The 144,179-nt window shown below is 42.9% G+C and overlaps 2 protein-coding genes across 3 annotated transcripts; one reads left to right on the top strand and one right to left on the bottom strand.

Annotated features, from left to right (window-relative positions):
- The first annotated feature begins 4,382 nt into the window (after positions 1 to 4,382).
- Positions 4,383 to 20,751, top strand: LOC132830105 (schlafen-like protein 1). Its single transcript, XM_060847584.1, has 3 exons — positions 4,383 to 4,777; positions 9,807 to 10,484; positions 20,453 to 20,751. Exons 1-3 carry the CDS (start codon positions 4,442 to 4,444, stop codon positions 20,636 to 20,638), a joined length of 1,200 nt encoding a protein of 399 aa, XP_060703567.1. The 5' UTR covers positions 4,383 to 4,441; the 3' UTR covers positions 20,639 to 20,751.
- A 3,089-nt stretch (positions 20,752 to 23,840) lies between these two features.
- ctps1b (CTP synthase 1b) lies at positions 23,841 to 84,013 on the bottom strand. 2 transcript variants are annotated; one of them, XM_060847316.1, is made up of 19 exons: positions 83,924 to 84,013; positions 79,362 to 79,541; positions 73,591 to 73,761; positions 72,297 to 72,397; positions 70,882 to 70,998; positions 67,822 to 67,905; positions 64,817 to 64,897; positions 61,550 to 61,701; positions 53,060 to 53,192; positions 49,634 to 49,722; positions 48,438 to 48,532; positions 45,466 to 45,528; positions 41,308 to 41,351; positions 39,301 to 39,397; positions 36,914 to 36,969; positions 36,493 to 36,589; positions 34,887 to 35,031; positions 27,581 to 27,674; positions 23,841 to 26,210 (listed from the first exon to the last, which is right to left on the bottom strand). In XM_060847316.1, exons 2-18 carry the CDS (start codon positions 79,525 to 79,527, stop codon positions 27,584 to 27,586), a joined length of 1,782 nt encoding a protein of 593 aa, XP_060703299.1. In that variant the 5' UTR covers positions 79,528 to 79,541; positions 83,924 to 84,013; the 3' UTR covers positions 23,841 to 26,210; positions 27,581 to 27,583. The 2 variants fall into 2 exon arrangements, with proteins under 2 accessions (XP_060703299.1, XP_060703298.1); XM_060847315.1 differs by lacking the exon at positions 83,924 to 84,013 and adding an exon at positions 83,831 to 83,914.
- Positions 84,014 to 144,179: the final 60,166 nt, after the last annotated feature.

Genomic DNA, 144,179 nt, shown 5'->3' with positions numbered 1-144,179 from the left:
GTTGCTGATGAAGGGCTCTGGCCCGAAACGTCGAATTTCCTGTTCCTAGGATGCTGCCTAACCTGCTGTGCTTTAACCAGCAACACATTTTCAGCTGGGACGTTTCTCACTGGAGCATAGGAGATTGAGAGGCGTGATTAGATTACTTACAGTGTGGAAACAGGCCCTTTGGCCCAACAAGTCCACACCGACCTGCAACCCTCCCATACCTCTACATTTACCCCTTACCTAACTCTAAGGGCAATTTAGCATGGCCAATTCACCTTACCCGCACATCTTTGGACTGTGGGAGGAAACCGGAGCACCCGGAGGAAACCCACGCAGACACAGGGAGAACGTGCAAACTCCACACAGTCAGTCGCCTGAGTCAGGAATTGAACCCGGGTCTCAGGCGCTGTGAGACAGCAGTGCTAACCACCATGCCACCCACGATAGAGGTTTATAAAATAATGAAGTATAGATAGATTTAATGGCTGTCGTCTTTTCCTAAACTTGGGGAATTTCAAGATTAGGGGGCACATTTTTAAGATGAGAGGAGGGAGATTAAAAAAATACATGAGGGGCACATATTTTACAGAGGATGGTTTGGGTGTGGAATGAACTTCCTGAGGAAGTGGTGGATACGGGTATGGTTACAGTATTTAAAAGACATTTGGATAAGGATGTGAATAGGAAAGGTTTGGAGGGATATGGGCCAGCAGCAGTTAGGTGGGACTGGTTTAGTTTGGGATTATGTTTGGCATGGAGTGGTTGGACTGAAAGTGCTGTTTCTGTGCTGTATGGCTCTATTACATTGGGTGTTTTCATTTGCAGCTCCTGCTTAGTTTCTTAAAAAAAATTTGCTTTTAAATATTTCGTTGTATTTTACACTCGCACTCCTTATCAATGGGCATGTTATGCAGGGAGTGGGGAGTGAGCATCACCAGGACTGGGAATGTGTCATCACTCTGGAAAGCCATATCTTGCTTTGATTTTGGTATGGTTCTGCTCCAGTTCTGCAGTCTCCTTTAACCCATTGATTGGTTTGGGTACAGTGCCCCACCTGGGACTGTCCAAACTGATTAATCTTAAGAACAGACACATAGTGCTCTGTGCACTAACAGCAGGGGTGGATGCCTTCAGGGGAAATTAATTCCACAACCCCCCCCTCCCCACCCCCACTGCCATAGCAGGAAAACTCATTGAAATCAAGTAGCGATTAGGTGCTTAAAATGTGATCCCAAGCTTGCTGCCCATTTAGGAACCTCATTACTGCAGTCTCTCCCTGCCTGAAGCTCCCAGTAGATCAGAAACCAGCAGCCTTCGGGATTTGGAGAGACAGTTGGGGGTTGGGAAGGGGCAAGACCAAGCTGTTCAGCCATGAGGGGCTGCACTGGTGAGCAGATGGCAGTTCAGGAGGCACTGTAGTGTGGGGATCAGGAATGGGGTGCTCAGCTTTCCTCTCTGCCCTCCATCTCTGCTCCCGGATTGGGAAAGCTCCATTCCTGCTTCCTTCTGGAAATTTACCCTGGTTTCTCTTTGTCTGGTGGGAAGGTCGGTGATTGGGCCAGGGGCAAGATGCGTTCGTTCAGTGCCTATTAATCGACCACGTAAGGGTCTTACTTGGTGTTGGTTCAAAAACGTCACCATGGAACTTCTCGTTCAGAATTGAATTGCGAAATGGTGGGGACTTAGTTTCTCTCTGGGACCAACCTGCCCTCATTACTTCCTTCAGAGGGGAACATCAATGTTGACGGAAGCACAGAGGTGTTCCCATGCTGAAAGAGTCCATTCAGCCCATCATGCCTCCACCAGCATCAGTTATTTGCTGTGGCTTTTGTTAATTCCCAGTTTCCCAGTCAGTCAAAACAATAAACAGTGAATAACATTCTTGTGATTTTTCTGTATGGTTCTGATATCTTGAAGTATACAGTTTAAAGTGAAATAGACACAAAACAGTTGAACTGTTAAGTACTGTTTGATTTCCCACAGAGTGTTACTGACAGGAACAGGGTGATGGCACAATCTTCTTTTTCCATCTTTTGACTAATGACAACTTACCTATTTGACATAGAGTGTTGTGACTGTCAAGAGCAGACAAAAACAGCTCTTCCTGCTATTTCAGAAAAGGGAGAATAAATGTTTCGATCTCAACAGCACTGTGCATTCACCACAGCGCAGATACACTCGTACACATGGACACACATGTACAGAAGGAAAGATGATGAGTTTGTTGTCTTGCTCATTGTTTTCTCAAAGACTTTGAAGGAAAGATGATGTTACAAAGAGTTAGCATGCGCTTAATTTTTAAGAAAATCCAAATAATGTATTCACTTGTTATGCTTGAGACTTTTGAGATGGAAGATTGAGATTTTGTGGGTGTGACGACTCTCTTTTAGGGAAGTGGAGATTGACTACTTCATCATAAACACCCCCAGTAATATCTCCCACTGGCAACGGCTGGCTCTGGCTTTGCTGTAGTTAAGGTGCATCAAGCCACTGTAGCAAAGTTCTGATTTGGTTCTTCAAATTGGTGGGTCAATGCCCAGCCTCACTCCCCTTGTGTGAGCCAATTTGAGACAGGATCCTTTCTTTATTGGGCTGCATCTCTTGCCTCTGAGGCACCTTGTCTCTCAGGCTGCTTTTAAAACATGTGAGAGAAAAGATGTCCCTTATCGCAAGCTGGTTTGTTCAGGTGACAACGGTATTTGTTTGTCCATTGTCCACACAAATAGCCCATGCTGACTTCAACATTATAAAGTTTAAGATTCAGCAATTGGCAACTCCTTGTAAATGAATGGGTTTCTCCACACCACTCTTCTATGAAATTCATTTGTTCAGACAAGTAGCTTTCAGGTAACTGCACCTTAGATTTCTGCAGATATTTGGACAATTGTGGTTATTAAATCCACACTTCCACCTTTTAAAGTATTCATGATGCAAATGAAAAGTTCACTTCCTTGCACCATTAAGGTGGTGGTCCTACAGGCGGTGAATTCCAGGAGAAAACGGGACTGCCATCTTTTGGACCAATCTTTGTAACTTCTCCATTTGGACAAGTTTCCATCAACGTTCATGCATCTATCAACTGTGTGCAGATTCTTCACAGGGAATTCCCAGGTTTGCAATCCTACCCCCATCACCAATTCTTGATTGCCTCAGGTAAATACATTCTGGTAGGAATCTGAGCATGACTTTGTTTATCATTGGGACAATAGGTTGGTGATCGTAATTTGATTTGTCAACCCACGACAACTGGAGAACCACTGAGTCGTTGTAAGTGCCTTCCTTCTACGTAGCTGGTCTCCTTTCACATGTTCTGCCACATGTTCTGACATTTTGGACCACACTTTTTCTGGAACCACCCTCCCTTCTCCCCAACCTTGTCACCATGGGTGGCCCTATAAGGAGCAAAGAATGTCATCATTCAAGGATCATCAGAACTCACAAGCCTCTCCACCATGCCAATTTGGCAACTCATTGAGTGAGAGGGCAAGATTATAGAAGGAGTTATAGGTGAACACAAATGTCATATATTTGAGACAGTGAGGAATTAGGAGTAAATTCCTTTCGTGATTAACACAACCTAAGATTATACTCCCCAGAATATAGAAGGTTAAAAGATGATTTGACTGAAGTTTTCGAGATAATAAGAGCCAATTAGATTAATAAAAAGAAACAATTTCTGCTGACCAGGGGATCTAAGACTGTGGTAAAAACAATGACTGCAGATGCTGGAAACCAGATTCTGGATTAGTGGTGCTGGAAGACCACAGCAGTGCAGGCAGCATCCAAAGACATAGTTTAAAATTGAAACCAGACCTTTTAGGAGTGAAGTTTAGAAGTTTCATTCACACACCAGCAGTTGATCCTGGACCAATTGTTAAATGATAGGTTTCTGTCAGCCAGAGGTGTCAAGAAACATGAAGCAAAGGCCCCTTTGGACTTGTGTTACAGATCAGCAATGATCTAGCGGAATGGTTTTACAAGCTTAAGGGGGTTAGATGTTTCACAATTGTTCTCATGTTCAATATGGGATTTGCTGCAGGGTAGACTATGAACTTTGAAACTAAAATTTTGGATAAGTTGCAGCTTGCTGGAAGAAGGGTTTGGGAGGCCAACTGGAAGATTACTGAAGTAATAGAGTCTTGACATGACAAAGACATAGACAGCAATGGATGGACATAGGTAGGAGGGAGGATGTTATGGCAATGGAAGCCAATGGCCTTGGATTGGAGAATGGAAATGCTATCCACTGATTATGATGTTCTGACTGACCTGTGTTCTTTGTGCAACTCTTTTCAGGTAGAGAATTTCTGCCCTTAGTTAAGGGAAAAGCCCAGCAAGAAATTTTGACCTTCAAATCTTGTGGGACAATGGCAACACCACAGCCAGTGCCAAACATGTAAGTGTTTGCTCCAGCCTCGAGAAAATCTGCAAAATGTTTTTTTAGCGAAAAGCAATGGATGACAACAATGTCAAGGCTCCTTGTTTGTCATTATTTGTGGGTAACTTAAATCCAGATTACTCAAAGGAGCTGCTGAGTTACATGCTGAAGGATTTACTTGCTGCAATCGACGTTGTCCTGCAAAGACATGACATTGAAGTCTTCAAGAAGCACAAACGAGCCCATGCATTTATTCGCATGAAGACGGAGAATGGAGTTCAAAATATCTTGAAACAACTTCAAGATCCTGCCATTTTGGATCAAAACCACATGAAAGGATTAGTAGTTAAAGGGAAAACGTTAAAAGTTGCAAGGGATATCCGTGACTTTTCAGATTACACCTTCGATAAGGTAAAGGAAATTTCATTATCCATTTGCATTCATATTCCTTTAACTCTTCCAATGTTCGCTAGTAGGTATCAGAAATGTGAAAAAGTCCAATTGATTTGCAATAGAAACTGATGTCAAAGGATTCAGGGACCAGGTGTTTACAATACTGTCCAAGACAGAGGAAAGGAAAGCATGCCAAGCAACTGTGCTGCTTTTCCTCACTGCTGTGTAAATGCTTTATCTTGACTTGACACCAGTGCTGAACCATTGGTGACTCATTTATGCTATAAACTACGCACCTTGTATTAATTACTCTAATCACTTGAAGAATCTCAGCATTGAACCCAGCAATACAGGTTGAAATCAGTTCAGGAAAAATGTTAGAAAACATTTGTTTACACCAAGTCTGGTAACACAGTAGATACTCAATTATTAACTTTAAATTGGAAACTGATAGACCAACCAGCACGGATTACTAAAGAGTCTGTTGTGCTTGATTAATTCAATACTCTAAGGAAACCAGTGTTTATATATAGCATTGATGTAATTTCAATGAAATCCCACATCATATTGGCATATTTTATTGTCATCAAATCTAAGCACTTACAAATATATCATGACTTAATCACTTTTGTAACATGAAACCCAGTTTATTGTTTCATAATAACATAAAATTTGACATAAATGAGATTTTAGCTTCCATTGGTTTTTTTCTGTGGAATTAACTCGGTGTATCAAATTTTGATGTGAGCTTTAAACAGCTTGCGCCCTCTAACTGTAGGCTGTATAAGTAAATCAAGTTTACAGAGCTACACTGTGGCAAATGCATCTCCTGTATCTAATAAAAGGTTATTTACGCTGGACAGTACAGCTCAATTGTATGGATTTTATTTGGGCTATACTGCAAAAAGTCACACTTCACATATACATGAGAGGGGCAATGATTTAACAAAGACTTTATTATTTGTAACTTGTCCATGGGATGTGGTTGTACATGGAAAAACCAGCATTTGCTGTCAATTTCTAATAGCCCTTGAGAGCAGTTATGTCAACCACCTTGCTGAATGCAGATCTAGAGCCACGTATGGACTGAACCAGATCAGGACAACAGATTTCCTTCCCAAAAGGGGATTTGCCAAAGTCTTGGACTGGTAATGTCACTGGACCAGTAATCCAGAGACCCAGTCCAAAATTCTTGGTTTGCATTAGAATCCCACCATGACAGATTCTGGAATCTGAATTCAATCAGAAAAATTCTGGGATTAAAAACTTGACTAATGCCAACCATTAACTAATGATTGTTATCATTACACACTTGATTCACTAATGTCCTTTTGGGTCCTTACCTGGTCTGGCCTATGTGTGACTCCAGATGCATAGCAATGTGGTTGATACTTAATGGCTGTAGTGAGACATTTAGTTTAATCCTAATTATGGATGGGCAGCAAATGCTAGCTACATGTCCATTTGCAAGAACAAATAAAGAAGTGCTTTTTGTGACCATTGGTTGATTCATGGTTAACATTACTGAGACTAGCTCAAATTCCAGATTATTTTTCATTTGTTGAATTCAAAAAGAGTCTAACTATCCATGTCTGTCATAATTTTATAAACTTCTATCAGGTCAGGACCCCCCCCACCCCCGCCACCCCAACTCACGCCCCTACCGCCGAAGCTCTGGAGAAAACAATTCAAGTTTGTCCAACCTTTCCTCATAGCTAATATGTTCCAATCCAGACAATATCCTGGCAAACACCTTTTGAACCCTCTCCAAAGCCTCCATATCCTTCCTGTAGTGTGACCAGAACTGCATCTAGTGTTCCAACTGTGGCATCATTAAGGTTTAATACAGCTGCAACAATGATTTGCCAACTTTGATATCAATGTGTGATTGATGAAGGCAAACATGCCGTATACCTTCTTTACCATCTTATCCACTTCCAGAGAGCTGTGGACCGGCACTCCAAGCTCTTTCTCAATATCACTGCTTATAAGGCTCCTGCCATTTGTTGTATAGTTTCCTCTTGCATGTGACCTCCCAAAATGCATCACCTCACACTTTTGTTCTACTCCATCTGCCATTTTGTCTGCCCACCTTTCCAACTGGTCTTGATCCTATTGTACCCTTCCTCATCATCCACAATTCCATCAATTTTTGTGTCATTTTCAAACTTACTAACCATACCACAAATATTTTCATCTAAATATATATAAAATATAGATGAAAAACAGAGGTCCCAGCAATTATCTTTAGTGTATTTTTCACGGTCACAGCCCTCCAGTCAGAAAAATACCCCTCCACAACTACTCTGTCTTCTATGACCAAGCCAATTTTGTATTCAACTTACTAATGCACCGTGGATCCCATGTGAGTTACTCTTCTGGACCAACCTCCCATGAGGGCCCTTGTTTAATTCTTCAGCAAAGTCCATGTCGACATCATCCACTGCCTGACACTCATCAATCATCTTCCTCAAAAAAAACTCAATAAAGTTTGAGACAGCACCACCCCCACATAAAGCCATACTGACTCTTAAGTTCATTATTTTCTAAATGTAAGTAAATCCTGAAAATCATAGAAAAGTCCTTGTGGCTTACTGACGACAATTTCTTGGATTATCCCTGTTGCCCTTCTGAAACAAAGGAAAAACATTGGCTGTATTCCAGTCTTCTGGGATCTTGCCTGTGGTTCAAGCGGAGGCAAAGATCTCTGACAGGCCCTCAGAAATCTCCTCCCTTATCTCTCTCAGTACCCTGGATAGATTCAATCAGGTCCTGGGGAACTTATCTACCTTAATGCTTTTCAAGACACCCAACACCTTTTTAATACTGACATGCCTTAGAGTAACAACATTCCCCTCCCTAATCTTACCATCCTCCATAGCCTTTCCCTTGGAGTATACCAATGCAAAGACATCATTAAGGTTCCAGGCATAAATTCACTCCTTTGTCTTTGAGTGGACCTACCCTTTCCCTAGCTACCTACCTGCTCCTAATAAATGTATAAAATGCCGTGGGATCCTCCATTAATAAGACTTGCCAAGGACATTTCATGGCCTCTTTTGGCCCTCCTGATTCATTGTTTCTTTCCAGCTTCCTTTACATTCCTCAAGTGCCTTGAATTTGAAGTAGCTTTGTTGTCACAAGTACTCAAATGAGTACAGTGAAAACTTTACAATCTCATCATTACAGTACCATTTGGAATAGCCTATGTACATAGAAGTAGAATGTGGTCTGTTTTCAGTTTCATAAACATTGCATGTCTGTCCTTTTCCTATGACTAATGTCATCCAGGGTACCTGAATCTTGCTGCCCTTCTCTTTCATACTCACGGGAACATGCTGGTCCTAAACTGTGATCAACTGGCCTTTAAAAGACTCCCACATGTCAGATGTGGATTTACCCTCAAACAGCCACCCCATCTAATTTCTCCAGTTCTTGTTTAATACTGTTGTAATTAGCCTTCCCCTAATGTAACCAAGGATGAGTCTTAAACTTATCCATTATATCTTAAAACTTATGGAATTATGATCACTATTACCAAAATTCTCCCACTGTAACTTTGATCATGTGGGTAGGCTTATTTCCCATTACATAGTCCAGCACAGCTCTTTTTCTAGTTGGACTATCTACATATTGTTTCAAGAAACCCTCCTGAATACACCTAAAAAAATTCTCCCCCATCTAAGTCCCTGGCACTAAGGGCGTACCAGTAAATATTGGGAAAGTTAAAATTGCCCACTAAAGCAATGTTGTTTTTACATCTTTTCATGATCTGTTTCCTCACCTGTTCCCCTATCTCTTGCTGGCTATTGGGATGACCTATAGTATAACCCCATCACGGTGATTGCACTTTCTTATTCCTGAGTTCTACCCACATATCGTCACTGGATGAGCCTTCCAAGATATCTTCTCTCAATACTCAGGAATGGAACTCCCTTTTAATCCCTCTCTACCAAACTTGAACCATCTAAACCCTGGAACAAAAAACAGCCAATCCTGCCCTTCTCTCAACATTGTAGCTCCATGTACAAATCCAGGCTCTAAGTGCATTTACCTTACTTGTTCTACTCCTTGCATTAAAATAAATACACTTCAAACCACTAGTCCCACTGCGTTCATTAACCTGGCCATGCTTATCCTCCCTATTCGACCTACTTGATTTAATCTCTACCTTTTTCTCAATCTCTCCATACGCTGACCTACTGCTCTGGTTCCCAACTCCTTACCACATTAGTTTAAACTTTCCCATTATTAGATGAAGTTTTAAATCCACATATTTCATTCTTGGTCCATTCTTATTGAATCCTGTTGTATGGAATTAGCGAGTAACGTTTCTATTCCAGTTTCCCTGATTACCATAAGAATTAAGTGCAGAATTAGGCCATTCAGCCCATCAAGCCGATTCAGCCATTCAAAGAGATCATGGCTGATCTGATAATCCTCAACTCCATTTTCCTTCCTTTCCCCCGTAACTCTTGATTCCCTTCCGGATTAAAAATCTGTTCATCTCAGCCTTGAATATATTTAATGACCCAATCTGAACGGCCATCTGTGATAAAGAATTCCACAGATACACTACCGTCTGAGAGAAGAAAATCCTCCTCCTCATCCTCTTAAACATTTGACCCCTTATTCTAAGATGATGCCCTCCAGTCCTAAACTCTGCTACAAAGGGAAGCGATCTCTCTGCATCTATCCTAACAAGCCTCCTAAGAATCTTGTATGTTTCAATAAGGTCGCCTCGCATTTCTCAATCTTCAAATTAACAGCGGTCCAGCCTACACTACCTCTCCTCATAAGACAGTCAACAGTCATTCCCTTTATATTCCAGTTTATTTTTCCCAGCTTTATGTGCCCAAGTTAAGGATGAAATTTATCCTGAAAGTCTGCATTTATGTTCAGAGAGCATTTGAGAAACATTAACAAAACTTTTTATCATACAATTGTGATTCATCGATCTTGCCTTAAGTTGATATCCAGAACTTAAATGGGGTGACCTGGAAGGGTATAGGTCTTGTACTTACCTTTGCATTTTGATAATTCCCAGAACAGTTCTGCAGATACATCAAAATACGAATCCCACAGTCAAGGACAAAAGGACAAGAGGAGACTGGAACAAACACAGGACACATTGGGATATACCACGGGGAAATCCAGCTACCTCGCAAACAAAGTGATGGACCATTTATCAACTCCTCTGAGTGGTACCAAGTCAGACAGTGCTATCATCGGTGGAGAGATTGCTGGACAGGAGCGCTTATTTTATGGGGCACTGATGGGGAGTGAGACAAGGAATGTTGAATTCAAACGTGGAGGAGGAGAATACTTGAACATGGCTCTGAAGAACCACGTTAGGAAATATGTCTGTGCGTTTCTGAACAGTGAAGGGGGCAGTTTGTTTGTGGGTGTGAATGACGATGGCACTGTGTGTGGAGTTGAATGCAATCACAAGGATGAAGATCGGGTTAGACTTCTGATAGATTCAATTGTGAAAGGGTTTAAACCACCACTCTTCCCCAATTCCTACTCAATCACCTTCCTTCCAGTCATCAAGGATGGGGACACCGGGATGTTTCTCAAAGTGATGAGGTTAACTGTGCATCCGCCCAAGAAGGATGGTGATGTGTTACTGTACGAGACTGATCAGGGTGAAGTGTACATTCGTCGAGATGGTAGCATCCAAGGTCCACTATCAGGAAGTTCCATTCAGGAATGGTGCAGACAGGTAATGCACAAGTTTCAGTGAATTACTACGGAAGCATTTTGCTCCCATTTTACTGATCTACATTGGGTTTAGCCATGTAAACTGCTTTCTGTTTATAAGCGAAGTCCTTATTCCACGTAATAATAATCTGAGTTGAGAATGGGCGATGGTTTTGAAAAGTCTCCCAACAATCAGTCTGACTGGGGATGGTAACTTGGGTGAGACCGAACCTTTATTTCCAGTTTTCCTTCTTATCAATTTATTCATGTGCAAGTTACACTGCGTTTGTTATTCTTAGATTTTCCATAACTTGGCATTGTCCCTCTTCCCATGTCAGATTTATTTTTATGTTATACTGTTTAATCTCATTCAATTCTCCTCCTCTCAATGTATCGAAGCTCACTTTCTCCTAGTTTTATCTTCTCCCCATCATTTAATTTATAATGAGTTATTACCTTCAGTCAAATCCTTAGCCTCCTTTTTATAGATAATTGACAATGGCATTAAATCAATGCCACGTCCTATCATCTCAGCAAATGTGAAAGATCCTATTGCCACAATTTGAAGAACAGGAGAGCTCTCCCAATGTCCTGTTTAACAGTTATTTTACAGCACAGCTAGAGTCTGAAAAGACCTTGGATCGTAATTCCAAGAGATGATCGCTCCACTATGAGAGGCCAGGATAGTAGATGGATGGCTGTTTGGAAGAAAACAGACAGCAAGTACATTCACAACAGGATAACAGAACAAGGCCTTAATTTAGTTATCCATAAAAGGAGCCTAAATATACAACTTCAGATAATGACTTAATATAAATGAATATGGTGAAGAGAAGATAAATCAAGTAGAATCTATAATTAAGATACACTGAGAGTATGATAATCGAAGGAAATTAAGCAAGACAAAGTAGTAAAAGTAAATAACAAACTGAAAAAAACTACGGATGGTGGATATCAGAAACAAAAACAGAAATTGCTGGAAAATCTCAGAAAGTCAGGCAACAACTGAGGTGCGAAATCACAGTTAACATTTTGGAACCAGTGACTCTTCTTCAAAACCGTCCTGAAGGATTTGAAACATTAACTCTGATTTTGCTCCAAAGATGTTACCTGACTTGCTGAGATTTTCCAGCAATTTCTGTTGTTGTTGTTGTTGGTAATAATAAATCTGCCTTGGGAAGAGGGACAATGCCAAGTTATGGAAAATGTAAGAATTCCAAACTCAGGTGTAACTGAATAGACCAATAAGAAGCAAAAGTGGAAATGAAGGTTCAGTCTCACCCAAGTCATAGAGTCATAGAGATGTATAGCACAGAAACAGACCCTTCAGTCCAACTTGTCCATGCCTAGCAGATATCCCAACCCAATCTAGTCCCATCTTCCAGCACCCAGCCCATATACCTCCAAACCCTTCCTATTCATATACCCATCCAAATGCCTCTGAAATGTTGCAATTATACTAATCTCCACCACTTCCTCTAGCAGCTCATTCCGTACACATACCACCCTCTGCGTGAAAAAGATGTCCCTTGGGTCTCTTATCTCTTTGCCCTCTCACCCTAAACCAATGCCCTCTTGTTTTGGACTCCCCGACCCCAAGGAAGAGACTTTGTCTATTTTTCCTATCCATGTCTCTCATGACTTTATAAACCTCTATCAGGTCACCCCTCAGCCTCTGATGCTCTAGGGAAAATAGCCCCAGCCAATTCAGCCTCTCCCTGTAGCTCAAATCCTCCAACCCTGGCAAATCCTTGTAAATCTTCTATGAATCCTTTCAAGTTTCACATCATCTGTCAGACAGGTAGGAGATCAGAATTGCATGCAATATTCTAATCATAGGGCAGGAACAAAAGGGAGATGGTGTAACATGTTGGGAAGGTGTTTAGTGTTGGAAAGAGAGATTGACCTGGAAGAGAGAGAAGATTAGAATCTATTTAATTAAAGTTAAGGAGTAAGACGTGAATGATTATGTTTAGGATATTCTAATTGTCTCGAACAGATATATAGAGAGAAAATGAGCAGGAAAATCAACTAAAGCCTGTTGAAAATGGGGGGCAGGGAGGGTTTCAATTACCCAAATATTGATGGGGATAATGTTAAAATGCAAGGAGGAAATTTAAAAACTGTTCAGGAGACTTCGACAGCACAACTTTCTTTCTGGGGGAGCACTTGGGTAAACTGAAGGATGTTTAGGGTAGCAAGAGAGAAGAGTAAGGAACAACCTAAAGTAGCACACGCAACTGGAAGGTGAACGTCAATGTATTGAGACAGAATGTAACAAGGGTGAAAGAAAAATGGAAGCAAAGTTCAACAGGAAAAACTGTAACATAAGCTGGATAATGTTTGAGAAGGTGACACTTCGGTTGCAGTTTTGGTACATTCCAACAATGGAAAAACAGTGGGACCAAAAGTAAGGCTCCCTGGATGACAAAGAAGCGATTATGATGAACAAATAAATGCAGTGGGTAGGTGTGTAAGATCCATATCAGCTGAATTCTTCACTTGAGAACCAGACCAAATGTAAACAATTAAGAGAAGTGAAGTGATGCTTAAAAGTTACAGGTTAGCCAGGAAAGACCTAAAGAAGTAGAGTTAAGAAGACCCAGGAGGGAACATGAGAAGCCATTGGTGGATAGGATCAAGGAAAACCCTAAGGCTTTCTATAGGTATATCAGGAATAAAATAATGACTAGCGTATGATTATGGCCAATTGAGGGTGGTAGTGGAAAGCTGTGTGTGGAGTCCATGGAGATAGGGGAAATGCTAAACAAATATTTTTTGTCAGTATTCACACTAGAAGGACAATATTATCAAGGAGGATACTGAGATACAGGCTACTAGACTAGATGGGATTGAGGTTCATAAGGAGGAGGCGTTAACAATTCTGGAAAATGTAAAAATAGATAAATCCCCTGAGCCGGATGGGATTTATCATAGGCTTCTCTGGGAAGCCAGGAACAAAATTGCCAAGGCTTTGGCTTTGATCATTATGTTGTAATTGTCTACAGGAATAGTGCTAGAAGACTGGAGGATAGCAAATGTTGTTCCCTTGTTCAAGAAGGAGTGGAGACAACCCTCGCAATTACAAATCAGTGAGCCTTACTTCGGTTGTGGGTAAAGTGTGGTAAAAGGTTATAAGAAATAGGATTTATAATTATCTAGAGAGGAATAAGTTGGTTAGTGATAGTCAACATGGTTTTGTGAAGGGTACGTCGTGCCTCACAAACCTTATTGAGTTCTTTGAGTAGGTGACCAAACAGGTAGATGTGGTGTATATGGATTTCAGTAATGTGTGTGATAAGGTTCCTCACGGTAGGCTATTGCACAAAATACGGAGGAATGGAATTGAGGGTGATTTAGCAGTTTGGATAAGAAACTGGCGAGCGAAAAGAAGACAGAGGGTGGTGGTTGATGGAAATGTTCATCCTGGAGTTCAGTTACCTGTGGAGTACTGCAAGGATCTGTTTTGGCTCCATTGTTGTTTGTCATTTTTATAAATAACCTGGATGAGGGTGTAGAAGGATTGGTTAGTAAATTTGCAGATGACATTAAGGTTGGAAGAGTTGTGGATAGTTCAGAAGGATGTTGTAGATTACAGAGGGACATAAATAAGCTGCAGAGCTGGGCTGAGAGGTGGCAAATGGAGTTTAATGTGGAAAAGTGTGAGGTAATTCACTTTGAAAGGAGTAACAGCAATGCAGAGTACTGGGCTAATGGTAAGATTTGTGGTAGTATAGATGAGCAGAGATATTGGTGTCCATGTACAAAGATCCCTAAAAGTTCCCACCCAGGTTGATAGGCTTGTTAAGAAGACATTTGGTGTGTTAGCTTTTATTGGTCGAGGTATTGTGGTTCAGAACCATGAGGTCAGGCTGAAGCTGTACAAAATTCTGGTGCGGCCGCACTTGGAGTATTGCGTACAGTTCTAGTCACTGCATTATAGGAAGGAAGTGGGAGCTTTGGAAAGGGTTCAGAGAGATTTACTAGGATGTCACCTGGTATGGAGGGAAGGTCTTATGAGGAAAGGCTGACAAATTTGAGGTTGTTTTTGTTACAGAGGTTGAGAGGTGACTTAATTGACATATATAAGATAATCAGAAAGTTATATAGGGTGGACAGTGAGAGCCTTTTTCCACGAATGGTGATGGCTAGTACGAGGGGACATAGCTTTAAATTGAGGGGTGATAGATATAGAACAGATGTCAGAGGTAGTTTCTTTACTCAGAGAGTAGTAGGGATGTGGAACACACTGCCTACAACAGTAGTAGATTCGCCAACTTTAGGGGCATTTAAATGGTCATTGGATCATTATATGGATGAAAATGGAATAGTTTAGATGGGCTTCAGATTAGTTTCACAGGTCGGCGCAACATCAAGGGCCGAAGGGCCTGTACTGCACTGTACTGTTCTATGAATATAATAGGGAAAGAGAGAATGCAAGAAAATAATGACAGTTACATAAAGGCGAAGCCAAAAATCTTTTAACACCATGTCAATAGATTGAGTGGGATCAATTGGTGCTGAAAGGGAGAAAAAACCCTCAGAAAATGAACAGGAAATGACATCACCACAAACCCCAGGCACCCCATCCTGGAGAAAGATATAAATAGAAAGCAGGAGACAACAGCTTCGCTTCACTCGGAGGTTGCCATTGATGATGTTACCTAGCCAGGTAATGAAACGTCTGGATATCAAACCTACAGCTCAGCGAGCAAACCTACCTCAACCTGAGCTACAAACCTTGCAGGGAGAAAAATGCCAAAAGCACAAAGCAAAGCTGAAATACTTAATGAGTGTTTTATATTATTGTTTACAAAGATTTTCCAGTGTTTATAAAGTTGGAAACCAGACTTATCGACATTGATATCTCGCAGTTGTCCCCATAGTCTGTTTCTGTGGGAATTGCCAGTGAACTTTACACAACCCTGTTCCATGGGACCATCTGACTAAGTCTTCAACTTTGACTTCTGACTTGGTTACTTGACTAGTTACCCAGGAATTGTTAGGTGGAAAAATAGTCTAATATCTTATTAACTAATAAAATGATGAACCTATTTTATTTAAGGAAAGGTTCATTGGAGGCAGTTAAAAGAAGGTTCTCAAGAATGATCCCTGGTATGGAAGGATGGTCTAATGAGCAAAGATTAAACAGGTTGGGACTGTACTTAGAGTCATAGAGATGTACAGCATGGAAACAGACCCTTCAGTCCAACCCGTCCATACCGACCAGATATCCCAACCCAATCTAGTCCTACCTGCCAGCACCTGGCCCATATCCCTCCAAACCCTTCCTATTCATATACCCATCCAAATGCCTCTTAAATGTTGCAATTGTACCAGCCTCCACCACTTCCTCTGGAAGCTTATTCCATACACGTACCACCCTCTGCGTGAAAAAGTTGCCCCATAGGTCTCTTTTATATCTTTCCCCTCTCACCCTAAATCTATGCCCTCTAGTTTTGGACTCCCCCACCCCAGGGAAAAGACTTTGTCTATTTATCCTATCCGTGCCCCTCATAATTTTGTAAACCTCTATAAGGTAATTCCTCAGCCTCTGACACTGCAGGGAAAACAGCCCCAGCCTATTCAGCGTCTCCCCATAGCTCAAATCCTCCAACCCTGGCAACATCCTTGTAAATCTTTTCTGAACCCTTTCAAGTTTCACAACATCTTTCTGATAGGAAGACCAGAATTGCACGCAATATTCTAACAGTGGCCGAACCAATGTCCTGTACAGCCACAACATGATGTCCCAACTCTTGTACTCAATACTCTGACCAATAAAGGAAAGCATACCAAATGCCTTCTTCACTATCCTATCCACCTGCGACTCCACTTTCAAGGAGCTATGAACCTGCACTCCAAGGTCTCTTTGTTCAGCAACACTCGCTAGGACCTTACCATTAAGTGTATAAATCCTGCTAAGATTTGCTTTCCCAAAATGCAGCACTTCACATTTATCTGAATTAAACTCCAGCTGCCACTTCTTGGCCCATTAGCCCATTTGATCAAGATCCTGTTGTAATCTAAGATAACCTCCTTCGCTGTCCACTACACCTCCAATTTTGGTGTCATCTGCAAACTTACTAACTATACTTCTTATGCTCGCATCCAAATTATTTATGTAAATGACAAAAAATAGAGGACCCAGCACCGATCCTTGTGGCACTCCAGTCTGAAAAACAACCCTCTACCACCACCATCTATCTTCTAACTTTGAGCCAGTTCTGTATCCAAATGGCAAGTTCTCCCTGTATTCCATGAGATCTAACCTTGCTAACCGGTCTCCCATGGGGAACCTTGTCGAACGCCTTACTGAAGTCCATATAGATCACATTAACCGTTTTGCCCTCATCAGTCCTCTTTGTTACTTCTTCAAAAAATTCAATCAATTTTGTGAGACATGATTTCCCTCGCATAAAGCTATGCTGACTATCCCTAATCAGTCCTTGCCTTTCCAGATATATGTAGATCCTGTCCCTCAGGATTCCCTCCAACAACTTGCCCACCACCAATGTCAGGCTCACCGGTCTATAGTTCCCTGGCTTGTTCTTACTACCCTTCTTAAAAAGTGGCACCATGTTAACCAACCTCCAGTCTTCCGGCACCTCATCTGTGACATATCTCAGCAAGAGGCCCAGCAAATCACTTCCCTACTTCCCACAGAGTTCTCGGGTACACCTGATCAGGTCTTGGGGATTTATCCACCTTTAACCATTTCAAGACATCCAGCACTTCCTCCTCTGTAAAATGGACATTTTGCAAGGTGTCGCCATCTATTTGGCTACTTTCTACACCTTCCATATCCTTTTCCACAGTAAACACTGATGCAAAATACTCATTTAGTTTCTCCCCCATTTTCGGCGGCACCACACAAAGGCTGCCTTGCTGATCTTTGTGGGGCCCTATTCTCCTAGGAGAAAGTGAGGACTGCAGATGCTGGAGATTAGAGCTGAAAATGTGTTGCTGGAAAAGCGCAGCAGGTCAGGCAGCATCCAAGGAGCAAGAGAATCGACGTTTCGGGCATGAGCCCTTCCTCAGGAATGACTTTTCTCCCCCTAGTTACCCTTTCGTTCTTAATGTATTTGTAAAACCCTTTGGTTTCTCCTTAATTCTATTTGCCAAAGCTATCTCATGTCCCCTTTTTGCCCTCCTGATTTCCCTCTTAAGTATACTCCTAATTCCTTTATACTCGTCTAAGGATTCACTTGATCTATCCTGTCTATACCTTACATAAGCTTTCTTCTTTTTCTTAACCAAACCCTCAATTTCTTTAGTCATCCAGCATTCCCTATACCTACCAGCTTTTCCTTTCACCCTGACAGGAATATACTTTCTTTAGATTCTCGTTATCTCATTTCTGAAGGCTTCCCATTTTCCAGCCGTCCCTTTACCTGCGAACATCTGCCCCCCAGTCAGATTTTGAAAGTTCTTGCCTAATACCGTCAAAATTGGCCTTTCTCCAATTTAGAACTTCAACTTTTTGATCTGGTCTATCCTTTTCTATCACTATTTTAAATCTAAAGAATTATGGTCACTGGCCCCAAAGTGCTCCCCCACTGACACGCCAGTCACCTGCCCTGCCTTATTTCCCAAGAGTAGGTACATCCACATACTGAATCAGAAAATTGTCTTTTTTTTAGATTAGATTATTTACAGTGTGGAAACAGGCCCTTCGGCCCAACAAGTCCACACCTACCTGCCGAAGCGCAACCCACCCATACCCCTACATTTACCCCTTACCTAACACTACGGGCAATTTAGCATGGCCAATTCACCTGACCCGCACATCTTTGGACTGTGGGAGGAAACCGGAGCACCCGGAGGAAACCCACGCAGACACGGGGAGAACGTGCAAACTCCACACAGTCAGTCGCCTGAGTCGGGAATTGAACCCGGGTCTCAGGCGCTGTGAGGCAGCAGTGCTAACCACTGTGCCACCGTGCCGCCCACTTGTACACACTTAACAAATTCCTTTCCATCTAAACCCTTAACACTATGGCAGTCCCAGTCTATGTTTAGAAAGTTAAAATCCCCTACCATAACCACCTTATTATTCTTACAGATAGCTGAGATCTCCTTACAAGTTTGTTTCTCAATTTCCTTCTGACTATTAGAGGGTCTATAATACAGTCCCATTAAGGTGACCATCCCTTTCTTATTTCTCAGTTCCACCCAAATAACTTCCCTGGATGTATTTCCAGGAATATCCTCCCTCAGCACAGCTGTAATGCTATCCCTTCTCAAAAATGCCACTCCCCCTCCTCTGTTTCCTCCCTTTCTATCCTTCCTGTAGCATTTGTATTCTGGAACATTAAACTGCCAGTCCTGCCCATCCTTGAGCTATGTTTCCGTAATTGCTATGATACCCCAGTCCCATGTTCCTAACCATGCCCTGAGTTCATCTGCCTTCCCTGTTAGGCCCCTTGCATTGAAATAAATGCAGTTTAAGTTATTAGTCCTATTTTGTCCCTGCCTGCTCTGTTTGACTCGTCTCTGTTCTCAACTGTACCAGACTCAGATTGATCTCTTTCCTCACTATCTCCCTGGGTCCCACCCCATCTTACTAGTTTAAATCCTCCTCAGCAGCTCTAGCAAATCTCCCTGCCAGTATATTAGTCCCCATCAATTTAGGTGCAATCCATCCTTCTTGTACAGGTCACTTCTACCCCAAAAGAGATTCCAATGATCCAAAAATGTGAATCCTTCTTCCATACACCAGCTCCTCAGCCATGCGTTCATCTGCTCTATCCTCCTATTCCTGCCCTCACTAGCTCGGAGGACCAAGAGTAATCCAGATATTACTACTCTCGAGGTCCTCCTTTTTAAATTCCTGCCGAACTCTCTGTAATCTCCCTTCAGAATCTTAACCTTTCCCTTCCTATGTCATTGGTTCCAATATGGACAATCAACTCCTGCTGGCCCCTCTTCTCCCTTGAGAACATTCTGCACCCTCTCTGACTGCTGGAGTTTAGAAGAATGAGAGGCAATCTCATTGAAATGTATAGAATTGTTCAGGGGTTGAAAGAGTAAATGCTGAGAGGATGTTACCCCTCATGGCAAAGTCTCGGACCAGAGACCATAGTCTCAGAGTAAAGGGGCACCAATTTCAGACTGATGAGGAGGAATTTCTTCTCTGAGGGTTGTGTCTTTGGAATTCCTGGGCACAGAGAGCTGTGGGGGCACAGTCCCAGTGTGTATTTAAGGCTGAGATAGGTTCTTAATCAGTTGGGAATCAAGGGTTATGGGATAGTGTAGGTAAGTGGAAATGAAGAATGTAGGATCCGCCAGGATCTGAATGCATGATGGAGCAGGCTTGATGGCCGAATGGCCTACTCCTCCAATTTTTGTTTAATGGTCTTATGAAGAGGAGTTTCAATGGAGTCAAAAAATTAACTTTGTTTCTCTCTCCACAGATGCTACCAGATAAGTTGAGTTTCTCCAGCACTTTGTCTGTTTGTTTCCGATTTCCAGCTTCCACAGGATTTGTTTTTAATTTGTTCTTACATCATTTTTACACCATTTTCTGAGTTTAAAGCACTGTCTTCTGCCATTTTTAGCTCACTCCAGAAGTAAGTGGTCTCCTACAACTGCTAATACCACAACACCATCATCTCTGCCCAAAATGAAGAAGTTGTATTTAATTCAAAATGTTAAGACTGTTTCTCTCTCCATTGGATGCTGCCTGACCTGCTGTGCTTTAACCAGCAACACATTTTTCAACTCTCTCTCCATGTACTTTGGTTTTATTTCAGATTTCCAAAATTTTATTTAGATGAGTAGGGGCAACTTGATGCCATAGGAGCAGTTGAGACAAATAGTATTTTGCCTTGACGTGACCGAACGCCCAGATATATTTGCACAGAACAGTATCAAGGGTTTTATTGAGCTTTAAGTAAGGGAGGAGGTGGGGAACCTCATGGGTTGAATGGCCTATTTGTGTTTATTTTGTGAAATTCCGTTACCATTTTTGTTTTGTTTGCTCCTAAGAAATGGACAGTGGAAATCAAGAAACTGCAAGACACAATCGACAACTTAGTCAAAGAGGAACGTCGTTTGCAGGAGGAACTTCGTCAGCAGCAACAGTCAATCCTGGAACTGCAACAGTTGCAGCAAGAACTACAGGCAGTGAATTCAGACAAGATCGCTGTGTCAAATCTGTGCTGCGTTATTTAACCACACACGAGATCAGGCCAACCCAGAGCACACTGCAGACATCAGGGGCAACAACCTTAAAACAAGCAACTCAGAAATGACAGTTTAATAAAACCTCTGCTGCAGACCTGAAATTCTCAATAGGCTTCAAAGCATTAATATGATGCTCCAGATTTCAGTGAGTTATACCCAGCTTTGTCATTATCGATAATGGAGATTGATGGTCCAAATGTGGGGATTGAGACTTTGCATTTCCTCCCTTTCACTTTAATTCTCCCAGCAACTGTGGTTCTACTTGTCTATACCTCAGTGGGTTGAGTATTTTGCCAATGATGTTAGTAGTCAAAGCAAGTGTGCTCAGGGGCAAAAGAAACCCGAGATAAATTGAGATGCATTGTGTAGTTTTCCAGCTGAATTTGTTGAACTTCTAACTCTATCAACACAGTAAGACGCCTCGAGGTGGTTCTCAGTAGTATTCAGCAGATAAAATGTGACCGAGAAAATGCAGATGAATTTGATTTTCAGATTATCTCACAGAGAAGATGGTCAGGTTTAGGGAGGGAATTCCAAGTCTAAGCTCTAGATTGGTCAAAGTTAAAATCACACAACACCAGGTTATAGTCCAACAGGTTTATTTGGAAGCACTAGCTTTCAAAGCGCTGCTTCTTCATCAGGTGGTTGTGGAGCAGAATCATAAGACAAGATTTATAGCAACAGGGTTGCAGTGTCATGGAATGTGATATTAAACAAATTTAGATTAAGTCTTTCATTTTTTAGAATGATCACGTTAGTTTCAGTTCTTTTGTATGTAAATCCCAGAACTCTTTTAAAGTTACATCCTCAAGATACCTTTAACAATAGGTGCCATCTCAGCTCAGATAATGGATTGAAGGTGTTAGGCTAAAGTCTGTCTGTGTCCCAATGTACAGAATCTCTCATGGATTTATACAGTTTTTGAGATTGGTGAAAGCACAATCAAAGCCAATGGTGCAATGATGAAAACCAGGGATTGAAAGAGGGCAGAGTTGGCAGAGAGCAAAGATCATGGCATTGGATGGGACACAGAGGTAGGAGCAGTCATGGAAGTATCAAATGTACAGAGTGAGAATGTTCACATTGTGATGTTGACAGAATGGGACATAATACATGTAAGGGAGCACAAGGGAGACCAGCGAATGAGATTTGATGAGTTTAGGCGCAGCAGCAGATTTTAACAGTTAGAGGTTCGAAAGCAGGAGGCTGGGAGCTCATTGGAAGAAAAATGCGCTGCAGATCAAATGTGTTTTCATGTATTTCTGCAAAAGGATCTCTGTAAATAAAAGGACAGGGCTCGCAGAATGATGCAACAGTAGAATCGAGCAAAGACCATGATCAAAAAGCAACACTGACACGCCTTTTAAGATAGTGACTCTTTTACATCACATAATGACAAACATGTCACAAGGCATAGTAGAGCTTTGTTGAAATGTATTCCTGGTGGTGGATGTTATTCCAAGGTCACTATTTATTGTCGATTATTCTTGAAGTGGAGACCTGCTGCAGTGTATGTGTGGTGTTGGTGCAACCACTGTACTGTCCCAGACTACTGACCCAGCAAGTGAAGGCGTAGAAATAACAGAGGGGTCCAGGAGTCTCAGTGCAGTACATTCTGAAGGTTAGTTTTTATTTGTAAGGCTGGTGATGTAGTTACGATTGGACATCAAGGCTAATAATCAAACATGAATTGCAGAAAGGCTCTTTCAGGGTTAGCGTCTCCAGTTCAGGCTTAGGCTGGTCCTCAGTTCAAGTCCCTCATGCTCCAAAGGCACGTCATAACATCTCTGAGCAGGCTGACTGAAAAAATAACCGAATTGCAGATGGAATAGATTGCAGTGTCACTGGTGGGAAGATGAAGATCGAAGATGCTGAATGAATGAGATACCATTCAAATGGGTTGCTTTGTGAGTTTCATGTGTTGGCGGAGCTGCACTCCGAGGGAGTTGTAACAAGTTGATGGTGGAGAACTAAGTGATGTTAATGGCCCTGAGCATCAAGTGAAGTTGATTAAGTAGAAACAGTCTTAGAGTTGGCCACTGCCTAGCACTTGTCCAGCAGAAGTTTTATGAATGGCTTTTACCCAAACCGTCGATTTTCCTGCTCCTTGGATGCTGCCTGATCTGCTGTGCTTTTCCAGCACCACTCTAATCTAAATACTGACTGGTCAGGTTCCTAAACATCATTGGGAAATATTTGATTTGGATCAGAAGTATGCAGTAGTAATGACATGCTTGAATGTTCCACAGTACATCTCTATGACTCTATTAGTGAGCTATACTGACTGTTCATGATGTAATAAGACTACCTCATGGGGTCCAAGCAGGATTTTTTATAACTCAAACTGTGTACACATATACAGTCCCTAGGAAATAGGAAATGTGTAAGAAACCTTCTTTACTTGAACAGGTAGAATGTGACATTCACCAACACAGTATTGAAGATAAACAGGAGAGATACAGTTAAGGAGAACAATAGAAAAACATGAGGGGCAAAGGACTGTTCAGATACAGAAACATCGGAGAAGGTTTGACATCACAGGGTCTGGTTATATCTTGTTTCTGTGCTCCATGTTCCCTGTAATTCAGTGTGTTATTTTGGAGGGTTGATTACTTACGGTGTAACAGTCAATGCCTGCTATTAACAATTTGTGCTACAGATAGGTACAGAGCAAGTTATAAAAGTCTGTTCCAGACCACTGACTATTTCAGTCGTGAGTATGGTGCTGGAAAAGCACAGCAGGCCAGGCAGCATCTCAGGAGCAGGAGAGTCAAAGTTTCAGGCATAAGCCCTTCATTGGGCTTGTTCCTGATAAAGGAGTTACGTCTGAAAGGTTGATTCTCCTGCTCCTCTGATGCTGTCTGACCTGCTGTGCTTTTCCAGCACCACACTCACGACTCTCATCTCCAACAGTCCTCACTTTCTCCAAGTGACTATGTCAGACAATGTCAATGTCAGAGAAGATCAAAGTTTAAGTACAGATATGTTAATATGATCTGCACACTGGACACATTAATAACCCAGTGATTTGGAAACTGAAATGGGGAAAAGCTGCACTAATAAAAAAATCTGTAGAGCAGTAAAATGACGAGTAGGTGCCACAACACTGATTTGCAAACAGAACTTTTTGTAAAAGAATATCGACTGAAAAATGCTGCTAGAGATGATAAATTCAGAGATCTCAAAACTGTACAATACTTCCATTCATCTTTATTTCAAGATTATATAAATCAAGAGTTTACTTCCATGATGAATTATAAAAGCAGGCACAGTTTTATTTCAAGTTTGATATAGCTTGGGGATATGATAACATACCCACTTGCATTCTACAAAAGTCACATTCCAGCAATAGCTCTTCCCACTTGACTGCAATTTAATGAACCAGAGTGAGGGGAGGTGCATACAGAGTCCTAGTGCATGTTATTAAATGGATGTCTTGCATTGATAAGTTCAGACTATTGTATTAATGTGCTGGGGAAGGGGTCTAACCATGGACAGAATATATTTTTGTTTTACCGAAATGAGAATAAACCAAGCTGATTCAGTTTGGGTTATTAGTAGGCATCAACGAGGCAAATGAATTTGTTGGCAATTCCACTCTTGTTTCAGACTGAACCCGGTCTTTAGTCACCATCATTACTCCAGCATCAATCTCCAGGAGAGGTGATGGACTTGTGGTGTTATTGCTGAACTATCAATCCAGAGCCATGGGCACTGCTGAGAGGACCTGGGCTCAAATTCCACCCCATCAGTTGGCAGAATCTGGATTCCATTTTTAAAAATCTGGACTTAATGATGACGGTGCTGACAGTTGGAAAAACCCATCTGGTTCACAAATGCCCTTGAGTAGGAAACTGCCATCCTTACCAGGTCTGGTTTCCACCTGATTCCAGATGGTCATATCGTTGACACATAAGTGGGCATTTAGGGATGGGCAGCAATGCCCTCATCTCATGAATAAATAAAAAAATCTAAAGTTACCAAAGAAATACAATTCAAAGCCAAGTTTGCTATGTCGCTCAGTAAGAGAATGGCAGATTGAAAATTATGCTACGGTCATGGATTATCCCCATATCCCTAAAATATAACAACTTTAGCCCTGAAGAAATTCAAAAATAACCACAGAGGTCTGGTGATTCTCAGAGAATTCCAACAACTGACAACTTTTTGGGAGAAGAATTTTCACCGGACCTAGCCCTAGATTGTTACCTCGTTATCCTGAGGTTGTCCCATGTAATTTCCAGCTCCTCATCCTGGGCAAACTACCTTCCAACATCAACCCCATTGAGCCATATTTTGCTGAGGTGACATAAAACAAAAAGAGCAGAAAATGCAACGTCTTCTAAACTGACCTAAAGTCCGTGGGAATGAGTGGGGAACAGAGTCTCAAAACAACTCTTAAGGAAAAGAGGCACATTTAATCACATTCTCGAAGTGACCTTGCTAGTTCAGCCCTTTTGATGTTTTTTCATCCTGTTCCAGCCTTGAAGCCAGAGCAAGAACTCAAGCAGAAATCAGGTGATAGTGGGATCATTCTCACTTCCGCATGTGAATGCCAACGTGTACGATGAATAAAGCAAGCAGTTTTCACACCATTGAGATGTGGAAACATGGGGGTGAACTCCAACCTCCTTTCTGGACTGGTTAAACCTTTGAGGCAGCTCTTTCAATACAGGTTCTGCTCTCGGTATATATCTAATTGGTGGAACAAGGCTGAAGTTAATACGCTGCTGCTACTTCTTTTAAGAAGTCTGCTCCCAATCTCCAAAAATCAGCTGTAGATCACTTGATTGCAATGAATGGAAACATGAAACCGTACAATCCCAATTATAGCCTGACTGTTCTTTCTTAATGGTAATAATGTGACTGCATTTTCTAAACAAAGTCAAGTAATTCCACCCTCATGTAAAAATAAGAAGTTACATTTCTCAACAACATGAAATAAACTTTTACAGAACCAGTTTCACACCAAGTGTAACAGTGCATAAGCTAAACAGGAAAATGCATCCTTCCCGTCCTACACCTGCAACATATGGAGGTACAAAAGAAAACAAACATTAGGAGAAGCTTGAATCAGACACAGGATGCTTCTGAGTAAAAAGGAACTAGCACATTGCTCAAACCACATTTTGCAGAGGTAGTGTCAAAATAAAAGTACAGTTTGTCATAAACATAAGAATGTTGGGAGATGGGAACTTTTCAAAACGAACAATTGTTGTTGCATCGTCGTGTCCCAAATGTATGCCACATGATCCTTGCTAATTCCATTACAATATGTTACTTTGATTTTATGTCACTGTAGAACATTCCAGATTCAAGAACTTAACTCTAAAATCTATGAAGGCTGTCAGGAGACATGAACACAAAATAATTCCTTTTATGTAATAAATGGATAGGATTTTCACAGACGTCACACAGTAACACAAAATGAAACGAACAGTGTCTCTCAGGCAGTGTGCTGTGTGGACAAGACCAACACACCAAGTATGTAATACTCTTACATCAAGTGGATGTCGCAGTTCAAACACCAGTGATTCAGAGCTGTAGAATGAAGCGATACCTGGATAAAGGCAGAGAGGGAAGAAACATTTAAGATTTGGCAGAGCGTGTGGAGCCAAGTGTCAATATCTTAGAATAAAAGATCATTCATTTGGGCCGAAGTTGAAAAACAACTTCTCTGGCATTCTCTATTCCAGATGTCCGTGGATGTCAATGATATTCGAAAAGGAGACTGATATAGATCTGGATTCTAAGGAATCAAGGGAATGGGGACAGGAAAGTTGACAAAAAGTTCATCCATGACCTTACTAACGACAGAACAGGCTTGAGGCCTGTGGGACTTGTGCTGGTTCTTAACCCTTTATTCTTGTTCAAAAATTAAATAGCAATTTTCTCCATTTTCTTTCCCTGGAGCTCCTTGCTGGGGTAGGATTTTTACAGTTGCCATTCTCCAGCATTTCAACCAAGTTTTCATGCTTCATGAGACAGTGTTAGTTGATTATTTCTCCATCGAGTCACTACTTGCCTACATGCTATGCCCACTCTCTTGGTGGTGGAGGTGGTTGGGGGTGTGGGAAATGCCACTTGATTAAGATGAAAAATCCTGGCATATTTATCATTTTTCAAGCCACATGGTAGGAGTCCATTACAGCACGCACAGCTGCCTTGACTAAGTGCAGCACTGACAAGACCTAACTTTCTGAGATCTGCTTTATCCTTGCAGCTCAACACCGTTACCAGCTAAGCCACCTGGGGAGCAGATCTGATAGGTGCTAAGGTGCAGCAGTCTTCAATTTGTAGCAGTGGCTGAAGATTTGATTCAAATATCATCAGAGGCAAAAAGAATGGTTGGAATACAAAGTTCCACTGTCCAACTTGGACACTGACCAACTTAGTGACCGCATTAGCAAGTACACACCTCTGGAAAAGAAAAAACAGGGAGAAGCTGCTACACTCAATCCCAATCATCCAAACAGGGTTTTGCATGGATGTAACAGATCCCATGGTACTGTTGGAAGCAGAGCTGGGAATTTTCACCTCGGTCCCAGTTAGTATTTATGCCCCGGCTAACACTGCTTCAACAAACCACTGATACTATCCTTGTGCGGTTTGTGGGAGCTGGTACAAATTAGCTGCTGTGTTTCCATTACCACTACACTCCCAGGCTGTAACGAACACTGCGGGAAGAGCAGGGGGCAACAGAGGTAATTTTTCAAAGTTCTTTAATGTAATTATAAAGTAATGAGTGCTTTTACTATACACCATATTTGTAAATAATGACTTTAGGATAGAAGTTTAAGATCACTTTCTTTATATCATGTATGTTCTTTCGAAAAGCAGCACCCATCTAAAACGTTGGAATCTGCAGAGGCAGATGATGTTAAAAGGGGATAGGAGATGCCAGGATCCAAGCTTGGCCACATCACTTACCAGTTATGATTCGTGTGTTAGAATGGCTGACAGCTTCAAATCAACAATTTCAGAATCTGGTGAACTGCTCCCACTTTGATCACTGTAGGTATCTCTGGAGAAAGCAAAGTTATGGGGCATTCATTAACGTGGAGCTTTTTTGTTTTCCTTTTACACATATACACCAATCGTCCAACCCCAACCCCGAGCACAGGATTATTTAGGGATTAACAGCAGGACACCCGAACGTTGGCTGCCTTCGCCCACAGCAGCTGCAGCACATTAACTGCTAACATTGCCAAGATTTGGAGATGCCGGTGTTGGACTGGGGTGGACAAAGTAAAAAAATCACACAACACCAGGTTATAGTCCAACAGGTTTAATTGGAAGCACACTAGCTTTCGGAGCGACGCTCCTTCATCAGGCGATAGTGGAGGAATCAATCTTAACACATAGAATTTATAGCAAAAATTTACAGTGTGATGTAACTGAAATTATACATTGAAAAATACCTTGATTTTTTGTTGAGTCTTTCATCTGTTCGAATACAGTGATAGTTTCACTTCTTTCATGTGTAAATCACAAAACCTTTTATTAGAAGTTGCATTCTCGGGTTAGTTGTTAACAATGGTGATAGCTAGACAATATGTTGAAAGTGTTAGACCCCTGTGTTCTCTGTCTATGACCTGATGTTTAGATTGATTCTAATCTGAAAAGTGAGATAACCGAGTTTTACATAAATTCATGCAGTTTTTGAGCTCAGAGTTCTACATGAATGTATGCAGTTTTTTAGCAAAGTGCAATGTAACTCTGCAAGTACAAATTCAACCCACAAAATATATGTGTGCATGTGGGTGTGTGTGTGTGTCTGTCTGTCTGGGGTGGGGGTTGTGAGTGTGAGAAAGTGTGTGTGGGTAGTGAGTGCAGAGTGTCTTAACTCTGTGAGGGGGTGCATATGGGTGTCTGTGTGTATGTTGGGAAGGAGGTGGAATTGGGCAGTGCAGGGTTCCTGGACTCTGAGGTTGGAAGCTGTGGGAAGAGATCTCCTGAGGTGATGAGGTTCTGTATGGTCTCGGAGATAATGGTTTGGTGATGGGGGGGTGGGATCATGGTCGAGGGGGTGGTAGGAGGAGGTGCCTTTGAGTTGACAGTAGGAGGCCTCATCACCTCAGGGGATCTCCCACCCACAGCTTCCAACCTCATAGTCCAGGAACCCCGCACTGCCCGGTTGTACCTCCTTCCCAAGTTCCACAAGCCTGAGCATCCCTGCCGACCCATTGTCTCAGCATGCTCCTGCCCTACCGAACTCATCCCAGCCTACCTCGACACTGTCCTACCCTCCCACTTCCTCCAGACCAAAGGGGTAGCTATGGGCACCCGTATGGGCCCCGACTATGCCTGTCTCTTTGTTGGTTACGTAGAACAGTTGATCTTCCGTAATTACACCGGCACCACTCCTCACTTCTTCCTCCGCTACATTGATGACTTCATCGGCGCCATCTCATGCTCCCGCGAGGAGGTTGAGCAATTCATCAACTTCACCAACACATTCCACCCTGACCTTAAATTTACCTGGACCATCTCTGACACATCTCTCCCCTTCCTGGACCTCTCCATCTCCATTAATGACGACCGACTTGACACTGACATTTTTTTACAAACCCACTGACTCCCACAGCTACCTGGATTACACCTCTTCCCACCCTACCTCTTGCAAAAATGCCATCCCGTACTCCCAATTCCTTCGCTTCTGTCATATCTGCTCCCAGGAGGACCAGTTCCACCATAGAACACACCAGTTGGCCTCCTTCTTTAGAGACCGCAATTTCCCTTCCCACGTGGTTAAAGATGCCCTCCAACACATCTCGTGCACATCCCGCACCTCCGCCCTCAGACCCCAGCCCTCCAACTGTAACAAGGACAGAACGCCCCTGGTGCTCACCTTCCACCCTACAAACCTTCGCATAAACCAAATCCGCCGACATTTCCGCCACCTCCAAAAAGACCCCACCACCAGGGATATATTTCCCTCCCCACCCCTTTCCGCCTTCTGCGAAGACCGTTCCCTCCGTGACTACCTGGTCAGGACCACGCCCCCCTACAACCCACTCTCCCATCCTGGCACCTTCCCCTGCCACCGCAGGAACTGGAAAACCTGTGCCCACACCTCCTCCCTCACCTCTATCCAAGGCCCTAAAGGAGCCTTCCACATCCAAAGTTTTACCTGCACATCCACCAATATCATTTATTGTATCTGTTGCTCCCAATGCGGTCTCCTCTACATTGGGGAGACTAGGCGCCTCCTAGCAGAGCGCTTTAGGGAACATCTCCAAGACACCCGCACCAATCAACCACACCGCCCCGTGGCCCAACATTTCAACTCCCCCTTCCACTCTGCCGAGGACATGGAGGTCCTGGGCCTCCTTTACCACCGCTCCCTCACCACCAGACGCGTGGAGGAAGAACGCCTCATCTTCCGCCTCGGAACACTTCAGCCCAGGGCATCAATGTGGACTTCAACAGTTTCTTCATTTCCCCTTCCCCCGCCTCACCCTAGTTCCAAACTTCCAGCTCAGCACTGTCCCCATGACTTGTCCAGACGTGTCCTACCTGCCGAGCTCCTTTTCCACCTATCCACTCCACCCTCTCCTCCCTGACCTCTCACTTTCATCACCTCCCCCACTCACCCATTGTACTCTATGCTACTTTCTCCCCACCCCCACCCTCCTCTAGCTTATCTCTCCACGCTTCAGGCTCACTGCCTTTTTCCTGATGAAGGGCTTTTGCCCGAAACATCGATTTCGCAGCACTTTGGATACTGCCTGAACTGCTGTGCTCTTCCAGCACCACTGATCCAAAATCTGGTTTCCGGCATCCCCAGTCATTATTTTTACCTTACTGTCCTATCCCCCCTAGTCCAGGAACTCCCCACATATGTTTGAGACACCACCCACAGCCCCCATCTCCTCCAAGACTTCCAGTTCCCCAGTCACCAATGCCTCATCTTCACCCTGGACATCCAATTCCTCTACACCTCCATCTGCCATGACCAGGGGCTCCAAGCCCTCCATTTCTTCCTCTCCCGATGTCCCCAACAGTACCTTTCCACCGACACTCTCAGTCGTTTGGCTGAACTGGTCCTCACCTTTAACAATTTCTCTTTCAAATCCTCCCACTTCCTCCAGACCAAAGGGGTAGCCATGGGCACCCGTATGGGCCCCAGCTATGCCTGTCTCTTTGTTGTCTACGTATAACAGTTGATCTTCCGTAATTACACTGGCACCACTCCCCAACTCTCCCTCCACTACATTGATGACTGCATTGGCGTCACCTCGTGCTCCCGCGAGGAGGTTGAGCAATTCATCAATTTCACCAACACATTCCACCCTGACCTTAAATTTACCGGACCATCTCTGACACCTCCCTCCCCTTCCTGGACCTCTCCATCTCCATTAATGACGACTGATTTGACACTGATTTTTTTTTACAAACCCACCGACTCCCACAACTACCTGGATTACACCTCTTCCCACCCTACCTCCTGCAAAAATACCATCCTGTATTCCCAATTCCTCCACCTCCGCTGTATCTGCTCTCAGGAGGACCAGTTCCACTACAGAACACACCAGATGGCATCCTTCTTTAGAGACCACAATTTCCCTTCCCACATGGTTAAAGATGCCCTCCAACGCATCTTGTCCACATCCCACACCTCCGACCTCGAACCCCACCCTTCCAACCGTAACAAAGACAGAACTCCCCTGGTGCTCACCTTCCACCTTACCAACCTTCTCATAAACCAAATCATCCGCCGACATTTCCACTACCTCCAAACGGACCCCACCACCAGGGATATATTTCCCTCCCTATCCCTTTCCACAAAGACCATTCCCTCCGTGACTACCTGGTCAGGTCCACATCCCCCAACAACCCACCCTCCCGTCCTGGCACCTTCTCCTACCAACGCAGGAATTGCAAAACCTGCACCCACACCTCCTCTCTCACCTCCATCCAAGGCCACAAAGGAGCCTTCCACATCCATCAAAGTTTTACCTGCACATTCACCAACGTCATTTATTGTATCCGTTGCTCCCAATGCGGTCTCCTTTATATTGGGGAGACTGGACGCTTCCTTGCAGAGCACTTTAGGGAACATCTCTGGGACACCCGCATCAATCAACCCCACCTCCCTGTGGCCCAACATTTCAACTCCCCCTCCCATTCTGCTGAGGAGATGCAGGTCCTGGGCCTCCTCCACCGCCGTTCCCTCACCACCCGATGCCTGGAGGAAGAACGCCTCTTCCTCCTCCTCGGAACACTTCAACCCCAGGGCATCAAAGTGGACTTCACCAGTTTCCTCATTTCCCCTTCCCCCATCTCACCCCAGTTCTAACCTTCCAGCTCAGCACTGTCCCCATGACCTGTGCTACCTGCCTTTCTTCCTCTCTGACCTATCACCTCCATTCACCTATAGTACTCTATGCTACTTTCTCCCCACCCCCACCCCCCTCTCATTTATCTTTCCACCCTGGAGGCACCCTGCCTCTATTCTTGATGAAGGGTTTCTGCCTGAAATGTCGATTTTCCTGCTCCTTGGATGCTGCCTGACCTGCTGTGCTTTTCCAACATCACTCTAATCTAGACTCAGATTTCCAGCATCTGCAGTCCTTGTTTTTACCAAGTTTCAATCGGTACCTCCTCATCCTTCTAAGCTGCATCAACAACAGATCCAGATTCCTTGACCCTTCCTCATATGACAAACCCTTCATCCCTGAGATGATTACTGTAAACCTCCTCTGGACCCCCTTCCAACACCAGCACATACTTCCTTCGATACAGGGCCCAAAACTGCTCACAATATTCCAAATGTGGTCTGACCATTGCCTTATACCACCTCAGCAGGCTGTTTATCTAATCATGGCTATTGTATCCTAGCCATGAAAAGCATTTATTTTATTTAAGACTAAATTCTAAATGCTGATGAATGTGAGAAATTAACACTCTGCTGCTTTTCAGCAGTCAGTCCTATTGTAAGTGGTTCAACCAGCTAGGACAGCGATTTGTAATGCAGGACAATCAATATTTAATATTCAGACGCGAAGAACTATAACATGTCAAAAGCACAAATTTCTTTTCTGTTCTGAAAATGCAGTTTTTGAAGATTATAATAATTATATTTTTGACCAGTCGGGTACATTAAACTGTGATGTAAATGGATATTCGTGTAATATTATTCCCAATACACTTATTATGGGCAGGCTGCCTATTTTCAGGGAAGCAATAGTTTCACATCACTGATAGATTTGACAGTAATCCAATCCCATTTTCAGTTATGTCAGCATGAAAATTATAGGTATATATGTGTCCAGCTTCTTCTCTGCAAATCTGATTGAATCACCAAATAACATCCACAAAAATATGAAGATTAAACAGACACTTAATCCTTTAATATCAGCACCATTACTTTCAGGTCAAGATGTTGAAGATTGTAATGGATGGTGTGGACAGTAGGGAGCAGAGGGGAGGTGCTGAAAATGTCAGAGAAGGGGAAAGATGCGAATGTTGAGCAGTGGGAAATGGTAAGCCTTGTTCTAAAGAAGGGTCACAAAAGACGGAAACATTAAATCTGCTTTCTCTGCACAGATGCTGCCAGACCTGCTGTGCCTTTCCAGCAATTTCTGATTTTGTTAAGGGTCAGGGAAGTACAGAACCCACTGACATGCAATAAGAGTTGTTACTTTATTTTTACAGTTTTGTCCCACTGTCAGTACATCGAATTCACTGCACAGAAACAGTCCATTCAGCCAGAGTACTCAAAGCTAGCATTTAGGCATCTTTCCATCCTGTACCCTCCAAATCTAACAGTATAATGCTCTATTGCTTTCTCCTCCTGTGTTCCTGTGAACGATGTGAGACCGATTACAATGGCTGTTCCATAAGAAAAAATCTTTTCTTAACCAACCACAGATAGTAGAAATACATGGAAATAAAAAAAACTTAGTTGTGAACACAAATGGCCAAAACATTTAAATGCTACGGCACCTCAGGATTCTGCAGTGGTCCACAGTCTGAAGTAATATCTGCTTTTAATTCGTCCAGCCAAAGTGAACAATGTCACATTTTCCCACATTTTACTCTGTCGGAGATATGGCTGGCTATTCCCTCGACTCATCCCTATCCTTAGGGCACCTTTGCAAGGTACCTTTGAAAACGTAATCAATTAGAAAGTTGGTAACAAGACCATAAGATACAGGAGCAGAACTCAGACCATCAGACATAGGGACGGCTCCGCCATTCAAAAATGGCTGATAGGTTTCTCAATCCCATTCTCCTGCTTTCTCCCAGTAATCCTTGATCCCCTTGATTATCAAGAATCTATCTATCTCAGTCTTAAATATTCTCAATGACCTGGACTCCACAGCCTTCTGTGGAAATGAATTCCACAGATTCCCCACTCTCTGACTGAAGTAGGTTCTCCTTATTTCCATTCTAAAAGGTCTTCCCTTTACTCTGAGGCTATGTCCCCGGGTCCTAGTCTCTCCTACCAATGGAAATATCTTCTCAACATCCACTCTGTCCAAACCATTCAGTGTTCCGTATGTTTCAATTAGATCCCCTCTCATCCTTCTAAACTCCATCCAGTATAAACCCAAAGTCCTCAAACGCTCCTCACATGTTAAGCTTTTCATTCCTGGAACCATTCTTGTGAACCTCCTCTGAACATGCTCCAGGGTAAGTACATTCTTCCTGTGATATGGGCCCCAAAACTGTGCACAATTTTCCAAGTGTGGTCTGACCAAAGTCTTATACAGCCTCAGAAGTACATCCTTGCTTTTATATTCAAGTCCTCTCAAAATTAATGCCATCTTTGCATTTGCCTTCCTAACTACTGACTCAACCTGCAAGTTTACCTTGAGAGAATCCTGGACTAGAATTCCCAAGTCCCTTTGCACTTCAGACTTCTCAAAATAGTCCATGCCTTTATTCTTCCTACCAAAGTGCATTCCCATGTTGTAGTCCATCTGCCACTACTTTGCCCACGTTCCTAACCTGTCCAGAACCTTCTGCTGCTTCCCCATCGCCTCACTGCGACCTGTCCCTCTTCCTATCTTTATATCGTCTGCAGACTTAGCCAGGATGCCCTCAGTTCCTTCATCTAGATTGTTAAAATATAAAGTGAAAAGTTGCAGTCCCAACACTGAGCCTTGCGGAACACCGCTTGTCACTGACTGCTATCCAGAGAAGGACCGTTTTATCTTAATATTGTTTCTATATTAACAGTAGAACAAACAGACAGAAATATGTGCATCTTGCATTAGTTAGTTACCTGGGTGACAGCCTGCACCCCTTTTCCAAGTAACGCTGAAGTTTTCCTGAAGCAGCCAACATCAAGCCCAAGTAAGGTGGCGATGGTTTCATTGGTCTGGAGGTGAATTCTGGGTGGTACTGGACGCCAACAAAATAGGGATGCTCTGAAAAAGACAGTGATGAGAACACTTCCTCAAGATCTGCACTCCACTACAAAACTTCCGATTACCTGCAGCAAATCTTATTAGTCATGAAAGTCAAATAAACAATAGGCAGAATCACACTTATCGTCCAACACTTTCACATTCACAAAGACCAACGCGGGGTTCAAAATATTCCTGATCACTCTGGGAAACAGGAGCTGGCATGAAATACAAAACAGGAGCAGGAGTAGACATTTACTCCCTCCAGCCTGTTCCACCAATCAATCCAATCATGGCTCATCTCTTGGGCATTTTGAAGTCCACATTTCCCATCTACTCCTTGCCCAACAAAAATACTCAACGACCGAGCCTCCACCACTGACCTCTGTCCACTGGTTTGGACAGAGTGTATGTTGAGAAGATATTTACAAGGCCTGCTCATGTAGGTGAGCTGACTGCCTAATGTGGGGTCCTCCGCTCACTTGCTCATTTCTGTGCTCTCCATGAAGCAGACATTAATCTATAAACCAGACTGGTGGGTTGTAGGCTACACGCAGCATAAAGAGCCCACACTGCATCCAGGGGTGAGCCCGCTAGGTGGATTAGCCACGGTAAATGCAGGGTAGGCGACTGTGTCTGGGTGGGATGCTCTTTGAAGGGTCAGTACAGACTCAGTGGGCCAAATGGCCTGTTTTGACATTGCAGGGATCTATGATTCACTGGCCTAATGGCAAAAATACAGACTGTAGCAGAAGCTATGGCATAGGGGTAATTTCACAAGGTCAATATGACTAATGTCCATGGGGGCATGGATTCAAATCTTACGATGGTAAATAGTTAAATTTGAATTCAATTTAAAAAAATATATTAAAAGCTAGTTGGGGCATATAACCTTTGTTGTAAATACCTAGCAGATTCACTAAGGTAAGGAAATCTGCCTATAAATAACCCCATACCCACAGCAAAGTGGCTTTGCCCACTCAAAGAATTAATAAAAAGACTCAAAAATGGCATTCCAAACTAAATGGCATCATTTTAAAATTTACAAAACTTTATACCAAAATAATATTTGAACAGTGAATGTGTCAAGCTTGCATATTTAAGCAGCCTGCAGATTTATTCAAACTTTTAATATTCTAGGTAATTAGCCATAATTCATGAGGGACTGTTATCATATCACTCTGTCAGATAACCGGGGGTGAGGGGGGGCAACTGTCCATACACATTGCTGGATATATGGATATAGCTGGAGGAGAACGACTCTGCACTGGAACTGGAACTGAACTCACACTGTTGTGTTATCCTGACCCACACATTAGCCATTTAACAAACCGAGTTAATCATCCCCTTAACATGCAAATACAATAACGCTTTCTCCAAAATATTTGTGCAAATTGTAAACCTTTTAGTTTAAAGAGCTATGAGATTCAGAATAATTTCTAAAGAGTAACTTGTGTTATATCTCACTCCCTCCTCACTCACCATCAAGTTCAATTATTTCCATTCGTTCTCCCTCCACATCCTGGCCAACGAAACGAAATCCCTTTTCTTCAAAGTTACTTCTCATTTCAGGATTTACCTGAAATACAACAGGTTTGAAGCATTTTCGTTCAGTGCTTCAAGGTGGAACTTGTGGGTGGATTCGGTAAAACGCTTTGGCAATCAAAGAATCCAACACAACTTCACAAAAGTAGTATCAATTAGAAAAACACTTCAATATAGACTTAAAACTCAGAAAATACAATGAAGGAGAAACTTGATGGGGAAAAACTCAACCTTCTTCACAGGCCTGAGAGAATATTTATACATTTATACTGAGAAAACTATTGTTCGTGGACTCATTTGCCCAGACAAAGAGTGCAGAAAGCCTGCGTGGGGACAAATAAAACAAAGCAGTTTGTACCTCATATCGATGCCTGTGACGTTCTTCAATGTAGTCACAATCCTTATACAACCTCCCTGAAGGCAGCACAGAAAAACACACCAATTATTTTTGTGAAAAATCAGTGAAGATACACAACAGCACCTCCTCCACAATAATCCTCAACTCGGGCACCCTGCAAGGACACGTTCTCAGCCTTTTACTGTACTCCCTGTACACCCACCACGGTGTTGCCAAATTACGAATGATCGTCACCTACAAGTTTGCTGACAACACCATGGATGGATATCAAACAACGAATCACAATGTAGAAAGGAGATAGAGGGCTTGGTGACCTGGTGCATTGATAACAATCTCTCTCTCTCTCTCGATGTCAGCAAAACAAAAAAACTGATAATTGACTTCCAGAAGAGAGGAGAAGGAGGTGACAGCCCCATCTACATCAATGGAGAGGGTGGACAGCAGTTCCCAGGAGTGATGATAATCAACAATTTGTTCTGACTCTCCCATGTAGATGTGACGGTCAAGAAGGCACAACAACGCCTTAACTTCCTCAGGCGACTCAGGAAATTCAGCATGTCATAAAGACCTTCACCAACTCTTACAGATGCATCATTAAAAGCATACCATCCACGTGCATAACAACCTGGAACGGCAACTGCTCTGTCCAGTACTGTAAGAAACTACAGAAAGTTGTATACACAGCCCAGACCATCACAGATGCCAACCCTCTCACCCATGGACTCCACCTACACTTCCTGCTGCTATGGAAGGGCTGCCAACATTATTACAGACCCCTTCTACCCAGGTAATGATCTCCTACAACCTCATCCCTCAGGCAGAAGATACTGAACAGAATGGAATAATGTCGGTTAGATGGCCTTCAGATTGGTTTCACAGGTCGGCGCAACATCGAGGGCCAAAGGGCCTGTACTGCGCTGGAGTGTTCTGTGGAATCTTGGGTGGCACAGTGGTTAGCCCTGCTGCCTCACAGCGCCAGAGACTCAGGCGATTGTCTGTGTGAAGTTTGCACAATCTCCGTGTCTGCATGGATTTCCTCCGGGTGCTCCGGTTTCCTCCCCCAATCCAAAAATGTGCAGGTTGGGTGAATTGGCCATGCTAACTTGCCCGTAGTATTAGGTGAAGGGGTAAATTTGGGGAATGGATCTGGGTGGGTTGCGCTTCGGCGGGTCGATGTGGATTGTTGGGCCGAATAATCTAATCACATGGACAAACAGGTTCAGCAACAGTTTCTTCCCTGTTGTTATTAGACTGATGAATGGACCTCTCTAATTTCAAATCTCATGTTGATCTCTCTTTGTGCACCTCCTGTGCAGCTGTAATCCTGTGTGCCTCACTGTCTAAGCCCCTTATGATCCATATGTCCTTGTTTGCTATGATCTGCCTGTACTGCTCACAAAACAAAACTTTTCACTGTACTTAGGTCCATGAGACTACAATAAATCAAAGCAAATCAAAAAACAAGCTTCAGTTCAGGCCAAAAGGTTTTGGATCAAAGGTTTCGATGCATTAGCCTGATACCTGATGATACTATTGTAATCTTTGCTGAATCATATTCATTTTAAATTGGAAAAGAGATGTGCTTTTTGTTACCATCACTAAATCCTCCACTATGAACAACCTGGGAAGTTATCATTGATCAGAAACTCAACTGAACACAACCACACGATGAAGGAGCAGTGCTCAGAAAGCTAGTGCTCCCAAATAAACCTGTTGAACTATAACCTGGTGCTGTGTGATTTTTTACTTTGTTCACCACATAAACACTGTGGCTACAAGAACAGGTCAGAGGCTCAGAATATGGTGGTGAGTAACTCACCTCCTGACTTCCCAAAGCCTGTCCACCATCTACAAGACACAAGTCAGGAGTGTGATGGAATACTCCCCACTTGTCTGGATGGGGCCAGTTCCAACACAAGAAACTTGACAACATCCAGCACAAATCACACTACATGATTAGCACCACATTCACAGACATGCACTCCCTCCAACACTGTACTGTATGTACTATATACAAGATGCATTGCAAAAATTCACCAAAGATCCTTAGACAGCACCTTCCAAACTCTCAACCACTTCCATAGAGAAGGACAAGGGCAGCAGGTTCATGGGAACACCATCCTTTGCAAGTTCCCCTCCAAACCACTCACCATCCTGACTTGGAAATATGTTATCATTCTTTCACTGACGCTGGGTCAAAATCCTAGAACTGCCTCTTAAAGGGCATTGTGAATCTATCTTCAGCACATGGCCTGCAGCTCACTCCCACCTGCTCAGCGATAACTACAGATGGGTAATAAATGCCATCCCAGCCAGTGATGCCCATGAAAGGATGAGTAAAAACAAAACAACATTTGCAACTCAAAAAGATAAACCTAATCTCCTACTTAATACTGAATTCTTTTCTTTCAGGATGGTTTTCCTCTTGCCGAGTCTCATGGTCCCTCCCATCTCTCCGGGATTGTGTTCGGGCATATCTATCACCTGTACAAAATGTAACAAAGAATGTTAAAATCTTCATCTTGCTAACATATCAGCATTAAACTCTTGATTTGACCAAAGCAACTTGCAAACTACCACCCGCAGCATGCTATGGTTTTATAGCTTTTATCTCCTCAGAGTTCTCAACCTCAGGAAGCTCAGTCAATCAGTATTTTCAATCCAAGGGTCAACGGATGGCTCACCGTCAGCATTTTGGATGCAGAGGGATTGAAGGGATGTGAGGATTCTGTGGGAAGCTGTAGTGGAGGTACATGATCAGACAGATCACGTTGAACAGCAGAGCATGTTTGACAGGCAAAATGGCCTCTTCCTACTCCTATCTCTTGATTTTATGTTTTTATGAGATAGATATTAAGAAAATTCATCTTCAATTTTGCCTCTTGGCCATCCATTTTAGACACAGTGAAATCTCTAACCTCAGTTAGAAGGATTTGGCAGTTTGAAGGGCTTGACTCTGTTTCCATAATAAGACCATAAGAAATAGGAGCAGAAATTAGGCCATTCAGCCCATCAAGTCTGCTCCGCCATGCAATCATGGCTGATAAGTTTCTCAACTCCACTGTTCCACTTGCTCCCGTAACCCTTGATCTCCTTGACAATCAAGAATCTATCTAGCTCAGTCTTAAATACACTCAATGACTTGATAGCCACTGCCTTCTGTGGCAGTGAATATTATACATTCACCACTCTCTGGCTGCAGAAGTTTTTCCTTATCTCCATTCAAAAAAGGTCTTCCCTTTTTCTCAATCCGACAGACTTGTCCCTGACAAAAGCGGGTGATGTTGGTCAGAATATCCTAAATAATTCTAGGGAAAACAACATAAAACAATCTTCTCTTGCAGTTTAATTTTTGATAGTGGGGAGATACCTTAAATGAGTTGAGAGTATGGTACTGGAAAAGCACAGCAGGTCAAGCAGCATCCGAGGAGCAGGATAATCAACGTTTCGGTCTTAAGCCCTTCATCAGGAGTGATTTCTGATGAAGGGCTTGTACCCCTTGTTGTGCTTTTCCAGCACCACACTCTTGACTCTGATTTCCAGCATCTGTAGTCCTCACTTTCTCCAAGATACCTTAAATGACACCATTGCACACTTCGACGAATCTGTACTCTTTTAAGGTTAATAACAAACTGTAATGCAAATCGACGTTATGAACAATCAGGAATAAGTTTTACTACTCTCTTCCATTGGGAAATCAGTTTCCCGTTCTGTCACAAAGTCAACCATCTTTAAATTGGCTGGTAATTGAGAGAATCAGCAATGGCTGTTTAAATAGATTCTATGGTGAGCGCTGTCGCAGGTCAACATGGTCACCATTAGGAACACAGGCCCTGAGGAAGACATTCAGCCATTTAGTCAAACAGCCCAGAAACCGAACCTTCAATCCAACTCACCCATGACCACCAGGTTTCCCAAACTAAACTAGTCCCCTTTGCTAGCATTTGGCCCACATTCCTCCAAACCTTTCCTATTCATGTACCTATCCTCTGGCAGTTAATTCGACATAGGAACCACCCTCTGTGTGAAAAAGCTTGTGATTTCAAACAAATCTGTTGGACTATAATGTGGTGTTGTCTAACCTCTGATCTTAACCACGTTCCTGAGAAACAAATGGACATTTTATAGCTGGGCTACCGGATGATGAACTCCTGGGAAAACTCCTGGATGGAGGGAACAAAGCACTGTGCTTTTCAACACACCATGTGACAAAGCAAGCGGACCTTCTCTCAAAGTGACCAGAGGTTCATATCATTGTTCAAGGGACATGTGAAACAATAGGCCAAAACGATATTCCTCCTCACTTCATTGAAAATGACTGACCAGCTCAGCTCCAAACTTAGCAAGTGCTTAAACAAAAAACACAATTAACTTAGTGGATATTACATACATACCACAGGATACTTTGTATTAGGATTAAATTCAGTGGAATTGGCATCTGTAGAAGCAAATGCATACAATAAAACACTGCATTTGAAACAGATTTTATGTATTTTTTAAACCTGTATAAAATGATCAGTGATTAAATAGCAATGCTGGTCAGAGGTAACAGGGCTGACTTTGGCAAATACATCATATTCTGCTCTATCCTTTTCCTAGTAAAAGCACAACTATTGAAAGAATAAATCGCTTGACAGCAAAAACAAAGCAATGAAAATTTTAAACTATGTTTGCCAGATGTACTGATTTGGTTAAAAAATGCACAGTTCACATTTAGGATTATAACAATAATAAGGGAACATAAACGATAACATGTGTGTTGGTCAGGGTGGAAAATGAGGTCTTGATGTGGTAATCCAAAAGTATAAACTCAAGTCAAACTTCACAAATAATGACATAAACTAGATTTTGTCATAAAATTACCATCAATGATCCACTGGAACAAACATGTTGTTTTCAGTGAATTCAGGGTGCATATGAAATTTGTAGGTTGTAATAAAGTAGAAATCACTGAACCGATGAGAACATGTCCTTTATTAATTTCTCTGAAGAAACCCTCAAAAAAAGCTACACGCTTCAGTCAACTATAACTAAATCTTTACCGACTTCTTATAAACCTTTCTGGCTAAGAAAACAAATTCTCTTTTGTGGAATGTCAAAGTTCTCCCTTATAATAAACAAAATTGGAATATATTTTTTTAAAATCTATTATTTCACCTGCTACCTAATTCTCTATCTATGGCCCAATCATTATATTTCATAGAGAATGAAATAAAAGTGGAGTATTCTCAACACATTTCAGATCCTAATTTGCTGGCGTCTGAGAATTAGTCAGTGTTCTGGATGTAGGTTCGCTCGCTGAGCTGGAAGGTTCATTTTCAGACATTTCGTCATCCTACTAGGTAACATCTTCAGTGGGCCTCCGGGTGAAGCACTGCTGATGATTCCTGCTTTCTATTTATATGTCTGGGTTTCTTCAGGTTTGGTGATGTCATTTCCATTTTTCCTTCAGGTCCAGAGAGATAAAGAACAGGAAATGACATCAACATAGGAAATGGCATCACCACAGGAAATGATATTGCCACAGGAAATGACATCAATCCAAAGAAACCCAAACATATAAATAGAAGGCAGGAATCATCAGCAGTGCTTTGTCTGGAGACTTACTGAAGATATTACCTAGTATGGTGACGAAACGTCTGAAAACGAACCTCCCAGCTCAACGAGCAAACCTACATCCAGAATCTCAACCTGAGCAACAAATCTTTTCAAAACTCGTTAACTGGTCAGTGTGATTGGCTCCTTACTCTACCTGATGGCAGTACTATTGTTAGACATTTCAAGATTGTCTTGACTTGGTGCTAGATTTTAATCATTGTTGGGAAAGGGGAAATTCACAGAGCTCACTAGACCTTTGGTGGCAACTTTATTCCGGTGATCTATCATCACTTTTCACCATAGATTATGAAATTCAGGCTAGTTTTTCAAAAATTGATAGATATCAAAATCATGGTCTAAGTCACAATTTAATATACTGTATATACGTCTGTAAAAGTCAAACTTTTTTAGGCTACTTCTTAAGGTTAAATTTATGGGGTTAACTAATACAAGGACACTAATTTTGAGGGGCTGAAATTCATGCTACAGTCCATAATTCAGTATTATTAGCAGAAGTCCGATTGATCTCCAAATGAATAAAAAAACCCAACGAATTACGATAATTACCAGATCATAACAATAGAAATAAAATTGGATTAGTAAGCTTTTACTTATACATCAGAAAGTGAATCAGAAATGCAATATGGCTTCAAATCACAATTACCTGCCACATCTTAAACATGTCACATACAAAGGTTCATTAAAATCCTGTAAAATCACACTGTTCAACATCTTCATCACCAAATAAAGCTTCATAAGCATCAGGATATCATCGTATGGATATTCTCCATCCTCGCTATCTGTGGTTAACAGTAGCGCATCATCCACCTCTTCTTCAACTGTGCCACCCCATAGATATTAATCCTTTTGTACCGTTCAATGCTTTAAAAATTCCACATTTCTTGAATGATGTGAAAATAGTGCAGCTCTTATTTTCTTTCATGAATCAAAAATCCATTCACAGATCAGTGGCAGTGATGGAACCCACATACTGCCTCCTTTTGTGTAAGTATTTTCTCTATCACATATCCAGTTTTTCCACTTCAATATCATCATGTCCTTAAATGGCTTATTGATACCAATGTCTATTGGTTGCAAAACACTTGTAAGTCAGTGGGGAGCTACAGCTACATCAATGTTATGTGATCGAATCTTATCAACAGCATTCTTCACTACATGTGATTTAATATGATCCCAGATGGACAAACTCTTTTTCTTGCAAAGCCTGCCAGGTCACAAATCTCCACCTTCCTTTATCCATTTTCCACATCCACCTTCATCCATCCAGCCTCGTGAATGCATGTGGGTGACAATTCCTTTTGGAAATTGGCAAAGTTTTTCTCTTAACGTAGTGCCACCAGCCATACAAGAAAAAGACAAAGTAAACTTACTTTCCTCATAGCCAGTGGTTCTCACCAATACCGATTTTTTCTCCTTTTCAGTTCACATTTCGATTCTCTAGCAAGTTGAGGGTAATAGACATCTTGTCTACGTTTCCAATGCATGGTCATTTGTTGCCTTCCGTTTGCCGATTTCTGTTGACAAACTGGTGAAACTGTAGTATCTTATCTTCTTGTTCAGTAGGCAGCTTTTGTGTAGTTTTCGTTCTCTGCCAAAGTACTAATTCATGCCTTCTCGTGAACCTTGTACACCATCCAGCACTTGCCTTAAAATCCGAAATTCCATCCTTCTCGGATTAGTTTTTAGATGAGATTCTTTACAATGTGGAAACAGGCCCTTCGGCCCAACCAGTCCACACTGACCCTCCGAACAGTAACCCACCCAGAACCATTTCCCTCCTAACATTAACACTGTGGGCAATTTAGCATGGCCAATTCACCTGACCTGCACATCTTTTGGATTGTGGGAGGAAACTGGAGCATCCAGAGGAAACCCATGCAGACACGGGGAGAATGTGCAAACTCCAAACAGACAGTCACCTGAGGCTGGAATCGAACCTGGTGTGAGGCAGCAGTACTAACCACTGAGCCACTGTGTTTTGTGCATGGATTCAGACGGCTTCATGACTGACACATTTTCGATTTTGACGATTCTCACGTACCCACTCAGCAACACTTTTCTCCAATTGCGGCCGTTTGCTGGGTTTACCCCTGTTGGCACAGTTTTGTTTTGGCGTTGTCTCAAGTTCATTCACTATCTTTCTCCAATCTCTCACAAATTTCTCTGAAACAAAATTCTCTTGCTGCTTCACAGTTATTTCTCTTCTCTGCAACTTAATAACTTGCAGTTTAAATGATGCTGTATTTTGTTTGTTATTTCTGGGATGTACTTTTACACAAAATGATGAAGAAATTTCAAAACTTCAACTAGATATATATGACTGCATTCCACGAGGTTGATTGTCACCTGAATCTTTTGATCCGAGTTGGTGAGAACTGAACATGGAATCACACAATAGCATTTCGTCATTGTAACATTTATGTCCAGGATAATACCTTGACTTACAAATGTTGATCTGTTATCTGTGAAGAAGTACGGTTGACTTTTACACAAGATTTCTGGTATTTTCCATATCTTTTGGCCAAAAATAGCAGGTCAACTTTCATATGAGATCAACTTTTTCTTGAGGATATAGGGTATATGTGTCTCCCACAGCACAGCTTATGAATGGGGTCAAAAAGTATGAACTATAACTGACCAGACCTCAAAAGGTTCCAACCCCTGATTGTCATAAATTTCATTCCAAATCAGACTTCAGTTTAAAAAAAAATCATAATTTGAATTTGTGGATCAGAACCTAAATTTGAAGTTTCTACAGTAAGGCCCCATCACTGCTTTCTGTGCTGCAGAATGCAAGCTACTGTTCTGATTGGTCCCCACTTGTCATGTGGCACATATTACGATGTTAGCAAGGACCAATTGGAATAGGACAGTCATAAACTGATACAAACATCAAACATTCCACTGAACCGACGGGATTTGCTGACTCGTACCTGACCAATTAAGTGCATTTCGTGCAAACTCGACAACTGCCAACTGCATTCCAAGACAGACACCTAAACAGACACAACAAAAAAACTCAATGAAAACCAAAAAAACTGTGAATGCTATAAATCAGAAACAAAAACAGAAGGTGCTGGAAAAACTCAGCAAGTCTGGTAACAACTGTGGAGAGAAATCAAGCTTAACGTTTCCCAGACACTATCAGTTCTGAGGAAGGGTCACTGGACTCGAAGCATTAACTTTGATTTCTCCTCACAGATGCTGCCAAACCCACTGAGCTTTTCCAGTAATTTCGGCTTTTGTTTGTGACCACAGAAAGCCTAATGATCTCATTATCATTTACAAGACAAGTGCACGGTGGTTGTTGTGGGGGGAGCGTTGGGGTCTTACAATAGCGAGAGGCATTGACTGGGGATACAGTGAGATGTAGCAGTGAGAGAGACGTCAGACTCAAGGCCCCTCCTCCCCCATTCAGCTGCAGACAGGGAGGTTGATAATGTTTAATATTTGGTTTACAAGGAGGGGGAGAGTCAGTTAGCTCAGTTGCTGGACAGCTGGTTTATGATGCAGAGTGATGCAATTAGCACAAGTTCAATTCTTGCACCAGCTGGGGTTACCATGAAGGACTCTCCTTCCCAGCCTCACCCCTCACCCTCACCCGGGGCGTGGTCACCCTCAGGTCAAGCTCACCATCAGGCACTTCTCTGTGTAGCGAGACAGACTGCTCCAAGTCACCTGATGAAGGAGCAGCGCACCAAAAGCTTGTGATTTCAAATAAATCTGTTGGACTATAACCATGTGTTGTGTGACTTCTGAACTACTCCAGCCTAGTACAACACAGGCACCTCCACAAAATGAGACAATAGCTGCCTGGAACATTTTACTCACCCAGTATAAATAATGTTGTGTTGCTCTTTTTGTGTTATTAATACATCGCTACTTTTTAGGGAAATGATTCAACGCTTTTAACATCGAATGTTATAATTGTGCGATAATTAAAAAGATTTCAAGATCTAATAATATCCAAGGTCCTATTGTAGAATGTTTTAAAATGATCTGAATTTAAACAGAAGACCGACTTAACTTTCAAAGCTAATTTCTTAAGCAACAAAGTCAACAAAGTCATAACATCCCACCAAAACTAGTAAAAAAAAAATAATTTTAACTCAACTTTCATCTTCCAAGAATGTGAACTATTTAAGATTAGATCAGACTTACAGTGTGGAAACAGGCCCTTCGGCCCAACAAGTCCACACCGACCCGCCGAAGCGCAACCCACCCATACCCCTACATTTACCCCTACCTAACACTACGGGCAATTTAGTATGGCCAATTCACCTGACCCGCACATCTTTGGACTGTGGGAGGAAACCGGAGCACCCGGAGGAAACCCACGCAGACACGGGGAGAACGTGCAAACTCCATACAGTCAGTCGCCTGAGGCGGGAATTGAACCCAGGTCTCAGGCGCTGTGAGGTAGCAGTGCTAGCCACTGTGCCACCGTGCCGCCCACGTATCATTTAAGTGGAATGATCTGGCACTAAGTGAGCAAATTAGGAAGTTGGAAATCCACCCCACAATTTTCTAACATTATCATTCATGGGAGTGCCAGATTGCAAAACCACCTACACTATTCTGCTGCTGTTCAGGTGGAATGGAGATGTCAAAATACTGGATAACCAGATAATATAATGACTGCTTGCAGTTCAAAGACAGAAAGACGATGGCCTAGTGGTATTATTGCTACATTTCTAATCCAGAAACTCAGCTAATGTTCTAGGGAACCACATTCAAGGGCCAGGCAATGACAAGAGATAATTTTAAAAAATCATCCATTGATATTCAATGGTGTCACCATCACCGAATGCCCCAATGTCAACACCTTTGGTATTGCCATTGACCAGAAACTGACTGGACTCGCCACATAAATACAGTGACTACATCAGCAGATTAGAAGCTAGGAATACTGCAGCAAGTAACTCACCCCCTGACTCCCCATCTACAAGGCACAAGTCAATACTTGCCTGGATGGGTGCAGCTCCAACAACACTCAAGAAGCTTGACACCATTAGAACAGAGTAGCTTACTTGATTGGCACAGGAGCTACAAACAGCCACTCCCTCCACCACCGATGCTCAGTAGCAGCAGTGTGTACCATCTACGAGATTCACTGAAGAAATTCACTGCAGAAGATCCTTAGACAGCACCTTCCAAACCCACAACAACTTCTACCTAGACGGACAAGAGCAGTAGATACATGGGAACACCAGCACCTGCAAGTTCCTCTTCAAGCCACTGATTATTCCAACTTGGAAACACATGGCCGTTTCTTCACTGGTCAAAACCCTGAAATTCCCTCCCTAAGGGCATTGTGGGTCTACCTGCAGCACATGGACTGCAGTGGTTCAAGAAGGCAGCTAACTACCACCTTCTCAAGGGGGCAACTGTGGATGGTCAATAAATGTTGGGCCAGCTAGCGGCACCCACATCCCAGGGATGAAGAAAAACCAATAAGCATGATCACTTTATACAATGAATTTCAGGCCAGTGTTTCAAAAAAACCATTTTATACAAAAATGATAGTCTGCATCACAATTTATCACCTACTTATGAATGGAGAATTTAAATAGGTACAAATTATATTCGAATGGCTCTCCGAAGTTCCACACCATAAATTTAATTCCAAACCTCAGTTTAAAATTTAATAACAATTTGATGTTGCGGATCTGAACAGGAATTACATCTTTCACATGTTTCACCAGAGTTTTATGGGAGTACTGTGCAACAAACTGGCACTAAGATAATAATGGAGCATCAGGGTAAAAAAATAGCCTTCAAGGATCTGGGTTTTCAGGAGTGTCAAAGGGGCAGACAGAGGCAGAAAGGTTTAAGGAGGAAATTCCAAAGCTTCAGCAGGAAATGGCACAGTCATCAACAGTGAACACAGATAGAACCAACGTACCTAAAAATGGTTTCTTTTGTCTTCTGGCCCAAGCAATAGCGAGGATCTTGCCCTCTGTACCTCGAAAACCGAAACCACCAGGAACCAAGACTCCGCTGTGAGGAACCATGGGCATTTAGAGGTCACAACACTCCAGGAGCAACAGTGCACACCACTACAGCAATCCGGTTTTTAACTTTATTTGATGGATTCGCTCTTTAAAAACTCTCAATGATTTTTAAATTGAATGTTGGTATCAAATGTTTCATTTAATAGGGAGAGGTCCCATTATTTCTTTTCCTGTTTTGTAATTTTCTATCAGCCTACATTATCTGACACCTACTTTTAACCCATTTCAGTTTTCAAAACAATGTCTTCCTGGGATTTAACATCAAAATCTTGACCAAAACTAAGATTCTTCTTGAAACACTAATTTTACCCTGAATCAGAGTCATAAAGATGTACAGCACGGAAACAGACCCTTCAGTCTAACTTGTCCATGCCAACCAGATAACCTAACCTAATCTGGTTCCCGTTTGCCAGCACTTGCTATATCCCACCAAACCCTTCCTATTCATATACCCATCCCGATGCCTTTTAAATGTCGTAATTGTATCAGCTTCAACCACTTCCTCTGGCAGCTCATTCCATACATACACCACACTCCATGTGACAAAATTGTCCCTTAGGTCCCTTTTAAATTTTTCCCTCTCACCCTAAACCAATGCCCTCTAGTTCTGGAGTCTCCCACCCCAGGGAAAATACCTTGGCTATTCACCCCATCTTTGCCCCTCATGATTTTATACACCTCTAAGGTCACCCCTCAGCCTCCGATGGTCCAGGGAAAACAGCCCCAGGCTATTCAGCCTCTCCCGGTAGCTCCCTCCAACCCTGGCAACATCCTTTAAATCTTTTCTGAACCTTTTCAAGTTTCACAACATGTTTAATAACTTCACATTTCCACTGAGAGGACACCTGGTGTGAGCTGCAACATTCCTTAGGCATTCTTCATTGCTCTAACAACTTTATACATGCTGCTAATTTACCGTCAGAATATTCAAAGCAAAATGTTGGAACAACAAAGCAACTTGTGCAGATTGCCATTTCTAACATATTTATTCACCTCACCAGAAATGTGCGTGGAGAGTATCTTACTGGGAGAAAATTCTTATTATTATGGACAAATCATGATAGATAAAAAACTTTAAAGAGCTTACTTGGCACTGCACAAGTTCTGCCAGGCTTCATGGTACTTGACCGGCTCATCCAATTGTCTACAAGGTTCCAAGTCTGCGGAGTCAATGTACTGTGAAAAAAAATGATGTGCTTTTACTCGCTTTGAATCTTACACCATACACCGAAACGAGTTCACAGATCAGCGACATTTAAAAATCCGTGGCATGTCTTTAAGAAAGCAACATTCATTTCTCTTATAAAATTATTTCTTTTAATTTTGTACACTATATCCACAGCTTGCAGGTTATCCCCTACAATGGGGAGATCAAATATTGAATGGGGTGACCACCTTTGTTCAACCGACAAACAGCAACCCTGAGCTTTTTTGCTCTCTGCATTTCAATTCTCCAACAAGCCCTTGACGTTTATGTAAAGGTAACTTTAGTGAATGAATTATAATTTACCTTCAGTCACCCAAGCAACACCTCCCGGCAGACACCAATGGTTATTCAGTTAGAGTAATTTATATTGACATAGTCAGTGTGGAGGTGCCTTGGCCAAACTGTAATCCAGAAGGTGATGTGTACTGATGCCTTCCATATCTTGCTAAACATTTCTTTTTGAAAGGCAATGAAATGGATAATGACCAAGAACAGGAATCCTGGCTGAATATTCTCTCCTTTACCAAACAGCCGTGAGACAGAGGTCCCTCTTCTGAAGATTTTTGTGATTGGGGGGTGTGTGCCAGGGTTCTGTCTGCACTCACATGTGCCAAGGACTGCTCCAAGAGGAAAGTACATCAGAGTTGTTTTCCAAACACACTCTCTCTCTCACCTGCTCTTCACAGGTGGGACTGGGAGAGGCCTGAGAATGGGGCACAGAATGGGCATCAGAGGAACAAAGGGGAGGCCTTACTGATGGAATGGTTGATGACAGCAAGAGTCGTTTTGGTCTTAATCTTGCTTAAAATGTGCGACCCTTGAAATGACTCTCCTCACAATCTCCTCTCTGTATTTAGCTGGGTGGTTCAGTGGGAGATATTGAGAGCATGCCATTCATTGAAGCATTCTGACTATTCCAGTTCAAAGCCAAAAGAGAGAACTTCTGCAACGTTCAAGTCAGTTTATATCCTCAGGTGACTGTCTTCTCATTCATGGGATGTGGGTATCTCTGGCTGCGCCAGCATTTATTTTCATCCCTAATTACCCAGAGGGCAGTTAAGAGTCAACCACATTATTGTGGGTCTGGAGTTACATGTTGGCCAGACCAGGAAAGACTGACAGAAACAAACAAAAACAGACGCTGGAAATCAGAAAGGAAAATAGAAATGGTTTGGAAAACTCAGCAGTTTCTGTGCAGAGAAAGCTGCAGGTTTAGGATCCCATGACCCTTCCTCAGATATACACCTGAAATGTTCAGTCTCGTTTCTCACCACAGAAGCTGCCAGACCTGCTGACCTTTCCAAGCAATTTCTATTTTCCTTTCTGACTTCTATCATCTGCTTTTATTTGTTTCTGCCATCCTTACCTGGTCTGGCCTACACATTACTTCAGACCCACAGCAATGTGATTGACTCTTAACTGCCCTCTGGGTAATTAGGGATGGGCAATAAATTCTGGCCCAGACAGAAATACCCACACCCCGTGAATGAGAAGACAGTTACCAGAGGATAATACACTGACATGAACATTGCAAAAATTCTCTCTTTTGGTTTTGAACTGGAACAGTCAGAATGCTTCAATTAAAGGCTTACTCTCAAGATCTCCCAGAAATTGCTGAGAAAACTCAGCAGGTCTGGCATCTTCTGTAGCGAGAAAGCTGCAAGTTTAGGATCCAATGACCCTTCTTCAGAAACGCTCCTGAAACTTTCAGTCTGCTTTCTCTCCACAAATGCTGCCAGACCTGCTGTTTTCTGTTTTTTTTTTAAAAGGTAAGCGACAATTTCCTTCCTTAAAGGACATCAGTGAATGAGATAGGTTTTCATGATAATTGACAGTTCTTACATACTTGTCATGATGCTAGCTTCCCTGTGGTCCAGATATTTGCTGAGTTCAAGCTTCAGTGACCCTGGGTTACTGGCCCAGTAACATAACCACTACGTCACTACTTCCTTGCTGATATTTGAGTCTTGGGAGGATCTATATGATGTCACTGGATTGGATTTCTGTCTGAATAGCTTTAGATTCGCTATTACCCAGAGACATCTAATGAGCTTTACCATGACAGGTTAGTGTCTCAAGCCAGCAAAACACCACAGTGTCCTCTACAAGTCACACAGGAACTGCACGGAAGGGGAAAGCAACCGTGGATCTCCTTAACGAGACAGATTGAAGAATCATTAGTGGGCATCTCATAGTCAGGAAGTGTTTGTTAAAGTCGTGACAGCAATGTTAAAGCTGGTACAGAAAACAATATAAAGTGTAAGAAAGGTCGAACTAAGAATGCTACAGAATGAGTTAAAAAAAATCATTTGACAAGTCTTCAACAATATTGAAAAGTGGGAGGAATTTCACTCCACATTTATGGAAGTTAATAATCAGTGTAAGAATATTTTCTTGGCAGTAATTAAGTCTTGGCATGATCTTAAGGAGATACTCAGACTGGAAGACTCACACCCTAAGATTTGCATTGACAGGAAATTTGCTATTTTTGAGCCAGATGGAGCTCGGTTTTTGGAAAAGAAATTAAACTCCCGCTGCACCTTCTCACGTTTAACTGTGCATGTGTTTTGGCTGGAAGTTTCTGTGCGACTTGTTAATGGTGAGGAGTGAGTGCTGTTAACGTTACTATTATTTCTAAAGCAGAATCCCTTCCAAAGCCACTTTCCTGTTGGAAAAGTTTGAAGTGCTGGAGAAAAAAGGCTTTACCTGTTTAATTGTTCTTTTCCTTGCTGTAGCATGCAGATGACCTCTCTAAGCTTCTCCAAAGCAAATGAAATGAAAGATTCAAGTAAACCGCTGCCAGAGTGTGGTGGAGGCAGGCTTGTCTGAAATTCTCAAGAGGGGATTAGATCATTAATTGGAAGAGAAGTAGTTGACAGGTCAATGGGGACAGAAGAGGGAGTGACTCAAGGTGAATTGCTTCCTCAGAGAGCTAACACAGAATTAGATAGAATGGCCTTCTTCCGTGCTGTAACCCAATGATGTCAAGAAAATATTCATTTTTAGATACCTTTATATCCATCGTGACTATTATGGCATACGTCATAAATTATGAGGCAGTTCATATCTAATGAGCTTTCATTTTTGTTTGAAGACAGATTCGATCATTTATAAATTTCACCTTAAAACCTTTGCAAAACAACAACTGACCATCTGGTAATATGACACCGAAAAAATTTGATTTAGTTTAAAAAGGTTTGCTGGACACATTTTAAAAATGCATTCAGCACAGTTTAGCGTGTGGGAAAGACATTCACTGACAACATGTAATTTAAGAGATGGTAAATCAGCAGTTACTGCACTCACCTTGACTTCCAGTTTCTGATTAATAGCCAAAGCTGCGTGTTCCAAAGCCTTTATGACTGAGGCATAGGAGTCGGAGAGTTTGGTATATTTACCAACCAACGCAATGGAGCATGTCTCGAGTGTGCGATCATACCTGGTTTTAGATTTTGCAATTGGAAAGGAAGAGAATACAACACGTCACAAAAATCGATAAGCTGAATAAAATGTGCAAGTTGTTGTATTGCCATAGTCTTACCAGACCATAGGGGCTGCTCTCTCATTAGAGAGAAGTGACTGGTGGTGATTTAATGTGAGGGCCACCAGCCCTCAGGCAAGGGAAAAGGTAGGGAAGGAGAGTGCTTCATGATAACCTCAAACCAGTGATGGGAATTGAACTCATGCTGTTGGCATTGCATTGCTCTGTAAACCAACAATCCAGCCAACTCCCAATAAACCAATTACCAAAATGTGTAATTTTTACACCTTAATGTGAATAAATAAAATCTTGTACCAGATCACCTGAGAGAGGACGTTAAGTATTGAAGCAATAACATTCATGATCAGGCCAAACAAAGCAAGGATTTGCACACCTGGTTTAAGAGAGATTTACTGAGTTAGGACTTTCCTAAAGCATGTTACAACCAATTATTTGCTTTCAAAATGCAGTTACTACTGTAGCATCAGGAAACACAGTTTCCCATTGCAAGGTTCCATTACAATGAGATCAATGATTAAAACATTGATTTTAGCAAGGGATAAACACCAGTCACAGAATCTGGAGATCTCCCCTGCCGTTTCTCAAAGAGCATCATGGCGTTCAGAGGGACCTCAGCCTAATTGCTCCTCTCAAAGACGGCACTTTCAACAATGAAGTACTCCCTCTACTGATGCACGGGAGGGTCAACCTAGGGTTCGGAAAACTAGAAATCCAAACTTCCGTAGTTTTTTTTATTCCAATAATTCATATGATCAATTGAAGCTGCGAATCCTATCAGATCGAATGGATCAGTTGGAGCGGCAGTTATAGGCAATGAGGAGTTTACAGGAGGTGGGGGGGGGGGGGGGGGGGGGGGGGGGTGATGGATGGAAATTATAGGAAGGGAGAAAGGCCACAGCGGCCCACAGCGAGAAATCAGAATGGTGTGTTGCCTCCCTGGTGCCTGGATCAAGGATATCTTGGAGAGGGTGCAGAATGTTCTCAAAGGGCGAGGGACCAGCAGGAGATCATTGTACACATTAGAACTTATGACACAGGAAGAGAGAAGGATGAGACTCTGAGGAAAGAATACAGCGTGTTAGACAGGAATCGAAAAAGGAGGTCCTCAAACGTGGTAATATCTGGATTACTCCTGGTGTCACGAGCCAGTGAGAATAGGAATAGAAGGATAGAGCAGATGAACATGCAGCTGAGGTGCTGACGCAGGGGAGCAGGATTCACATTTTTTGATCATTGGAATCTCTTCTGGGGTAGAAGGACGGATTGCATCTGAATTGGAAGGGGACTAATATGTTGGTGGGGAGATTTGCTAGAGCTACTCAGGAGGATTTAAACTAATGGCCAAGGGACTCAGGGAGATAGTGTGAAAAGACATCAGTCAGAGATTGGTACAGTTGTAAAAAGGAACAAGTCAAGCAGTCAGGGCAGACAGGATCAAAGCAGAGAATGAGGTAAATTAAACTGTATTTTATCTATTTCAATGCAAGAGGCCTAACAGGTAAGGCAGAATTCAGAGCATGGTTGGGAACATACGACTAGGATATCATAGGAATTAGAGACATGGCTCAGAAATAGACAGGACTGGCAGCTTAATGTTCTAGGGTATAGATATTATAGGAAGGATCAAAAGGGTGGGGAGTGAGCAAGAGAGGAGGGGGAGTGGTGTCTATGATTATGGATAACATTACAGCTGTACTTAGGGAGGATATTCCTGGGAATACATCCAGGGAAATTATTTGGGTGGAACTAAGAAATAAGAAAGGGATGAACATCTTACTGGGACTGTACTATAGGCCCCCCCAGTAGTCAGCGGGAAATTTAGAAACAAATTTATAAGGAGATCTGTTATCTTGAAGAATAACAGGGAGGTTATGGTAGCAACATAGAAACAGTCCAAACATAGACTGGGACTGCTGTAGTGTTAAAGACTTGGATGGAGAGGAATTTATTAAGTGCACACGAGAAAACTTTTTGATTCAGTACGTGGATGTACCTACTAGAGAAGGTGCAAAACTTGACTAACTCTTGGAAAATAGGCACGGCAGGTGACTGAGGTGTCAGTAGGGGAAGCACTTTGGGACCAGTGACCATAATTCTATTGGTTTTAAGATAATGAAGGAAAAGCTTAGACCGGATCTAAAAGTTAAAGTTCTAAATTGGAAGAGGACCAACTTGTTGTTAGGCAAGAACTTTCAAAAGTTGACTGGGGGCAAATGTTTGCAGTTAAAGGGATGGCTTAAAAATGGGAAGCTTTCAAAAATGACATAGCGAGAGTCTAGGGACAGTATGTTCCTGTTAAGGTGAAGGGTATGGGTGGTAGATGCTGGAAGATCAGAGAAATTGAGGTTCTGGTCAAGAAAAAATAGCAAGCATTTGTCAGCTATCGACCACAGAGATCGAGTGAATCTCTAGAAAAGTATAAAGGCAGTAGGAATAAACTTAAGAGGGAAATCAGGAGGGCAAAAAGGGGTCAAGAGATAGCTTTGGCAAATAGGGTTAAGAAGAATCCAAAGGGATTTTATAAATATATTAAGGACAAAGGGTAATGAGGGAGAGAACAGGACCCCTTAAAAGATCAGCAAGATGCCAATGTGTGGAACAGCAGGAGGTAGGGGACATACTAAACAAGTATTTTGTTGCCTGTTTATTATCTTATTAGCCCTAAGAAATACCTCACTTCTGTGAACATGAATGCAAGATTATGGTTCAGTTCACAGCAAGATGTACTCATACTACCTTTTGCAGTGTGCACAAGAAAAACAGACTGCAAGATTCCGTTCCACCTAATCTGTTATTCCATTATAACAAGGCTGATGTGGTGAATGTGGAGTCACATGTAGGCCTGATCAGGTAAGGATGGCAGTTTCCTTCCATAAACAGCATCAGTGAACCGTTTGGGTTTTTCCAACAATTGACAACAGTTTCATGGTTATCATTAGACTCTTAATTCCAAATTTGTTATTGAACACAAACTCCCACCATCTGTAACAGGGTATGAATCAATGGGCAAGCAGCTCTCAGGGCAGTCAGAGTCCTGGTAAAACTATGCTGTCTCACTCTGAGGCAAATATACCTTGCCTGAGGTGTGAGGTGTTTCAGTGGCCCAGCCTGTAAATATTTACAATCTATTTCTCCGTCAGCATCAGCTCTCAGACTGATAAAACACAAAAAAAAAATCAAAAGGTACTGACAGTGACACCAAACCAAAAAATGAGGATTTAAAAACAATCTTTCACTCCCTAACTGACAAAAACAGACTTCACATTACACCTTCACAAACACCAGTACTGTTGTTCTAATTACACAGAGCTTCCTTTGCATGTGAGATATGGGTTAAATTTTAAATTTTCTTGAAGTTCATTCGTCATCTAAAACGAAATTCAAATAACCCTTTGAACATGTAAGATATACTCAAGTGCAGGTGGGACTTGAACCCAGACTTTCTGGCCCAGAGATAGGACACTACCACTGCACAAGAGCCCCTCCAGTTCATCACAAATAGGAATATTAATTTGCCTCAGGCACACCAAGGTATTGCAAGCGTATCAAAAGGTAAAAGTTTGAAAAAACAAGCCTTGGATTCCTGCACTTCACAGAATCCTTATCGTGTGGAAGCAGGCCATTCGGCCCATCAACCCTGTGAAGAGTATCCCATCAAGCCCACAATCTGTCCTCTATTCCTGGAACCCCACATTACTCTTGGCCAATCCATCTAACCAGCACATGCCTGAAGGAAACCAGAGCACCCGGAGAAAACTCACACAGGTAGAGGGGGAATGTGCAAACGCACACAAACAGTCGCTTGGGGGTGGAATTGATTCTAGGTTCTGGCACTGACAGGCAGCAGTGCTAACCACTGAGCCACCATGCTGCACTTTCTGATAAATGACATGCCTGTTTCACTATTGTGGAATTATCCTAATAGTGGCGGCTGAAATGAAAGTGTCCTTTGTTGTGGTTCTGTTTGCCGAGCTGGGAGTTTGTGTTGCAAACGTTTCGTCCCCTGTCTAGGTGACATCCTCAGTGCTGGCTTGTCTCTGCCGCTTCCGGTTGTCAGTTCCAGTTGTCCGCTGCAGTGGCCGGTATATTGGGTCCAGGTTGATGTGCTTATTGATTGAATCTGCAGATGAGTGCCATGCCTCTAGGAATTCCCTGGCTGTTCTCTGTTTGGCTTGCCCTATAATACTAGTGTTGTCCCAGTCGAATTCATGTTGCTTGTCATCTGCGTGTGTAGCTATTAAGGATAGCTGGTCGTGTCATTTCGTGGCTAGCTGGTGTTCACGGATGCGGGTCATTAGCTGTCTTCCTGTTTGTCCTATGTAGTGTTTTGTGCAGTCCTTGCATGGGATTTTGTACACTATGTTGGTTTTGCTCATGCTGGGTATCGGGTCCTTCGTTCTGGTGAGTTGTTGTCTGAGAGTGGCTGTTGGTTTGTGTGCATTTATGAGTCCTAGTGGTCGCAGCAGTCTGGCTGTCAGTTCAGAAATGCTTCTGATGTATGGTAGTGTGGCCAATCCTTTGGGTTGTGGCATGTCCTTGTTCCGTTGTCTTTCCCTTCGGCATCTGTTGATGAAATTGCGTGGGTATCCGTTTTTGGTGAATACCTTGTATAGGTGTTCTTCTTCCTCTTTTTGCAGTTCTGGTGTGCTGCAGTGTGTTGTGGCCCTTTTGAATAGTGTCCTGATGCAACTTCGTTTGTGTGTGTTGGGATGGTTGCTTTCATAGTTCAGGATTTGGTCTGTGTGTGTGGCTTTCCTGTATACCTTTGTGGTGAATTCTGCATTCGGTGTTCTCTGTATCATCACGTCTAGGAATGGGAGCTGGTTGTCCTTTTCTTCCTCTCTCGTGAATCGGATTCCTGTGAGTGTGGCGTTGATGATCCGGTGTGTGTTCTCTATTTCTGTGTTTTTAATGATTACAAAGGTGTCGTCCACATATCTGACCCAGAGTTTGGGTTGTATTTGCGATAAGACTGTTTATTCTAACCTTTGCATTACTGCTTCTGCTATGAGTCCAGAGATGGGTGAGCCCATGGGTGTTCCGTTGATTTGTTTGTATATCTGGTTGTTGAATGTGAAGTGTGTTGTGAGGCACAGGTCCAGTAGTTTAAGTATGCCGTCTTTGTTAATAGGTTCAACGTCCTGTTGTCTGTTCTGTATGTCCAGCAGGTTGGATATTGTTTCTCTGGCTAGTGTTTTGTCGATAGAGGTGAACAGTGCCGTTACATCGAATGAGACCATGGTTTCTTCCTTGTCTATGTGTGTATTTCTGATGATGTCCAAGAATTCCTGTGTTGATTGTATAGAGTGTCCGGATCTGCTGATCAGGTGTTTCAGTTTCTGCTGTAGTTCTTTAGCCAGTTTGTGTGATGGTGTCCCTGGTAGTGATACTATGGGTCTGAGTGGGATGTCTGGTTTGTGTACTTTAGGTAGTCCATAGAATCTGGGGGTGTTGTTGCTTCCCGGTTTCATTCTTTGTAGGTCAGACCTGGTTATCTGTCCATTTTTTTGTATGTTCCTCAGTGTATTGTTTATCCTATTGGTGAGCTGTGGGGTGGGGTCAGACTCCCTCTTTTGGTAGGTGTTGGTATCTGCAAGTAGTTGTTGTCCGTTTTGGATGTACTCTGCTTTGGCCAGTATGACCAAACTTTGAACACCTACGGGCGAGAGACGCTAAGACAAGCGAGGAAATGGGAATCCTGTGCCAACCGCCTAAGTGCCACATACGAACAACTCCGGTTCCTGCATGAATGCCGAAAGAATCAAATCCTTCCACCATGTGTCAGATACAGACCACCAGTCAACAACCCACAAGCCAGGGACACAGCCAGACAGAACGGACTCAGGATGATCCAGGTAATGATTACAGACGCTCACAACAGACTTCACAAATACAGACAAGAAATTGCGCGCCAAAAATCATTAATTTCAAAAACCACCAATCAGGAATGGACCCGAACCATAGAACAGGCCATCACCATAGGACAGAACAAAACCACACACTGCAAAAAAACGGCACTAAAAGAAAAAATGGCCAAACTAACACACAACGAAGAGGACACCACAACACGCACCTGGGTTAAAAACCTCTCCCTTAGACAGCTCACAGACACGGAAAGAACAATACTGGCCAAGGGACTCAACTACAACCACAGGGATGCCAAGACAGCAGACTTCCTAGCAGCACTAGAATGCACACTCAGAAACAATGGACTGACAGAAGAGACACAACAAACAGTGAGACAAAGTATTGTACCTCTGATAACAAGGAAAAGACAAACACATAACCTCAACACCAAGGAGAGGGAAGCACTAAAATCACTAAGAAACGATAAGAACATAATCATACTACCAGCAGACAAAGGCAGAATGACGGTCATCCTGGACAAAGCAGAGTACATCCAAAAGGGACAACAACTACTTGCAGATACCAACACCTACCAAAAGAGGGAGTCTGACCCCACCTCACAGCTCACCAATAGGATAAACAACACACTGAGGAACATACAAAAAAACAGAGATAACCAGGTCTGATCTACAAAGAATGAAACCGGAAAGCAACAACACCCCTAGATTCTATGGACTACCTAAAGTACACAAACCAGACATCCCACTCAGACCCATAGTATCACCACCAGGGACACCATCACACAAACTGGCTAAAGAACTACAACAGAAACTGAAACACCTGATCAGCGGATCCAGACACTCTATACAATCAACACAAGAATTCTTGGACATCATCAGAAATTCACACATAGACAAGGAAGAAACCATGGTCTCATTCGATGTAACAGCACTGTTCACCTCTATCGACAAAACCCTAGCCAGAGAAACAATAGCCAACCTGCTGGACATACAGAACAGACAACAGGACGTTGAACCTATTAACAAAGACAGCATACTTAAACTACTGGACCTGTGCCTCACAACACACTTCACATTCAACAACCAGATATACGAACAAATCAACGGAACACCCATGGGCTCACCCATCTCTGGACTCATAGCAGAAGCAGTAATGCAAAGGTTAGAACAAACAGTCTTACTGCAAATACAACCCAAACTCTGGGTCAGATATGTGGACGACACCTTTGTAATCATTAAAAACACAGAAATAGAGAACACACACCGGATCATCAACGCCACACTCACAGGAATCCGATTCACGAAAGAGGAAGAAAATGACAACCAGCTCCCATTCCTAGACGTGATGGTACAGAGAACACCGAACGGAGAATTCACCACAAAGGTATACAGGAAAACAACACACACAGACCAAGTCCTGAACTATGAAAGCAAGCACCCCAACACACACAAACGAAGTTGCATCAGGACACTATTCAAAAGGGCCACAACACACTGCAGTACACCAGAACTGCAAAAAGAGGAAGAAGGACACCTATACAAGGTATTCACCAAAAACGATACCCGCGCAATTTCATCAACAGATGCCTAAGGGAAAGACAACGGAACGAGGGCATGCCGCAACTCAAAGGACTAGCCACACTACCATACATCAGGTGCATTTCTGAACTGACAGCTAGACTACTGTGACCACTAGGACTCATAACAGCACACAAACCAACAGCCTCTCTCAGACAACAACTCACCAGGACAAAGGACCCGATACCCAGCATGAGCAAAACCAATGTAGTATAAAACAATCCCATGCAAGGACTGCACAAAACACTACATAGGACAAACAGGAAGACAGCTAATGACCCGCATCCATGAACACCAACTAGCCACGAAACGACACGACCAGCTATCCTTAGTAGCCACACACGCAGATGACAAACAACATGAATTCGACTGGGACAACACTATTATAGGACAAGCCAAACAGAGAACAGCCAGGGAATTCCTAGAGGCATGGCACTCATCCACAGATTCAATCAACAAACACATCGACGTGGACCCAATAAACCGGCCACTGCAGCGGACAGCTGGAACTGACAACCGGAAGCGACAGAGACAAGCCACTATAAATGCCGGAGGAAACATCACAGAAGCGCTTCACAGGAGGCTCCCAAGCACTGAGGATGTCACCTAGACAGGGGACGAAACGTTTGCAACACAAACTCCCAGCTCGGCGAACAGAACCACAACAACAAGCACCCGAGCTACAAATTAGATTAGATTAGATTACTTACAGTGTGGAAACAGGCCCTTCGGCCCAACAAGTCCACACCAACCCGCCGAAGCGACAACCCACCCATACCCCTACATTCTCCCAAACTTTGAAAGTGTCCTTTCCCGTGAGAGTTACACACCGAGCGAATGTTACTGTACCTATCTGCCATCTCTTTCCACTTGTTCAGTAGTCTTCTAGAATTGGCTTCAAATTGGAGGTTCAGCCTCTCCTTAAAATAGCCCACCACACCTTCTGCTTCAAGTAATAAAGGGACTCGGTAGAGGGAACAGACATCATACACACAGATGACCTGCAATCAAGGACAGCATGTAAGCTATTTCAAGAGAAACATCACCACAGGTAAAACCATGTAAATGTATCCCAAACTAGGAACTGACTGGGGAATGCAAAACTGTAGAACACATGGGAAAAATGTTGTAAAGTCGTTGGCAGATAGGAAGCCCCTTGAACTTTTATTATACAAACATTTCAAAGCAACCTTTTCAAATGACGGTGGAAGGCAACCTTTCTTTTAAAAACCCATATTTACCTTCGGATTTATCACACTGGCAAAATTAAAATCATTTGAGGCAGAATATTGAGATAGGGTTTTCTACAAGTTGTTCTGTCTTACACTAGATTCCTCTTCCTTTCAACTCCTCCCTGGACACAGCCAACCAGGAGGGATAATATTCAAAGGTCAATATCAGAAATGGGTGGGTGCACATATCAGAACAGAAATACAGGCTGGGTCTCCTTCCCTATGGAAAATGCTTGAGGAATGACCAATAGTTATCAAAACTGTAAAAAGTTTCGATAGAGAGGGCTGAGAGAGAATGATTTCAGTAGCAGGGAAGAGCTGAACCAGAGATCAGCAATATAAAAATCATCAGGAAACCAAGCAGGAAAATCAGAAGAAATCATGTTACCAAAGAGTGTTGAGAACGTGAAACTTGTTAACTCAGGGGGTGGGTGAAGAAAATAGTTGGGATGCGTTCAAGAGTGCGCTACGCAAGCATCTGAGGGCAAGCAAACGGAGGGTGGATTTACTAGACAGGAGACAGAGGAGGGTTGAATGCAGCAACTGCTTGGGCTGAATGGCCTGTTTTTGTGCTATGTAAAGGCAGCTTGGGGCATCACTTTACTGGTGGGTGCTCACTTTGCACCTCTTCCAACCAAAGTCGAAGTAACCCGATGCACAATCATACCACACATCAGGGAGAGCTCACTGATCGAGATCACCTCTCACAGCATCCCTACAGTGGGAAAGTCACTCTTTCTATTTCTTCACAAACAACTCGGAATCAAGCTTTAAAAATAAACGAAACCAAAATAAAATTCTTAAATATTCAGGCATCCTGACAACATCCATTCTCCCTGTGCAAAGCTTTCTAGAAAATCATCTGACAGTAAAGATGCTGAATCTAGTTATTCCTGTGTTTGTGTGAGGGTTCCGTTTCTGAGAACTGCCACAAACAATGAAATTGGTAAGTGCAGAGCGTGATAAAAATGCAGGTAAAAAATAGAGTAAAAATCATGGATTTGCAAGTTTGCCCACAGATGCTGAATTTTATTGATATGGATAGGCAAATTCACATGTGGGGAATTCACTGATATAGAGGATTTACTGTCTAATCATCTTTAATGTAACAAAACCTCCCAAAATACTTCCAAGGCAAATATAAACACAGTGCTGTTAACGTCTCGGACTTTCAGGAAACTCAAACCAAACTGCCCCTTGTTTCTATTTAAGTTTGTGATATCAAAGAATGACTTCATGATGTTTATCTGTCCAATAGTAAATTATCCAAATTCACTCAGAGTAAACATTATATTAATTCTGAAGGCTGCCAGAACTTTTAAACACTGAGTTTTGTTAGACAAAGTCTAGACCATACTTTCCTAGTCAAAGTTTATTTCAACTTAGACGCTACAACACTCCAACCTCATTGATTTCTGGTTTCCATACGCAAATTTCTCTTCAGAAAATTTTTGCCGGGCTGGCAGCGTGTGGAGAGAGAAAGCAAAGGTTCTGAAGAAGGGTGACTTGAAACATTACCCCTGCTTTCCCTCCAAAGATGCTCCCTGACCTGCTGAACCTCTCCAGCAATTTATTTTTGTTGCAGATTTTTAGCTTCTGTAGTTCTTTGCTTTTTAGAAATATTTTTAACTAACCTGTTCAGATGAGTTACAACAACCCTTCAGTACAGGTGGGATTTGAACCCAGATGTTCTAGCCCAAGGTTGGGACATTACCACAGCACAAAGCTCATTCCAAACTCAAAGGGGAAGCACTAGACTATTAATCCAGAGACCAATGCTCTGGGGATCCAACCTTGAATCCCAGCATGGCAGATGGTTAAGTTTTGAATTCAATAAATATCCAGAATTAAGAGTCTAATGATGACCATGAATCCACTGGTAACTCTCAGAAAAACCCAACGGGTTCATTAATGTCCTTCAGGGAAGGAAACTGCCATTCGTACCTGGTCAGGCCTACATGTGACTCCAGATCCATAACAACTCTTATCTCCCCTCATTGGCAATTAGAGATGAGTAATAAAAGCTGGTCTAGCAGCAATGCCCACATCCAATAAACAAATAGGAAAAAACCCAACTCTCTTTCGTCTTTCCTTATCACATTTCTCACTCTCTAGCTGATAATCTTGTGAGCCCTAGTTACTTCCATACAAACTAATGAAAACACAACATCCTCTTTATCCTAGGAGAAAATGAGGACTGCAGATGCTGGAAATCAGAGCTGAAAAATGTGTTGCTGGAAAAGCGCAGCAGGTCAGGCAGCATCCAAGGAGCAGGAGAATCGACGTTTCGGGCATAAGCCCTTCTTCAGGAATGGCTTCAGGATTCCTGGAAAAGGGCTTATGCCTGAAACGTCGATTCTCTTGCTCCTTGGATGCTGCTTGACCTGCTGCGCTTTTCCAGCAACACATTTTTCAGCATCCTCTTTATCCTGTCAAACTGTTCATAATTTTGAACACCTCAATCAGATCAACTTTAAACCTTCTCTGCTCCAAGGAGAATGTAGCCAATTTCTCTACAGCTTTCTTGTTTCCAAAATTCCAATAAAACACTTTTGAAATTTCTTCAGGGTTTTAATACCCGTCCTTAAGTAAAGTGCCCAGAACCAAACACAATACCACAACTGTAGTCTGACCAAAACCTTAAAACCCTCAGCGGGTTAGGAAATATCACTATAAACAGAAAAGCAAAAAAAAAATTAGAGCAATGAATTGAGCTGTAGAAAAAATGTCACTGATCAGAATGAAACTTTAACTCTGATTCCCTCTCCCCAGACATCGTCAGAGGATTCCCAACATTTTTTGACCTAGTTACAGCTTTACAAAACCCACAGCTTTTTGCTTTAATATTTTTACTCCTTAAATAATGCCTGCTTTTATATTTTACCTGTTCGGGTTCTACATGGCAGAACATAGAGATCTTTTCTTTGACAGATTTCTCCATGGGCGTTGTACAGCGGCAGACAATCTACAAAGAGAGAGCAACTTTAGAAAGAGTTTATTACAAGGTCAGATGTATACAGCTTGATAAATGTACTTTACAAAAGGTAAATATTGCTGCTTCCATTGCAGCATATGTGTAGATGGATGGCAAATCAACAGAAGATGTTTTATACACTTACAGTCATAGAGACATATAGCATGAAAATCGTCCATACTGACCAGACATTCTACATTGATTTAGTCGCATTTGCCAGCATTTAACCCATATCCCTCTCAACCCTTCCTATTCATATACACATCCAGGTGCCTTTTAAATGTTGTAATTGTAACAACCTCCACCACTTCCTCTGGCAGCTCATTTCCATACACGCACTACCATCTGCATGTAAAAGTTGCCCCTTTAGGTCCTTTTCAAATCTTTCCCCTCTCACCCTAAACCTATGCCCTCTAGTTCTGGATTCCCCTACCCCAGGGAAAATACCTTGTCTATTTATCCTATAAATATAAATCATCTGCCCCTCATGATTTTATAAACCTCTGTAAGGTCATCCCTGTCTCCAACATTCCAGGGAATACTGCCCCAGCCTGTTCAGCCTGTCTCTATAGCTCAAACCCTCCTACTTGTATTAATTAATACAACTCAATTAAAAATGTGGACCATGGGAATAGTTTAGAATTGCATCATGGTTAGCACAGACATGATGGGCCAAAGGGCCTGTTCCTGTGCTGTACTGTTCGATGTTCGATATCTTGCAGCAAAGACATGCTTCTCCTTTAATGTACAAAAGAAAACAAACATATAAAAGCAGTAAAAAGGAACAGATTAGACACAGGATACTGCTGTACGTTGGAAGAAATAACAACCTAACTTCGTACATAAATGTTACTTTCACACTAACATCACCTAAATAATTGCGTTTTAGAAATCATTTCTCAATGCATCTCATCAACAGCAAGATCTAAACACTCACCACCCCCTGACTGAACCCCATTGTTACAAAATAAACACTAAAGTTGCAGCTTTTTTTAAAAAAAAGGTAATGTTTAAAAAAGGTAACAATTAAAACACCAAAGACCAAAGAAATTGAGTTATGAATATTGATAAGTCAAATTTTGTGTGGAACTACCTTCATTTCTTCACTTCTGCGCATATTTCCCTCTTTGATTAGACTCCTTCATTTATTAGTGGCTTGTACTCTTCCGAGTGGAAGAGTGTGGTTCTGGAAAAGCACGGCCGGTCAGGCAGCATCCGAGGAGGAGAGTCGACGTTTCAGGCATAAGCCCTTCATCAGGAATCCTTCCGTTTTTGTATTCTTCCTTTCACATCTGCACTCTCAGGCAAACTTCCTCCTTCTGTGTGCTCTCTCCTGTGTTCCACTCTGTTAATGTTGTATGCCTCTCTTCAGTTTGCTCTCTCAGTTCTTTCCACTTTTGCCTTGTTATCGCCCTCTTCTTTTTTTTGACTTTCCCATGCTTTTTATTTTAGTTTTCCTCACACTCCAGTTTTTTTTAAACCTGTGCAGAAAACCCTCGAGTGGTTTTCTCCACTAACTAGATGCTATTGTACTGCCAAAATGACGTCTTGATTATCGTACAAATGAATAATGTGATATACGAGTTTGAGTACTGGAGTGATGCCAGGACTGTCGGCCTTACATTCCATTGACTGGCAGGCTATAGAAAACAAGCTGTCCTGTCAAACATTTGAAATGGGTACCATACTAGTCACACTCAACTAATCCCTACTTGCAGAGCTCAGAACAGTCTATCCCATATTAGAGGGGATTCTGTTATTGGAAATAATTTATCAAATAATTCAGACTGTGCTGACACCGACACCAAAAAGCAATTTAAGATCAGTCAGGTTCACAGTGTGATGTTTTTGCTAAAAACTACATGTATTAAAGCATTGGACCCTGTTTTATGGGGGGTAAAAAATATTTGTAAATACATTATGCTGTTTCTTTAAATCGGGCCATGGTCACAGCCAGTCTCTGCTGCATCCCATGGCAACTCTCTGACCAATCAGAATTTGCCTCCAGTTAGGAGGATGGAGATTCATGCTGTATCACCATGCCAGCAAAGGTCCAATCAATCAAGACCCTCGTCTCACGCTGTACAAATGGTGTCCCTTTCTTTAAGTGCTTCTTTAAGTTTTGTACTTAGACAAAAAGCTTCAACTGCTTGTTTCCTTGCGGCAATGTTTAAATTTTGCCTTACCAATTATTTCAATTCAAACTCCAGCCAATAGTGAGTTGCCTGTCTTTACTGCTCTTTTCCTCTACTTCAAACAGCCACACCTAGGACAAAGGTCTAATCTTTATTGTCCACTAACTAACAGCTCATCTCTCTCTGAAACAACAGGGTTAAAGATAATTCTGAACTTCCAAACCTTTGAAAATGGATATCTTACTTCTGATTAGTAAAGGTCATGAAAGCGATGAGTTGAGGTAATTTGCTGACAATTGAACTGATGTTTCCAAAACTAAAGCCGACTCAGGCGACTGACTGTGTGGAGTTTGCACGTTCTCCCCGTGTCTGCGTGGGTTTCCTCCGGGTGCTCCGGTTTCCTCCCACAGTCCAAAGATGTGCGGGTCAGGTGAATTGGCCATGATAAATTGCCCATAGTGTTAGGTAAGGGGTAATGTAGGGGTATGGGTGGGTTGCGCTTCGGCGGGTCGGTGTGGACTTGTTGGGCCGAAGGGCCTGTTTCCACACTGTAAGTCTAATCTAATCAAAACTTTGCACTTAACTATTTGCAATGACTATAAGACCATAAGCCACAGGAACAGAAATTAGGCCATTCAGCCCATCGAGTCCTCTCCACCATTCAATCACACCTGATAAGTTTCTCAACCCTGTCTGCCCACTTTCTCTCCATAACCCTTGATCCTACTTTTCATTTCCATTCGGTACACTCCTTAAAGCAGGCCATTATTTTCCACTTACCAAATCTGGCGACAGTCCGAGACCACGAAGCTCCCGAACGCTGTTTTGGGTTGGTTTTGTTTTTTGCTCCCCTGTTGTACTTGGCTACAAAAGAAAAGGTCAACTGGTTTGTGCGTGTGCAGTTTGTCACCCAGAGTAAAGTCAACAACATGCATGTTAACTGAGTAAGGATACAAACATACTGGGTGTTGTAACACAGAACGGGTTCATTTTCACATTAATTGCTGAAAATAACCAAAGTGGACTCAGCAAACTCTGAAACTGCTTTGACACGTCATCCCAATCAGATAACTATGGATAATACTGCCCTTTGTGCTTCGAAACACAGAAAAGAGCCACATCACTTCATAATACACACAGCACATTAGAACAAACCCATCTCGGACTCAAATTGCGAGAGTCTGCTGGATTAGATCAAACAAGATATACTGATGGATTTCAGAATCATTGCTGTTATGTGACACCGCTCTGCAAAACAATCCAGTCAGTCCCATTCCCTCATTCTAATCCTACAGTTTTACAGATTTACCTCCCTCAGGTGCTTGTTTGTTTATGGAATGCCAATATATCAGCCTGGCCTCTAACTCTTTCTTAATAATTTAAGGAAGAAGATTACATTTAGTACAATCATGGATGATCTTGGGCTCCACGTACCCAGCTGCTCCCAGCATCCCTAACTTCTCCAAGACCAAAAATCTGACTATCCCAATCTTAAAAATATTCCATAATCCTCCTGGGTATGCAATTCCAAAAATCAAAACCAACCCCCTCTAGAAAAGCTTGTGGAGAGAAACAGTTGAACTGTGACTTTCCCAATTCACTGCTGTATACGATAGATGGCTACTTCAGATTGGGTCTGATACCCCATTGCTAGATGTGGAATTTCAGCCTGGTCTGATCTGCCATCTTTAGGAGTATGTCACATTCCTGGACTGAGTGTTCCAGTCACCTACAGCTGGAGTATCACAATGAGACAGTTTGCAGTCACATAAAAAATATGTGGCTTCTACCAGAAGGTTAAGGAGGGGCACTAAAGGTAACAATTCAGGAACAAATGCAAGGGGAAAGTTAAATGAATAAAAGTACAGTTTGTATTATCATAGAATCATAGCAAGTTTATAGCAGGAGGCCAATCAGCCAGCTTTCCACGCTGATTTACAAAGGAGCAATTCAACTTGTGTTATTCCCATCTCCTCCCTATTGTACTGTCAATAATTTCCTTTACAGATGACAATCTAACCCCTGCCTCCACCATACTCTCAGGCAGTGTTTCAAGTCAGTTTCACCGTTTGTTCTTACTGGGGAAGCTGAGGAACAAGGCAGGCTCTGTAACACCCCTGGTGCATGTACCTAATGGCCATACCTGTATCAGAGAGGCATTGCCAGGAACCTGGAAGGAGATGGCCCAGTCTCAGCCAGTCAGGGGCAGTGTGCAGGAAGGAAAAGAACAATTATAATTACACTGGAAAAACCAACTCTTTTTCCCAGCATATCAGATGTTTCTATTAAGGGAAACAGCTCAGGAGGTGAATTTGCTTCAGAAATAATGGTAAGGTTCAGTATTTACTGGTCATTATTAACAAGTGACACAGGAACTTTGAGAACCCACAAAAGCACAGTTAAATCCAAAATCCAGAACTTCAGCCTAAGACTCACTCTCCCCCAAAGGTTGTGCAAAAGAAGCAATGCACTATCTGTTTCCTCTGTCAAGTGTAACAGAGTGTATTTCTTGAACTGAATAGTTTTAGATTTGCTCTTACCCAGAGACTTCCAATGAGCTCTACCATGACAAGTTAGTGCCTTGAATCAGCTAAATGCCACAGTGTCCTCTACAAGCCACATGGGAGCTGTACAAAAAGGGAAGGCAACTGTGGGGAAGGCCTGGATAGACCGGATGTTGGGAAGATGTTTCCATTGGTAGGAGCAACTAGGACCCGAGGGTACATCCTTAGAGTAAAGGGAAAACCCTTTAGAATGGAGATAAGGAGAAACTTCTTCAGCCAGAGAGTGGTGCATCTATGGAATTCATTGCTACAGAAGCCTGTGGAGACCAGGTCATTGAGTATATTTAAGACAGAGATAGATAGGTCTTTGAGTATCAAGAGGATCTCGGGTTACAGGGAGAAAGTGGGAGAACAGGGCTGAGAAACTTATCAGCCATGATTAAATGGCTAAGCAAACTCAATGGGCTGAAGGGCCTAATTTCTGTTCCTCTGTCTTATGGTCTTATCGACATCATGAGTATGAACTAAATTCAGTAAAACCTTAAAAGTTTGTCTATTCCAGCCCAAGCACCTTCCTAAGCTCATTAATTACTGCAAAATACTCTCATGCTGATTAATAAGTTTAAAAAATAACAATTTATATTATTTTTCTTCTTAAATCACAATATTTCTTAGCCTATCTTTGTACCAGCTTTAACGTTGCTGTCACGATTCTAACAAACACTTCCTGACAATGTGCTGCCCATTAATAACTCTTCAAACTGTTTCATTAAGGAGATCCAGTTGCTTTCCCCTTTCGTGCAGTTCCTGTGTGGCTTGTAGAGGACACTGCGGTGATTGGCTGGCTTGAGACATTAACCTGTCATGGTAAAGCTCATTGGCTGTCTCTGGGTAACAGCAAATCTAAAGCTATTCAGAGGAAAACGCAGTCCAGTAACAACATCTAGATTCTCCCAAGACTCAAATGTAAGCAGGGAGGTAGTCACATAGTGGTTATGCTACTAGGCTAATAATCCAGAACAGTTCTGGGGTCAGTGAAATTTGATTTAATCTGAAATAAATGAAAGTTTGCTTAATGATAAACAACTTTTGAATATGGTAAAACCCATCTGGCTCATTAACGTCCTTCAGGAAGGGAACTATCATTCTTACCTAGTCTGTCTACATGTGACTCCAGACCCACAGCGAAGTGGCTGACTCATGACCACCCTCAGGGCAACTAGAGATGGGCAACTGACCCCACATCCCATGAATGAATAAAGAGACGTTCAGAAACACTGTGCTGTACTTTGAGAATGTGTTTGATGCAGTGTCAATGTTAAAGCAGAGGACTCACCTGAGGAACTAAACTGACATGAATGTTGCAGAAGTTCTCTCTTTTGGCTTTGAACTGGAACTGACGGAATGCTTCAATGAAAGGCATGCTCTCAATATCTCCCACTGTACCACCCAGCTAAACACAGAGAGGAGATTGTTAGCAGAGTCACATTAAGGAACACACACTTAAAATAACTTGCATTGATAAGGCAGACCCACTATTGCAGTTATCTCTTCTGTTTTGGAACCATTCCATCAGTAGGGCCTCCCTTTGTTTCTCTGATGCCCTATTCTCAGGTGTCTCCCATTCCTACCCTGTGAAGAGCAGGTAAGAAAGACAGAGGGATTGGAAAACAACTCAGATGTACTTTCCTCTCAGAGCAATCCTTGGCACCAGTCAATCTACAGTGAGTGCAAACACAACACTAGCACACACCCCCAATCACACATATCCTCAGAAAGGGGACCACTGGTTCTTGGTATTATCCCTTCCACTGCTTTTGAAAACCAAACATTTATGGGTTTCGGGGGGGGGCCACTGTAGGCAAAACCTGGAAGGCACCAGTGCATAGCTTCGTCTGGATTGCAAAGGATTGCTATTTGGAGAAGGCACCTCAAGGCTGCTGCTCTCATTACAATTACACTGACTGACTAACTGCAGGCATACACCAGGGGGTGGTATGTGGTGGCCAAAAGGTAAATTATAATTCATTCGCTGAAGTTACAAATAAACTCTCAGGCTTAACCATCACCAATCCTCTCTAATGAGAGGGCAGCTCTGTGGTCTGGTATTATTTTAATGTTTTTTATTCTGATGTTCAAAGCCTGATCACAATTATCCATGCTTCAGGTGAAGTTATAAGGCAGCCAAATCAACTTCTACCCAGGGTAAAATTTAACCTGAGACCTTAGAGCAATACAGAGGGGCTGCTGCATTGCCTGAGGTGCTGTCTTTCAGAGGACAGTGGGGTGCTGGAAAAGCACAGCAGGTCAGGCAGCATCCAAGGAGCAGGAGAATCGACGTTTTGGGCATAAGCCCTTCTTCAGGAATGTTGCTCTTCCGGATGAAGGTCTTATGCCCGAAACATCGATTCTCCTGCTCCTTGGATGCTGCCCAAGCTGCTGTGCTTTTCCAGCACCACACTCTTGACTCTAAGCTCCAGCATCTGCCGTCCTCACTTTCTCTTTCAGAGGAGCCACATATCCCTTTTCAGGAATTCAAGCTCCAGATGATTTTCCCGGAGTCTTTGGCCTGCATTCTCCTCACGACCATCAGCCCCAGAAATATAACAGGTCAGTCATTCCTTGTTTGTGGGGCCTTCTGGATGCTAACTGCTTGCAGAATACTTGCAAAGAAGCAGCTGACCAATCATGAAACACTTCGCAACAGCACACGGAATGCAACAGAATGCAAACATGGCACTTTTTAATTACCTCAATAACACACACTTCAGGCTCGACGCCATCACTATCGACTGGAATGAGTGCTTGCCGGACCACCCACTCCTGAATGGCGTCCGTGATGTGTGGGACAACTGCAAGAAAACAAAAAACATCAACATTAGTGACATAATTTATTCTCAATGCACCTAATTAGTTTCTCCTTCCCTTGCTGAATGCTGCAAGCAAAAATCTAATGTAGCCAGCAGCAGGATAAAACTTGAAAAAGCAAAAATGTATGCATCCGGAAAACTGCAGCCAGCAACACTCTGAATGCTGGTACACTGATTCCACACAAAAAGGTCTCCCCAAGGTCACAGCTACTTGAAATTGCTCTATCATAAAAATGCCCTAGCAGCTGTATTGTTATTGACTCTGGGAACCCCTGAAGGTCTCAGATGAGCATTGCAGGTTCTGAACCAGTACATTAAGGTGAATGGGGAAAGAAAAGCAAGCAAAATGGGGAAGAATCTATTGTTTTAAACTCAGAGGGTTTATTCCTGCAGGTTAGGGGAATACACAGGCGTAGGAGTAGCTTTTGAAAGGAAACTGAATAAACACGTAAAGGAAAAGAAATGGCAAGTTTACTTTTAATATTTGTTCATGAGATGTGGGTGTCACCAGCTATAACAGCATTTATTGCCTATCCATAAATACCCTTGAGGAGGTGGTGAGCTGCCTTCTTGAACAGCAGTCCTTGAGGTGTAGAGACATCTATGTGCTGTTATGGAGGAATTTCCAGGATTTGACCAAACAATAATGAAAAAATTGTTTCCAAGTATTTCCAAGTCTGGATGGTGTGTAATTTGGAGGAGAACTTGTAGATGGTGGTGTTCCAATGTACCTGAGTAGGCCATTCAGCCACTCAAGCCTGTTCCAGTATTCAACAAAATCATGACTGATCTATGGCCTAACTCTATACATCTGCCTTTGGCCCATATCCCTTAATACCTCTGTTTAATAAAAAATGATCTATCTACAATCAAGGTGCTATATAAATGCAATTTTTTGTCATTGTCTGGGTGCAGCACTGACTTCCAGAATTGGAAGCAAAAGCATCAGAACACTGACTGAAGGATATGGGACTTCTGATCAGCTGCATGGTTTAGGAAGAGAATTGTTTACAGGCATGTTGTAAGGGTGCTTCCATTTGTGAAAGAATCTAGAATTAGGGGTCATTGTTTAAAAAAGGGGGCGGGGAGAAAGTGAGCAGAAATGAATGAAATGGATAAAACAATCATAAGGAAAAACCACTTTGTACCTTTGACAATATTTGAAAGTTACTCACCTTGCACAGTTTTGCCCAGATAATCTCCTTTTCGTTCTTTATTAATCACTGATTGGTAGATCTTCCCTGTCGTAATGTTGTTGTCTCGCGTTAAACGGATATCCAGAAACCGCTCGTAGTTTCCCAGATCCAAGTCTACCTCTCCACCATCATCCAACACGAACACCTCACCTGCACAACAAAAGGAGCATCCTTTCAAACTGTTCACTCAGGAGTTTTCAATTCATCAGCAACAGTGATAAATCAGCAAATGGAAAAGGAGGACCAAATCAGGTAAAAATCACGAGAGAAGGAGTAATGAGTAAATAGTTGGAAGTGAGAGTTTGATAACCTTTCACTGCCTTGGTTTAACAAGGATTTAACAAGGCTTTCCACCTCTGTCTTAAAAATGTTCAAAGGCTCTGCATCTACTGCATTTTGAGGAAGAGAGATCAAAAGATTCATGACCATTTGTAAGAAAAATATTTGCCTCTTCTCTGTTTCAAATGAGTTTAAAAATAAGTGTTATTTATTTTTAAGTAGTGATACCTAGTTTGTAAGTTTTTTTTAAAGATTAGATTCCCTAAAGCGTGGAAACAGGCCCTTCTGCCCAACAAGTCCACACCGACCCTCCGAAGAGCAACCCAGTCATCTCCAAGTCCCCAGACCCTGATGGACTTTATCCTTGTAACTGAAAAGAGGCAAATGAGATAGTTAATGCATTGGCTTTAATTTTCCAAATTAAAATTTCCTTTGATTCGGGAAAGGTTCCATTAAACTGGAAGATAGTAGGTAACATATTTACTCAAAAAGCAACATAGTCAGAAAACAGGTAACTACAAGCCACTTAGCTTAATATCTAGGGAAAATGTTAGACACTATTATAAAAGAAGGTGCAGGAGAGCTTTTAGATAGGTTCAAGGTAATCGGGGCATGGTTTTGTGAAAGGGAAATGATGTTGACCAATCTATTTGAGAGTTCTTCGGAGAATGTCATGTGTGCTATAAATAAAAGGGAACCATTGGATTTCCAGGACCTAGATTTCGAGAAGACATTTGATAAGGTGCCATGTCAAAGGTTATAATTGAAAATTAAAGCTCATGATGTCGGGGGTAGCACATTGCAGAGAGAGAATACTAACTAGGAGGCAGTAACTGCAAGTGCGAATTTTTCTGGTTGACAAGGTATAACAAATGGTGTGCAGTAGGGAATCGGAGCTAAGAGCTCAAATGTTTACAATGTATATAAAACACTTGATGAAGATACCGAACACATCCTTACCAAATTTGTCGAAGAAACACAAACAAGGTCAGAAAATAGGTTACAAAGAAGACATAAGGAAGCTACAAATAGATGCACAGATGTTAAGCAAGTGGGCAAAGATGTGGCAAATACAGTATAATGTGGAAAAGTGTGCAATTTGGCAGGAAGAATATAAAAACGCGTATTATCTGAATAGCAAGGATTTGCATAAATCTAAGAAGTAGAGGGATCTGGGTGTCCTGGTTCATGAATCACAAAAGGTCAATGTGTATGTACAACAAATAACTAAGAAAGTTAATAAAATGTCATTACTTATCCCAAAGGGAATTTAGTACAAAAGGTAATGCGTCCGTTATACAGGACGCTGGTGAGGCCATATCTGCAGTAGGGTGTACAGTCTCAGATATCTTATTTAAGACAGGATGAAAGTGCTGGAATCAGTTTGGAAAAGGTTTACTGGAATAATACCTGGAATGGGCAGATTGTTTTATGAGGAAAGGTTGGATAGTCTCGGCTTGTATCCACCGAGTTCAAAGAAGTAAGAGGCAAATTGATTGAAACATAAAATCGAAGAGGTTTTGAGAACATCGATATGGAGAGAATGTTTCCTCCTACAGGTGAATCCACAAACTAGGGATCACTGCTTAAAAATAAATAAATCCATTTAAAACGGAGATGAGGTAAATATTTTTCTCACAAAGGATGATGAGTCTTTTAATCTCTCTTCCTCAAAAATAGTGGACGCTGAGTCTTTGAATATTTATAATTAGAGGTGGAGATCCTTGTTAAAACAAGGCAGTGAAAGTTTATCAAGGTAGGCAGGAACGTGGATTTGAAATTACATTCAGGTCAGCCAGGATCTTATGAAACGGCAAAGCAGGCTGGAGAGGCTGAATAAGCTAATCCTGCTCCTTGTATATATGAAATTTCGTCCATTCTGTGAGAACACTACTTTCAGGAATTATATATTGTTCTGATAAAATAGAGTTGTGGCATTGGATGGGAAAGCGGGAGAAAAAAAATTGCATGTCTTTTGGAAAGTTGCAAAACAAGTTTTGACTTTGTCTCTTACACCTGTGTGTGTGTGACTTGTCAGACAGGCTAAATAATACCTGCCAGCACATGCACTTACATTCATGGGCAGTGAGATGCTCTTTGAATTATACTGCAACTTAAATCATATCACATGATACTGGATTAGCTTCAGTCATTACTGTCATCCAGATCAGTTAAGGTCTCTCAACCAATATTAACACTTCAAACAACATTATCAGCAGATCATTAGGTCATGAACTCCAAGAAGTTCGTGGGGGCTTGCTGTATGAGAATGGACTGTCCCAGTTCCCTATATCACTATCACTTGAAACTATCCTTCTCATGTCATTTTCCAAAAAGCTAGATCATCACAATTATCAGCCCACCAGTATATTAAAAGGAAAGTTGCCATTCTGCTAGAGGACTATTGGATTGCCTTCTCACTGGAGAGAGAGCCAACTGGTGATAGTTTAACCCAAGGATCATCACACCTCAGATGAGGGGCAAAGTCAATATCTTCATGGTAACCTTAGCTGATACAAGAACTGAACCTGCACTGTTAGCATTACCCTATATTGTAAACCTGCCATTCAGCAAACTGAGCTAACTGGGACCCACCCTATATAATATATCATTAATTAACCTTGTATTTATTAGTCTAACAAGACTGCATCTTGTGAGGTACTCTACAAATTGCCTTAATCCTGCAATGCTATGTAGCATAGCATTCCCCTGAATGATAGGTGCAACATTATGCTATACATGGGACTGGGACGCCATAGCTGTTACTGAAACCTGGCTGAGAGATGCATAGGACTGGCAGCTCAATGTCCCAGGGTTTCAGATGCTATAGGTATGATAGAAAGAGAGGCAAAAGTAGGGGGAAGAGTGATTTTTATTAAGGAAAACATTATTGCTCTAACTACAGAAGATATTTCTGAAAAATCATCCAGTGAAAATATATAATTTGAACTCAGAAATAAGAAAGGAATGATCACGTTGATGAGATTGTACTATAAGCCCCACAATAGTCAGAGGGAAATTGAGGAACAAATATGTAGAGAGATCTCAGATGTATGTAATAATAAGGTTATAATATTAGGTGATTTTAATTTTCCAAACATTGGCTAGAATTAGTGTTAAGTGTGTGGATGGTGAAGAATTTGTTAAAAGTGTTCCAGAAAATTTTCTTTATCAATATGTAAACGTTCCTATAAGAGAAGGAGAAAAGGTTGACCTTCGCTTGGATAATAAGACAGGGCAATGACTGAAGTGATAGGAGGAGAACATTTTAGGTCCAGTGATCATAACTCTATTTGTTTTTAAGTAATTATGGAAAATGATAAGTTTTCCATAAAATTAAAAGCTCTTAATTGGAGTAAAGCGAATTTTAATGCTCGGGACAAGAACTTTCAGAAGTTGGTTGCAGTAGACTGTTCACAGGTGAAGGGACGTTTGATAAGTGGGAGGCTTTTAAAAGTGTGATAATGAGAGTTCAAAGTCATTATGTTCCTGTTTGAGTGAAAGGTCAGGCTGGTTGGATTAGAGAACAATGAATGAATAAAGATATTGAGATTCTAGACAAGTATAAAAAAGGATCATGTACTAGATATAGATAACTGGGTTCAAATGAATCTCTTGGACAGTATAAAGCGTGTAGGCTCATTCTTAAGAGGGAGATCAGGAAGGCAAAGAATGGATATGAAATAGCCTTGGCAGATAAGGTTAAACATAATCCAAAGAGATTCTATAAATACATTAAGAGCAAGAGAGCAACGAGAGAGGGGGTAAAGATCAAAGAGTCATCTTTACGTTGAACCTCAGGAGATGGGAGAGATATTAAATGGATATTTTGCATCATTTTTTATTGTGGAGAAAGAAATGGAGGATAGAGAACTCAAAGAAATAAATATTGACGATTTGAAAAAAGTTCATATTACAGAAGAGGAAGTACTGGAGGTCTTAGAAAATATAAAAGTGGATAAATATCCATGGCCTGATCTAGTATATCCCAATACGCTGTGGGAGGATAGGGAAGAAACCGTGTGGTCTCTTGCAGAAATATTTATATCATCTATAACCACGGGTGAGGTGCCATAGGACTGGACAGTGTCTAATGTTATGCCTTTGTTTAAGAAAAGCTGTAAGGAGAAGCCTGGGAATGATAGACCTGTGAGTCTCTCGTTGGTGGTGGGTATGTTGTTGGAGGTGATTCTGAAAGATACGATTGCTATGCATTTGGAAAGGCAAGGCATGATTAGGGATAGTCAGCATGGTTTTGTGCGAGAGAAATCATTTGACACAAACTTGATTGGAGTTTGTTGAGGAAGTAACCAAGATGATTGATGAGGGCAAAGCGGTAGACATTATTCACTCGGAGTTTAGTAAAGTCTTTGAAAATTAGTACAGTTAGATCACATGAGATTCTGGTTATCTGTTTTAGGAAGGATGTTATTAAGTTGGAGAGAGTTCAGGAAAGATTATGAGGCTGTTGCCAGAAATGGAGGGTTTGAATTATAAAAGTAGGCTGGGAATTTTTTCTCTGGACCGCAGGAGTATGTCAAGAGGTGACCTTATAGAGATTTATAAAATCATGAGGGGCATAGATAAGGTGAAGAGCAAAGGGCATTTCCCTTGGTGTGGGAGTACAAAACTAGAGGGCTTATTTTTAATGTGAGAGGAGAAAGATTTAAAAAGGACATGAGGGGAATCTTTATTTTTTGAAAGAGTTCGTGTGTGGCATGAACTGCTAGAGGAGCGATGAATGTACAACATATAATAGGTAAGTACATGAAGAGAAAAAGTTTGGAGAGATATGGCCAAACGTATACAGGTGGGATTAGTTTACTTTGGGAACATAGTCAGCGTGGACCATTTAGCGTGGAGGGTCTGTTGCGTGCCGTATGACTCCATAAGCATTATAATCGCAGTTAGTTGTTAACCGTTTTTGACTTTGTAATTTACACATTCACAGGAAGTGGGTTTTGCTTGTTCAGTAAGAATTTATTGCCCATCTCTAACTGCCCTGGATTAGGTGATGGTTGGTGTGGTATGTCTTGTAACTGATACGCACTGTTTCCAACGCGTGTCAGAGATGGAAGGAATTATTGTTGAAAATGATGCATTTGGGGGGCAATCAATTGGGCTGCCTTCTCCTGGATGATGTCAAGCTTCTTGAGTATTGTTGGAGCTGCATCCATCCAGACAAGTGGGGAGTATTCCATCACACTCTTGACCCAAGCCTTGTAGATAGCAGATAAACTTTGGGGAGTTAGGAGGTGAGTTACTCACTTCAGAATTCCCACCATCTGACCTGCATTTGTAATTAGATGACTGCATAACTTCTATAATTGTGATTTTACCACCATTAAAAATCACCACCTTGAAGAATAAATGACTGCTTAAACACTTCTAACTATTTCAGGAAAAATAGAGCACAGAATTCAGCTTTCAGATTAGGGAAGGATATATAATCAGGGTCCAAAATCCTTTACCGTGTTCATATGGGGAGAATGTTCCGGCATCAATATTAATGTATGGGTCGATTTTGATTGACGTGACATGGAGCCCACAAGACTTCAGGATGGTTCCAATGCTGCTGGCAATTATGCCTTTGCCAATCCCTGAGATCACACCGCCAGTCACCAAAATGTACTTCATTTGTCTTTTGGTCTCTAGACAGCACACAAAAACAAAGAACAACATGAGCCGTCAGCTCTTAGCAAAATTCAACACACAACAATAATCAGTAACATATTCAATTCTAGCTCTGTGGAGGATGTGCAATGGAGGTTTACCATCCAGATGCCTGGGATGGCAGGGCAGATGTATAATGTAAACTTGGAACAGTTAGGACTATGTTTGCTGGAGTTTAGAAAAATGACAGGGTGGTTTCTTACAAATTCTAACAGGACTGGACAGGGTAAAGGCAGAAAGTCCTGATGTCCAGGGAGTCTAGAACCTGGGATAAAGATATGGGGGTAGGCTATTTCAGAAATGAAGAAAACTTTGTTCACCCAGACTTGTGGAATTCTCCGTCACAGGAATCAGCTAACGCCAAAACACTGATCGTTTTCAAGAAATAGTAAGATATTGTTCTCAAAGCTAAAGGGATGAAGGATTATAGGTGAACGTGGAAACTATACTCGGTTGGATACTATATTGAATGGTGGACCAGGCTCATAGATCTAATGGTTCGACTGCTGTTTCTATTTTCTATGTTTCTGAATCATTCTCGCCTTATATTTATAGAAGGAACAAAAAAATCTGATGTAATGCTACAGCACTAAAATAGATTTCCATCCACGTTTTCCTTTCATTCTGCTATACATTTCAGATCTGGACTCTCAAAATTATAGCTTTCTCACAAACTCTCAGATGATTCTGGTGTTCAGGAAAAAGGAAACCATGCAAAATATTTGATTCTGCTAAGTGTCTGTCATTATTACAAGCATTTTAATTTTCAGGACATGATCTAAGCTGGTAGTGCATCACTGAAGAAATGCTGAACTAAAGAAACAACAGTTTTCTGATAAGACTGTAAATTACAGAAGCAAAAGTGGAGGTAGGGCATTTGGATCTCTGAACCCATTGTGAGCTGATGAGCTCAGAGCTAAAGCTCCACTTTCCTGGGTACATTCTTGGTCGTGCTGATGAAACCTTAAAACAAAGACCCCTGATCTCTCTCTCAGATGCAGGTGCAAGATCCCAAGATACCCTTCAGAAAAGATCAAGGAGGGTCTCCTAGCCTAAGTTAATTCTTAGTTAACACCACAAAAGCAGAACACCTGGTTACTCACTCATTGCTGCTTGTGAAGCTTACTGTGTGACAACTGACTTCCTTGTTTTCTTTTAGCACAACAGTGACTTCGCTTCTCAAGTCTTTTTCTGACGTGTTTTGGAGTGCCTCAACAAACCAACTATTCATCTTCGTCTCTAACTACTGCTGTGATATTGACCACCTCAACCTGTCCATCCCTCTCAGCCACTCCAACCTCTCACCCTCACAATGCACAGCCTTCCACTCCCTCCACTCCAACCCTAACCACACCACCAAATCAGTGGACAAGGGGGGTGCAGTGGTAGTTTGGTGCACTGACCTGTACACCACTAAAGCCAGGCGCCAACTCAAGAACGCCACCCCGTGATTGAAATGTGTTAAACAAGAATGATTCTTTAAAAAAAGCCAAACACCCAGCACTCCTAAATTGTTTCAAGTGCAGAAAATTTAGTGGAAATTTTTTTTTCCAATTTCTCACTTTCCTCCTGCAAGATATTGACTCTAAACTGAAAACACAACTTATATCTGTATTGGCACCTTTAATATCGTAAAACAAAGACAAAACCAAGTCAGGTAAGGAGGTATAAGGACAGGTGAGCAAAAGCTTGGTCAAAGTAGTATATTTATGGAAAAACATTTTGGAAAGTGGGATCCAGACATGCTTAGAGAAGGATTTCAGAACTTAGGGCCCAGATATGTGATGCTTTGGTCACTAATGGTTCAATTTAACCAATTAGAATAGAGTAACACAGCACTGAAACTGACCCTTCAGTCCAACTTGTCCATGCCGACCAGATATCCTCCATTAATCTAGTCCCAATTGCCAGCACTTGGCCCATATCGCTCTAAACCCTTCCTATTTATATACCCATCTAAATGCCTTTTAAATGTTGTAATTGTACTAGCCTCCACCACTTCCTCTAACAGCTCATTCCATATACACACCACCGTTTGCATGAAAAAGTTGCCCCTCAGGCCCCTTTTAAAACTTTATCCCTCTCATCGTAAACCTATGCCCTCTAGTTCTGAACTCCCTGCCCTGGGAAAAAAACGTTCTTGGCTATTGACCCAATCCGTGCCACTCATGACTTTATAAACCTCTATAAGGTCACCCCTGTACAGCCACAACATGATGTCTCAACTCCTATGCTCAAGCACTGACCAATAAAGGCAAACTGACCAAATTAAAACAGAAAATTTTGAAGAGGCTAAAACTGGAGTGCAGAGATATTGGAGGATTATAGGTTGGGAGTACAATAATGGTGGGGGAGGGGGAAGGCTTTGGAAAATTTTGAAAAACAATGGTCAGAATTTTGAAGTAACAGGTGGACAGACAAGAGGGGAGTTTATATCTATGATGTTCACTCCTATCCACTCAATATGACTCTGATTTAAGAATACAATGATTCATCAATTTTCTTTTTTTCAATCAATGGGTGTTGTGACCAGAAACATATCAATATGGAGCTGGGACCGAATCTGCCAACTAATTGCTGTTTATTACTGAGGCAGATCCATGGCAAGATAACGAGTTTGCATGTTCTCCCAGTATCTGCATGAGTTTCCGTCGGATGCTCCCGTTCCCTCGCACAATCCAAAGATGTGCAGTTTAGGTGGATTAGCCATGCTAAATTGCCTGCTAAAATCCTGATGAAGAGCTTATACCCGAAACGTCGATTCTCCTGCCCCTCTGATGCTGTCTGACCTGCTGTGCTTTTCCAGCACCACATTCTCAACTCTGATCTCCAGCATCTGCAGTCCTCACTTTCTCCATGCTAAATTGCCCCATAGTGTCCAGGGATGTACAGGTTAGGTGGGTTAGCCACGGGAAATGCAGGATTACAGGGATAAGGTAGGGACTGGGTCTGGGTGGAATGGTCTGCAGAGGATCAGTGTAGACTTGATGGGCCGAATAGCCTGCTCCCACACTAAGGATTTTATGAAATCTTCCACTCTGCTGTACTACAGTATCAACTCCAGAAAAAAGCACGTTTTGCACTGGACTATTTCAAGCCAGAGTACCTTTACTGACATGCTAACACTGGCCTAGCCAGTGATACACAAATCTCATGAATGAATAAGTAAAAAGTAGAGGCTAAAATAAAGAGTACATGTGAAAGAGTGCTGAATTAAGGCCAGTCAATTTAGGATGAACAAATATTAAATGGGTCTTAATTTGTTTTCACAAAATTCAGCTGGCGGATAGCTTACTATCATCGGGTAAAAAATGAGGTCTGCAGATGCTAGTTGAAAATGTGTTGCTGGTTAAAGCACAGCAGGTCAGGCAGCATCCAAGGAATTCCAAGGAATTCCTTGGATGCTGCCTGACCTGCTGTGCTTTAACCACCAGCTTACTATCATCACCCAGATTCTGGATCAGTGGTGCTGGAAGAGCACAGCAGTTCAGGCAGCATCCACCTTTTTATCATCACCCAGTTGATGACTCAGTTGTCTGAGTGACAAATTAGAATGTTTGAATGGAAAATATCCCCAAGTACCCCGAAATCAACGAGATAGAGGCCTTCAAAGCAGTGCTGAAATCACTTAAGATATCTGAAACCACCAGAAACCACCCTAAAATCATCTATAATCTACTAAAAGCACCCAGAAATCCCAAGAACCATCCTGATATCCCACTAAAATACACCCTGAAATCACATGGAATCCACTTTAAAAAACACCCTGAAATGCAACTAAAACCAACCCGGAATCACCTGGGATCCACTATAATCACCCTGAAGGAACCTGGGTGTATTTCCCCCCCCCAAAATTACCAGGGATCCCGCCAAAATCACAGGGAGATCTATAAGATCACCCTGGGATCCATGCCGCAGAGTGAGCGGGGGAATCCCGAAAAGACAATTCCCAAAAAAAAAATCAGCGGCCGGATCCAGTCCAGCAGAGTGACCAGGGGCCGGAGCCGGAGAGTGACCAGGGGCCGGAGCTGGAGAGTGACCAGGGGCCGGAGCCGGAGAGTGACCAGGGGCTAGAGCCTGGGATTTTCCTACAAAGTCCCGCCCCGGTCCCAGGCGGCAGAAGCTGCCTTCCGATAAAAGGAAGCGGGGCTTCCTTCCATTGCAGCGGGGCCTGGCTGGTGCAAAAGAAATAAAACCGGTTTAAGGTGTCCCTTCCTCCCCAAAAGAAGGGGCAGAGAGGGTCAGCCGGAGCCCCGCGGGCACTCACCGCCCTGAGCCCGGCTGCAGCGACTCAGCCGCAGCCTCTGGAAATTGCGGAGAATTCTCCCTGAAACTGGCAACATCAGTTTGTAACACTCACCCAGCACACGTGTCCCTGCCTGCTCCAGAACAGGCCCTCAATACAACCAGAGACACAGGACACAAAGAGGCTCCTAGTGGCTGCCTTGGTGTCTGCTCCACTCTCACACTCAAGGGTTTTTTTTCTCTCTATTTGCTCATAGCTGCAAAACTCAAAAACATTTTCCATCCTAAAATGTTCCTGCTGAAAATGTGTTGCTGGAAAAGCGCAGCACCTTCTTCCCGAAGAAGGGCTCATGCCCTAGACATCGATTCTCCTGCTCCTTGGATGCTGTCTGACCTGCTGCCTCTAATTTCCAGCATCTGCAGTCCTCACTTTCTCCTAAAATGTTACTGTCCCAGTCTTTGGAGGGATCAAAAGACACACACACACACACACAGAGCAAACAAAACAAAAAACTCTTGGGGTGCTGGAAATCCCAAACAAAACCAGAAAGCGCTGGAGAAATTCAGCAGATCCGGCAGCATCCGGGCAGAGGTAGCTTTGAGGGGTTGAGTGACCCTCCCTCACAACTCTGATGAAGGGTCACTCGACTCTTTCCGGTCCACTCCCAAAAGGTCCACTCTGCCTTCTCTCCCCGGATGAAAATGTGTTGCTGGTTAAAGCACAGCAGGTCAGGCAGCATCCAAGGAATAGGAAATTCGACGTTTCGGGCATAAGCCCTTCATCAGGCTTATGCCCGAAACGTCGAATTTCCTGTTCCTTGGATGCTGCCTGACCTGCTGTGCTTTAACCAGCAACACATTTTCAACTGTGATCTCCAGCATCTGCAGACCTCATTTTTTTCTCTTCCCGGATGCCACTAGACCACAAGACCCACAAAGAGAAAGGGAGAATTGCGGGTGGCGGAGAGTCAGAGTCGACAAGGTCGGCGTGGAAAAGCACAGCAGGTCAGGCAGCAGCCGAGGAGCAGGGGAGCCAATGTTTCAGGCATAAGCCCTTCTTCAGGAATGGGGGGGAAGGTCAGGGGAAGGGGGCTGAGAGATAAATAGGAGGGGGATTGTGGTTGGTGGGAAGGTAGCTGGATAAGTGATGGGTAGATGAAGGTGGGCGCTGATGGTGATAGGTCAGAGTGGAGGGTGGAGCAGATAGGTGGGCTATTTGCATTCCCAGCTAACTTCCCCCCCAACCCCAGCATCTCTAATTTATCTCTCAGCCCCCACCCCCCCACCACATTCCTGTTGAAGGCCTTTTGCCCGAAACATTGATTCTTCTGCTCCTCGGATGCTGCCTGACCTGCTGTGCTTTTCCAGCGCCACACTTTTTGACATTAGACCAAAAGACATTGGAGCAGAAATTAGGCCATTCAGCCCATCAAGTCTGCTGTACCATTAAATCATGGCTGATAAGTTTCTCAACCCCATTCTCCTGCTTTCTCCCCTTGATAATCAAGAATCTATCTCAGTCTTAAATATACTCAATGACCTGGCCTCTACAGCCTTCTGTGGCAATAATTTCCATTGACTCACCACACTCTGGCTGCAGAAGTTTCTCTTTATCTCCGCTCTAAAAGGTCTTGCCTTTACTCGAAGGGTCCCAATCTCTCCTACCAATGGAAACATCTTCCCAACATCCACTCTGTCCAGGCCATTCACTATTCTGTATGTTTCAATTAGAGCCCCTCTCATCATTCTAAACTCCATCCAGAATAAACCCAGAGTCCTCAAACGTTCCTCATATGTTTAGCTGGGATCATTTTCGTGAACCTCCTCTGAACACGCTCCAGGGCCAGTACATCCTTCCTGATGTATAGGGCCCTAAACTGCGCACAATACACCATAGCCTTATAAAGGCTCAGAAGTACATCTCTGCTTTTATATTCAACTCCTCTCAAAATAAATGCCATCATTGCATTTGCCTTCCTTGAGAGAATCCTGGACTAGAACTCTCTTTGAACTTCACTTTCTGAATTTTCTCCCCATTTAGAAAATAGTCCTTGCCTCTATTCTTCTTACCAAAGTGCATGACCTCAACGTTCCCACGTTGTAATCCACCTGCCACTTCTTTGCCTACTCTCAAACTGTCCAAATCCTTCTCCAGCCTCCCCACCTCCTCAATGCTACCTGTCCCTCTACCTACCTTTGCATCGTCTGCAAACTTAGCCAGAATACCTTTAGTTCTTTCATCTAGATTGTTAATGTAAAAACTGAAAAGTTGTAGTCTCAACACTAACTTTTGCGGAACACCTCTCATCACCATCTGCCATCCAGAGAATGACCTTTTATCCCCACTCTCTGCTTCCTGCCAGACAGCCAAGCATCTATCCATAAAACCATAAGATATAGGAGTGGAAGTAAGGCCATTCGGCCCATCGAGCCCACTCCGCCATTCAATCATGGCTGATGGGCATTTCAACTCCACTTACCAGCATTCTCCCCGTAGCCCTTAATTCCTTGTGACATCAAGAATTTATCAATCTCTGCCTTGAAGACATTTAGCGTCCCGGCCTCCACTACACTCTGTGGCAATGAATTCCACAGGCCCACCACTCTCTGGCTGAAGAAATGTCTCCGCATTTCTGTTCTGAATTTACCCCCTCTAATTTTAAGGCTGTGTCCACGGGTCCTGGTCTCCTTGCCTAATGGAAAAAATTTCCATGTTAGCACCTTGCTTCTGACACCATGGGGCCTTATCTTATTCCGTAGCCTCATGTGCTGCAACTTTTCAAAGGCCTTCCTGAAGTCCAGGTAGATAACATCCATTGGCTCTCCTTGGCCTAATCTGTTCCTTACTTCCTCAAAGAATCATAGCACATTTGTCAGGCATGACCTCCCCTGCATGAAACCATGCTGATACTGCCCTATTTTACCAAACACTTAAGTATTCAGAAATCTCATCCTTCACAATAGATTCCAGAATCTTACGCAAGGCCATATCAGGCGAATCAGTCAGTAATTTTACATCTTTTACCTTGCTCCCTTTTTAAACAAGGGTGTCCCGTTAGCTGTTTCCCAGTTCTCTGGGACCCTCCCCAATTCTAGTGATTCCTGAAAGATCACCACTAGTGCCTCCACTATCTCTTCAGCTATCTCCCTTAGAACTCTAGGATGTAGTCCAAGTGATTTATCCACCTTTAAACCATTCAGTTTTTCTAGCACCTTCTTCCTAGTGATGGCCACCATACTCAGCTCTGCCCCCTCACTCTCTTGAATTTTTGGGAGCTGAGCTTTTCCAGCAATGTCTGTTTTTGTTTCTGATTCACAGTATCCACAGTTCTTTTGGTTTTTACCAAGTTGCTGGAGAAGCTCAGCAGGTCTGGAAGCAGATAAAGCAAAGAACTGCAGGATACTTGAAATCCAAAACAAAAATAGAAATTGCTGGAGAAACTCAGCAGGTCTGTCAGCCCCTGTAGAGAGAGAAATAGAATTAACAGCTGGAGTCCAGTGACCTTTCTAGAACTCTGCTTTCTCTCTGCAGATGCTGCCACACCTGCTGAGTGCCTCCAGCATCTGTGCAGAGAGACAATCAGTCTGCGTTGAGGGGCCAAAGACCTTTCTCCTCAACATCTCAATTAATCCCTTCTAAAAGCAGCCAAACAAAAAGTTTGCTTAAAATCCTTAACACTAAAGAAACAAGGGTCACCGTCTTCGGACACTGGCTAGGCCTTTTCAGACTGAGATGAAGAGAAATGTCTTCACCCAGAAAATGGTGAGTCTGGGGAATTCTCTGTAACAGAAAGGGGTTGAGGCCAAAGCATTGAATGTTTTAAGAAGGGATTAATTATAATTCTTAGGGCTAAAGGGATTAAAGGATATGGGGAGAAATGGGAACAACGTACTGAGTTAGATGATTAGCCATGATCATGCTGAATGGTGCAACAGGCGTGAGGGCAAACTCACTTACTCCCGCTCTTGTATTAAATGTTTCTGAACTGCACTGTGGAAAGACACATTAGAAAACACCTTCCAAACCCATGCCCATGAACAACAAAGGCAGCAGATACATGAGGCAAAAGTGAGGACTGCAGATGCTGGAAACCAGAGTTTAGATCAGAGCGATGCTGGAAAAGCACAGCAGGTCAGGCAGCATCCGAGGAGCAGGAAAATCAATGTTTCAGGTAAAAACCCTTCATCAGAAATAGAGGCAGGAAGCCTCCATGGTGGAGAGATAAATGGGGGGTGGGGCTGGGGAGAAGGTAGTAAAGAGTATTATAGATGAATGGGGGTGGGGTTGAAGGTGATAAATCAGAGAGTAGGGTAGAGTGAATACCTGGAAAGAAAGATAGGCAGGTAGGACAGGTCATGAGGATAGTGCTGATCTGGAAGGTTGGAAGTGGGGTAAGGTGGGGGAGGGGAAATGACAAAACTGGTGAAATCCCCATTGATGCCCTAGAGTTGAAGTGTTCTGAGGTGGAAGATGAGGCGTTCTTCCTCCAGACTTCGGGTGGTGAGGAAGCGGCATTGGAGGAGGCCCAGGACCTGCATGTCCTTGGCAGAGTGGGAGGAGGAGTTGAAATGTTGGGCCACAGGGCGGTGTGGTTGATTGGTGCGGGTGTCCCGGAGATGTTCCCTAAAGTGCTCTGCGAGGAGGCGTCCTGTCTCCCCAATGTAGAGGAGACCGCATCGGGAGCAACGGATACAATAAATGATATTGGTGGATGTGCAGGTAAAACTTTGATGGATGTTGAAGGCTCCTTTGGGGCCTTGGATGGAGGTGAGGGAGGAGGTATGGGCACAGGTATGGCAGTTCCTGCGGTGGCAGTGGCGGGTGCCAGGACGGGAGGGTGGGTTGTTGGGGGACGTGGACCTGACCAGGTAGTCACAGAGGGAACGGTCTTTGCAGAAAGCGGAAAGGGGTGGGGAGGGAAACATATCTCTGGTGGTGGGGATCCGTTTGAGGTGGCGGAAATGTTCCCCCACCCTCCTCTCTGACCTATCACCTCCACCCCCACCCCCATTCACCTATTGTACTCTTGGCTACCTTCTCCCCAGCTCCACCCCATTTCTCACTCCACTCTGGAGGCTTCCTGCCTCTATTCCTGATGAAGGGATTTTGCCCAAAACGTTGATTTTCCTGCTCCTTGGATGCTGCCTGACCTGCTGTGCTTTTCCAGCACCACTCTGATCTAAACAGCAGACAAATGAGAACACCACCCTCTGCAAGTTGCCCTCCAAGCCACTCACCATCCTGACTTGGAAATCTATCGCCCTTCTTTGACCGTCTCTGGATCAAAATCCCTGGAATTTCCTCCCTAAGGGCATTGGGGTTTACTTACAGCACATGGCCTGCAATGATTTAAGAAGGCAGCTCACCCCCACCTTCTCAAGGGGCAGCTGGGGCCAGGCAATAAATGTTGGACCATCTAGCGATGCATAAAAATTTTTTTTAAAACTTTCTGTTTGGCAAAATATTTCCCTGTGGATGTGGCATTAGGAAATGTTTCCAAGACTTGCAAAGAAAAATATGAATCATCTGGGGAACAGTTGTAGATTTATTGGCCCACACTGTCTGGGTGAATTTGACCAAACAGGTGTCAAAGACTGTTCACACTGTGCAGAGAGATGTGTAGGCACCAGAAGCCAAAAGGCCTCTTTCTGCAACGTAACAATTCCGAGACTGAGGTATTTTTAAGCGACTTCTCCCTCTTAAGGAGTCACTTGGGATTGATGGTCACTCCCTTCCCTTCCGGAACTGTGAGGTCCTGAGGTGACTGAACAGCAACCCACAGTGAAGCAATTACGATTAAGAATACATTTATTAGTCATACATTAGTCATTTGAATGTTAATGATTTCCATACTTTCAGTACACAAACCATTAAAAATAACTACAATTAGTTGCCTAATTCTTTATCAATCAACTTTATCAATCAGTATTCATATAGATCCCTGGCTCATTCACTCAATGATGAATGCCCATTACAAACCCAAACCCAAAAACAGATCTAGAGAAAATCCAAATAAATTTCAAGTCAGCAATGGGCGGTACGGTGGCACAGTGGTCAGCAATGCTGCCTCACAGCGTGGGTTTCCTCTGGGTGCTCTGGTTTCCTCGCACAGTCCAAAGATGTGCAGGTGAGGTGAATTGGCCATGCTAAATTGCCCGTAGTGTTAGGTGTAGGGGAATGGGTCTGTGTGGATTGCTCTTCGGAGGGTCGATGTGGACTTGTTGGCAGCCTGTTTCCACACTGTAAGTAATCTAAAAAAAAATGCTCAGAACTTCATCTTGCAGAGATAAATATCAAGCAACCTTTCAGAGCAGTCTGGAGAACCCTAATCATACTGCTGATTCCACTGCTGAAATATCTGGGGATGAATCAAAGTTGCAGTAGTTGATACATCCAATGAGGCCATCGGTCCAAGCAACAAGAAGAAAAGAAAATTGTTTGATGAAAATAGCAAGGAAATCCATGATATACTCACGATAAAAAAGTCTGCTTGTCAGTCTTACCTGGCTCAGTACGTCAAAATAAACCCCCACCTTCCGCCAACTATGCGCCATTGAAAGCAAATTGAGGAATATTCAAAATGATTGGTGAATTGTGCAGGCAAAAGATACTCGACTGCTCTGTTACTGGCAACATAAGAAGCTTCTATGAACCACGAAAATCTATGGACGAGTGTATCAAACAAGGAACCTGAGGAAAACCAATGGCTGGATGGTACACACTGAAAAGGCATCAGTTTTGGATCGATGCTCAGATCACTTTGAAATATTTTTCAGCTCCAAGTGCACAAGGCATGTTACTACAACAATAACAGCCTGTCAAGGAAGACAATCCCACTTGGAGGAAGTGGTGACCACTATTACCAAGGTGCAGAGTCTGTGGAATTCCACCCAAGGTCTTGAAACACGCTGGCTCATCTTCTTCAGCATGATCCTGCAACAGGCAACGGAAGGCTTTAAGGAGACAGTTTGCATGTGCTTCCGGATTGACGGAGGCATTTTCAACCTTCGGTATCTTCAAAGACGCAAGGACGACTCATCCATGAACTTCTTTTTGCTAATGACTGCACTCTCCTGGTCTACAATCAGTCAAACCTGCCACAGATAACATGTTTGTTTTTGGATTTGCACAATATAAATAATTTTAAAGAAAGATGAAGGCTTGCATAAGGCTGCAGCATGGGAGGAATGCAAGCCTCCAGGCAGCGTTACCGAGGAAACCGAGCGGAATGCTGACAAGCAACGTGTCTCTTTGGGAAGCCATCTTGTTTGACACCATCTGGGAACAAAAATACAACAATAGACTTTCAAAAGTAAACAGTGCAGATAGCAAACTCCACAAATGAGTGTGGAGTAACCGTGGCCTCAAAACACAGATCAAACTCAAAGCATATAGAGTCAAAGTCCTCACGCCTTCCGTATGGCACCGAGTTATGGGTCCTGTATTGGCATCATGTACACCTTCTCCTGCTTCCACCAATGACACCTCTGCAGCATCCTCAAGATCCACTGGCAGGACTGCAACACAAACAGTGAAGTCCTGGAAAGAGTCAAAATCACCAGCTTCGAGACCACCTCCTCACAAAGAAGCCAACTGCGTTGGGTGGATCTCATTTCCAAGGTGGATGACAGTCACCTGCTCACTATTGTGTTCCATGGAGAATCATAGGCCTGTATTCATTGGAGATTGGAAGAATGAGAGGGGATCTGACTGAATTTCCATTATTCTAACAGGACTGGACAGATTAGATAAGGAAGCATACTTTCCCTCTTTGGGAGTCTTGAGTCATCGAGTCATAGAGCTGAAAATGTGTTGCTGGAAAAGTGCAGCAGGTCAGGCAGCATCCCTGATGAAGGGCTTATGCCCGAAACATTGAATTTCCTGTTCCTTAGATGCTGCCTGACCTGCTGCGCTTTTTCAGCAACACATTTCCAGCTCTGATTCTCCAGCATCTACAGACCTCACTTTCTCCTCATCGAGTCATAGAGATGTACAAGGGACACAGTTTCAGGACATGGGTAGACCATTTAGGATTGAGGAAAAATATCTTCACTAAAAGGACAGTGACCTTGTGGAATTGTCTACCTTGAAGGCTGTACAGGCGATGCCACTGAATATATTCAAATAAAGCCTTCCTATTGGAAGGATGTTGTGAAACTTGAAAGGGTTAGAAAAAGATTTACAAGGATGTTGCCAGGGTTGGAGATTTTGAGCCATTGGGAGAAGCTGAATAGTCTGGGGCTATTTTCCCTGGAATGTCAGACTCTGAGGGATAACTTTATAGAGGTTTCTAAAATCATGAGGGGCATGGATAGGATAAATAGGCAAGTCTTTTCTCTGGGTTGGGGGAGTCCAGAATGAGAGGGCATAGGTTTAGGACGAAAGGGGAAAGATTTAAAAGGGTCCTAAGGAGCAACTTCTTCACCCAGCTGGTGGTACGTGGATGGAATGAACTGCCAGACAAAGTGGTGGAGGCTGGAACAATTACAACATTTGAAAGTCACCTGATTGGGTGTATAAATAGGAAAGGTTTACAGGGATATGGGCCGAGTGCTGGAAAGTGGTAGTAGGTTGGGTTAGGATATCTGATCGATATGGACGAGTTGGACCGAAGAGTCTGCTTCCTTGCTGGACATATCAATGACTCTATGACTCTGAGATGCATTTTTGGATTTTAAAGGCATGAAGCAAGGTGGAGAGAAAGCACAAACATAGCACTGAGTTCAAAGATCAGCTATGATCATATTGAATGGGGAAGTAGACTCAAAGGGCTTAGTGGCCTACTCCAGCAGTAGTTTCTGATCACTGGCAAATAGAACGGTGGGGGGTGGTTGGGGGGCAGTGCAACCTTGTCAAGGACTCCCTGAAGAAATCCTCTAGTGTACCACATTGACCTTTACCAGTGGGAAGTGCAGCCAATTGGTGGTGGTACTTGGATTTGCCACATTGGGAGTACAAGAGACATTTTTGAGACTGAGCGAAGAGCGAGCATGGAAGAGTAAAAGAGCAGGGATGAAAATCTAAAAGCCCTCAGCAGCAAAACTTGCATCTGAGGTCACAAAATTTGACAATCGGGTCAAGTCTGCCTAGCCCCCAGTTGGTCTTCCAACAATGGGCACAGACCTCATAAAATCTCTGTAAAGAAATTCAAGAGAACTCTTGACCAATCAATTGCGAGACTAGGTGAAGGATCCACCACCCTAGCTGATCCTCTCCAAAGCGTTTGGCCACTACTGATTTTGTGAATTTTTGCTCTTAGTGTTTCATGGTAATGTTTGATAAAAATTATCCAAAGTATTCACTCTGAGCTGATGTGGGTTGTGTGAAAGGTAATATTTAAACAATTTCCACAGGGTAGGCTGATCATTTGGAGTAATTTTGAAAACCACAGTATCCTGTTTTGCTACGTGTGCCCAAAATTCAGACTTTACAAGTCAACACATCAAATTGTATGTTGTCTTTTCCTGTGTTCAGCAAGGAGGATATGCGGAAAATGTTCAGTATTCTGTTATCATTGGCACCATAAAAGTCTTCTGTCACACATATGCCAAGCAATGACCAACTCCAACAGGAAAGAATCTTACTGTCTCTCCTTGACATTCAGTGGCATTATTATAGTTGAATCCTACATTATCAACATCTTGGTATTCACATTGATCAGAAGTTGAACTTGGCCAGCCAGATAAAAGCTATGACCACAAGAGCGGGTTCAAGGCTGGGAATTCTGTGGTGAGTACCTCACCTTCTGACTCCTGAAGCACAATCCTCACGCACAAGACAGATATATTGGAATACTTTACATTTGTTTGGACGAATGCAGCTCTAGTAACATGCAAAAAGCTTGATACCATCCAAATCAAAACACCAACATGAACGACATCCCATTGATTATTCCAACATCCTGTACTTCCACCTCCAGCAGATATGGCAGCAGGAGGTACCATCTACAAAATGCCCTGCGGTAAGGCTCCTTTGATAGCAGTTTTCAAAACCACACCCAATTTTACCGAGAAGGATATGACTTGCAGTCAAATGGGAACCCCGCCACTGGCAAGTTTCCAGCTCAACCAGCTTCCTCCCTGACTTGGAACAATTTCACTTAATCTGCATTGTTATTGGGTCAAAACCCTGAAATTCTCTCTTTAGCTGTACTATGGGTGTACAAGCAAACAGATTGTGGTAATTCAAACTGGTGGCTTGCCAAAGGCAACAAATGTTCACTCTCCAGCAACGTTTAAGTCCTACGATAGTCACTGTTAGAAGAGCCCTTCAGTTATCTTTGGATAAGCAGAGAGGTCACTTCACTCACAAATATCAGTAAGATCAGAAGAAAAACCATGAGGTGACCTCCCAATATGCACGCTGACACTGAGACCTCCGGTCTCCATCTCTGCAACAACATTGTCTTCTGCGTCTGGCTCAGTGCTCCTGATGGTGAAATCCTCAGTCCTTGCCTCAATTACCTTCACATTTGACTATTCTAATGCACTGCCTGAGATCCTCCCACATTCTACCCGCTGACAACTTGCAGATACTCAAAATTCTATGGCCCATATCTTCACTGGTTGCATATTCTATTCACCCATCACCCATGTGCTCACTGATCTACTCTAGTTTCTAGTTGAACAAGGCCTCCATTTTACCATTTTCTTCTTGATAGGCAAGTCACTCCATGACTTCACCCATTTTTATCTTTGTGATTTCTTTTGACACCCCATACTCTGAAATGCATGCACGACTCTAAATCTAGCCTCTTGAACATCAGCGATTTTAATCACTCCACCATTTTCTGCCTTGTCTTTAACCATCTAGGCGTGAAACTTTGGCATTCCCACCCAACACCTCTCTGCCTTTTTACCTTGCTCTCCTTCATTAAAATGCACCTTTAAAACCAGCTTCTTATATTCTCATTAATATTATTACCACCTCTTTGACCAGTCTTTGTGCCACCTGCTCTAACATCTCTTTTGGTGGCTCACTGCCATATTTTGTTCTATCATGCTCTTGTGAAGTGTCTTGGAACATGTTATTACATTAGGGAGGTGGTGGCGTAGTGGTAATGTTATTGGAAGAAAGTGAGGACTGCAGTTGCTGGAGATCAGAGCTATAAAATGTGTTGCTGGAAAAGTGCAGCAGGTCAGGCAGCATCCAAGGAGCAGGAGAATTGATGTTTTGGGCCTAAGCCCTTCTTCGGGAATGAGGAAGGTGTGCCAAGCAGGCTAAGATAAAAGGTAGGGAGGAGGGACTTGGGGGAGGGGTGTTGGGAATACGATAGGTGGAAGGAGGTTAAGGTGAGGGTGATAGGCCAGAGAGGGGTGGGGGCGGAGAGGTCGGAAAGAAGATTGCAGGTTAGGAAGGTGGTGCTGAGTTCGAGGGTTGGGACTGAGATAAGTTGGGGGGAGGGGAAATGAGGAAGCTGGAGAAATCTGCATTCATCCCTTGTGGTTGGAAGTTTCCTAGGTGGAAGATGAGGTGCTCTTCCTCCAGGTGTTGTGTTGCCATGGTCTGGCGATGGAGGAGGCCAAGGACCTGCATGTCCTTGGCGGAGTGGGAGAGGGAGTTAAAGTGTTCCACCACGGGGCGGTTGAGATGGTTGGTCTGGGTGTCCCAGAGGTGTTCTCTGAAACGTTCCGCAAGTAGGCAGCCTGTCTCCCCAATGTATAGGAGGCCACATTGGGTGCAGCGGATGCAGTAAATGATGTGTGTGGAGGTGCAGTTGAATTTGTGATGGATATGGCAGGATCCCTTGGAGGGAAGGGAGGGAGGAGGTATGGGTGCAAGTTTTGCATTTCTTGTGGTTGCAGGGGAAGGTGCTGGGAGTGGAGGTTGGGTTGGTGGGGAGTGTGGACCTGACGAGGGAGTCGCGGAGGGAATGGTCTTGCCGGAACGCTGATAGGGAAGGGGAGGGAAATATATCCTTGGTGGTGGGGTCTGTCTGGAGGTGGCAGAAATGACGAAGGATGATACGATGTGTCTGGAGGTTGGTGGGGTGGTAGGTGAGGACCAGTGGGGTTCTGTCCTGGTGGTGATTGGAGGGGTGGGGTTCAAGGGCGGAGGAGCGGGAAGTGGAGGAGATGCGGTGGAGAGCATCGTCAATCACTTCTGAGGGGAAATTGTGGTCTTTGAAGAAGGAGGCCATCTGGGTTGTTTGGTATTGGAATTGGTCCTCCTGGGAGCAGATGTGGCAGAGGTGAAGGAATTGGGAATATGGGATGGCATTTTTACAGGGGGCAGGGTGGGAGGAGGTGTAATCTAGGTAGCTGTGGGAGTCAGTCGGTTTATAGTAAATGTCCATGTTGAGTCGGCTGCCCGAGATAGCAATGGAGAGGTCTAGGAAGGGGAGGGAGGAGTCTGAGATGGTCCAGGTAAATTTGAGGTCAGGGTGCAAGGTGTTAGTAAAGTGGATGAACTGTTCAACCTCCTCATGGGAGCCCGGGGTAGCGTGAATACAGTCATCGATGTAGTGGAAGAAAAGGTGGGGGGTGGTGCCAGTGTAGCTGCGGAAGATGGACTGTTCCACATGTCTGACGAAGTTTTTATGTAGTTCAGAGTCCATGCGGGGTCAGTCGGTTCCGTAGACAGGTGCTGAGGAAGGAGATGTGGCTGTGGTAACGGGTCTGTTTGAGGACATGGCTGAAGAGCTTCAGGGCAGAGGAGATGACCTGGGGGGTGCAGCGAGAGAGGGACTCTTTTTTACATAGTCCGGAATCCTGCGGGATCAGTCAGTTCCATAATGTTATTGGGCTTGACATCCAGAATATCCAGGTTAGATTTCTGAGGAAAAAGGGTTTGATTCCTACCTAGGGCTGATGGTGAAATCTGAATTCAGCGAAAATCTGGAATTATAAGATGGTCCTAATGATAACCACATCACCATGCTGCTTGTGTAAAAACCCACCTGGTTTCCTAATGTCCTTTAGGGAAAGAAAGTGTGATCCTTACCTGGCCTGGCCTACATGTGACTGACACCATAAGATATAGAAGCAGAAATTAAACCATTCAGCCCATTGAGTCTGCTTGGCTATTCAATCATGGCTGAAATGAGCTTCAGAGCTTCAATAATGTGGTTGAGCCTTAATTGCCAACTGGGCAATTAGGAATGAGCTATAAATGCTGGCCTAGCCAGTGACACCCACATCCCATGAATGAATATAAATTAATTAAAGGTGCTATATTGATATCAATTGTTGTAACTTGCTATTGAAATTATTATAATTGTAGCTGCCCCTACCACTTTCTCTGACAGCTTGTACAGAACAAACCCTATTTGAAAAAGTTAGTCCTCAGACCCCTTTTAAATCTTTCCCCTGCATCTCCCATCGAACACTCTATTACAACCAAACTGCATTTTGATTCATTACCCCAAACAATTAGGGCTAAAGACAAATATGATATGACTTTTTTTTTACTCAATCATGGGATGAGGGCATTGCTGGCTAGGCAACATTTAATGCCTGATGAAGGACTCCTGCCTGAAACGTTGATTTCCTGCTCCTCGGATGCTGCCTGACCTGCTGTGCTTTTCAAGCACCACTCTGATCTAAACTCTGGTTCCCAGCATCTGCAGTGCTCACTTTCACCTAGGCAGCATTTAATACCCATCCCCAGTTGCCCAGAGGATAGTTAAGAGCCAACCACATTGCTGCGGGTCTGGAGTCATATGTAGGCCAGACTAGGAAGGGATGGCAGTTTCCCTCCCTAAAGGACATTGGTGAACCAGATGAGTTTTTCCAATCTCTGGATTGACAGTCATGTGACTGACATAAATTTGTCTTGGTAACATCTCCATTTACAGTGAAATGTGTGAGTTTGTAGTTGGAGAATATAACCAAAGTCTTTGTTCATGTGACTAGGATGACCTCATCCATCTGTGTTTTTCACTTTTCACATATAGTTCCTAAAGTCATCATTGGAGTCAGCTGTGTACTCAGAAAAATAAACCCCGACTCCAGACAGCTACGTTCTGGTTAGATGCTGGTGCAACATTAAACAGTTTCTATCAAATGAAGGTCACTGTGTACATTATAACTAATCATCAAATCATCAGAAGATTAAGCTTTAATTGCAAGTCAGGATAATCATGGGAAATCTGTTGCTTAAGAATTCCAATGATCGGAAACATAGGTTCCTGAGATGCTGCCTAACCTGCTGTGCTTTGACCAGCAACACATTTGCAACATAGGATTAACCAAAAGGAAGCACTTTTTTTAGATTAAATTTGTTTCAATCTCCCCTGAATTTTATGATTTGTGTGTTTAAGTAACGGTAACCCGGCAATAGTTAAATTCAGGATAATCAGGTGACATTCCTAATAGAGCCATGGACTAATACAGCACGGAAACAGGCCCTTCGGCCCAACTTGTTCATGCCGACAAGGTTTCAAAACTGATCTGACCCTATTTTCCTGAGTTCTGAGAAAGGGTCACTCAACCTGCAATGTTAACGCTGACTTCTCTCCTAAGATGCTGCCAGATCTGCAGAGCTTTTCCAGCAAGTTCTATTTTTAATTCCCATTTGCTTACCTTTAACTCATATCCCTCTCAACTGTTCCTATTCATATACTGGTCCAAATGTCTTTCACATATTGTAATTGTAACTGCCTCTACACTTTCTCTGGCAGGTTGTACATACCAACCCCAGTTTGAAAATAGTTGCTCCTCAGGTCCCTTCTAAATTTTTCCCCTCTCACCTTACATCTACACCCTCTAGTTTTGAAATTCCTTTACCCTGGGAAAAAGACCTTGGCTATTCACCTTATCCATGTCCCCCATGATTTTATACACCTCTATAAGGTCACCCCCTCAGCCTCCTATGCTCCAGGGAAATAAAGTGCCAGCCTCTCTTTATAACTCAAACCTTCCAGTCTCAGTAACATTCTTGTAAATAGTTTTCATACCCTTTCCAGTTTAATAACATCCTTCTGACTGAAGTGCTAACAAAGAATTTGTTATATATAACAGGCATTTTATCCAGCCATAGGTGTGATTGTAGCTTGGAGCTCCCTATCTCACTAATTGTAGGCATGATGTGGAGAAGCCAGTGTTGGATTGGGGTGTACAAAGTCAAAATGCATACAATACCAGATTGTAGTCAAACAGGTTTAGTGGGAAGTAGCACTGGAGCACTGTTCCTTCACGAGCTGCCTGATGAAGGAGCAGCGCTCCGAAAACATGCACTTCCAAATAAACCTGTTGGAGTATAACCTAGTGTTGTGTGATTATTAACTTCACTAATTGTAGTCAGGCTGTTGGGCAGCTGTTGTGGTGAACATAGATCCAACATTGTTATCTTGCAAATGTTACAGTGGGTGCAGAGAGAAAGAGAGAATGAGGAAACAATACCTGTTAATATCAAGAGGGTAAAATTCTACAGATCTATTATATGGAATGTGTAGTAACTTGTTGCCATGAATCTCATAATCTTTAAAGTTTAATTTCCTTTTGTTCCAAATCACTTTTGAACAGAGAGTGCTGGGGACCTACTTGAGGAGAAATATAATTTGCAAATAAAACAGGCACAAAGTTGGCAGAGTAACCTCTGTAACAGCAACAACAAGTTGGATTTGTGTAGCACCTCTAGCAAAGTAAAACACCCCAAAGCACTTCACAGGAACATAGCTAAACAAAATTGGACACTGATCATTTATAGAAGTATCAGAAAAGGTAATTGATAGTTTTGAAGGAAAGAGTGGGAGTTTAGGATGTGGCCTGGAACTCCAGGGGTTATGGTCTCAGCAGCTGAAGGTAAGACCATGGAATGGGGGAAGTGATTAACATTAGGATGCATCAGACTGCAGAAGTGGAGGAGCTGAAATATCAGCCATTGGCTCAGTGTTTGACAGAGGAGAAAGTGAGGACTGCAGATGCGTGAGATCAGAGCTGAAAATGTATTGCTGGAAAAACGCAGGAGTCAGGCAGCATCCAAAGAGCAGGAGAATCGATGTTTCATTCCTGAAGAAGAGCTCATTCCCGAAACATCGATTCTCCTGCTCTTTGGATGCTGCCTGACCTGCTGCACTTTTCCAGCAACACATTTTCAGCTCATTGTTTGACAGAGCAGACTCAATGGGCCAAATGACCTCCTTTTGCTCTTATAGAACATAGAACATAGAAAAATACAGCGCTGTGCAGGCCCTTTGGCCCTTGATGTTGCGCCGACCAAAGCCTACCTAACCTACACTAGCCCAATAACCTCCATATGCTTATCCAATGCCTGCTTAAATGACCATAAAGAGGGAGAGTCCACCACTGCTACTGGCAGGGCATTCCATGAACTCACAACCCGCTGAGTAAAGAATCTACCCCTAACATCTGTCCTATACCTACCACCCCTTAATTTAAAGCTGTGTCCCCTAGTAACAGCTGACTCCATTAGCGGAAAAAGGTTCTCACTGTCAACCCTATCTAAACCCCTAATCATTTTGTCTTACAGGATTATATTGTGGAGAGTTGTGAGCCTGGAACAGGCTATTGAGATAGAAAAGAGTTAGACCAGGGAGGGATTTGAAATTGTGAATGAGGGTTTCAAGATGTCCTCTCCCCAGTATTCTCCTGGCAAACATCCAAGCCATTGAGAACAAAATGGATGAACTTAAAGCTAGACTGACCTTACAAAATGAATTGAGAGACAGCTGTATGCTCCGGTGTACAGAGACATGGCTCACTCCTGCTACACCTGACTGTGCCTTACACCCTGAGGGCTACTCAATCCACCAGATGTATCGCTTAGTGTCTTCGGGCAAGGCAAAGGGTGTTGGGATCTGCCTCCTAATCTACACCTCCTGGTGCTTAAACAGCGCGACCTTGATGAGTTACTGCTCCCTGAACCTAGAATGTTTAATAATGAAATGCTGTCTCTCCTACCTACCACACAAGTTCACCTCCACTATCCTGACAGTGGGTCTACATCCCACACCATGTGGAAGTGAAGAGTGTACTTGATGAAGCATATACCGCTACAAACACTCGAGACAGAACACTCTGAGGCCATGTTCATTGTGGCCAGTGACTTCAGCCAGGCCAACCTCAAGAGTTTGTTACCAAAATTGCTTCAACATGTCTCTAATCCTACCAAGAGTCTGAACCTCCTTGACTATTGCTACACAACCATCAAAGACCCCATCTGTATTTTGGAAAATCAGACCACAATGCTGGGTACCTCCTCCTGGCTTACAAGCAGAAATTAAAGTACAGAAAGTACAATTCAGAAAATAGTGCAGCGTTGGTCTGAGGATACTGAAGGGTTTCTATAGGCCTGCTTAAACCTGGTGGGCTGGTCCATATTCAAGAACTCAGCGGCCAACCTAAATAAGTATGCCACTACCATTACAGCCTTCATCAGTAAGTGTGGAGAGGACTGCGTGCTGAAGAAATCAATCCGAACATTCCCCAGCAGGAAACCTTGGATAAACTGGGAGATCCAGTCCCAATTAAAGTCCAGTTCTGAGCTGTTCAAGTTGAGCGATCCTGACCTGCACAGGAAATCCAGGTATGACCTTCACAAGGCCAACAGAGATGTCAAGAGGCAAGCCTAACCTAAGCTTGAGACCCAGACTAACCACACGGACACCCGTCATTAATGACAAGGCTTAGGCTACAGAGTGAAGTTGAACAGAATCGCAGGCAACAGCGCATCCCTATCTGATAAACTCAGTGCACTCTACGCTTGCTTTGAACAGAAGGGCAGTGAAATGATGTCATGTATCCCGACAGCCTCTGTACCCACAGTCACCGCTGCAGGGATCAGATCAGTCTTCTCTAGGGTGAGTCCACAGAGAGCTGGTGGCCCAGATGGAGGATCTGGCCATGCACTCAGCTCCTGCATGGACAAGCTTGTGGCAGTATTTGCTGACATCTTTAGCCTCTCCTTACTGCAATCTAAAGTCCCCACCGGCATCGAGGAGACCGTCATCATGCCAGTGCCAAAGAAAAATCACGCAGTGCGCCTCAATGACTATCGCCCGGTGGCTCTGACCTCCATCATTATGAAGAGGTTAGTCATGGCTCACATCAACTCCAGCCTCCCAGATTGGCTTGATCCTTTATGGTTCATCTTCTGGTGCAACAGGCCAATGGCAGATACTATCTCCATTGCCCCATTCCTGGAATATAACAAGGAAACCTACTTCAGGCTCCTATTTATTAACTACAGCCCTGCCTTCAACACTACAATTCCAAACAAATTCATCTCCAAACTCCAGGACCTAGGTCTCTTCCTTCCTCTTTGTAACTGGATTCTTGACTTCCTGACCAATAGACTACAGTCAGTAAGGAAAGGCGACAATAACTCCTAGACAATAATCCTCAACACTAGCGCCCCCACAAGTCAGTGTACTCAGACCCCTACTGTACTCCTTACTCACTCATGACTGTGTGGCTAAATTCCATACCAACTCCATTTACAAGTTTACTGACGCCATCAAAGTTGTTGTTTGAAATCCGAACTACAATGATGTGGAGTCCAGGAAGGCAATGGTCTGCTTAATGGCCTGGTGTAAGGACACCAACCTCTGCCTCAATGAAGCAGGTGCTCATTGACATCTGGAAGTGAAGTGGAGGGGGTACACCCCTGTCTGCATCAATGATGCTGAGGTGGGGATGGTGGAGATCATCAAGTTCCTGGGAGTGACAATCACCAACAAGCTGTCCTGGTCCATCCAGGTTGACACTATGGTCAAGAAAGCACAACAATGTCTCTCCTTCCTCAGGAGGCTAAGGAAATTCAGCTTGTACATAAACACTCTCAGATTTTTTTTGGATGCATCATATCAAATCAAATCAGAAGTTTAGAATTGAAGCACTGTTAACAATATAGGTCAGTAAGGGTGGGGGAGTTGGGTGAATGGGCCAGGGAACAGACTCTGTTTCACACCCAGGTCAGCTAAGATCACTGGTTCAGTTTGAGCCATTGGGCCAGCCTGTTACAAACCATGAGAAAGTGAGCACTGCAGATACTGGAGATCAGAGTCAAGAGTGTGGTGTTGGAAAAGCACAGCAGGTCATGCAACATCTGAGGAACAGGAAAATCAATGTTTCAAGTATAAACCCTTCATCAGCAATGTTGCCCTCCCTGATGAAGGGCTAATGCCTGAAATGTTGATTCTCCTGCTCCTCAAATGCTGCCTGACCTGCTGTGCTTTTCCAGCACCACACTCTCGACTCTGTTACAAACTGAGCCCAACCTAGCATCGAACAAAACATGAAAAGATCTAAGAAAACTCCCCCCAATGCACGCAATCTTTCATAGAGTAAAAATTGGAACAGATATTACACATCTGACCTGTGGTCATTAAAAGCCCGGAATCTAATTTTGATTCTGGTGGAGAGAGTTCGGATGTAGTTGACACGCCAGTTGGCAATGAATGGAAGAGTGGATTGTGAGAAGATGTGGAAAAGCTGGCTGCAAGTCCTCTGCTGAACCGACCCTCCCTATATCTGATTCCTGTGTTCTTGTCCTATGGGCTTGTCAGGCTAACCATCACCAACTCCTGATTGGGACTGTTTGCTGCTATTACCCTCCTTCCTTGACTAGGTCAACGGATTTGCTGGGTTTATAACAGTACAGGAACACCTGATGAGACTCAATCAGAAGAGACTCTTGTCTGAAACAGATGTAGTGTATTGCATGATTGTAATCAGGTAGAAAGGTTACATCCATACTTTAGACATATTTATTCAGTCTGTTGAGAGACTGATTTGGAGATGCCAGTTTTGGACTGGGGTGTACAAAGTTAAATACCACACAACACCAGGTTATAGTCCAACAGGTTTAATTGGAAGCATCTGTCAGACTATAACATAGTGTTGTGTGATTTTTAACTTTGTTGAGAGACCAGTGGATTTAAGTTTTCAACCTACAAGATTCTGTGAGGTTCTGACTGTCTTAGCCAAGTCTGAACGACATCTTGGGAGTGGATGGAGGTTAATACGATCTCCAACTTTAACCCTTTCAGAGCCATGACCTTACATCACTGCTCTCTATGTGTACCCTTGCTGAAATACTTTCTGTATCAAGCATATTACGCACATTAGACAGAGCTTCAAAACCCAGCTATATTCCACCCACACTGTGTTTACACTCAATTTAGGACAATCCCTCTTCAGGGGCAATGAGCCAACAGGAAACTCTCACATGGAACATCTCCAAACCAAGGGTAGGTCATGAATCATTTTCCATTGATCTGGACTTGCATGGGAAGGGATTTTATTAAAACTTTAAAAAATTCATTCACAGTATGCCAGCGTCACTGGCCAGGCTAACATTTATTGCCCATCCCTAATTGTCCAGAGGGTAAAGAGTCAATCACATTTCTGTGGGTCTGGGTCACATGTAGGCCAGACAGGGATGGCAGTTTCCTTCCCTAAAGAGTATTAATGAACCAGATGGGTTTTTCCCCAACAATTGATTCAAGTCATAATTTGACCCTTAATTCCTGATTTCTACTGAATTAAAATTCCATCATCTGCTGTAGCAGGCTTTGAAACTGGGTTCCTAGAATATCATCTGTGTCTCTAGACTAACAGGCTAATGATAGTACCACAAAGCCATCATATTTCCACAAGCAAAGTATGTATGGGGTAGACAGAGTAGATGCAAGAAAGGTGTTTCCCCTGGTTAGAAAGATGAGACACTACCTGCCTTCATTTGGTTCCATTGTTCCTGATCCACTCATAAGCCAACAAGTGCTATCACATTCTCAACTCAATCTCTTCCGAATTCTCTGGCACCACTCTCCAAGGATCATTCTTGGCCTTTTCCTCATTTACACCAACTTGACTTCCCGCGCCGAAACATGAATGGGGCAAGCAAAACATGGGATTATGCCTAAAATAAGACAAAGACCTACAGAAGCTGGAGATCTGAAATACAAACAGAAATTGCTGGAATACCATCAGCAGACCTGGCAGCATCTGTGGGATAAAGAAATGTAACATTTCAAGTCCAGTGACCCTCCTTCAGAACTGGGATTATGTCTGCTTTGCACAGATGTTTTTCCTATACTAGGTCATTGGTCTGTCACCAGAGGTTATAGCTTGATGGGCATCAATCTGCATCAAAGACAACTGATCAGGAATCTCTTCCCTTCTTCCCACATGCCACTGCTGTGGTGTCAATAGTTACAGGTTATTGGTCAGTCATGGACACATCTGCATGCTCATCAAGGTTCTCGACGGGGGCTTGACCCAGAGCTTCTTGTTCAGAAGTAGAGGCTGCACTCACTCAGTCACAGGATCTTCTCTCACATCTACACATGAGGGACATAGAAACATAGGAGCAGGAGTAGACCAATAAGCCCAACCAGTCTGTCCCAAAATTCATTACTATCATATCAGAATGAAATCTTTAATGCCTTTTATTCACCCCATTCCCATAATCACATACTCTATTGGCATTCAAAAACCAAAGAACATGTGGTATAGACGAGACACTTCAGTCCATGGAGACTGTAGAGCCAAAGCTCCACTAAATTAACACTGGTCCCACCTTCCAGAGCTAGGCCCAGAGCCATGAATGTGATGTTGACATTTCTTTAGCTCAGTGCAGTGCCTCCCAGGCAGTGCATTCCAAACCCCCACCAGCCTCTGGGTGAATACTTTTTGCCTCAAATCCATTCTAAACCTCCTGCCTTTCACTTTGAAATTATACCGCCTTGTTCTTGAGTCTTTGACTGAGGGGAACAGCTGTTCATACCCCTCAAAAATCTTACACACCTCTATCAGGACGTTGCTGTGTTCTGAAGGAGAGTCTTACTAGGATTCGAAACGTTAACTCTGTTTCTCACTCCACGGATGCTGCCAGACCAGACCCGCGGAATTTCTCCAATAACTTCAGTGTCTGTTGCAAATTTCATCCAGCATCCACAGTATTTTGCTTTTGTAAGAGAGGGTGTATCTACCCTGTTTGTCTCCTGGTTTTATGAATTTCAATGAAATCACCTTCTCATTCTTCAAAACCCTAGAGGATAGGGGCTCAGTTGGTACAATCGCTCTTCTTAGGACAGTCCTGCCATCACAGAAACTATGCTTAGACTCTCATCCACAGAAATGGGCCAGTTTCTCTTTCTCCTGTGGCAGGAAATGGAGCCTTTTGACATTGATGGAATGGAAGGTGAAACAGGTGATATAATAAGTGGTTGGCCGGCTCTTGCCCATTTTCTGCCATGATGGTAACTGAAAATCCATCCAAGATCAGTCCAACATTAACAGTGATACTGACCCCCCCCCCCGCCCCCACTCCTCTATAACCTCTCCATTTCCTGGATAATAAATTCCACACCCCAGCCACTGACTCCATTCTCTTCATTGGCCGTTCTTTCAGGTGGAGCAAGGCTTTTGGCAAATAAGGTGACATGCCACTGGAGTTGGAAATCTGAAATTGAAATAAAAAGTGCTGGAAACCCTCAGCTTGGATATGGACAAGAGGCAATGTGGAGAAATTGGGAACAGAGGATTGAGCTCAATGATCAGCAATGATCACATTGAGTGGTGAAGCAGGCTCGAAGGGCTGAGTGGATTACTCCTATTGCTATTTTTCACATTGGCCTTGAAACGTTGTCCCTTTCTCCACAGATGGTGCCTGACCTGCTGAGTTCCTCCAGCACTTCCTGTTTTTGTTTTTGGGTTTTTTTTCAACCTGGGTACTCTCGTCTGCCCCAAGGTGAGTTTCTGACCTTTTATCTGCTCCATCACTGCATCCTGGTTCTGCTGAAGAGTCACTGGACCCAAAGGTTTAACTCTTTTTCTCTCTCCATAGATGCTACCAGACATAGAGTCACACAGCATGGAAACAGACCCTTCAGTTCAACCAGTCCCTGCTAACCATAACCCCAATCTAAACAAGTTCCACCTGCCTGCTCCTGGCCTATGTCTTTCCAAACCTTTCCTATTCATGTATTCATTCAAATGTCTTTTAATTGTTGTAATTGTACCCACATCCACCACTTTCTCAGCAAGTTCATTCCATACATGAACAATCTTGTGTGCAAAACATTTGCCCCTCACGTTGTTTTTAAATCTCTCTTCTCTTGCCTTAAAAATGTGGTACATATCTTGAAATTCCCTCATCCTAGGTTGTTGAGTTTCTCCAGCAACTTTTGTTTTTGAGCTTAAAATTTACTTCTTTGACTAAATGTTATTTCTTTTTTTGGCCTGATGTAAGTTCTTTATTTCCCAGTGATCCGATTAAAATCCTAAAGTTATTTAGCGTGTCAAAGGTGTGATATAGATGCAGAGTTTTCTTTTTGCTAAGATACAGTATCATTTAGCAGGTCCTTTTAGATGCCGGGCTCCAATTTGTACACTGACTAACTGACTGAAATACCACTTAACAGATACTGAGATCACATTATTACATTCTCATGCTCAGATTGATACATCATTTACTGTCAAGCAGTAATTCTAAATTGCCAACATCATTAATTGGCTACATTTCACTTTTTGAATTGCATTGGGATTCCAAATTACTGCACTGCATGATGCAAATCCATTTATAAAAGTAGTAACTTTAGAGTCACAACACACCATCTGCCAAAATTTTCATGGCAGCCACTAACTTGCACTTAGCTATTGGTCTCTAGAGTACAGCAGTGATTGATGTAATTTTAATAAGATACATTTGTTATGTTTGTACTCAAACCAACACCAACTCATTTCTTCTGAACTCATTTCCTCCACTTCCCAATTTTCCGCATTTCTTCCCTAAATTTATTGACTCATGTGGGGGGATTACACACCCACTGACCGACTGGCTTCCCCAAACCTTCACTTCAGCCAAACAAACCTCTCCACAGTGTATTCTGGCAGTGTATTTAACCATGGGACACCTCAGTGTTCAACCTTATTTTGTCTTCACCACATAGCCACGTGCTTAGATCTCAGCAGAGGATTTTGGACACTGATCAGAAAATGATTTATGTTGTTCCTAACCAAGAAGCATTCAAAGGTATTTCTAAGTGTTTCAATCACTGACCTAATGGCAATCAGCTTATTTAATTAGCATCAAGCTTTCTTTTTCTGAATGGCCACAATTCAACACTGGAAAGTGCTCTTCCAACCAGACTCATGCATTATGTGTAACTCAGACTATTAGCCAAGTATCCAGATCTGATAACAAATTTTAGTAGACATTCAAAATCTATAAAATTCCTGATGGGGAGTCGGCTGTGGCAGGATGAGAAGAATCTGTGTAACTTTGTGTTGCAAACATGCCAAAAGTATTTGGTAAATGTATTTCTTCATTAAGTGATACGTCTAATATTCTACAACATCACAGCATTGGATCTACTGCAGATGGATGTAGTTGACTACAGATTATAGTAGAATTTCGCCTCACTTTCCCCATGGAGCAAGTATTCAACTTTATATCCAGCTGCTGTGTGCGAGGTAAGCAGCATCAAGTCATAAAAAATAAAGGGCTGAGGTTCAATGTAAAAGTGACAGCAAAGTGACCAGCAATCACAATTATTTAGACACAAATTGGACAGCAATTTCTGGTTAGAAGCACAAATCCCAAAGTTACAATCCATGATTCACTGTCACTCAGTAAGCTGTGTGGAAATAACACTTCACCATCTTGCTTGGTGCTCGAATGTACGGACTGATACCATCAATACGACTGAGAATGTAATGGTTTATCCATTCCAGTCAAATGCCTCTTTTTAATGATGTGACAATCCTTAGTTAATACCAAGCAAACTCCCTGTCACTGATTATTAAGTTCTAACGTTGGACAGTCTCAATTCTTCATATTTCAATTATTGGAGATTTCTTGGTTTAAAAATTGTTATTTTCATCCCTTTCTCTTAACACAATTCTTCTTTTTCTCTACTTAACTGTTTTCTGCATTTTGACATTCAGTATGTTGCTCAAAGTGCCCATCTTTGACCAGATGCTATGCTGTTCCTGAACAATCCTCTGATTTGGTTAGTTAAGGGGATTATAAATTGGGCAGGTCCCTGGTGTTGTGCAGAGGGCATTGTGTTGATTCTAGCTCTCACTGACAACAACTTGCAAAACCTGCAGAAATTAAATGAGCAAAGCCAAGTCGAACAAACTTTCTGTTAACCAGACACAGTAAAGCCCTGCTCCCAATTGTAAAATGTTCTCTGTACATAATTACAGTTTTGCTGCTTCCAGATAAGGCTGAGAAGCAGAAAAAAAAACTTTGCTTTGAAACTCACAAAACATTAGCTAAGTGTCGTTTTCATTGCCTTTCAATGAGGCTTTCTCTCCGTGAGGCTGAGTGCGATTCCTCATGCTATTGTCTCGAACCTGCCTTATTAGCAATGCACTATGCCGCTATGGTACTCTGCTTATTGTATTATCTCCCTCGCCACAGGTGGAAATATTGGCTGCTTCCTGGACCTCCCAGGATTCCTTGCTCTGATGCCATCTTGAAAGCACAGCTGGGCACCCGGTCAGACGATGGCACTTTGCAGCTACCCCACATAGTTTGTTTTATTTGGTCTGGACAATTCAGACATGAAATAACTCAATAGAGGCCAGTATCCCATCACCCAGTTTCCCTTTATTTACTCGTGGAGAATCCTTGACACTGATCCAGTTCCCAGCTCATTAAGGGTTGAACCAAAGCCACATACATTGTGACTCTGCCAATTGTCTTAACTGAATCAAAAATCTTGATTTGAATACCCCTAGTTCTTGAATTACTGAGTAAGAACAATAGTATCTCAGAATTAGAGGGGCCTTGGGGTCATAATATTCCTGAACAAAATCTGTCAACCCTTGAAAGGTTTTAGTATCTGGTGCCTCAGGGAAAGTTAGGCTCCTAATAACTGAAAAAGCTGCAGGTCCACAAACTGTCCGGTGAATTGCTCATTGCTTTTCATCTGCCCCAGTGTCACATGCCTGAAAAAATAACGGATTCTTTCCACATACGGGGCCCAGTCTTTGATCGCAGGATTGAATGAGTAAAGCTTCCTAAATAATGGCAGGATGCCAGAAATGCTTACCCCAATTCAAAGCTGACTATCGTCAGAGAATTTCTTCAGGAGTGTGCTTTTCTCTTGTCGCCACTGAAATAACAGAGGTCAATATCCCTTCACCAAGTTTCCCTTTACATACACATGGACAGTACTTGACCCTCATCCAGCTCCCTTAGAAGCAGCTCTGAGAGGGCTCTCTTATCTGTCAGACAGGGCTCCCTGATTGGACCAGATTAACAGCCCCAGTCAGGGAACTCATTTTCTATGAGGTCCACCTGTCTGACCTTGTTACAATCTGCCCAGGACAGAGGGTAACTGGCACCCTGCTTTGCCGTGGGGCTTCTGGGGAATCCTGCAGACTGGGGAAGTGGTGGGGTTGTGCATACTGTCACTGCCCATGACTGTGTCCTGAGATGTTGATGACTGATGGAGATCCATGGGAGCCTGCAGCTAGCTAGAATTTCCAGGTACGACAGAAACAGAAATTGCTGGAGAAAGTCAGCAGGCCTGGCAGCATCTATGGAGAGAAAGCAGACTTAACGTTTTGAGACCTGTGACCACTGTTTTGATGCTGAATCATAGTTACACAGACTTATACAGCATAGAAGCAATTCTTTTGGTCCAACTCATCTATGCTGACCAGATAACCTAAATTAATCTAGTCTCATTTGCCAACATTTGACCCATATCCCTTGAAACCCTTCCTATTCATATTTCCTCATATGACAATGTTGCCTTATAGGTTTGTTTTAAATCATTCCCCTCTCACCTTAAACCTATTCCCTCTAGTTTTGGACTCTTCCACCCTTGATAAAAGACCTTGATTATTCACCCTATCCATGTCTCTCATGATTTTATGAATCTCTATAAGTCACCTCTCAGCCTTTAACACTCCAGAGAAAACAGCCCCAGCCTATTCAGCCTCTCCCTATAGCTCAAACCTTCTAACTCCGGCAACATCCTTGTAAATCTTTTCTGAACCATTTCAAGTTTAACAATATCTCTCTTAGAATAGGGAGACCAGAATTGAATGCAGTAATCTAAACATGGCCTTACAAGTGTCCTGTAGAGCTGCAATACAATATCCCAACTCCTATCCTCAATACACTGACCAATGAAGACACACTGCCTACCTGTAACACCTCTTTCAGGGAAATATAAACCTGAACACTTAGGTCTCTTTGTTCAGCAACACTCTCAGGGCCCTACCATTAAGTGTATAAGTCCTGTCCTGATTTGCCTTTCCATATTGCAGCACCTCACATTTATCTAAATTAAATTCCATCTGCCACTTCTCAGTCCTTTGGCTCATCTGATCAAGGTCCCATTGTACTCTGAGATAACCCTCTTCACTGTCCACTGCACTCCTAAATTTGGTGTCATCTGCAAACTTACTAACCACACCTCCTATATTCACATCCAAATCATTTATATAAATGACAAAAAGCAATGGACTCAACACTGATCCTTGTGGTACTACACTGGTCACAGAACTCCTGTCTGAAAAACAACCCTCTACCACCACCCTCTATCTCCTACCTTGAAGCCAATTTTGTACCTAATTGCCTCTGGATTCCATGTGATCTAATGTTGCTAATCAGTCCACCATGTGGAACCTTGTTGAAAGCCTTAGTGAAGTCCATGTAGACAACATCTATCGTTCTTCCTTCATTAATCTTCGTTGTCACCTCTTCAAAAACTCAATCAAGTTAGTAAGATACAATTTCCCACACAGAAAACCATGTTGACTATCCCTAATCAGTCCTAGTCTTTCCAAATACATGTAAATCCTGTCCTTCAGAATCCCTCCAACAACATACCTGCCACTGAGGTCAGGCTCACTGATCCATAGTTCCCTGGCTTTTCCTTACCTCCTTTTTTAAATAATGGCATCACGTTCCATCTGTGGCTGCTGATGATACAACTACTTCAGCAAGGTGCCCAGCAATCTCTTCCCCTAGTGTTCCACAAAGGTCTGGAATACAAGAGTCATATTGGATTCGAAGCGTTAACTCTGTGTCTCTCTCCAAAGATGCCACCAGACCTGCTGAGCTTCTCCAGCAATTTCTGTTTTTATTTCAAATCTCTAGCATTCACAATTCTTTGTATTTATTAGACTCTTCAGTCTCGCACTTCAAATTTTCTGTCAGGAGTTGTCTCTATCTGATTTCTATCGGAAGGGGTGGGGGGAGCTGGGATGGTGGTGTTTGGGACAATGGGAAACTACATATCAATAACAAGAGGTGATGTTATAATGAGGATATTAATGTATGCCAATGCTCTCTTTCTGCTCACCAATGAGAATCTCATGTTACTGTTCAACAATTGATGGGATTACGGGACCAATTGCTCTCACTATTAAGAAGATCCTCACTGAATTTCTGCATCAATTTTCCCAACCTTTTTTGCTATAGCTCACATCATTCAAGGTCTAGGAAGATTACATCCTTTGTATTTTTTATGAGGTAAAATACAATTGTCTCTTGCAAATTAGAAACATTTGACAACTACACCAGAAGGGCACTTGCTGTATGAGCAGATTTCCAGCAGGTGGCAGTAGAATATAAGGCGATAGAACAAACACTCAGCCATTCCCTGGGAATGCTTCGGTTTTCTGATTGACGTTATCTATAACAACAGCATTAAAATGACACAGACCAGAAAACGTTTTGGTTTATGAATTATAAAGCAGAAGTCAAAGATAGATTATAAATGAAAATCAATTGAGGGGCAGCACGGTGGCACAGTGGTTAGCGCTGCTGCCTCACAGCGCAAGAGAGCTGGATTCAATTCCTGCCTCAGGCAACTGTCTGTGTGGAGTTTGCACATTCTCCCCATGTGTGTGGGTTTGCTCCAGTTTCCTCCCACAGTCCAAAAATGTGTAGGTTAGGTGAATTGGCCATGCTAAATTGCCCGTAATGTTAGGGGAATGGGTCTGGGTGAGTAGCTCTTTGGAGGGTCGGTGTGGACTTGTTGGGCCGAAGGGCCTGTTTTCGCACTGTCCATGATCTAATCTAAAATGTTCTTATTTCGCCAAAACAGTGCTGAGTGTCAGAATTTTCCATGGGACTACTTTGTCCTGTCCCATCCAAACCTGGAGCTGGTAGAAATCAGCTAAAATGCAACTTGCCCTGACCTGACCTGAGCTGAAAATGTGTTGCTGGACATACTTTCCTCATTCCTGAAGAAGGGCGCATGCCCGAAACGTCGACTCTCCTGCTCCTTGGATGCTGCCTGACCTGCTGCGCTTTTCCAGCAACACATTTTCAGCTCTGACCTCCAGCGTCTGCAGTCCTCACTTTCTCCTGCCCTGACCTGAACCAATCTGTTCAGTTCAGCTGCTGGGATACAACATTCCCCTACCCCTGGACTAAGGAGGTTTCTGTGCTCTTCACATCTTTGATTTTAATCACCATAGGCGAGGTAATGGCCCAGTTATTATCATTGGACCATTTAAACCAGAGACCCAGATAATGCTGTGGGACATTGGGTTGATATCCTGCCATGGTGGATGGCAGAATGTGAATTAAATAAATACCTGGAATTAAGAGTCTGATGCTGATGATGAATCTGTTAGTGATTGTTGGGAAAACTCATATGGTTCACTAATGTCCTTCAAGGAAGGAAACTCCATCCTTTTCTGGCCTATACATGACTTCAGACCTCCAGCAGTGTGGTTGACGTTTCACTGCTCTATGGGCAATGAATATTGCCTAGCCAGAATGAATAAAGGGGAAAAAATCTTTACGAACTGCGTGGGCTCAAATGTCTAGTATTCCCTCCTTAACCCTCTATATCTCTTTTCTCCTTTAAAATGCTCTGTAAAACTGATCTTTTTCATCATTTATCTGCCCCAATAATTCCTTGCATGCCTCAATGTCAAATTTTCGGGTAAAAAATGAGGTCTGCAGATGCTGGAGATCACAGTTGAAAATGTGTTGCTGGTTAAAGCACAGCAGGTCAGGCAGCATCCAAGGAATAGGAAATTCGACGTTTCGGGCATAAGCCCTTCATCAGGAATGAGGAGAGTGTGCCAAGCAGGCTAAGATAAAAGGTAGGGAGGAGGGACTTGGGAGGGGCGATGGAGATGTGATAGGTGGAAGGAGGTCAAGGTGAGGGTGATAGGCCGGAGTGGGGTGGGGGCGGAGAGGTCAGGAAGAAGATTGCAGGTTAGGAGGGCGGTGCTGAGTTGAGGGAACCGACTGAGACAAGGTGGGGGGAGGGGAAATGAGGAAACTGGAGAAATCTGAGTTCATTTGGTTGGAATGTAGTTCGGAGTCCGTGTGGGATCAGTCGGTTCTGTAGACAGGTGCTGAGGAAGGAGATGTGGCTGTGGTAACGAGTCTGTTTGAGAACGTGGCTGAAGAGTTTCTGTGCAGAGCAGATGACCTGGGGGGTGCAGTGAGAGAGAGACTCACTGAAATGCAGAGAGAGAGAGACTCACTGAAATTGCAGTGAGAGAGAGACTCACTGAAATTGCAGTGAGAGACATCAATGTCAAATTTGTCAAGGTAATCCTCTGGTGAAGGACCTTGGATAATTCTACTGCGTGAAACTTGCTCTACAAATGCATGTTGCTTTTGTTCTGGTGCTCAGCAGTGGGACCACAAAACCAAAGTGGAATCATACTTTTTTTTATCATTTATAATTTATAATCATACATTTACCAGGACATTGCTGGGAAGGGAGGATTTGGATTACAAAAATAGGCTGGGTCTTTTTCAATGGAGTTTAGGAGGTTTATAAAATTATGAGGTGCATAGGTAAGGTGATGAGCAGGTGTCTTTTCGCTAGGGTGGGAGATTTCAAGACTAGGGGGCATATTTTTAAGGTGTGAGGAGAAAGATTTTAAAAAGACACAAGGGCCAATGGTTTTACACAGGAAATGGTCAGTGTGTGGAGTGAACTTTCACAGGAAGTGGTTGATGTGGGTACAATTACAATGTTTAAAAGACATTTGAATAAGTTAATGACTAGCAAATGTTTGGAGGGATATGGGCCAAGTGCCAGCAGGTGGGATTAGTTTAGTTTGGGGTTATGGTTGGCATGGACTGGTTGGACCAAAGGATCTGTTTCCGTGCTGTATGACTCTATAACTCCATATGAACACATGGAATTGGAGCAAAATACTTGCATTTATTCTCATATGAATAAATTAGAACATGCAGAGCAAATGTTAAACCCAGAATGAAGCAGAGAATTAATGCAGTGAGCAAATAATTCCTTCAGTACAGCATTGCCATCAATAAATCTTTTGAAGATGAGCATGCACGTTTATATTAACATGGAGCTTGCAATCATGTTTTAAATGTTACAGTGGAATATTCTGGACAATCACTTTATGAGAAAGAAGCTGTCCCTGAAAAAATGTAGCAAGCCAACATGAAAGACAATGTATAACTGAGATGAACATTCCAAGCGCATAAAAGAAACGTATTCACAGGGATAGATGGAAATCACTCCAGAGCTTTGGGAGTGATTATTCAGGAGATTTGTGAGGCATTGACAACCATTATGAAAGAATCAAGAACATTGTGAATGGATCAGTCGATTCGAAACAGGCTAATGTAGTATCTATATTTGAAAAGGGTGACAAAACAGACAGAGTCAATTACAGACTCATTTGTCTTACTTCAGTTCCATGAAAAATAATGGGGTCAATGATCAGAAATAAAGATCAAGCCAAGGGGAAGAGGCCTGTGAAACTTAAAACTAATCAATGGAAGCAACATTTCAATGAGTGAGAGGTCAATGGATTGGACTCCAGGGGAAGACAGCAGGAGCAGTCGATGCTGATTCATTCAAATGCAAATTAAGTTAATTTATTTCAGAAGCTGCCATATTGGGATATGGAATATGGCTACATTGAAATAAAAACAAGAACGGAAATTGCTGGAAAAACTCAGCAGGTCTGACAGCATCTGTGAAGAGAAATTAGTTAATGTTTCTTCAGAACTAAATTGAAATGTGATGTATGGTCAATGTAGTTTTGGAGGAAAATGGTAACTTTGGACTTATGGCTTTTAAACTTGATGTGATGTTCCCTGTGTTTTTTGAGGTATGTTCCAAATTCATTGACACAGATCAATTGATATGAGACATTGAAATTGTATCATGCAACTACCAGGAAGATAAATGAGCCATTGTCTACTGGGTTGACCTTTAGTGGTTTTACTTCTAGCAATTGCTATGTTGCTAGCTTGAGTTACTGGCTATCTGTGCAACAACAGTGGGAGATCTGATGGTGCAGTGGTAGCATCCTTGCCATGACAATTCTGTTGCACATGAACCCTTGTTGTAAGTTTCTATTGTTGCATGGTTCAGATAGCACATACAGTTCATCAATGAAGGTACCTCCTGAAATGCCTGGGTGTTGGTTTCCACCAATGAAATATCATTTGTTCTTGAAGTGAAATATTGATCAAAAGTTATTAGGAGGCTGTCAAAAGTTACTTATTTCTCATTGATCTGTTGTTCATTTAACACATGACCTGATGTCCCTCCTATGTACGCATGGTGGCTCAGTGGTTAGCACTGCTGCCTCACAGTACCGGCGTCCCAGATTCGATTCCAGCCTCTGTGGAGTTTGCACATTCTCCCTGTGTCTGCGTGGTGCTCCGGTTTCCTCCCACAGTCCAAACATGTGCAGGTCAGGTGAATTGGCCATGCTAATTTGCCCATTGTGTTAGGTGTATTAGTCAGAGGAAAATAGGTCTGGGTGGATTACTCTTCGGGCCTGTTTCCACACTGTAGAGAATCTAATCTAAAGTACTAGAGAAGGGTGCTAACTTGATCTGGCATACAATCCTGAAGCTGTCTGAACTCTTGGCAATGTGACTTCCATGCTTGCTAATGGATCTGAAACTTTATTTTTTTTCTTGATTTGATTTGATTCATTATTGTCACATGTATCTAGTTACAGTGAAAAGTTTTGTTTTGCATGCAACACAGGCAGATCATGCATAGAAAGTGTGTTAGGGTAATAGAACAAAGCAAAGACTACAATGCTATGGCTGCAGAGAGAAGATGCACAGGAAGAGAGATCAACATTAAATTTAAGATTTGAGAGATCCATTCAGAATGCTAATAACAGCGAGAAAGAAGCAGTTATATCCTGGATAAATGAAAATTATTTTTGACTTATTCTCTTCTCCAAACTATTCCAGGTCTGTTCTTTGATTCTGCCACAATTTTCTAGACAATAAATTCTGTTGAAAATGTGTTGCTGGTTAAAGCACAGCAGGTCAGGCAGCATCCAAGGAATAGGAAATTCGACGTTTCAGGCATAAGCCCTTCATCAGGAATGAGGAGAGGGTGCCAGGCAGGCTAAGATAAAAGGTAGGGAGGAGGGACTTGGGGGAGGGGTGATGGAGATGTGATAGGTGGAAGCCTGCCTGGCCTTCCACCTATCACATCTCCATCGCCCCTTCCCCAAGTCCCTCCTCCCTACCTTTTATCTTAGCCTGCCTGGCACCCTCTCCTCATTCCTGATGAAGGGCTTATGCCCGAAACGTCGAATTTCCTATTCTTTGGATGCTGCCTGACCTGCTGTGCTTTAACCAGCAACACATTTTCAACTGTGATCTCCAGCATCTGCAGACCTCATTTTTTACCCGAATAAATTCTGTTGACCCACCATAATTCTTCATGCAGTTTTATGCCCATAACCAAAAGTTTGGGTTCAGACTGGTCAAGGAGAAGGGAAGGTGACTTTTTTACAACACTATTTCTTGCACTTTATAATTAAGTGCTGCAATATTTATTGCAATGATAATCACAGATATTCCAGGTGCTTATCCTATAGTTGCATTCCTGAAATACTGTTTTACAAAGTGCCACTCTCTAATAGTATTCCACATCCTTCTCTCCATCTTGCTAGCATCCACATGGCTTAACTTCAGCCTTCTGCCTAACAACCGCCCCACACAGAGGGGTTAGCAGCCTGTCACTCAGTGCTAAGGTCAGGTTGATCTAAGAAAGCAAAATGACCTGGACAGAGGCTGCCAGATGTCAAGTTAGCACGAGAGTTAATGAGCTAAGAAAACAAGCCCCAATCTATAAGATGCACATGCCCATGTCAGAGCAAATGCTGAAGTGGATGAATGAGATGTGTGCCTGTCCTTGTGTGCTCTGTGCTCTGGCAAAACCATACAGCTTGTAGGTGTTGGCTAGTTCCAGAATGTTGAGGGTCTGAAGGGATGACTGAGTGGGTCCAAGAGCAGGAACAATAAGATTGGTGGCTTGCCAACTTGAGGGTGAAGGGTCAAGCAGGATGGTGGCCCTGTAGGGATGTTGTGCTGAAGAAGATGTCTGATGGGGGTGTGGAGGGGGGCAGCAAGTGGTCAGTTGCAGCCCCCTATTCTTCTGACCCTATTGAGATAGCTTTGTGCTTGTTTCTCAGTGGTGGAGAGGTGAATTGGATGTAGATAAGGGGGTGCTGGGGTTTTAATGAGATTCAAGTTGCTGGATATAAGCTTGTTGCCCCTTTAGTGCAGTGTTCTAACGTCAGCACGAAAAGCTTAAGAGAAGAAATGTGAACATAGAACATAGAACATTACAGGGCAGTACAGGGCCTTTGGCCCTTGAAGTTGCGCCGACCAGTCATAACAATCTGAAACCCATCTAACCTACACTATTTTATAAACATCCCTATGCTTGTCCAATGATGACTTAAATGCACTTAAAGTTGGCGAATCTACTACCGTTGCAGGCAAAGCATTCCATACCCTTACTACTCTCTGTGGGACTGTTTCATGAATTTTTCATTCCTTGTCACATGTTGACACCAAATTTGCCGTTAACTCTCCCCACGGTACTACCCATTGGCAGTATTCCTGACATCATCTTTTTATTTCAGGTTAGTTTATCAGAATTTAACTTCCCCAGCTGCTGTGGAAGGATTTGAACTCATCCCTTTCTATCTCATTAGTCAGGCCTCTCGATTACGCGTCCCACAACACCACCACATGTTCATTTCTCAATGACACACTTAACTAATAAAGCTTAATATAGGCAAAAGTGAGGACTGCAGATGCTGGAAACCAGAGTTTAGAATATTCCTGATGAAGGGCTTTTGCCCGAAACATAGATTTTCCTGCTCCTCGAATGCTGCCTGACCTGCTGTGCTTTTCCAGCACCACTCTGATCTAATAAAGCTTAATATGTCCAAACAGTATCAAACAGGTACCAAAGGACCTCTTGTAGTGCACTGCAAATGTCCTTCCCTCTGGATCAGGGTTCAAATCCCACATACTCCAGAGATGCGTAACAGCATCTCTGAACAGGTTGATTGGAACAATATCTAAAACTGCAACCAATTAAAACTGATGGTGTTGAATTCACATAACCAAAATAGCGGGCCATTAGCCACAATAAGACATGATCAAACAGTACAGTGTTCTGGCCAGCGCTTCTCCTATTTCTGATTTCCACAGATGCAACAGAGGCATTGAAGTTCTGGAGGCATTGTGGAAAAAAACTGATCCTAATGACAGGAGTCAGTATCAGACAAAAATGGAAAAATCTGATCCTAGAGTCAAACCTGGTTTATAGACCATGAGACATCTTCAATTTGTTCAATCACTGAATATATTTCCAAGAGACTTGAACAAACGAACTTCAAAGCTTATTAATCCCCCATTATCAACATTCTTAAGGTTACCCTTGACCAGAAACTCAACCAAACTTGCCACATAAACACTGGCTACAAGAGCAGGTCAGAGGCTAGGAATATTGTGGTGGGTAATTCACCTCCTGACTCATCAAAGCCTGTCCACCATCTACAAGGTACTAGTCAAGAGTGTATTGACATACTTCCCACTTATCTGGATGGGTGCAGCTCCAAAAACCTCATGAAGTTTGACACCGTCCAGGACTAAGCAGCCCGCCTGATTGGCACCACATCCATTAACATCCACTTCCTCCATCACTGATGCTCAGTAGCAGCAGTGTGTACTATTTACTGCAGAAATTCATAAAACAGCCTTAGACAGCGCTCTCCAAATCCACAACCACTTCCATCTATAAAGACAAGGGAGGTAGATACATGGGAACACCACCACCTTCAAGTTGTCCTCCAAGCTACTCAGCAACCTGATTTGGAAATATATCGCATTCCTTCATTGTCGCTCAGTCAAAATCCCGTAATTCTCTCCTGAGGGCCTTGTGGGTCAACCCACAGCAGGTGGACTGCAGAGGCTCAAGAAGGCAGCTCATCACCTTCTCAAAAACAAATAGGGATGGGCAATACAAGCAACCCAGTCAGCAATGCCCATATCCCATGAGTAAATTAAAATACTAAGAAATTGGGAGATTACTGAGCCCATTGTAAAACCATTAAATGAAAGGATTCATTTTTATAGAGTCACAGAGAATAGGAATTATTTATTAAGGCCATGATTAGCAGGATTCATTCTAAGAAGCCACATATAAAAAAACTACAAACTTCACTCAGAAGAAGTGGGAATCCTTGATTCTACTTGCAAAAGACAGTAATTATCAAGTTTCACAGCAAAAGATGGGATTTCTCCAGTTTGACTGCTAAAGTGCATGAATGTTCCCATGAGTGATTATAAAAAGTATTACACACAAAAAGAAAAAATGACTCTTTTACACTCAACAAGAACTCATTGAAATAATCATAATTCAATGGTCATAAATAAATATTCAAACCTTTTACCTATTCCTGAAGAAGGGCTCATGCCCGAAACGTCGATTCTCCTGCTCCTTGGATGCTGCCTGACCTGCTGCGCTTTTCCAGCAACATGTTTTCAGCTCTGATCTCCAGCATCTGCAGTCCTCACTTTCTCCTTTTACCCTCAATCTTACAGATACTCAAACCTCAGTGCAGGGCCACCTGTTCAGTGGATGTGGATGTAAATGAATTGTGACCTGTAAATAAACTGCTAACACAACTCACGTAATTCTTACATAGGTTCCTTAAATTCCACTTCCACAGCTTTCTGATTCTGGAGATTTTCTCTGAATGATAATAAACCACTCATTTGCTTCTTTACTTCTGTCCTAACTGTTCTGGACACTTGAAAACAGCCTTGCTGTTGCTACAAGGCTTTCTCTCTCCAAATGAACAGTTTTTGTCTCTGAAAGAAATCTGCATACTGTTTGTGCTTCTGGGTGATATTGTTAATCAAAAATAACTTGATTTTATTTCTATCTTTCTGTGTCATAGGACATCTTACTGTGAGGCAATACACCTTCTATTTTGTTGCTAAAGCACCGACCATTTATGTCCCGTGATCTAGAAGCTCATTTAATTGCTTGGAAACAAACTTCCAGCCAAACTGCCCTGACTCACAGAACTCAAAAATGAAATTAAAATTATGTCTCCCCCTATTAACACACAGAATATTGTGATGAATGTTTGTGTGATTAATGTAAGTTAACGCCACTTTTTGCTTGAGCTTGGATTTTTAATTAGTGGCATGTGAGTGTTAGTTTATTTTTACTGAAGAGATCTAAAATTAACTTGGTCAGTCAATCCAGAAACATAGAGTCATAGAGATGTACAGCATGGAAACGGAACCTTCAGCCCAACCTGTCCATGCAGATTAGATATCCCAACCTAATCTAGTCCCACCTCCCAGTACCCAGCTCATATCCTTCCCAATCCTTCCTACTCATATACCCATCCAGATGCCTTTTAAATATTACAATTGTACGAGCCTTAGAGTCAAATAATATAGAGATGTACAGCACGGAAACAGATTCTTCGGTCCAACTGTCCATGCCAACCAGATATCTTAAATTAATCTAGTCCCATTTTCCAGCACTTGGCTTATATCCCTCTGAGATGAGAGTGGTGCTGGAAAAGCACAACAGTTCAGACAGCATCTGAGGAGCAGGAGAATCAACTTTTCGGGCATAAGCCCTTCATCAGGATTCCTGCACCACTCTAATCTCCAGCATCTGCAGTACCCATTTCCTCCATATCCCTCTAAACCCTTCCTGTTCATGGAACCATCCAGACACCTTTTAGATGTTGTAATTGTACCAGCCTCCATCACTTCCTCTGGCAGCTCATTCCATACATGCACATCTTCTGCTTGAAAACGTTACCCCTTAGATCCCTTTTAAATCTTTCTCATCTCATCTTAAACCAATGCCCTGTCATGCTGAACTCCCCAACCCCAAGGAAAATACCTTGTCTATGTATCCTATTCATGCTGCTCATGATTTTATAAACCTCTGTAAGGTAACCCCACAGCCTCTGACACTTCAGGGAAAATAGCCCCACCCTATTCAACTACTCCCTATAGCTCAAACCTTCCAACCCTGGCAACATCCTTGTAAATCTTTTCTGAACCCTTTCAGATTTCACCACATCCTTGCACACAATATTCCAAAAGTGACCTAACCAACATCCTGTACAGCCACAACATGACCTCCCAACTCCTATACTCAATGCACTGACCAATAAAGGCAGGCATACCAAATAGACAATAAACAATAGGTACAGGAGTAGACCATTCTGCCCTTCGAGCCTGCACTACCATTCAATATGATCATGGCTGATCATCCATAATCAGTATCCTGTTCCTGCCTTATCTCCATAACCCTTGATTCCACTATCCTTGAGAGTTCTATCCAACTCTTTCTTAAATGAATCCAGAGACTGGGTCTCCACTGCCCTCTGGGGCAGAGCATTCCACGCAGCCACCACTCTCTGGGTGAAGAAGTTTCTCCTCATCTCTGTCCTAAATTGTCTACCCCATATTTTTAAGCTGTGTCCTCTGGTTCGGCACTCACCCATCAGCAGAAACATGTTTCCTGCGTCCAGAGTGTTCAATCCTTTAATAATCTTATATGTCTCAATCAGATCCCCTCTCAGTCTTCTAAACTCAAGGGTATACAAGCCCAGTCGCTCCTGTCTTTCAGCGTAAGGTAGTCCCGCCATTCCAGGAATTGATCTCGTGAACCTACGCTGCACTCCCTCAATAGCTAGAATGTTTTTCCTCAAATTTGGAGATCAGAACTGCACACAATACTCCAGGTGTGGTCTCACCAGGGCCCTGTACAACTGTAGAAAAAACTCTTTGCTTCTATACTCAATCCCTCTTGTTATGAAGGCCAGCATGCTATTAGCCTTCTTCACTACCTACTGTACCTGCATGCTTACCTTCATTGACTGGTGTACAAGAATACCCAATTCTCTTTGTACTGCCCCTTTACCTAAATTGATTCCATTTAGGTAGTAATCTGCCTTCCGGTTCTTGCCACCAAAGTGGATAACCATACATTTATCCACATTAAACTGCATCTGCTATGCATCTGACCACTCATCTAACTTGTCCAGGTCACCCTGTAATCTCCTAACATCCTCCTTACATTTCACCCTGCCACCCAGCTTAGTATCATCAGCAAATTTGCTCATGTTATTACTAATACCGTCTTCTATATCATTAATATATATTGTAAAAAGCTGCGGTCCCAGCACTGATTCCTGCGGTATCCCACTGGTCACTGCCTGCCATTCTGAAATGGAGCCGTTTATCACTACTCTTTGTTTCCTGTCAGCCAACCAACTTTCAATTCAAGTTAGTACATTGTCCCCAATACCATGTGCTCTAATTTTGCTCACTAACCTCCTATGTGGGACTTTATCAAAAGCTTTCTGAAAGTCCAGGTACGCTACATCTACTGGATCTCCCTCGTTCATCTTCAGAGTTACATCCTCAAAAAATTCCAGAAGATTAGTCAAGCATGATTTCCCCTTCATAAATCCATGCTAACTCTGACCTATCTTGTTACTACTATTCAGATGTGTCGTAATTTCATCCTTTATAATAGACTTCAGCATCTCTCCCACCACTGAGGTCAGACTAACTGGTCTATAATTTCCTGTTTTCTCTCTCTCACCTTTCTTAAAAAGTGGTATAACATTAGCCACCCTCCAATCCACAGGAACTGATCCCGAATCTATCGAAGTCTGGAAAATAATCACCAATGCATCCACGATTTCTCGGGCCACCTCCTTCAGGACCCTGGGATGTAGACCATCAGGCCCAGGGGACTTATCAACCTTCAGACCTAACAGTCTCTCCAACACCAATTCCTGAAATATAAATTCCCTTAAGTTCAGGTCCTTCAGCCACTGTTACCTCAGGGAGATTGCTTGTGTCCTCCACAGTGAACACAGATCTGAAGTACAAATTCAATTCTTCTACCATTTCTTTGTTCGTCGTAATATATTCCCCTATTTCTGTCTTCAAGGGCCCAATTTTACTCTTAACCATTTGTTTGCCTTTCACATACCTAAAAAAGCTTTTACTATCCTCCTTTATATTTTTGGTCCGTTTACCTTTGTACCTCATTTTATCTCTGTGTATTTCCTTCTTAGTAATCCTCTGTTGTTCTTTAAAAGCTTCCCAGTCCTCTGTTTTCCCAATTATCTTTGCTATGTTATACTTTTTCTCTTTTAACTTTAAATGTTTCTTAACTTCCCTCATCAGCCATGGCCACCCATGCCTCTTCCTAGGATCTTCTTCCTTTTTGGAGTGAACTGATCCTGCATCTTCTGCATTGTACACAGAAATATCTGCCATTGTTCCTCCAATGTCATCCTGCTAAGGTATTGCACCATTGAACTTTGGCCAGCTCCTCCCTCATAGCTCCATAGTTCCCTTTATTCAACTGAATTATTGTCACTTCCGATTGTACCCTCTTGCTCTCAAATTGCAGATTGGAGCTTATTGTATTATGGTCACCACCTCCTAATGGCTCCTTCACTTCGAGGTCCCTGATCAATTCTGGTTCGTTGCACAATACCAGATCCAGAATTGTCTTCTCCCTGGTTGGCTCCAGCACCAATTGTTCTAAGAATCCATCTCAGATGCAATCCACATCTGACTCCCAAGAGGGTCTTTTTATCCTGAGAATTTCTCAGCTCTATCCACACTGACTCTGCATCCCCTGATTCTAGGTCCCCCCGCGCAAGGGACTGAATATCATCCCTTACCAATATGGCCACCCCACCCCCTCTGCCCGTCAGTCTGTCCTTACGATAGCACGTGTAGCCTTGAATATTCATTTCCCAGGCCCTGTCCACTTGAAGCCACGTCTCAGTTATCCCCACAATATCGTATCTGCCAATTTCCAAAAGAGCCTCAAGCTCATCCGTCTTATTTCTAATGCTTCGTGCATTCATATATAGTATTTTTAATTTGTTACTGCCCTCATCCTTCCCATCAACTCCCATTTCACTCACGCTGAAAATGTGTTGCTGGAAAAGTGCAGCAGGTCAGGCAGCATCCAAGGAGCAGGAGAATCGACGTTTTGGGCATGAGCCCTTCTTCAGGAATCCTTCTTGAGGACTCCAGCATCTGCAGACCTCACTTTCTCCTATTTCACTCAACATGATCCCTTTTTGAGTTTTCTGCTTCACTGATACAGTTGTCTTTCTTGACTCCCCTTGTTCTAACTTTCCCTTCAATTTCCTTCTTAAACATCCAGTTTTTCCCCTCCCCCCCGCAAGGGGATGAGATTACGGCACATCTGGATAGTAGTAACAGGATAGGACAGAGTCAGCATGGATTTATGAAGGGGAAATTGTGTTTGACTAATCTTCTGGAGTTTTTTGAGGATGTAACTCTGAAGATGGACGAGGGAGATCCAGTGGATGTAGTGTACCTGGACTTTCAGAAAGCTTTTGATAAAGTTCCACATAGGAGGTTAGTGAGTAAACTTAGGGCGCATGGTATTGGGGGCAACATTCTAGATTGGATTAAAAATTGGTTGGCTGATAGGAAACAAAGGGTAGTGATAAACGGCTCCATTTCGGAATGGCAGGCAGTGACCAGTGGGGTACCGCAGGGATCCGTGCTGGGACTGCAGCTTTTTACAATATATATTAATGATATAGATGATGGTATCAGCAATAATATGAGCAAATTTGCTGATGATACTAAGCTGGGTGGCAGGGTGAAATGTGATGAGGATGTTAGGAGATTACAGGGTGACCTGGGCAGGTTAGGTGAGTGGGCAGATGCATGGCAGATGCAGTTTAATGTGGATAAATGTATGGTTATCCACTTTGGTGGCAAGAACAGGAAAGCAGATTACTACCTAAATGGAATCAATTTAGGTAAAGGGGCAGTACAGAGAGATCCGGGTGTTCTTGTACACCAGTCAATGAAGGCAAGCATGCAGGTACAGCAGGTAGTGAAGAAGGCTAATAGCATGCTGGCCTTCATAACAAGAGGAATTGAATATAGAAGCAAAGAGTGCTTCTGCAGCTGTACAGGGCCCTGGTGAGACCACACCTGGAGTACTGTGTGCAATTCTGATCTCCAAATTTGAGGAAAAACATTCTGGCTATTGAGGGAGTGCAGCGTAGGTTCACGAGATCAATTCCTGGAATGGAGGGATTACCTTACACTGAAAGACTGAAGCGACTGGGCTTGTATACCCTTGAGTTTAGAAGACTGAGAGGGGATATGATTGAGACATGTAAGATTATTAAAGGATTGGACACTCTGGCAGCAGGAAACATGTTTCCGCTGATGGGTGAGTGCCAAACCAGAGAACACAGCTTAAAAATACGGGGTAGACCATTTAGGACAGAGATGAGGAGAAGCTTCTTCACCCAGAGAGTGGTGGCTAGGTGGAATGCTCTGCCCCAGAGGGCAGTGGAGGCCCAGTCTCTGGATTCATTTAAGAAAGAGTTGGATAGAGCTCTCAAGGATAGTGGAATCAACGGTTATGGAGATAAGGCAGGAAGCGGATACTGATTAGGAATGATCAGCCATGATCATATTGAATGGCGATGCAGGCTCGAAGGGCTGAATGGCCTACTCCTGCACCTATTGTCTATTGTCTATAAACATAGCCGTGTTGCAGTAGCAAACCTGCCTGCCAGAATGCTGGTTCCCAACCTATTAAGGTGCAAACCATCTCTCTTGTATAATTTATGCTTACCACAAAACATACCCCAGTCATCCAAGAATTTAAATCCTTGCTTCCTGCACCAGTTCCCAAGCCACACGTTCAAGTCCATTATCTCCCTGTTTCTTGCCTCACCAGCCCGAGGAACTGGAAGCAAACCGGAGATAACCACCTTGGATGTCCTGCTTTTTAGCCTTCTTCCTAGTTCTCCAAAGTCCCGCTGTAGTATGTTCCTTCTCTTCTTCCCGACATCATTTGTACCGACATGTACCATCACCTCTGGTTCTTCACCTTCGTCCTTGAGGATTTCCTGCACTCTGTCTGTGATGTCTTTAACCCAGGCATCAGGAAGGCATCACACCATCCTGAAGTCCCGCCTGCTGCCACAAAAACCCCGGTCAGTTCCTCTCACGATGGAGTCCCCTATTACCACGGCTCTGTGCAATGTCCAACTCTTCCGCTCTGCCTCCACACTACCTTTTGATTGACAGACCTGGCTGCCTCGCGGACTGGCAGTGTCATCTGTCTCTAATGTTTCCAAAAGTTTCAACTTGTTCCTGACAGGTACTTACCCCGGGGTCTCTTGCACCTGTCTCCTCTCTGCCTTCCTCATCGTCTGCTCTCTTCTGGTATGGTCAGTGTAATCACCTCACTGAAGGTCTTGTCCAGAAAGATCTCGTTCTTTCAGATGAGCCTAAGGTCCTTGAGTTCTTTCATCAGTGCTGCGATATGCTCTGTCAGTAGTTGAACGTGCACACACTTTCCACACGTATACGAGCCAGACACACCAGAGTCGTTGACCTCCCACATCAAGCACGTAGCACACTGAACCAGCTGGGCAGACATGTCTTCACCCTCTTCAACTGGGGCGTAATCACTTTACTCAACTTCCTTGTCAAAGACTCCTGAGCTAGTGCCTCACTCTTCACTCCACAGGAACTTCCTTGGACCCTCTTTTTGGGGCAAGTCTGTGGACTTTTAATTTAGGTTAGAGGAGGCCCTACTTTGTAGGACCTGGGGTCTGAACACACCCACTCAAATAACAATCACTTTCCTTCCAGACCGGCTTTGCGCTCCGACTTCACTTCCGCCCAGCACACTGCTGCAAATACCTTCTTCACTATCCTAGCTACCTGTGACTCCACTTTCAAGGAGTTATGAACCTGCACTCCAAGGTCTCTCTATTCAGCAACACTCCTTGGGACCTTACAATTAAGTGTATAAGTCCTGCTCTGATTTACCTTTCCAAAATGCAGCATTTCACATTTATCTGAATTAAACTCCATCTGCCACTCCTTGGCCCATTGGCCCATCTGATCAAGATCCCATTGCAATCTGAGGTAACCTTCTTCACTGTCCAGTACACCTCCAATTTTGCTGTCATCTGCAAACTTACTAACTGTACCGCCTATATTCACATCCAAATCAATTATGTAAATGACACAAAACCGGTGGACCCAGCACCGATCCTTGTGGCACACCACTGGTCACAGGCTGAAGGGTCTCATCTGTGCTGTCTGATTCTGTGATACTGTGATACACCGCAGCAGTTACATTAACAACCATCTGAACCGCAGCTATGGAATCTCCTGAGATGACCATGTTTCCAATCTTTGCTGTTCTCCTTATGCAGTTCCTTGCCCACTGGTACCATTGTCTGGACTGCACTTCCTCAAAGTGTCATCACTCTCAGTTATTGGAAAACCAAGTATGGGTTAGAAAGTGCTGATGGGTGATGTTTTTGAAAAGTCTCTCAAACAATCACAGCCTGACTGTGAGGGATGGTGACTTGAGTGAGACTGAACCTTCATTCCACTTAGAGAGCACGGTCCAAATCATCCATGCTTACTAGATATCCCAACCCAAGCTAGTCCCACCTGCCAGCACCCAGCCTCATCCTTCCAAACCCTTCCTATTCATATACCCATCCAGATGCCTTTTAAATGTTGCAATAGTACTAGCCTCCATCACTTCCTCTGGCAGCTCATTCCATATACGTATCACTCTCTACGTGAAAAAGTTACCCCTTTGATCTCTTTTATATCTTACCCCTCTCACCCTAAACCTATGCCCTCTAGTTCTGGACTCCCCCACACCAGGGAAGAGACTTTGTCTATTTATCCTATCCATGCCCCTCATGATTTTATAAACTCTCTGTAAGTTCACCCCTTAGCCTCTGACACTCCAGGAAAATTGCTCCAGCCTATTCAACCTCCCCTGCAGCTCAAATCCTCCAACCTTGGCATCATCTTTGTGAATCTTTTCCATGCTGCTCCCTGACATAACAGTGAACCTGCACAGTCTCTGCCTTTGCTGTTTGAATTCATGTATCGCTGGATATCGGACTGCATCTAGGAAAATTAATAAACAGTGAAATTCACAACTAAATCTTGGAGAAATCTGTTTGAGATAGGTCACATCACAGAAACAGATAAACACGATTTTATATCATTATGTGTTAGAGAGTAGCTGACAGGAAATACCTCTGGAGCGTTAAAAGAAATTGTTGACAATTGGGCAGACTATGACAGGAGAGAGAAAGCATTAAGTCATCAGTTAAGGCAGAAGCTATGATCAGCAATAAAAAAAGTTCAAAACCTCTTCGGTTCAGTTTGAAGGAAACCTGACTAAATGTCATGATGTGGAGGTGTTGCTGTTGGATTGGGGCAGACAAAGTCAGGTCAGAGTCAAGAGTGTGGTGCTGGAAAAGCACAGCCTGTCAGGCAGCATCTGAGGAGCAGGAGAATTGATGTTTCAGGCATAAGCCCTTCATCAGGAATTCCTGATTTCCAGCATCTGCAGCCCTCATTTTCTTCAAAGTCAGAAGTCACATGACATCAGGTCATAGTCCAACAGGTTTGTTTGAAGCTTGTGATTTGAATTAAATCTGTTGGACCGCAACCTGGTGTCGTGTAACTTCGGACTTTGATTGAATGTCAGTTGCAGGTATGTCTTTCCCAGGAAGGATATTGTTTACAATCAGTAGCTCAGGCAAAACCTTCTGTTTTTTTTAGATTAGGTTCCCTACAGTGTGGAAACAGGCTCCTCGGCCCAACAAGTCCACACCGACCCTCCAAAGATCCATTTCCCTCTGACTAATTCACCTAACACTATGGGCAATTTAGCATGGCCAATTCACCGGACCTGCACATCTTTGTGACTGTGGGAGGAAACCGGAGCACCCGGAGGAAACCCACGCAGACATGGGGAGAACGTGCAAGCTCCACACAGACGGTTTCCCTAGGCTGGAATCGAACCTGGAACCCTGATGCTGTGAGGCAGCAGTGCTAACCACTGAGCCAGGAGTGTTTGGTTAGAACTCTACAGATTATTGAAAGACTGAGAAAATCTGAGCTCTCACGTGTATAAGCATTCCAGGTTAAATACTTCACAACTCATAGAACAGGAACTCGGAAGAGGCATTAAATCATCTGTAATGTAATGGTATTTGGAAATGGATGGAGTTTTATTGTGCGATGAGTTTTGAAATCATTCAATTTATATTTTGATTGGATTTGATTTATTGTAGTCACGTGTACCCAAGTACAGTGAAAAGCTTTGTTTTGCGAGCAGTACAGGTAAATCATAGTAAACAAGGACATACACATCATTGGGTGCTTAGACAGAGTTACAGGTGCACAAAGCAAGATTAACAATCAAACTGAGTTTTCAGACGTGAGACATAGGAACAAGAGGAAGTCATTCAATGGAATCTTGGCTGATATGACATTTCTTATATCCACATTTCAGCTCTTTTTCTGTGACCTTTGATTCCCTGATTGACCAAGAATCTATCAATCTCAGCCTTAAATATTCACAAAGATTCTGCCCCAACAGCTCTCTGTAGCAAGGAGTTCCAAATACTCATAACTCTGTGAGAAACAATTTCTCCACATCTCAGTCTTAATTATGAGACTACGCCCTCTGATCCTAGCTTCTCCCAGGTTGAGAATCATCCTCTCAATATTTATCCTGTCAACTCCAGTGAGCCGAATCCAACTTGTTTAACCTTTGCTCATCAGACAGTCCTTCCACACCCGGGATCCTCCTAGTGAACCTTCTCTGAACTGCCTCCAATGGAAATGATGGCTTTCCTTAAATAAGGAGACTAAAACTGCTGACAGCACTCCAGATATGGTCTCACCAACAGTTTGAACAGTTGCAGTCAGACTTTCCTACTCTTATACTCCAACCCTCTTGAAATAAAAGTCAACATTCCATTAGCCTTCTTGATTACCTGTTGTACCTGCGTGCGAGCTTCTGTGTCTTGTACACAAATTGCTCCAAGATCCTTTGTATTGCATTTTTCTGCAGTTTCTCTCCATTTAAATATTTCAATTTTTTCTACTTATACATGAGACATGGGTGTTTCTGGTTAGTCAGAATTTATTGCCCATCCCTAGTTGTCCTTGAGAAGGTGATTATGAGCTGCCTTCTTAAACAACAGCAGTGCATGTGCTGTAGATAGATGCACAATACCCTTTTGGAATTACAGACTCAATGATACTGAAGGAATGGCAATATATTTCCAAGTCAGGATGATAAGGGGCTTAGAGGGAAACTTGAAGGTGGTGGTGTTCCCATTTATCTGCTGCTCATTTCCTTCTAGATGGTTACAGATTCAGAAAGATCTTTGGTGAATTTCTGTAAAGCATTTGTAAGTTGGACACACTCCTGGTACTGAGTGTCGGTGGTGGAGGGAGTCAATGCTTGTGGATGTGGTGCCATTCAAATAACCTGCTTTGTCCTGGATTGTGTCAAGCTTCTTGAGTGTTGTTACAGTTGCACCCATCCAGGCAAGTGCAGCATATTCCATCACACTCCTGACCTGTCCCTGATCTTTCCCCTCTCACTCCACGTTCCTCTGCAACTCTGATGGGATATCCTGAATCTGGGCACCAGGAGGGAACACAGCTTTCAAGACTCTCAACTCTGGCCACAAGCAATAGTGTCTATTCCCCTAATGATACAATCCTTGTTTACAATAACGCTTCTTTTCTCCCCTCTCTTGAATGGCTGTCTGTTCCATGGTACTCTGGTCAGTTTGCTCATCCTCCCTATAGACCACACTCCCATCCCTGTAGGGAGCAAGCATTTCAAACCTGTTAGACAAGCTCAAGGGCTGAGGCTCTCTCAGCACTACCTCCTGAATCCCTTCACCTGCCTCACTCATATTCACATCCTCCTGTCCCTGACCACTGACCGAATTTGCGGTAGTTAATTGAAGGCATTTGATTGCCTCCTGAAACACAGCATCCAGGGAACTCTCCCCCTTCCTGATGTTTCGCAGAATTTGAAGCTCAGATTCCAGTTCATCAACTCTGAGCCAGATTTCCTCCAGTAACTAACACCTGCTGCAGATGTAGTCACAATGGGGGTCAAGAATGTGGAGCTGGAAAGCATAGCAGGTCAGGTGGCATCCGAGGAGCAGGAGAATCGATATTTCAGGCACACGCCCTTCATCAGTAATGAGGCTTGTGGGCCGGGGAGCTGAGAGATAAATGGGAGGGGATGGAGTTGGGGGGAAGGTAGCTGAGAATGTGATAGGTGGATGAAGGTGAGGGAGAAGGTGATAGGTCGGAGGAGAGGGAGTGGAGCAGATAGATGGGAAAGATGATGGACAGGTCAAGAGGGTGGTGCCGAGTTGAAGGCTTGGGACTTGGATAATGTGGAGGGAGGGGAAATGAGAAAACTGTTGAAATCCACATTGATCCCGTGTGGTTGGAAGGTCCCAAGGCGGAAGATGAGGTGTTCTTCTTCCAGGTGTCCGTTGGTAAAGGCGATGGAGATGGAGGATGCCCAGGGCCTGCATGTCCTTGGCGGAGTGGGAGAGGAGTTGAAGTATTCAGCCACAGTGCTGTGGGATCGGTTGGTGTGGGTGTCCCAGAGATGGCCTCTAATACGATCCACAAGTTGGCGTCCTGTCTCCCCGATGTAGAGGAGACCACATTGGGTGCAACGGATACAGTAGGTGACATTGGAGAAAGTACAGGAATATTTCTGTTGGACGTGGAAAGATCCTTTGGGGCCTTGGACAGAAATGAGGGTGAGATTTAGGCGCAGGTTTTGCATTTTCTGCGGTGGCAGGGGAAGGTGCAGGGAGTGGGGCATGGACTGGTGGGAGCAGGTTGTGGATCTGACAAGGGAGTCGTGGAGGGAATGGTCTCTCTGGAATGCTGATCGGAGAGGGGAGGGAAATAAGTCTCGGGTGGTGGGGTCCATTTGTAGGTGGCGGAAGTGGTGGAGGATGATGCGTTGTATGTGGAGGTTGGTAGGGTGAAAGTTGAGGACAGGGATGGTTCTGTCCTTGTTGTGTTGGGAGGGGTGGGATTCAAGGGTGGAAGTGCAGGAAGTGGAGGAGATGTGCTGGAGGGCATTGTCCACCATGTGGGAAGGGAAATTGTGTTTTTGGAAGGAGGAGGATATTTGGGATTTTCTAAGGTGGAATTGGTCATCCTGGCAAGAGATGCAGCGGAGGCAGAGGAATTGGGAATAAGGGATGGCGTTTTTTACAGGAGGTAGGGTGAGAGGAGGTGTAGTTTAGGTAGCTGTGGGAGTTTGTGTGTTTGTAGTAGATTTCTGTGGTTAGTTGGTCACCAGAGATGGAGATGGAGTGGTCCAGGAAGGTTAGGGAGGTGTCTGAGATGATCCAGGTGAATTTGAGGTTGGGGTGAAAGGTGTTAGTGAAACTGATGAACTGTTCAACCTCCTCATGGGAGCACAAGTTAGCACCTATACAATCATCGATATAGTGGAAGAACAGGTGGGGGTTGTTGCCAGCATAACTGGGGAAGATGGACTGTTTCACGTACCCGACAAAGAGGCAGGCATAGCTGGGGCCCATGTGGGTAACCATGGCTAACCCTTTGGTTTGGAGGAAGTGGGAGGATTGGAAGGAGAAATTGTTAAGGTTGAGGACCAGTTCAGCCAAGCGGATGAAGGTGTTGGTGGAAGGGTATTGGTTGGGACAGCGTGAGAGGAAGAAACTGAGGGCTTAGAGGCTGTCGTCATGGCAGATTCTTCTTTACTTAGCTCTTCATTTATTTTTAGGTATACTTAGATAGCTTGTTTTTTCAAAAAAAACTTTATTCCTTCTGTGTAGTAAACTTCTGTCTCATTGTTAAAACCAAATCTGTTGCCTTGTGTGCTTATGTTTAAGTGAAAAACCTCCCTTGTTAATGAAACAAAAACAAAATGTGAGCTAACAGTCCAGATTTAATGCTGGGATCTGATCTCTCCAATAGTAACATCAGCTGGAATTATAACAATACAGATATATAAATCAAGCTAAGCTATTTATAGTTCTGTCTATGCTAGGAGCTGAGTTTCCAAATAATAATACAGCATCATGAGTCTTCATTATATCTCCCTGCAGAAAAAAAAGAAATGTATTTTTAAGAGGTTGTCAATTCTCTGTTACAATTACCTCATGACAATATCAAGTTCTATTTGTACAGATTTTACATGTAATAATGTTCATATTAAAGGCATAAAGACTTTCCAGAACGATCATAATCTACAGAAGCCAATTTTGATCCTGACATTGATTTTCCATATTTGTTCTTAATAATGCAGTTGCCTTTTTCTGCAATGTGAATGATTTTCAAATGATATCCTTGTGGCTTTGGACTCTGATGAAACAGTCTCAATTTCTTGGTATGAAATCTTTCAAGAAAAGTGAGAGGATTATGAGCTGTATAAACAATAGCACCTCCAGAATTGTAACCTTCGAAATGTTGCAGAATCTTTCCCAGACTCAAAGACACTTGCCCTATTGTTGAATATTTCTGCTGACACATGTTTAGTTTGTGAGAAAAAGCAGAGACTGGCTGGGTGATCCTTTTAATTTCTCCTGTATTTACACTGCAATGGCGGTGCTCCCATCAGCAGCCATAGAGTCATAGAGTAATTCCGCACGGAAACAGACCCCTTTGGTCCAACTCGTCCATACAGACCAAGTTTCCCAGGTTAAACTGTCCCATTTGCCTGAATTTGACCCATATCCTTCTAAACTTTTCTTATTCCTGTACTTGTCAAAATGTTTTTCAATGTTGTAGCTGTACCTGTGTTTTCCACTTACCACGTTGGTAAGCTGGCTTGCCTTTCCATTGTGCAATCTGCCTGATTCACACTGTATAATTAAATGAAAATATAACAGGCCATCATGCCTTCCTTCCAAATTGATTTGGTAGTGAAGGTGTAAATTAGTTCCAATGTGTTTGACATTGAAACTGTGTGTACTAACCCACACGAGCACATTAGTGTGTTCAGCAGTGCAACGCGCCTAATAGCTCAGTTATCACTAGAAAGGTCATGTCATAGAGCCAGAGAGTCATACACTCATAAAACAGGGAAAGAGATTTTTTGGCCCAATTTGTCTATGCCAACTAACTACCATAACTAAATTATTCCCACTGGCCTGCATATGATCCGTATTCTTCTAAACCTTTCCTATTCATGTACTTGTCCAAGTGTCTTTTAAATATTCTAACTGTACCTCCATCCATCACTTCTTCTGGCAGCTCATTCCACATTCAAACCACACCCTGTGTGAAAACATTGCCTCTCACGTCCCTTTTAAATCTTTCTCCTCTCATCTTAAAGTTATGCCTTCTAGGTTTGAACTCACCAGTGCGAGGGAAAAGATCTTTGCTATTCACCCTATCTATGTCCCTCATGATTTTATCAACCTCTATAAGATCACCCCTCAACCTCCTACACTCCAGTGAAAAATGTCCCAGCCTATCCAGCCTATTCTTGTAACTCAAACCTTGCAGTTCCAGTAACATTCTTGTAAATCTGATCTCTATCCTCTCCAATTTAATAATACCCTTTGTAAAACAAGGTGACCAGAATGGTATACAATACTCCAGAAGAGGCTTCACCAACATCCTGTACATCCTCAACCCGATGCCCCAACTACTATTCTCAAAAGGAGCAATGAAGGCAAATGTGCTGAATACCTTCTTAACCACCCTGTCTACCAGTGATGCTATTGTCAAGGAACTATGTACCTGAACCCTCGGGTCTCTCTGAGAATACCCCCCAGGGCTTTATCATTGACTATGTAGGTCCTGCTTTGGTTTATCTTACCAAAATGCATCAGCTCACATTAATTAAAATTAAACTCCATCTACCATTCCACGATCCATTGGTCCAGTTGATCACAATCCCTTTCTACACTTAAATAACCTGCTTCACTGTCAACTATACCACCAACTTTGTTGGTTGAGATCTGCCTTCTATAGATTTAAATGTAGCAGAGCTTCCATGCTTGGATTTCCTGGAGGTCAAATATGATCCAATTAATCAAATTATGTAAATGTGTGCTCATAATAGATTATTCTATTGCTCTTCCCTGTAGAGTACAGCTTAAGTTGAAACTAGACTGGTGCCAAACCAGAGGAGACTGGACTTTAAGTCAGGAATGGAAGCTTGTATTTGTTCTCCTTTAGAATCCTGCTGCTGAAGTGACAAAAAAAACAATGCTGTTGACTCTCAAAGGACATCTCAGGGCACTGGGGTCTGAAGCATTTGTTGAACTTGTGATCTGGGGAATTAGATTGGGGGACTTTATTAATGAGAATAGAGAGTGTTCTGGATAATTGTCTCACAGTTTTCTTTGTCAAAAGTACACGAAAAATAATATGATTTGAGACATCCCTCAATACCTGTCTACAAAAGTAGGTTAATATCTTTACTGTAACCCTACATAAGATTCTGACTGATGATGGTTTCACATCCAATGTGAACAGCTAACCTACTCTATTCTTTCAAATACTGACAAACACGATGCATGGCCAATACTTTCTGCTTCTATTGAGATTTTATACAGAATTTAAAACTAATTTTTAACCAAGTGGACTTCAACATTTAAATTATTGCACAATGCAGCAATATGATACAAAAAAGTAAGATTACTCATAAATTCATTTTTAGGACTCACAAGCCTTCTACAAGATATCATTTCTGATGGCAGAGGATATTATATTAAGTATTCAACACACAGAATAAGTAGGTCTGACAGTTCAGTATCATAATATTTCATTCCCAGGGTCAATTACTATAACATAAATTGGTCCAAAGTGATTCAAACTGCCACTGACATGCAGCTTCTCTGCTCTCTTCAGTCAATCCAAAAAAAGGTGCTATACCAAGCAGTGCTAAAGTTAGCAACCAATTAAGATTCCAGTTCTGTTGCAAAAATCCCTCAAGGTGTCTCATTTGAAACATGCACAGATAATTATACCTTCTGCTACTGTGAGACTTGCACATCATCTATCTTTTTCAAAATAATCACTTACACTGGTAATTTCATTCCTGATTTAGATAAATATTCAAAAAAGGCAAATTTTACAAACCTACAGTGTTAACCCTTACTGGGAGAGGAGGCGGGATGACTCTGATGCAATTGATGTTTCGGTCAGCACATCTGTAGGAGGTTGAGGATTATTTGTTTTGTGTTGCTAAGCGTGGGAGATGTGTATTCAGGAGATTTGAATTCTTGCTGTTATAAATTCCATTCTTTATTTTGTAGCTGTCAAGGTATTGCCTTTTGGGAAATTGAGCACCTTTAAATGCGACAGGATGTGTCAGGTGATGATTACCTTCTGTTTAACTGAAAGCTGATAAGCTGGTAGGTATCAGTGAACTCTCATTGCAAGATCTGCTGAAACCAGCTGATGACCTCTTGATAGGCAGTTGTGAATGGCAGATGGAGCCTATACAAACAGCACAGTGTGCGATAAGCAAACTCAGAATGACAGGCAACAGTGAGCAAAACAGCAATCTCAAGGGCTTGATTGATTAAGGATAAGAGCTTTTAAATTGATTTACCTGAATCTGAAGAAGGGCTAAGTGAGTAGCAGATAGAACTTCCATGCCAAACAGCAACCATTCCGTCTTTCTTTTATTTGATAAGGCAGCATTGGTGCATGTTCTTTTTAGCACAGCCCTAGTAGTAATGCTCATTTCACTGATGAATCGAAAAGGGTGGCGCTGGAAAAGCACAGCAGGTCAGGCAGCATCTGAGGAGTAGGGGAATCAACGTTTCAGGCATAGGTCCTTCATCATTTCCTGATGAAGGCCTTAGGCCCAAAAGGGCGATTCTCCTGCTCCTCGGATGCTGCCTGACCTGCTGTGCTTTTCCAGCGCCACCCATTTTGACTCGACTCTCCAGCATCTGCAGTCCTCACGTTCTCTTCATTTCACTGATGATCCTGGAAGATAAATGGCCTGGTGGATTGACTAAGCTTGTTGAAACCCATTGGAAGGTATAGTCTTGTCTCTGGAGGCCAGAGCACTAGAAATGTAAATAATGCTTGTAATAGCAGTGGGGGCACCATTTTTGTTTCTAGGCTACCAACAGAATGGTGTAGCTGTAGGTTCTAAATCACTGGGCAGCCCCAGTTCATGGGTCAAGTCGTGAGTGAAAGTATTGATGAAAGATTTAAAAGGGGCCTGAGGGGAAACTTTTTCATGCAGATGGTGGTGTGGATATGGAACAGGCTGCCAGAGGAAGTTGTATAGGCGGTACAAATGTAACATCTAAAAGAGATTTGGACAGGTACATGGATAGGAAAGATTTAGAGGGATATGGGCTAAACATAAGCAAATTTGACTAGCTCAGTTTAAGAAACCTGATCGGCATGGATGAGTTGGGCTGAAGGGCTTGTTTCTGTTCTATTTGACTCTATGACTCTCTGAGTGACTTACATGCAACAGTAAATTTGGAGAGGATCAAAAGCAAAAAAAGTATTGGGCTCATGTGTGAGTTACCAAAGTGAGTTTTCAGACAATTAGTAAACATAGGACAACTGACAGCCCAGCTACAGGCTCAGGATGAAGAATGGCTGGGCTACTACTAATGTACATACAAACACACCAGTTAAGAGTTGAATTAGGCCATTCAGTTCCTCAAGTTTTGCCACCAATCAACTGGATCATGGTTGATCCACATCTGAGCCCAACTCCACTTTCCTACATATTCCCTTTGACTACTCTGTTGGTTGAGAATCTATCTACCTCTTCCTTAAAACATTTAAAGTTAAAAATCACAAAACCCCAGGTTATAGTCCAACAGATTTATTTGGAAATACAACCTTTCAGAGCACTGCTCCTTCATCAGGTAGCTAGTGGGGCAGAATCATAGGATACAGAATTTATACTAAAAGATCAAAGTGTCATACAACTGATGTGATGTATTGAACAAACCTAGATTGCCGTTAAATCTTTAAACACTTAGAATGGGGAGTCAAGTTTCAGTTGATTAATACGTAAATCTTAGAACTGCTGTTAAGTCACAGTTTAATTATCCTTCTTCCACCACTCTCTGGGAAAGAGAATTTCAACAACCCACCAATTGTAACCCTCTGGGAGAAAACATTTCTCCTCATTTTCAGCTTAAATACAAGACCCTTTGTTTTGCAACTGGATTTCCCAATTCTAGATTTTCTCAGAAAGTGGAATATATAAGATTCTTAACATGTTTATCAACCCAATACTTGATCTAAGACCTTATTGCCAGGTTTTTAGAGGGGACCATAAACTGCAGTACTTACATTACAACTGACAAAGGTTTAGTGTAATGTCCTGAGATGGATATTATCCTTGGAAATTACTTAAAGAGTTGTATGTGTTGCATGTGTACCTTGCCTTTAAGTGGGTTCACCTTTAAGAACTTCACATGCAGTGTGTATACAACGTTGTGACTCTGCCTGGCAGTTAGACTGCTCTCTCTCTCTGCAAAGTACACCCTCAGAAACGAGATAGTTTAATATAATGTCTGCTTTGTGACTTACAATGTGGTTTACTTTTAAAAAAACCAGCTCATGGAATTCATGAATTTCTGATGAATGATTGATTAGTCCATTATGACCATGAGCAAGTTTAACACAATAAGTTGTGGTGTTATTGCTTATTTGCAGCTATTGCTTTCTTAGTCAAACACTTTGTAAAAAGATTTGACTAGTAATTTTAGCGAGAACATATGCTCTGCCAGCATTATGTTTTCTTTCTGAAGAAATTACAGATGCTGGTATTCTATCATCAAGTCACCCATTATTTACACATACGCACTGATCGGGCTCTCTCAGACACTCCTGTTTATATCTGTCAGTCAGGGCTCCCGGATTAGACCAAGTTAACAGCCCCAAATCAGGGAACTCAGATTCTTGAAAGTCCAGCTGGCTGACCCTGTTACAATCACAACATCCTTCCCCCTCTAGGTCCAGGGATGTGGGCCTGATTTTTCCTCTTTTAGCATCTCCTGGGCTCCAGCTTCTCTGACTCAGCCTCAGATACGGGCACCGTGAACTTAACTGTAGCTTGTCAGAGCACCCTGAAAGAAATTCATCCTCTTCTTCAGGTGGGAGGGGTCAAGGATGTGACATCTGCCATGTCCATCTCAGAGGTTTCTTCAACATGAGCTGGAGGGGGAGACCCCACAGGTTCGGACAGCCTTCCTGGCTGTTCTGTGGGGCTGGGTGTGTTTTCCTTCTGTCCTGTTTGTAAGTTTGCAGCTTCCATGTGGTCCACGTACTGTTTCAGGACTGCCTCACCTACCTGAACTTTGTATATCACAAGACATGATCTCACAACTACCATGCCTGTTACCCATTTCTATGGCTTCAACACTGAACTAAATCATCTCTCTCTCTCTTAAAGGACTCTTGTGCCCAACATTGCTGTTCCCGATGCAGTTTCACTGTCTCCCCCAGATTCAGGAAGATAGATTTAACCTGGTGTGGAATCTTCTCCCCATTCGCTACTCTGCTGGAGCTATCCTTGCAGTTGCACGAGTGGTGGTCCGATAATCAAATAGGAACTAGGACAGTTTGGAATTGAGTGAAGCGTAGGTTCATTCTTTAAACCTGTCTTCAAAATGTTGGGACTGATGTTTCCACCAGACCATTGGATGGTGCCTGGTATAAGGAGCTATCCTTATATGCCGAATGACATTTAGGAAATATTCAAAGTCCCTGCTGGTAAATGATAACCCATTATCTGTGAGCAATACTTCTGGGAGCACACATATCGCAAAAGATGCACACAGTTTTTCTATTGTTGCCTCTATGTTTGATGAATGAAATCTATGCACATCCAATGACTTTGAATGGCTGTCCATGATGACTAAGTGCATTAACCCTCCAAAAGGAGCTGATTAGTCAATGTATAACTAGGGTGTACCCAGCCATTCTCACGAATGTGGGTGAGCCACTGGCAGTAATTTTTGTCCGTATTGGCACTCTCGGCACTACCCCAGCAAGGTGGCTATGTCCAATCCATCAGAAATGGCTTCTTGACAATATGTTCATTTTGGACACCCTTGGATGACCCTAGTGGAGTTCAGCCAGTATCTGGGGGTGGTGTTTGCTTCGGACAATCACTCTTGCTCCCCGTAATAATACGTAATCTGGTCTCTCCAGATCCAGAAAGGTTTGATTTCTGGTTATGATGGCTCTTTGGTTTCCCCCATCACCACCAGCTGTTTTAGTTTTATCAGGACTGGATCTTTTTGAGTCCACAGCCTGATATTGTCAGTGGTGACTGGAAGGGTGTCCGGAAGGTTTAAAACCAGAACAGGTCCTTCCAGTGGTGGTACTATTGCAGTGTATCTGCCATCGCAACACGACTCAAATCATCCACTTTTACTACTTGGCCTCATGGTCATAGTGTTCCAGCTTGCAATTGTTCACACTTAGACTGAGAGCCCACGGCTGAATTTGACCTGAAGCTGTGGGAAGCACACCCCTATCCTCTTTGAGTAGCCTGAGCAGGTGTTTGTCATCTGTTACTTTTAAAAGTTTGCAGCCATAAAGGCATTGGGGGAAACTTCCTCACAGCAAAGATGGCCACCAAACCTTGCTTCTCTATTTGTGTTCTGCAACAGCCAAAGTCTGCGAAGCTTCTGCTATTGGGCGTTCTCTCCATTGGGCCAAAACTATCCCGATATTCTATAGGATGCTATCACCTGTCAGCACCAGATCTTGCTTGGGATCACACACCTTACAGGATGATAGCTACTTCTTTAATTCCCTAAAGGCTACATCTTGGCTACAAAACCATTTCCAAGGCTGACCCTTTTTCAATAGCAGATGTAAGGGTGCCAGGACAGAGGCCAGGTTATTTATGAATTTTCTGTCAAAACTCACAGCCCAAGGAAAGACCTAAGCTCCAGTAAGGAGGTGGGAGCCAGGCAGACCACCCTTGATTTCCCTCACTTTATCTTTCAATGGGTGTGACCTGGTCTTCCTGACTCTGTGGCCCAAGAGAGTCATTGGGGTACCTACAACACACATGTTTTGCTTCTAAGGTATTCACCCACTTGGAAGAAACACTCTGTCCAAGTTATCTAGTTTCTCTTTGTTGATCTTCCCGATTATTAGCACATCATCCAGATAAATGGAAACCTGGGGTAGACCAGAACTGAAGTTGTATCCTTAATCTGGAAAGATTCCCTGGTATATGTTCTCAGTCTAACCGAGATCTTACGCAAACTTAAGGATTGGAGGTCAGAGCGAATTTTGTTAAAGACTGGTTCTATGATCACTGACACAATTGCACAAATATTGCCCTCCATGGGAACCAGGTGGCGTTTCATCAGACATTTATTCTGTTTAGTTCTGGTTTGGATATTGCAAAGCGACTTAACTGTTCTGAACTAGATGCAGATGAACATTCGATGGTATGCATTCTCCTGGATACCGGCCCATAAGTTCTCTTAGTCAATTTATGCTTCATGGGATTCTTTTGCTGTTCTGAGTCCATAAGCTGGCAACAACTACCTTTGATGGCCCTGATCCTGGAGAAAATCTAAATCATTTGGCTGAGGCTTGGGAGTTTTGCTGTGGGCTGACCTAGAGTCCCTTTGTTCAGGATATGTCTTAAGTGAGGCTGTGCAATTACCTTCACTCAAGTGGTGCTTCCCAAGCTCAGTCAGCCTGATGAGGATTTCCACTTCCATGAGCATACCCTGTAACTCATATGCTCCACTTGCTGCACTTTCTACTGACAAAACCAGTTGTAGTGCTTGTTTGAAGATCAGTTGGGCTTAAGCTAGCAAGTGCTTTTGCCTGGTTACATCATAAATCCCACAAAACAAATGTCTCTCACCATCTTATTAAGCATTAAATCAAAGTCACATGTCTCAGCCATTCTTCTTATCTCCGTCAAACGTTCCTGACTTGGATTCCCCTGGTTCTTGAACTGTTGAGATGGGACAATGGGCTGAGAAGTGGCAGATGGAGTTTAATTCAGATAAATGCGAGGTGTTACATTTTGGGAAAACAAATCTTAGCAGGACTTATACACTTAATGGTCAGGTCCTAGGGAGTGTTGCTGAACAAAGAGACCTTGGAGTACAGGTTCATAGCTCCTTGAAAGTGGAATCGCAGGTAGATAGGATAGTGAAGACGACATTTGGTATGCTTTCTTTTATTGGTCAGAGTATTGAGTACAGGAGTTGGGAGGTCATGTTACGGCTGTACAGAACATTGGTTAGGCCACTGTTGGACTATTGCATGCAATTCTGGTCTCCTTCCTATCGGAAAGATGTTGTGAAACTTGAAAGGGTTCAGAAAAGATTTACAAGGATGTTGCCAGGGTTGGAGGATTTGAGCTATAGGGAGAGGCTGAACAGGCTGGAACTGTTTTCCCTGGAGCTTCGGAGGTTGAGGGGTGACCTTACAGAGGTTTACAAAATTATGAGGGACATGGATAGGGTAAATAGGCAAAGTCTTTTCCCTGGGATTGGGGAGTCCAGAACTAGAGGGCATAGGTTTAGGGTGAGAGACATAAGGGGCATCTTTTTACACAGAGGGTGGTACAGGTATGGAATGAGCTGCCAGAGGATGTGGTGGAGGCTGGTACAATTGCAACATTTAAGAAGCATCTGGATGAGTATTTGAATAGGAAGGTTTGGAGGGATATGGGCCGGGTGCTGGCAGTTGGGACTAGATTGGGTTGGGATATCTGGTCGGCATGGACAGATTGGACCAAAGGGTCTGTTTCCATGCTGTACACCTCTATGATCATGTCCCAGAATTAGAGGGAGACCTGGGGCTTAATATTCCTTAACTAAATCTGTCAACTCCTGAAAGATTTTATTATCTGGTACCTCAGGAAACATTAGGCTCCTAATAACTGAAAAAAGTCAACAAGATGTCAGCAGAATTACTTGTCACTTTTCATCTGCTTTGATGTCATTTGCCCTGAAAAAATAATGCATTCTTTCCACATACTGGGCCGAGCTTTCAAGGGCAAGATCAAACAAGTCAAATTTCCCAAATTATAGCACAATGCCAGAAGTGCTTACCCCAACTCAAAGACGACTATTGCGAGTGAATTTCGCCAGGAGCATATTTTTCTCTCGTCACCAGTGAAATAACTCCACAGAAGCCAATTTCCTGTCCCTATGTCACTCTTTATTTACTTGTGCATAGTACTTGAAGCTGGTCTGGTGTCCTCAGAGCCAGCTCTCAGATTGAACAGAACCTCTGACACTCCTGTTTATATCTGTCAGCCAGGGCT

The sequence above is a fragment of the Hemiscyllium ocellatum genome, chromosome 30 (genome assembly GCF_020745735.1).
Source record: "Hemiscyllium ocellatum isolate sHemOce1 chromosome 30, sHemOce1.pat.X.cur, whole genome shotgun sequence".
Classification (NCBI taxonomy): domain Eukaryota; kingdom Metazoa; phylum Chordata; class Chondrichthyes; order Orectolobiformes; family Hemiscylliidae; genus Hemiscyllium; species Hemiscyllium ocellatum.
The sequence above is the reverse complement of the archived record's forward strand: the minus strand, read 5'-3'. Positions and strand labels throughout refer to the sequence as shown.

Bases quoted from the DNA above. Each gene is read 5' to 3' on its own strand.
- LOC132830105 (XM_060847584.1), top strand. From the start codon at position 4,442: ATGGATGACAACAATGTCAAGGCTCCTTGTTTGTCATTATTTGTGGGT. The intron at 4,778-9,806 runs GTAAAGGAAATT...GATAATTCCCAG, and splicing joins CAGATTACACCTTCGATAAG to AACAGTTCTGCAGATACATC. The intron at 10,485-20,452 runs GTAATGCACAAG...TTTGCTCCTAAG, and splicing joins TTCAGGAATGGTGCAGACAG to AAATGGACAGTGGAAATCAA.
- ctps1b (XM_060847315.1), bottom strand. From the start codon at position 83,906: ATGTTGCCAGTTTCAGGGAGAATTCTCCGCAATTTCCAGAGGCTGCGG. The intron at 73,762-79,361 runs GTAAAGGATTTT...TTTGTTGTGCAG, and splicing joins ATTCTCCCCATATGAACACG to GTGAGGTGTTCGTGTTGGAT. The intron at 41,352-45,465 runs GTACGAGTCAGC...TTGCTTCTACAG, and splicing joins AAATGCACTTAATTGGTCAG to ATGCCAATTCCACTGAATTT.